The sequence below is a fragment of the Ochotona curzoniae genome, unplaced genomic scaffold (assembly GCF_017591425.1).
Source record: "Ochotona curzoniae isolate NIBS_2020 unplaced genomic scaffold, NIBS_Ocur_1.0 contig_1014, whole genome shotgun sequence".
NCBI lineage: Eukaryota > Metazoa > Chordata > Mammalia > Lagomorpha > Ochotonidae > Ochotona > Ochotona curzoniae.
The window spans coordinates 28,849,773-28,971,668 of record NW_024464920.1 but is presented as its reverse complement, the minus strand read 5'-3'; the positions used below and the strand labels follow the sequence as shown (position 1 = coordinate 28,971,668).

Below are 121,896 nucleotides of genomic sequence, written 5' to 3'. Positions count from 1 at the left end.
CTTCAGTCTGTTTCCTAACAGATGGTGACGTACTCTCCTGGGTTCTGTCTCTGGCTGCCAGATACACAACAGACTCCCAGTGAAGGGTGATGAATGACCGTGAAAGCAGCCCAGCAGTTTTCTCTGAGGAAAGATGCTTAAAAAGCATTCTGAGAAGATACATTCTGGGGACGCAGCGGTCTTTGTTGATATGGTCTCAGAACTGGAACGTGAAAAGGTGGTGTTTTGTTTTTTAAACATTTATTTGAAAAGAGTTGCATCTGCTGGTTCACGCCCCAAATGGCCACAGCAGTTGTGGACAGGTCCAAAGCCAGGAGCTTTCTCCAGTTCCCCCACAACGGGATCAGGGCACAAGCACTTGGGCCACCCCCTACTGCTTTCCCAGCCACTAAAAGATGTTTTTGACTCTGCGCTGCTGTTGGACTGGCAGTGCAGTGGCACGTTACATGAGAGCACTAAGTAGGGCTGTGTAGGGCGAGATAGTGGGGATCTTGAAGCTCCAAGGTAATCTAGCTATCATACGTGCAAGTTTGTTAGCTGACATGTCATGCAGTGCTTGGCTTAAAAATTACTTTTTGTCCTTTTCCTATTTTTAATTTTTAAATATTTGAGTGAGTTTCAGAGAATCTTCTGTCTACTGAATCATTCAAATGGCCACAGTGGAGACAGACCAGGCCGAATCCAGAAGCCTGGAGCCTCTTCTGGGTCTCCCAGGTAAGTGTTGGGCTCCAAGCACTTGGGCCATCCTTGGCTGTTCCAGGCACATTAACAGGGAGTTGGATCAGGAGTTGAACTGCCAGAACTCATACTGGTGCTCATAATAGATGCTGGCATTGCAGGCAGAGGCTTAAACCAATATGCCACAATGCTGGTCCTACATGTGTTTGTTTTGACAAGAAGCGAATGAGAAGACCAAGCTCTTCAGTCCTGAGGTGAAAGCATCACTTTGGGAGGATGGCTGGGTATACGCACGCTGGTGGTGGACTGTTCATGCTGAGAAGGAACGCCAGAGTGGATTTCTACCTGGCAGAGTAAAGAAACTGATGGGGATTCTGTTATCACGTATTGCACGTACTTGTCCTGAAATCCTTCACCAATTCCTCCACTTTGTAGTGTTTATTCAAGATTTATTTTTTATCTGAAAGGCAGAATTACAAAGAGAGTGAGAGATCTTCCATCTGCAGATTCTCGCCCACCCAAGGATGACCACACTGGCTGGAGCTGGAATGGTTAGGAACCAGCAGCAGCATTCAGGGTCTCCTATGTGGATGCAGAGGCCATGAATAGGGAGCTGGATAGGAAGTGGAGTAGCTGGGACACAAACCAGTATCCATATAGGATACCAGTGCTTACAGGTGGAGTATTAGCCAATTGAGCCATCACACCAGCCTCAAGAAGGTAATTTTTATGTGAATGTTATCTTAATATAAATTCTGGAATGATTTAATTCACAAGAAAGCAAAGCAATTGTGTAAACTGGTAGTTCTAAAATTCGTGATTCTGTAATAGTTCCTTTTAAAAAACTTATTTTAAAAAATGAGGGGCAAGGGCTAGGGCTGTGGTACAACAGATTGTTTCATCTTGTGATGCCAGCATTTACTAGTGTGCCTGTCTGAGTTCCCTACTATTCTGACCCAGCTCACCCTCTTTTTTTTTTCTTTTTAGTCTTTTCCCATTTTTTTAGAGGGTTTCTTTTTATTGAAAAGGCAGATTTAGAGAAAGAGAGGAAGATCTTCTACCCGCTGGTTCACTCCCCAAGTGGCTGCAGGGACTGAGAGCTGAGCCGATCTGAAGCTAGGAGCCAGGTGCTTCTTCTGGGTCTCGCATGTGGATACAGGGACCCAAGACCCTGGGCTGTCTTTGATTGCTTTCCCAGGGCCTAAGCAGGGAGCTGGATGGGAAGTAGGGCTGCCAGGACCAGCGCCCATATGGTATCCCCGCAAAGTGAGGACTTTAGCCACTAGACTACTGTACCGGGCCCCCAGGTCCCTTCTAATGCACCTTGGAAATCAGTGGGCCAAGTACTTGACCCATGCCACCCCGGCTTTGCATTAACAGAATGCTGGAACCTACAGCAGAGTCGGGACTCAAACCCAGGTGCTTTCGATACGGGTTACAGGCCACCTAAGTGCGACACCACATGCTTGCCCTTGGTTTTTCTATATAAAAGCAGCAGGGGTGGGTGTTGGAGGCAGTGGTTAAGACACTACGTGGGAGGAGGCCTGCATCCCATATATTATCCTGGATTCCTGTACTGGCACTTCTGGTTACAGCTTTGTTCTAACACCCCGCGAGGCAACAGATGGTTCAAGTAGTTGGGCCTGTATCTCCCATGCTCTACGACCCAGGACTTCTGGGCTTTGGCCTGGCCTGGCTCTGACTGCGGTGAGCATTTGAGCAGTGGGATGGGAAATTTATTGTGTCTGTTTCTCTGTTCTGCCTTTCAAATAAGTAAAATTGAAAAATTGTAAGGAGCAATTAATAAATGCTAAAAACGGAGGAAGCCCTACCCCTTATCCCGCAAAAGGAAGCAGGGTTCAATACAAGTCAATTCCCAGGATGATTCATTACTTACAGTTTTATACTGTCACCATCGCTGTCCCCGCACCCTGATCTAATATTTTTAAAATCTAGTTCATTTTAAATATCCTTGCTTTAGGTGAAGGAGATTGCATTGGGAGCGAGCTTGAGCCCTGAAGTCTGTCTAAAGTATGCTAAAAGGGGATATTTAGATAATTGTCCTTTGAAAGTAGAAAAAATATATTGAGGCATCTGTCACTTTTAGAAATTGGTACCTGTGACAGCCATTTCCTGCTCATTCACAGCTCATTTCTGTTACTTTTCCTTCATGTTTCTGAGGGTGGTGTGAGGGTGGGTCTGTGCTTATGACTCTCAGTAGTAAGTCCAGCTGGGGTTTGCGTTGGGGGCTCATAGTGCTGCTAGTTTTCCATTTTCTAACGGACACTAGTGTTGTGTTTATGCTGCATGCTTCAAAAGCACTTATGACAGATAAGATTTATTAAGGACTAAGTGCATCTATATCGGCTTTTCCCAAACATGTTTAGAAATGTAGGAATATTAGCGCAAAGTGAAGGTCTTAGGCTCAAACAATCAAGAAAATAGGCCCTCGGTTAAGTATGTTTGAGAAATCTAGGTTTTTCCTGTATGATTACTCAGGCCTTTTACTACATTCATGCGAACTTCCTGCCAATTTCTTTTTGACCAGAAAGTATACTTCTCCTATATCTTACCCATGCAATAACTGCTTCATGAAACAAGTTAATTTAAATAATATATACATGTAAGTGTAACAGAAGGAGTACTTGGACTTTGAAATGGTGTGGTCTTCCCTGTGTTTATTTGGTGATAATCAGTTTTTCTGTGGCATGTGAGCTTGGTTATACTCGTGTAAGGATTGGTTTTCAAGGTACCAGGAAGATACAGCATTTTTTATTTGTATGAATGTTCTTTATTGAGGATCAGAAGTATTCTACATTTACTAAATTCAGAGGTAGTCCAGGCTCCTCCCCATACACTTTACAGTCTTAGACAATGTGTTCATTCTAATGTTCTGAATTGCAGTACAAAAGAAAGTCAATGAGGAAGCTATGAAATCACCTGTGAAACATCTATAAAAGGTGTGTAGTTGATATGCTAAAGCATGATACAATGGTCTGTGTACTATAAATATAGCACAGTATCTGCTCAGTGACAAAAATATAAGACTATAACAAACTGAAGCTCCTGTTCTAGGTGTTGTCAGTGTTCAGTGCTCCTTTATACAAATCTGACCGCCATCATCGTCTCCCTCCCCCATCGAAAGCCATCGGGACCAGTGATGTCTGATAACATAAACGTTAACTGCAGTGTTCTCTAGAATAAAACCAGGCTTCTCCATATGCAACTTCACATGACAAAAGCAAATTTGCCTCCGGGTTTTGAGAAGAGGTGCTGCCCCACTGTACATCTGGCGCAGCTGCAGTCTGTGTGTGAGAGATGAAGCACCAAGATCAACCCTGACTGCAGGAACAGGTATCTCACTCCCTTCCCTTAGGGCTGTTAACAGTCACCAGAACCAGAGTAGGGACGTGAGAGAGCCATTGCTTCCTGAAAGTTTAAACATTACGTCACTATTTGAGCCGATCAGTGTTTCATTGTTCAGGTTAATTCTGTCTGTAAGTATGTATTTCTAACATTTTTGAGAGGCAGCAAGATGGAGTGGAAAGTGGAAAGACTTAGTGTTTAGTGTTATATGCTATGCACCTGAGTGCTAATTACCCTTCCTGCATCTGGATAAGCACCAAAGATGGCATCTCCACCACTGCTCCCAGGGGCTGGGACCTCTTCTCTTCCACCCCAGTCGTCTTCCACTGAATTTATCATGTAGATTCCTCTGTAAAAGGAAGCAGGCTGGCCTGAGGATGCCCTCCAATGTAACAGGTCAGAGCCCTGGGAAGGGAGCTGGGAGGGAGCCATGGGGCAGCTCTTGACCACTGTCATAGTCTCCTGCCTGTGTTTTGTCTTTAAATGATTTTGAGACAGCTTACGAATTTTAAAAAGATCAATTCAGGGCCCGGTGCGGTGGCACAGTGGTTAAGGTTTTCGCCTTTCATGCCCGGGATCCCATATGGGCGCCAGTTCTAATCCCAGCAGCCACGCTTCCCATCCAGCTCCCTGCCTGTGGCCGGGGAAGGCAGTCGAGGACGGCCCAAAGCCTTGGGACCCTGCACCCAAGTGGGAGACCCGGAAGAGGCTCCTGGCTTTGGATTGGCATAACATCGGCTGTTGCGCTCACTTGGGGAGTAAATCATCAGATGGAAGATCTTCCTCTCTGTCTCTCCTCTCTGTATATCTGCCTTTCCAATAAAAATAAAATAAATCTTAAAAAAAAAAAAAGATCAGTAAGAAATTTACAGTGAGGCTCATGAGCCAATTGAGATTTTAGTTACTGTCCCTTTAAAATTTGATTTTTTAGGAAGAAAAAGCTAGAAGACCCAGTGGAAAAATTATGTAGGGCTTGATAATTAAGTTTGAGCATTATGAGATTTTATATTTAAGTGGTTTTTAATAAGTAAAAATTCTTTTTAATGTATGACTTTATTATGCATAATAAGTTTGACATGGAAATGGTTTCCAATTGCCATGAATCTCAAGGCATTCACCAAATACCAAGGGCAGTGTGGCTTCTCTCAGGTCCTGTAGAACTGCGTGGAAACTGAATGGCGAGTGCAGCTGGAACTTGAACCCAGGCAGTCTGCTTTGAGTGCTGTAACTGCTGCACTAATTACCCTTGGTACAGTCTTTTTTAAAAGATTATTTTTATTACAAAGTCGAAAATACAGAGAGGAGGAGAGATAGAGAGGAAGTGGAGCTGCCGGGATTAGAACCGGCAACCATATGGGATCCTGGTGATTCAAGGCGAGGCCCTTAGCCACTGGGCCACGCCGCCACGCCCTTGGTAGAGTGTTCTCTTGATGCATACCTAAAAACACTCCTGACAGTGTTTAGTAGTGAACTGCAGATAATCATCCAATCCCCAGCTTCATAAAATGAACTCAAAGCCCTATACAATCTGTGGATGGGACTACGAGCAACAAGCTGGAACACTTTGTTCATTCACTGCCAACCAGGTAGAGGGCTCTGAAGATACACAAATGAATTTTTCAGACAGACTCTTGGCTTCAAACAACTCGTACTCTACTAGGCAAGGCTAATACAGCATTGTAAATCCAGTAACATAACCAGTTTATTTGTCGGGCCAAAAAGGAGTGGCCCTATTCCAGAATGCCTGGCTGGGAGGACTGTTCACAAAACTTGGTAATAGGATTGAAACCTCCAAGTGTTAGTGGGTGAAGGGAGAGTAAAATGCAGTGAGCAGGATGGCTCTGCAGTGCCAGGGACCAAGTAACATGTGCATTCAGTAAGCAGTTGACTGTCGTTCTCTGCAGCCCTCTTCCCCGGCGCTTTGGAGGATGGGCTTGAGAAAGTTAGGACCATGAGACCAATACAGCTATTGCTGTGGTACAGGTGAGATGAGAGGCCTACATTTTGCAACAGAAGGTAGAGTTAATATTTCTAATTCACACCAGCCTACTGGTTGATGGACTATAGGGCAAGAGAATAGTTGCTTTGCAGACACCTCCAAGATTTCTAGTGCAGTGGTACTAGTAACTGAGACGGAGGACAGAAAGGATCTTCAAGAAGCTCAGGGAAAATACCTAGCATGCCGACACTATACATAGATTTTTTTTTTTTGGCACCAAAAATTGTTTTAGTGAACTTTCTTGTATAGCAGGAAGTGAAGTTGTAGAGGCAAAGATCATGCTAAGTGTTCAGCACGATGTATGTGAGGCACCTACGGGTTGTGTCCAGGTGCTTATGTCCAGCGGGCAGTTGGATGTGAGTCTGAAGCTTAGGGCTGAGCTGGATGTTCGGGGTCAACATCCTAACTGCCATGTCCAGGTTCAGGAAGGTGAGGACTCTAGCTCTGGTGGATGAAGTGTTACTTAACTGACCTGTTGCTTGGAGACTCTGCAGACTTGTCATCCCATTGTGGACACCTTTTCCCAGGCCTTGGACACATGGTTCTCTTTTTTCACACTGTTTCTTCGAACATTTGTAAAACTAGATTAAACATTTGTAAAACTAGATATTCCCAGTCCTATGATCATTTCTTCCTTGGCTGAGAACCAATGGCATTCATATATGGCACTCATGGCAAGGTTTAGCATTTGGTAGGTAACTGATCAATGCTTATTTTTGTTGCTTATATCTTCTTTTTCCATGCAAAATTGGCTCCTTTAGTTGTCTTTTCCATTGTAGGAATGTTATTTTTGTGTCTCAAATTTGAGTCTTAGAAATTTGTAGAAGTTAAAGATCAATAAGCAATACTTGATAGGCTGGCATCATTCATTCATTATTGAGACTGAGTCATTCCCTTCATTATTAATACATATTGCTTATTGCATGATTTGGAAACATCCACTTCTCTTTGGGAAGACTGGAGTTGATCCAGTTGAGGTCCCACTAGAGGGAGTTAGAGTTGCAGTAACCTGGAGTGGGTGATCCCTGATTCCAGGTGGTGATGGGGATTGAGTTTCACATTTTACTTTATTTGAAAAATATGTGCAAAACAGTCACTAAAAAGAGGAACAAACTAGGCTTTGTTGCAGTTGAGTGGCTTGGCAAATTTTTGTAAAGAGGAATCATTGGGCATGAAGGATTTGCTGCTTGGGTGGAATCCAGTTGCCCTCGGAATGGAAGTTGAAAATCCTTTTTAAGTGCACTGAAGTTACGGGTTTTCTCTGGAATAACCACCTTTGTGAGGTGTGGCTCATGCCCAGGGACTGTAACCTGAGAGGAAACGAGAAACAATCGTCTGAGTGAGTTCAGATGTTTTGTGGTGCCAACACTGGAAACACTGATAGCCACCACTCAAAGGCAGCCTTTGTGCAATGCATGTAACGATCTGCTTGGCCTCCTGGGCTAGCAACAGCTTCTGCCCTCATGCTGAATGAGCTATCCAATGTCTGTTGATGTAGACCAAAGTGGCTGATGCTGTTGCCAAGTACTACAGAATGAAACGAAGGCAGAGTCAGGTGCCTTATCTGGTGATGTCAGTCAGGAGAAGCAAGCAGTGGATGCGTCCCACTGGCATCATGTTCAGGGAGAATAGTAAGCAGCTGACTGCTCCTGCTTGGCCCACATCTGTTCTTTGGAGGAGAATAACTTTCCCGATTTATTCTAGCTTCTTTGTAGCTGATCAAAGTAAGCACAATTCTATTGTCTCTTGAAAAGATTTGAGGTGACCTAGTTTCATTCCAGATCTTACCTAGATTTGTGGTTTTTGGTGAAGGAAATGACCAGGAAAAATAAGACAAATGCTGAACTAACTGTACGCCTGTCCCCCAGCTTGTTTCTAGGTTCCTTGTGAGTTCTGTGGTGTCTTAGTATCACTAGGACTTGGATACTTACATTTATTGTATAGGACCCAGGCAAGAGAAGCAGATAGTATTCTCCAAATCTGTTGGTTCTATATGGACAGACATGTTTTCGATCTTGGACTTCTACAATTACATTGGGTAATGGATTTCCATCATAATCAAAAACTTGACCTTTTATACCTGCAAAACAAAAAGTTAAATATATTCATAAATATCAGTTTATGGCATATGTGAAGAACCCTTGTTATTTAAGAAAAAATTTTAACTGTTGAGTTTATCAAGGAATAGAAAAGAATTTTTATGGAAAATTACAGCTGATTCGTAGATTAAATTTGTTAAATATTCCATTTACAGCATATATTTTAAAAGTATCGTGTGCTAGCCGATTGCGCAACTGGAGCCACAGTACAGCATGTATTATCAAAACGAGAGAAGATACAGGACAATCTAGGATCTGCTGCGGTTATTTGCAAGTATTTTACCCAGTCACGTAACTGTACTGCAACACACCATAGGTGGGTTCCCCAGCATCCTCAACCAAAATGTCGCTGTGTTAGTTTGCAAGATGCTGATCCATGGAAGAAACCTACATGGCAGTTACAATGTTAGGGCAACTTAAAGCATGGAATTGATGGATGAGGTCTTATCACCAGTAACAGCCGGCAGTGTTTAGCAAGCAGTTTGTATACCCCAGGCTCTCTGCCAAGTCTGTAAAGTACATTTTCTCATTAACCCTGCATAAGAATTCTGTGATGTGGGCAATGTCATTACAATGATTTTATAGACAAGTAAGGCTTTGAATGACTCAATCTGAGGATTAAGGGGTCACAGCCAAAGGAGTAAATTCAGCAATCTCCAGATTCCATACTGATAGGCACTGAAATCCCAAAGTTTCAGGAAATTTTTTTTTTAAGGGCGGAAAGTTCAAAAGGGTGAGCAAGCGTGTCTTCCTCCACGGGCTGACCTCCCAAATGCCTGCAAAAGCCAGGCCAGGCTGAAGCTGGTAGCCTGGAAACTAATCTAGATTTTCCATGTGGATGGCAGGAATTCAAATTTTCAGCCATCACCTGCTGGCTCCCAGAATGTGCATTAAGGAAACTGGGTTGGAAGTAGAGGGCTTAGGATTCAAACCAGGCACTCTGTATGGGACCCAGGCATCTCCTGTGGCAGAGCCACTGTGCCTGCCCTTCATGAAACATTTTGAAGGGCCATCTAGATTTTGAGTTGTTCTTTTCTTAGTCTTCATTTTAAGTGTAAGTCTCACATTCCAGTTTGGTCACAGCAGTGATGACTCCTGTTATAAGGTAAAGGCATCTATGCAGAATGACGGGGAGAAAGCAGAAGCCACAAATGACTGTACGGAGACAGTGATGCTCAAACACTGAGGCACTAAACACGGGGCAGGTGGTTTCCTCCTCAAGAGGTAAAAATGAAATTGAAGTTTTGATGTTTAACAAGTTACTTAAAAAAAAAAATTTCTATTGCAAAGTCAGATATACAGAGAGGAGGAGAGACAGCAAGATTTTCCATCCACTGGTTCTCTCCCCAGGTGGTTGCAACAGCCAGAGCTGAGCTGATCCAAAGCCAGGAGCCAGGAGCCTCTTCCAGGTTTCTAACACCGGTGCAGGGTCCCAATGCTTTGGGCCATCCTCCACTGCTTTCCCAGGTCACAAGCAGGGAGCTGGATGGGAAGTGGGGCCTCTGGGATTAGAACCAGTGCCCATGTGGGATCCCACTGCGTTCAGGGTGAGGACTTTAGCCATTAGGCTACTGCTCCAGGCCCCTAACAAGTTACTTATCTGAATCATTAAGCAAATTTCCTTCTGATGCACGTTGCACTTTGTATTTGCTTCATATTTTCTCAATTGTGGTTGAGACATTGGTGAACTATATAAGCCTGTGTTTTTTTTCCCCCACATTTTATTATTGCTATCATTTTCTGATACAGTTTCATATTCCCTTATCCCCTCCCAATTCCCTCCCACCTATTTCCTTTATATCATTACTAACATATAGTTCTTCATACTCAGTCATATGTCCATCATTGTGGGCATGGACAATGACAGAGAGTCCAGAATCCTATTGTCAAGATATAAACAATTTCACTGTAAGTCCATTTTTGTCTGGAAGCCCACTGCTTTCCTGTGTCTGTCAGTCTCCAGGTACCCCTCTGCTGTTGTTCTGTCCTTTCCTATTTCCTGAAATATGTCTTCTCTGCTTCATCCTGATTAAATGTTTCTCCGTCTGTTTAAACGTGTCCTTACTCTATTCCGCTATCTTGATTCTCATAAGCCTGTGTTTTCATGTAATCTGTTCTTTTGATTTTAAAATTCTATAAGGTTCCATTTATAGCATTTCTGCTATTCAGTTTTCCTTTGAGTCCTTGGGTAGTACCCAACCATAAACTACTAGCAATAATGCGGGGAACCTGGGCTTGTCTTCACTCAGTTTCAGAGGCATTGCTCTCAGCAGAGCTGTTTTGCTTGTGTTTTTGGATGGTCCTTTTATATTTGATAAACAAGAGCTTAAGACAATCAACTTAGTTTGCTGTGACCCTCTTTCCTTCCCTTCCATTTCTAGTTATGGAAAAAGTACACAAGAGAAAAGGCTGGCTACATAAAGCATGGAGCCGAGACAAAGGTAGGTTTCTGGAGCCTTAATTCAACCTTATTTCTTGAGATTAAGAATGCTGAAGAGAGAAATCCTGCCTATTTGTTTCTTCTAGAGTACTCTGAGCTAGCCTGCATCCTCTGGGCCACTCAGAAAACCCTTGCTCAAGGTAACTGGTGGTGGGTGGTGTGATCTATGGGCATGCTTGTTAGCTCACTGACTTCTCTGAAATCATACTAAACAAGCGAAAAACACTCAGACATATGTGACAAAAAAACTAAGCTATCTTGAAAGAGACATGATCCATCCTTTGACATCTCAGATCATGCCGAAACCAAATTTAGGGTGATGGTATTGCATAGTTGGCAGAAGACCAAAAAATGGTGTTACAGCATCCTAAAAAATGGTAGAGAGTACCCTCTTGGTTACTCTTTAATAGACTTTGTTTTTTGCCAGTTACATAAACAATGATTTTGGGTGAGCACAGGTCCCCACACAGCACCCAAGGGTCAGCATGTGCCACCACTTAACGAAGGTCTATAGTCTGCCTACCCTCAAATACGGGGAAGGGGAGAGGGAAGTAAAATACATTTGAGGGAACGTCTAAGAGGATTCAGATTCCAAGGACAGGCACTTGGCACAGCAGTTAACACGCCATGACTTGGGATGCCTGGATCTCATTTGAGAGTGCCTGGTTGGAGTCCTGGGCTCTGCTCTGGAGTTCAGCTTCCTGCTCATGTGTATTTGGGGGGTAACGGGCACTGGCTCAGGTAGTTGGGTCCTTGTGCGAGACTCAGATTGAGTTCAGGGCTCCTGGCTTCAGCCTGGTTCATTGTGGGCACTTGGGGGAGTGGACCAGTGCTCCTTCTCTCCCTTTGAAATAAAATTTTTAAAAGATTTGTTTTTATTGGGAGGTCAGATTTACAGAGAGAAGGAGAGATTGTAGTTAACTCTCCAAGTGGCCACAATAGTCAGAGCTGAGCTGATCTGAAGGCAGAAGCTTCCTCCAGGTCTCACATGTTTGTGCAGGGTCCTAAGGCTTTGTGCAATCCTCTCCTGCTTTCCCAGGCCACAGGCAGCTGGAAGGGAAGTGGAGCAGCTGGGATACGAACCGGTACCAATATGGGATCCTGGCAGTTGCAAGGTGAGGATTTTAGCCACCAGGCTACCACGTTGGACCCTGAAATAAATTAAGATCTAAAAATATTCCCATTCTAATTTGACCCTCATTCATTATCCTCTAAAAACCTCAGGACTCATTTCCATATGCCTCTTACCCAAAGCTAAAGACGGTGCAACTTTCAGAAGCCCGGGTAGCGGCACACCACTGTCACTGAACAAACACAGAGCATGTTTCAGTATGATTTTTATTCAAGGGAAACCCCCCAGCCAGCCAAATGGAAGCTTTTGTAAGCTGTCACTGGTCTTTACAGTGTTGTGTCCAAGTACCACTGAACCTTTCCTTAGAGGGAAGTAAATGTTTTACCAGAAGACATGACTTATTTCTGTAAGCCACAGGTGACACTGGAGAAAGACCAGCAGACCCCAAGGGATGCAGAGTGGAACACAAAATGAAGTTTTGAACAAAGCTCAGATAACAAAGCAGAAGACATACAACTTGAGACAAATTCCATGGCCGCCTCAACGGAGAAAGGTAAAGAAAAGATTCACTTCATGAATAACAAGGCAGTGCTGAGCCAGAACAGGGACTCTGTTCTGCAGGGAGATGGTGTGAACAAGCCGCTTCCCACGTGTGTCCCAGCTCTGACTCCGAATTGTGGCAGACCAGAGTCCCCGTTCCGGCCCATCACAGTTGCCACTCACTTTGCATCTGATGACTGAGTCATGCCTGTGTTCCACAGGCTCCTGGGAGTCAGCACATCCCAGGCCTTGGGGTCAGATCTGCTTTAGCAAGTCCAGGGATGACAAAGCAGCAGCAGGTGGCACTGTGTCCTGTTTGTCAAAGACAAGGTAGCTAGAGCAGAGCTTTGCCTGCCTTTGGTCTGCAGACGCTGGTAACCCCCCTGAGCATGAGTTCAGGTTGAAGTCTGCAGTGAGTTCTAAAAGAATTGCCCTGTTGGAGTCTTAGAACAAGCCACCCCAGGCCTGGAAGATGGGCTGCTTCCAATTCCCAGTTACGGAGCTTCAGACAAGCACTTGCTCAACAAAACACAGCCCCCCAAACCCCGGCCAGGCCTCCCATCAAACCTCAGGCCTTGCCTTCCCACACAAGAGGTAGGTGTCTCCTCAGCCCCTCAGAATCACTCTGGCAAGTGGTGGAACCCAACCCAGTGACAGATACCATGGGGTTCCCAAAGGCGGAGCAGAGGCAAGATAGGGCTGTCTGCTTTCAGTAGTCACACAGACTTGGTTCCTTGAGTACTGAGAGAACCTTTCTATGAAATAATCACCTTGGATCAGTTTTTTGAAATGTTTCATGAAACTAGAAAAGCCCCTGTATTTAACCACAAGAGGACAGGGTTGATGATGTGCCAGCATATAGTTATATGTATTTCTAATATTGATGTCATCACACCCGATTACAAGAATTAGCAGGTAAAATATCCTTTATAGAACCAAGTGCAAGCCATCTTGTGAGTCCTCCAAATTCATAAGAGTTGCATAATGTGTGTTATTTACCAGTTTCCAAAAGCTGCTTACTGGCAATACTACATCAGCATGCTCAAAAGTTTGCAAATGATTATTAGTTAAATGGGAATTTTGAAAATAGAAGTGCAGTTACACGGAGCATATCTCATGCTCAGTAGCAGTCTCATTTTGACCCTGATGAAGATTGGATTCTAGAAAAGAGGCAAGAACAACACTGAGAGACCAGGCTCAGTAGAAACACCATAGATTAAATTAATCCATGCCCCAAGAGGTCCATCTAGTGGGGCATGGAATGCTGAAATACTAGGCAAAAGAAGTCTTGAAAATGTGATAACTCAGTATTGGACTTTTCTCCTTCCTCACTAAGTGTTTGAGCTTCATTGAGAGGTTGGTAAGATGACATTTTGTAACAGCCTCTCTCACAGGGACTCGACCTTCACGACCTTCACGCCTGAGCTGGCGCGTGGCCCCATGCACTTCTGTTCAGCAAGGGAGGATCTTTACTGTCTCTGCCCTTGCTTTTTTGCCCATGCACTTCCTTCCCCATCCACTTCCTGCTTCAGTGTGAAGCACTTAGCAAGTTCTGGGGATGATTCAGGAGGCCCGTGCACATACACACTTTCCACTATGGATCAATGTGGCAGTATAATGGTTCTGCCAGTTCTAACCTATAAGTCCATTCTGAATGAAGAAAGAATGGGGCATTGTACAAGATTCCACAAATCTTGTAGTGGAGAGCCACTACTGGTATATAAACTTGCCCTGGATATGACTTCAGGATTGTCACAGGTGGCATTTTTCTGCTAATCCATCTTTTCCTAAACACATCTGAACCAGAATTACCAGACCCATCTGGGGACATGCTCTCACCTCAAGGAGTCTCACCCAGCCATCCTGGAGACGGGGCTGCGGTCTCCTGGAGCAACCCTCCGGTGAGTCTGCCACACATGCTCGTGAGTGACCACTGGTGTACCTCATCTAGTTTGTCCATCTGGGATAGAGGCTAGAGAACTGGAAAGACTCCTGGTGATGCCATTCAGCATAGATGAGGAGCGGAAGGGGCTAAGGCTAATGGGGCTAGGTCACTAGCTCAGTTCTGGAAGAAAATGCAAGAAGTGGCAGCTGGGTCTGTGATATTAGGAGGGAAATGACAAGCAAAGCTGGCTTTTGCCTAAGCAGGAGATACTGTTAACAGAGTAACCTGTTTTCCTGTTCTTTTGCCAAGTTAAGGTCACTGGATGTGTAGAGCTACTGTGGGCTTTTACAGAACCACATGAAGTTAACCTGCCTCACTCATTCTCTTGTGTGAGTGGATGTATACTGCATTTCTTACATAGTGCAGAAATTCCTGCAGACGTTGCATTTTGAAACGTTATTCCTGGCACTGTGAATGAGATTACACCTCAAAAATACCAACAGCAGCTTGTGTTTGCTCAGAGCAACCGCCTCAGCAGATGCTACACTTTGAGTTAAGGAATTAACAAGAAAAACCTTACAAACCTAGGTGCACCTGCTTCATGTACTCAATCAAGGAGGCTTTGTTGTCATTCCAGAAGAAGGGCAGTCTGTCCTCAGTAGGGTATTTACAGCATGACAGCTCCAGCGTGATTTCAAAGCACTGGGCCCAGACATAGTTGTAATCTTGCATTCCGCCTAAACGTAAGCACAGTTCATTTTCGTTAGAATTTGTTGTGGGAGGGGAGCCAAGCATCAGATAACTTGGAGACAAACGAATGAGACAGCTAGAGGGAGGGCACTTGTAAACAGGAAAAGAGGCATTTGACATTGACATATCAAGTTAGGGCTAGACATTTTATTAGCCAGGCATGACCAGGCAACCCTAAGTGTTCCCATATGGCAACTAGACCGGTGGTGCTTGCAGTTCAGCTGTGCATTAAAGTTAAGTGAGGGGTGGAGGAAGGGTCTGTTTCTTTTTGAAGTTTCATATTACAAAAAGATTCTTCAAACTACATTTCTTCCTTAAATCATTTTCAATTCATATAAACTAGAGTAGGATTTCTTTAAAAATATTTCCATAAACAATCCTGTACATTTAGTACCAAAAGCTAAGTGCACTGGTTTGGGGGAAACAGTGGCTGACACTGACCCATATTCACTAGTGCTAGGTGTTATTCAAAGCACTTTGTAGCAATTCATTTACGCCCCACAAGTCACCATCCCTATCTTACAGAGCAGGAGGTAGCCTTCGACTACACGTGACTTCTTCCAGTGGACAGGCCATCTCAGTCCCAGACCTGGGCTCATGGACGCCAGCTAACTGTGTAAGAAATGGTTCAAGCATTTGGGTCCCTGCCACCTCCATGGGTGACATGGATTGATTTCCTGGCTCTGAGCTTTGGTCCGTCTGGCCCAGCAGTGACTACTGTGGCTGTTTAGGTAGTAAAATTGGTGGATGGGAATACAGTCTTTACGTTACTCTGCCTGTCAGTATCTTTTTAAAATCTTAGATTTATTTGAAAGAAATAGTTATGAAGAAGGGAAGAGACAGATCTTCCATCTCTTGTTGAATTACTCCTCAGATGGCTGCAACAGCCAGGGCTGGGCCAGGCCAAATCCCAGAGCCAGGAGCCTCCTCTAAATGTCCCACATGAGGTGCAGGGGCCCAAGAGCTTGGATCATCCTCTGCTGCCTTTTCAGGCCCATCAGCATTACAGGCTGAAGAGTTGGGACTTGAACCAGCTGGCAATGTATGCAGCAGCTCAACCCAATGTGACACAGTGCTAGTGCTTATTTTTATAAAGTGCAAGATTACCTGAGAGCTACACATCCAAGGAGGACTCAGAAGTGGGCTGCATATGGAGATGCAAACCTCATCTTGTTCATGGAAGGGCCAAGCTAATCATGCTAGAAGGAAACACCCATGTGCTCCAGCCTTCTCCCTCACTCCTGCCCTTTCAGCCCAGGGCTTTCTGATCTGCTTCACCACCACAGACTAGGAGATGCTCTGTTACCTCGGGCCTCAGTTCATATTATCCTTTGGTTAAGGACATCTCTCCTTCCACACTCCTTACACAGCAGTGTCACCTCCTTCCTTACCTGGCCATCCTGTTCGGAGGATAGACAACTGGAATCTCACTTTGCTACATGAAAAACTTGAATAATCTGCAAAGTGATTTTAAATTCATGGCAGTTCATGTCACAGCCAGCTTTCACAAACTGGACCATCTGGCAATGTTGGCTCCCTCCTGTGGCATAATACTTAGCTGTAACTCCTTCTCTTAGCAGAGCCCTGGACACAGTATTACTCTAAGTCTCTCACTGATTCCCACTCAGTTTTGGTTTGGCATCCCTGTGGTATACTGTGCCTTTTCTAAGTATTTTTTCATTCATTGTTTTTGGATACAATTTAGTTGGCGCTGGGCTCTCCCTCCCCCCTCCAAGTTCCCTCCCCTTCTAACTCTATTTTTATTCCAGTTGCACTGCTGCCAGTGATTTGCTTGCATGTCTGTCTGTCTATCACACCTGAGACCCTGAGACTCAGATCTGCCTCTTGTTCACCTTTTTTTGGCATGATTCCTGGCTCTAAGGAGGCACATGCTTAACAGGCACCTGAATAAGTGAGTGAAGGCAGCACTTGGCAGTGAAGAACACATCTAAGCATCTCTCAAAAAAAAAGCAAGTTGTCTCTACTGCCCCTGAGGTGTTAGCTGATGGAGACATGATGGGAAGGACTGCATTGTGCCTCAAGATCTTTTGACATTGCTGGGTCAGTCTAGCCTAGCCCAGCAGGTACTTCTGGGTGTAGGCAAAAGAGAATGCAAGAAATGAAGAGCAACTCACCTTGGAGTGGATACCAAAAATATCCATTGGTGACTCCATTAGGAAAGTTCACTTTGTTTTCACACTGGTCTCCTTTCTTCATGTTAGGGTTCATTGAGGCATAAGTATTTGCAAGATATTGAAAAACATCATCATCAGGTGTTAAGCTTCGGGAGAGCAATGCTCCAGTTGCTGCATTTGAAAGACAAGCCAACACCTATCAGTTGACTTAGGGAGACAATAGCACATCAGCAGATACAAGCCTCCCAGCACACAGGGCTCTGCGTCCCCACCCACCTGTGTGTGTGCACGCTCTGCTCTTTCTACTTTGTAATGAAGGGAAACAGAACTGTGTCAGTTACACATTCAAACTGTACTTGATTGTCACCCATTTCTGGTGATCAGTAACTTTATTCAAGCATATTATGGGATAGCTGAAGCCACTATGATTCTTTAAGTTCCTTGGGACATACTTACCCCATCAAGAAGGGTCAGCCAGTGACTGCTCATTGCAAAGAAAAATCGGGCTTAGCGCTATAGCCTTTTGATTTACTCTAGTTCTCCCCTTTCACTGAGGAGTGTCAGGTGATTGGTGGCATGATGTCAGGGAGAATGGAGGAGCCTAGGGGTGCGAGGAAGCCCAGCCCCATTCAGAGCCTGCAGCTTACAAGGCCAGTGCTTGGTTCAATGTCTGCTTACCTTGAACGCCATTATCAAACGGGTAACTGGCCACAAGGGCACCACCATGGAGGTTCGCTGAGAGGACAAACGTCTCCGTTTTCAGCCACTTCATGACAGCCAAGGTTTCGGGCTGCCTGGTGACGTTATTGTATTCAAAAGCATCAGGGAAATTTCTGTTCAGGTCATATTGGTTATAGTTTTCCCTTAAAGAAAGATTTGTAAGGTTTTAGTCTGGGTGCCAGATGTTTTCCCAAACACAGGTGACTGGGCATGGTGAGTGATTGCTCTGGTGGTCTGCAGTGCGTCACACCCAGCATTCAGCCTTCACGCCCTGTCACCTGTAGGACTAACTGCTGTGATGAAAGCCCAGGTTTGATAAGAGGTTGCAACGTTCAGTTTTGCTTTTAGGACACTCTCTCAGGGCACAGTATTAGCTTGGGGAGAGCCAACACAGAAACAAGCTGTGTGACAGCAAGAACTGGGCTGCCAGACACAGGGCTCCATGTCTGTCTCACACAGCCTGGGCTGGCCGACTGTGATGAGCCATCCTGCTCTGCCTAACTTCCCAATTCACAGACCATAGATCATTCATTTAAGAAATTTAAATTTTGTGTCCAGCAGTGTGGTATAGTATACTATTGCTCGTTTTGTAGCAGTGGTGTCCCATATGGGCACTGGTTTGTGTCTCAGATGCTCTACTTTTTTTTAAGATTTATTTTTTTATTGAAAAGGCATATTTACAGAGAGGAGAGACAGAGAGGAAGATCTTCCATCTGATGGTTCACTCCCCAAGTGGCCTCAATGGCTGGAGCTGAGCCAGTAGCCAGGGGCTCTTCCGGGTCTTCAACATGGGTGCAGGGTCCCAAGGTTTTGGGACGTCCTCGACTGCTTTCCCAGGCCACAGACAGGGAGCTGGATGGCAAGCGGGGCTGCCGGGATTAGAACCAGCGCCCATATGGAACCCCACTGTGTTCAAGGTGAGGACTTTAAGGACTACGCTATTGCGCTGGGCCCAGATGCTCCACTTTCAGTCTAGCTCTCTACTTAGGGCCTGGGAAAGCAATGGAGGATGGCCAAGTGCTTGGATCCCTGAGGCCATGTCGAAGATCCAGAAGAAGCTCCCAGCTCTGGATTAGTGTAGTTCGGATCAGGCCTCCATTGTGACCATTTAGAGAGTGAGTCACCAGATGGATGATCTCTGCCTTTAACTCTGCCTTTCAAATAAAAAGTTACAAAGCCTTTTATTCAAGACAGATTTGTCACCTCCTGTTCCCTCCCCAAATGTCTGTAACAGGGCTGGGTTGGGTTAAAGCAAGAGCCTGGAATCTAATCCAGATCTTCTGCTTGGTGGCAGTGGACTAGGTATTTGAGCCTCCTGTTGTGTGTATTAGGGAGCTGGGATTGGAAACAGCGGAGAATCTCAAACCAGGGTCCTGGTATGGGATACGAGGGCCCCAGTGGCACTTGAATTCTTGTGACAAATGCCATCCCCCATAGCTGTGGTTTTAAGTCACCGAGGTTTGCAAGATCTGTCACACAGCATTTGACAACAAATGGGATCAGGTTACTTTGTACAAATGTTTAAAACTGAAGGGGAACTGGAAGTTAAATTGTTCCTTTGGAGGAGCAAACAGCTTTAAAAATTGCACAAATATAAATATACATCGCACACATAGGCAAGTCTGAACTCTCTGAGACAGCTTGAAGCAAAATAAACTTGAAATCAGAATCATTACAAGCCCCACTCTTTGTGGTTTGTTCTTTGTTGGCTTCACGGATCAATCACTATGATGACCCTGGGGACCGGGCTGGGCGATGGGGAGCTTAAGCAGTGAACACAGGGAGCTTACGGCTTAGTGGAGAGAGATGCAGTGAGACACTGGGCACTAAAAATCCTGCTCTGAGCTGAAGGGCCAGGTGACCTGAGTGTGTTTGGAAGGGGTCTCCTATACAACAGGTGGGGGATGGAGCCTTTGAGGAAATGCCATTTAAGCATCAGGTGGGCATGCAGGGTGGGAAATGGCAGGTGCAGTATACCTGGGAGCACGAAGTGCCTGGTGGTTCAGGAGCTGAAGGGGCCCATGAGGTCCATGCAGATGATGGAGTGACAAAGGCAGGTGCAAGAGTCAGGATGCCTTATCCAGGAGGTCACTTCTCATGCTCCAAGCTTTGGGCAGCCCTGGAGGACTTGCTTACATCAATGAGAAGACTTAGGCTCTCAGGCACTTAACTGTTTTGGCCCAATTATTATTGTTTTTTAGGATTATTTGATGGGGCTGGTGCTGTGGCATAGCTGTAGCATAGCAGGTAAAGCCAATGCCAGCATCCCTTACAGATGCTGGTTTGAGTCCCATCCGCTCCACTTCCAATCCAGTTCCCTGTGACTGACCTGGGAAATCAGTGAAGGATGGCCCATATACTTGAGTCCCTGTACCAACCTGGGATACCCAGAAGAAACTTCTAGCTCCACCTGACTCAGCCCTGGCTGTTGTAGTCATTTGAAGGTATAAATGATCTGTTTTCCAAAAAAGTAAATAAAAAAATTTAAAGTTTTTATTTATTTGAGAAAGTTAGATCTTTTTCACTCCCCAGATGGTCATAATAGCCAAGGCTGGGCCAAGCTGAAGCCAGGAGCCAGAAGCTTCTTCTAGCTCTCCCACAATGCTGACCCCACCTGGCTGCCTCTTGACAGGCCCAAGCAGTGCTTCATGGGAGCCTTTGTGCTTCATTTTGAAATAAAGACAGGTCAGGGCGGCCTGTTCTTACCTTCCGTTGCTGTAATAGCAGTCGGGATTCTTGACCGCTTCGAATCCATCTGGGTTCATGGAAGGCATGATGTGTATCCGGGTGCTGTTGATGAGGTTGGTGATTTCAGGGTCCTTCCCGTGGTTGGTGACGAGATAGTCAATCAGATGGAGCAGCAGCTCCCGCCCCACAGTCTGTTGGAGGAAAGGAGGGCATGCTAAAATAGATCAGTTGTTAGAACAGGGCCCAAAGCACAGTTTACCTGTGGGGCCTCCACGCACACACTGAACCAGGACTCGCTGGTATGACTCCCGATTCTCAGCCTGCTCATCATCAGGCTGCTAGCAGTTCATCGCGGGGAGTGCCAGGGGTGCTAAAGGGCTCATCTGTCAATTGGGCTTGTTTTCTGGAGAGGTAGGAACTGGAGTCACAGAGGAAGTGCAGGGCACAGTGTTTCTTTGGATGGCCTACAGGGTATGAGAGGCACCCTGCGTTCCTAGGGATCCCAGGCAGAATCCTGCATGAAGCATCATAGGTTATAACTACTGAAGAATTTCAGTTATTTGATAAGGTAGAGTATGAAAGAGACACACATCTCCTGTCTGTTGTGTTGGTGGACTGTGGCTGGGCCGGATTGAAGCTGGGAGCTGGGAGCTTGATCGGGGTCTTCTGCATGGGTGGCAGGGACCAGGTGCTGCACCTGCTACCTCCCAGGAGGCCTATGAATCAGTAACTGGAACCAGAGCGGAGCCAGAACTTGCCCTCAGGGGCTCTGATGCAGGATGTAGGCTTCCCAGGCCTGGCTTCACTGCTGTACCACGTGCCCTCCCCAAACACCAGATTTTAATAGAGAAATATCCAAGTTTGTAATAAGCCCTACTTTAAATAGATTCCATATTTCTGTATTTTCCTACTCCCAAATTTCCCGATGTCCAAATTCTGCTGTATTTGTTTGATTTTTGGAATATCTACATTTCTGGTTTCTTTTTTTTTTTTTAAAGACTTATTTATTTTTATTGTTAAGTCAGATCACAAAGAAACCTTACGCAGAAGGAGAAATAGGAAGATCTTCCATCTGATGATTCACTCCCCAAGTGACCGCAACGGCTGGTGCTGTGTTGATCTGGAGCCAGGAGCCAGGAAGTTCCTCCAGGTCTCCCATGCAGGTGCATTCAAGGTGAGGACTTTAGCTGCTAGACCATCGCGCCAGGCCCTATATTTCTGGTTTCTATAGTCAAGGTTCCAAAATTTTCGTTAGTTGTTCATGATTTTTAAACCATATCTGTATATTATTTAGATACTATTTTTTTACTTTGTATTTTTTTAAATGAAATTTCTATTTAACATTAAAAAGGGGGCCCGGCACAATGGCATAGTGGCTGAAGTCCTCACCTTGAATGCATCATGATCCCATAAGGGCACTGGTTCTAATCCCGGTGGCCCTGCTACCCATCCAGCTCCCTGCTTGTGGCCTGGGAAAGCAGTGGAGGACGGCCCAAAGCCTTGGGACACTGCACCCGCGTGGGAGACCTGGAAGAGCTCTTGCTTCCTAGCTTTGGATTGGCTCAGCTCTGGCCATTGCGGTCACTTGGGGAGTGAATCATTGGATGGAAGATCTTCCTCTCTGTCTCTCCTCCTCTCTGTATATCTGACTTTTCAATAAAAATAAATAAATCTTTAAAAAAAATTTAAAAAGGAAGCTTTGTAACTTTACCCATTTGCTAGATGTCTTAAAAGAAAAAAAAAGATGTAGTTTTATTTGAAAGACAGAGTTACAGAGAAAAGGAAAGACAGAGGTCTTCCATTTACTGCTTTACTCCCCAAATGACCACAATGACCAGAGCTGGGTTGGTCTGAAGCCAGGAGCTTCCTCAGGGTCTCCCACATGGGTATAGGGGCCCAAGCAAGGACTTGGGCCATCCTCTACTGCTTTCTCAGGCCATTTAGGGAGCTGGATTGGAAATGGAGCAGCTGGGACATAAAATGGTATCTTTTCTTAAGGAGTTGGAGTTCACATTGTAGAGTGGGTAACACTGCCAGTGGTATTGTTTTAAGTCCCAGCTGCTCCACTTCCAGTCCAGCTCCCTGTGAAGCACCTGGGAAAGCAATGGAGGGTGGCTTACATTTTTTGGGCCCCTGTATTCATTCGTGGACTCAGAACCTCCAGGCTACTGGCTTCAGTCTAGCAAAGCCCTGTCCAATGTGGTTTTCTGGGGGAGTGAACCAGCAGATGGAAGATGTTTCTAATTTTCAAACAAATAAACCTTTTTCTAAGTTCTAGTTGAGCCTCATGCCAGGAAGATTCAGCCCTCTGATTCTAGGCCTAAGGATACTGCTTCTGAAGACCAAGATGCTGCTAAGGGTTGGCAGGTGAGAAACCAGGGCTGCTCGTATGATCAGGCCCAGGGCCACAGGCACTGGTGTGGACTCTGCAGAGGTAGGGTTTTAGTGGAGCCTCCACAGCAGGAGTCCATCCCCACCACAGGCTGTGCAGCCCCAGTGACTGCTTCTCCCCTTCCTCCCTCCAGTCCTCTCACTGACACATCAAGAGGCCCCAGTTTATACATTTGTTACCCTAGTGAACACAAATAAATGAAACAGACTAAGAAAATTGGGGACTTGTGACACACACTTTAAAATAGCCAGAAGCTTCAGAGTAGAAGTTCAAGTATACTCAGTTCTGATGCCACCATTTTCCTTACCATTTCTATCTTCCTCATCCATTGACTTTGATTTTTTACAGTGAAGACTGTCACCAGAAAAGGTTCCTATAAGGTAGTAGCCAGAAAACCAGGCTAACCTTACACAGGTGTCCAACTGTAAGACAGAAGATGTTTTGCAAATGGAAATACTGCTCAAAGTCAGGGAGGAGCCGGGGACCGTGCCTTGTGAAAGATGGATGAAAGAAAAGGGGAAGAGAAGTAGAGTGCTGTACACTTCTTGCTCAGTATTTGAGAGAACACGCTCTTTGTTGGTTCACTCCCCAAATGCCCACACGCCCAAGGCAGGGCCAGCCGATGTGTGGAGCTGCACATCCAATCCAGGTCTCCCTGGTGGGTGGCAGGAATTCAATCCCTTGAGCCACCATTACCTCCATCTCCCAGGATGTTAGCATGAAGCTGAGATCAGGAGCTCAGAACCAAATCCATGTCGGACAAGGGCGTCTTTGGGAGGCAAAACTAGCCAGCCCCCCAATTTCTGGCATTTTTCAATGCTGATAGAGACCATGGGACGATTTAACCAGGAAACCCGCAGGCCCATCTCTGTGTTAAGTACAGAGCAAGCAGTGACAGAACCCCTGTGCTTCTCCAGGTGGATTTCTTAACTTTCAACCATCCATTCTCAAGTGTGCAGGAATTCAGCACATGAGTGGGCAATGACGTTGAACCAAGAGAAGAAGCCACGATTAAGACTCAAGGGTGAAGCTAGAACCCAGTGAGATGTGGAGCAAGTGTGGCTGTATGTATACAGTATGAACTACATAGGGATTGGGAGCAGGTGTGCAGCATCCTGGCTGGGACGTCCACAGCCTACACCTGCGTGCCTGGTCCGTGACTGGCTCTGGCTCCAGCTCCCCAGGGCAGCTTTCTGTCCAAACTTCCCCCGGGAGGCGATGGTGGTGGCTCAGGGTGCTGGGCTCGTGCCACTCTCCTGGGAGACCTGGCTCATGTTCCTGGCTCCAGTCCCCGCCCAGGCCTAGCTCTAGTTGTGGGCATTTGGGGAGTGAGCCAGCAGATGTGAGTTTACTGGCTCTGTCTGTCCCTTTGTGTTTCAAAAGATTTAAAAAAAAAAATAAGTTTATTATAAATAGCCAGGATGAGACTCGGAAGAGAAGAGGAAGTTATTTTCAAAGTGCTAATTTTTCCTTTTTTCATCATAAAGATACTATCAAAAGTTAAAATGTACTTTAAAATAACTGCTCTTTCAAAATATTTAATTGTTTAATCCACTGATTCACTCCGAATAACCACAGTAATTGGGACTGGGCTAAGCTAAAGCCTGAACGCCATCAGGTCTCCCATGTGGGTACAGGGACCCAAGGACTTGAGCTACCTTCTGCTGGCTTCCCAGGTGCATTAGTAAGGAGCTGGATCAGAAGTGGAGCAGCTGGGAGTTGAACTAGCGCCCACATGGGAATGGAGGTGTCACAAAAGTCGGCCTAATCCACTCCACCAGAATGCTGGCTCCTCATAATTTTCCTAACACTAGAAAGATATTTTGATGATCAGTTTCTTTTTGAAAAAAAAATCAAGTTCGCCAATTTGTTTTCTGTTTATAAATTCAAATCAACATAAAATTTAAACTTCTTATTTAAAGATAATACATATAGGGGCTGGTGTTGTGGCCCAGTAGATTAAGCCACTGCCAGCATTTCATATCAAACAGTTTGAGTCATGGCTGTTTCATTTCCCAACAAGCTCCCTGCTAAGATAGCTGGAAAGGCAGCAGAAGGTGGCCCAAATACTTTGGTCCTGGCAGCCATGTCAAAGACCAGATAGAATCCTAACTGCCTAGTCAAGGCTTGGCTTCCCCTTCCTGCTGTGGCCATGTGGCCAGTGAGAAGCACCTCCCTGTGTCCTTCCCTTATTACCCTGCCTTTCAAATAAAAGTAAAAATCTAAAATAAGGCAGAGTGCTGGAGCCGGGTACAATGGTATAGTGGTTCGGTTACTGCCTGCCACACCAGCATCCCATATGGGCCCTGATTCGCATCTCAACCAGTCTACTTTACATCCACCTCCCTGCTAACGTGCTCGAGCCTGGAGAAGCAGCAGAGGAGAATGGCCCAAGCACTCGGGCTTCAGCACCCATGTGGGAGACCTGGATGAAGGTCTTGGCTTTGGCCTAGCTTCACCCTAGCTGTTGCAACCATTTGGGGAGTGTACCAGCAGATGGAAGACCCCCCACTGTCTCTCCCTGTGTAAATGCTTTTTAACATGCATACACACATTTTACTTTAAAAAAAATCATCTTTTAAAGGCAGAGTAACAGAGATGGAAACGAATCTTCCATCCACTGGTTCACTCCCTAAATGTTTACGACAATCAGAAACTCCATCTGGGTTTCCCCATCAGAAGGAGCAGGTCCTCAAGCTCCGGGGCTTCCCGTGTGGTGCCTCCCTGGTGGGTTAGCAGGGAGCTGGATGGAAAATGGAATCGCTGGGCTCGACCAGCACTCCAGCGTAGAATGTGAGCATTCTGAGCGGCAGCTTAACGAGGTGCATCACAAACCCACCCAACCTTGTTCTAACTCTTCTCGCTGTCTTAACTACAGATGTAGCTCTAAGAGGGTGTCTGGCAGATACTAATGCTAGCCATTTCTGGATGATTATGTTCTTAGTGGTTTTCCTTTCCTGTTTCTTTTTAGTTATCTTCAATGAGAGGAAATCAGTGCTTGTATAGGAGTAATAAAATCAGTTCTTTTAGGGACACAAATATATAACCAAAGTCTTGTCTGTCTCAACTATCTACACATTCCTAACTACAGAGGGTGAAAAGAAGGCATGGAAACAGAACACAGACCCAACTAAAAGGTCCTTTAAACAGATAAACAGATGAAATTTCAGAAGAAGTTAAACACAATGCTGGTTTTTGTTTGTTTTGTTGGGCCATGCTTACTGCCTTGGTAAGAGCATTCTCATGCCAAATACTATTCAAATGAATTCCTTGCAGCCTCAATGTAAATGTCTTGAACATTCATGTTTTATGTATAAACTTCCCTTCATGTAAAAGTAAGCCTGTGAAACATGAGACCTTGGAGAATTCAAATTTGGAAAAACAATGTGGTTAAAATGGTGTCCACGAGTGTAGCCAGTCTTCTAGTCAGCAGCTGGCTTGTTTTCTGTGGGCATGGCGACTTCATGAATGAATCTGTCACTAGGGGCCGAGAGTCCCCAGGGAACACCCCTCTTCCAAGCTTGTCATCAATAATTGAGTCATGTCACAATTGCAAAAACCTGACAAGCCAATCAAATTACAATTTATCAGATAGCTAAAAACTTTTTAGAAATTTCTTTAAGAAACGACAACAGGGAGCCAGTATCGTGGCACCGTGTGTTAACCCACTGCTTGTGATATCAACATCCCAAATGGGCACTGGTTCAAGTCCCAGCTACTTCACTGTCAATGCAGCTGCCTGCTAATGCATCTGAGAAAGCAGCTGAAGAGGGGCAGGTGCTCAGGCTGCTGCATGAATGCAGGAGACTCAGATGGAAGTCCTGCTGCTGGGTAGAAGATCTATCATCTGCAAAATAAAACCAATCATTAAAAATATACACCAGAGCCTGGAGTGATAGCCTAGTGGATAAATTCTCACCTTGCCACCGTCGAGTTCCCATACAGGTGGCCAGGTCATGGCCCTGCTGCTCCACTTCCCATCCAGCTCCCTGCTTGTGGTCTGGGAAGGCAGCAGAGGATGGGCCAAAGCCTTAGGACCCTGCATCCATATGGGAGACCCGGAAGAAACTCCTGGCTTCTGGCTTTGGATCGGCTTAGCTCCCACAACTGCAGCTACTTGGGGAGTGAACCAGCAGATGTAAAGATCTTTCTGTCTCTCTTTGTAAATTTGCCTTTCCAATAAAAATAAATAAATCTTTTAAAAAAATACACACCAGCAGGAACATTGCCTTATCCTATGTACGGGTCCCTACCTGCTCCATCAACACCACACACTTCATTACAGTCACTGGACTAACCCTTCTACGTTCACCCACCTTCCACACCAGGGAGCCTAGCTGATTTTTTCCTGGCTCCCTGGTGTAGCTTGTGTAGCTCCTCCTGTATCATATATCCAATAATTCAATTACTGCTGACAAATCACAAGGTCAAGAGTATTCTGAGGAAGAACTTTCCGAGAGCATAGGAGTTAGCGGGGGAGTGAGGGGATGTGCAAATGACTGTGATTTTCTTTGAAGGCTTTTTATTGGGACAAGGTAACTTGGCATCCAACGTCCCTGTCTCACAAGAGAAAAAAAAAAAAAAAAGAGGGCGGGCGGGTAGGAAAGAGCATCGTTTTGATAAGCAGGGAGTTAGAAAAAACGAGCTGGAAAACTCCACAGTTCCTACTCTAGCCATGCATCTTGACTCCACCCTCTTATACTGCCAATGTAGTCCACTACTTTCCAATGATTCACCCGAGTTTCCTACACCAGGAAGATGATGCCGTGAACACTGGAGAGCTGAACTTCATAAAACTCCCTGAAAACCCTCATGTAAGCTAGATCCTGCCAAGGTGCTCCCTCTATGCCCCCCACCCGCCCCAGCCTTAAAGGAGGCTGCTGGTCTTGGCAGTCTACTGACTAGCTCGCCCTCACTCTGGCCTGCAGGGGGCTGTCCACACTCGGTCCCATTCCAACCGTAATCCCCTCACTACTCTCATTGATCCAGCTTACCCTTTTGCTTGGAACCTTTGTCTCATGGTAGAGGAACGAGCTTGGAATAAAAGCTGGGAAACACTCCTACCACAATTTGGGGAATCTGGTAGTCACCTAGAAAAGCGATGGGCTCCCGCTCAGGAGCTAAGCATTTAATTACCCAAAGCCACGATGCACAAGAGGATACTTGACTCTCATCTGAGAGACTCGTGGAAACACTAGCCTTGAAAATAGCACCTGGGGGAGGAGCTTTGCTTTAATTTTACTTTCATGAAAGGTTTGGAATCATCACTGTATGCTGGCTCCGTTCCCCACATCTTCCAGGTAGCCACCATTTTAGGTTAGGTCCTGTTGACTGCATAAATGACTAAAACATCCTCTACAGACACACAAACATAGAAAACACATCTCAGAAGTGCTGTTATATCTAGACTGTACATGAAAGTGACCTATCCCTTATCTATAGGTTGAATAATATGGTCACTACTACCCAGGGAATATTTTTCCCTTTCAAGCTCTGTATCCTGGAATATATATATATATATATTTTAAAAGATTTATTTTATTTTTATTGGAAAGGCGGATATACAGAGAGGAGAGACAGAGGAAGATCTTCTGTCCCATGATTCACTCCCCAAGTGAGAGCAACGGCTGATGCGATGCTAGTCCGAAGCCAGGAGCCTCTTCCGGGTCTCCAGCGCGGGTACAGGGTCCCAAAGCTTTGGGCCGTCCTTGACTGCTTTCCCAGGCCACAGGCAGGGAGCTGGATGGGAAGAGGGGCCGCCGGGATAGAGCCGGCGCCCATATGGGATCCCAGGCATGCAAGGCGAGGACCTTAACCACTGCGCCACCACACCGGGCCCTGTATCCTGGAATATATCACTGTGATAGTGGATTTTTTTTCCTAGAGTTGATGCCTGAATAAATTATAGTAAAAAAAAAAACATACTGATGTTTAAGAAACAAAAGTTTAAAAAAAATGTTGGGCTGGGGACAGCACAATGACGTAACAGTCCAATTCTCCATTATAAGTGCCAGCATCCTATGTAAGAGCTGGTTCATATCCTGGATGCTCCACTTCCCATCAGGCTCCCTGCTTATGGCTGGAAAGGCAGCAGAGGATGGCCCAAGGCCTTCGGACCCTGCACTCGCTTGGGAAACCAGATAGAGCTCCTGACTTTGGATCAGCTCAGCTCTAGGCGTTGCAGCCATTTGGGGAGCAAACCAGTGGATGAAAGATCTTTCTCTCTCTTCCTCTTTATAAATCTGCCCTTCAAATATAAATGAATAAATCTAAAAAAAAAAAAAATCTTTGGCAGCCCTTGCTGTGGAATAGCAGCTAAAGCCATTCTCTGTGGTGCCTGTTCCTACCTTATAGCACCAGATTGTTCCAAGTTACTTAACTTCCTATCTAGCTTCCTGCCAGTGTGTCTGGGAAAGCAGCAGAGAATGGGCTGAGTACTTGGGTCCTTTCACCCATACGGAAGGCCTGGAAGAAGTTCTAGGCTCCTGGCTTCAGACTGGCCCATCTGCAGTCATTGTGTCCATCCGTAGAGTGAAAGACCATGGAAGACTATCCACATGGTCTCTCCCACTCACTCTCTATTTGAAAGTCAGAATTACAAAGTAAATCTTAAAGCACCAGTTTAAAAAAATCTACTGCTCTTCACACTCCAAATCAGAATTATGATTCAGTTAAACTTCACACACACATTAAATACCCACTAGCAAAGTGACCAGGACCATGGATCCCAGGGTCAAGGGAACAGACAGAGCCTCTTCTTTGTCTACTACTAGTTAAGAATAAAGCTCTAGGCACCCAATTCTGGTATTTAGGTGTTTCCTTCTATTTGAAATGCAGAGACAGAGTCTTCATTTGTTGGTCTACTACCCAGATTTCACAACAGCCAGGGCTAGGCCAGGCTGAGCACTCAGTCTGGATCTGCCGCTAAGTGGCAGGCACCGAGTAGGTGAGCCGTCACTGCTGCCTCCTGAGGGGGGTGCTAGCGGAGGCAGGTTTGGGAGCCAGCACAACCAGGCACTCCGAAATGGGATGTGGGTGTCCCAGGAAGGGCATACTGCTCCACCAAAAACTCACCTCACAACTTTTTCCTATCAAATTTTATAAAGATCTAATTCAAACTATTCAAAAGTAATTCAAGGGGGTTAGGGGAATCCTCAGCACCACCTTAATTCCATAATCAGAACAAAAAGACCTATACATCAGTATGTCTAATGAATACAGCAACAACAATCCTCCCCAAAGTACTAGCTAATGGAATCCAACACCACCTCAGGAAGATCATTCACCTAGACCAAGTGGTATTTATGACTGCTTTGTGGGATAGTTCAACATATGCAAATCAATAAACATGATATATCACATTAACAAGCTGAAGAATAAAAACCATATGATGATCAATAGATGTGGAGAAAATACAACTTCCTTTCATGGTAAAAACGGTAAGCAAATTGGATAGAGAAGGATCATTCCCCAACACAACCAAAGCAACACATGAAAAATACAGCATCATTTTATGTGTGCAGTTGGAGGCATTTCCACCAAGATCTGGAACCAGAAAAGGATTCCAGCTCTCACTGCTGATACTCAATATAATCCTGCAAGTTCTAGCTGTGTCATCAGGCAAGACAAAGAAATTAAAGATATACAAAATTCGGGGCCCAGCGGTGTGGCCTAGCGGCTAAAGTACTCGCCTCGAACGCCCTGGAATCCCATATTGGCGCCGGTTCTAATCCCAGCAGCTCCACTTCCCATCCAGCTCCCTGTCTGTGGCCTGGGAAAGCAGTTGGGGACGGCCCAAAGCTTTGGGACCCTGCACCCCTGTGGGAGACCTGGAAGAAGTTCCTGGATCCTGGCTTCGGATCGGTGTAACATCGGCCGTTGTGCTCATTTGGGGAGTGAATCATAGGATGGAAGATCTTCCTCTCTGTCTCTCCTCCTCTCTGTATATCTGACTTTCCAATAAATAAATAAATCTTAAAAAAAAATATACAAAATTCAATAGCCTTTGTATATGCAAACAATTCCATGGCTGAGAAAGAATTTATAAATCAATTTCATTTCATTCACAATAGCTGCAAGGAAATTTAAATACTTCGAAGTAAATTTAACCAAGGATGTGAGGAAAATTACAAAACTTTGAAAAAAAAATATCAAAACATCAAAAAAACTTTCCGCATCTGTGGACTGCTTTAGCTGATCAGGGTCTCTTGTGTTTCCATATGAGATTCAGTTTCGTGTGTTTCTAGCTCTGCAAAAAATATCCTAGGTATTTTGAGTGGAGATTGTATTGAATCTATAGAATACTTTTGGTAGCATGTGCTTTGATTATAGTAATTCTACCAACCCATGAACATGGAAGATTTTTCCATGTTTTTGTGTTTTACATATTTTCATATTTTTGCATTAAAATATCAGTTTCCAACATGTACTGCAGGGCAGTTGTAATCAGAACAGCATGGTACTGGCACAAAATCAGACCTGAAGATCAATGGAACAAAATAGAAACCCCAGAAATGAACCCACAGAGCTAGAGCCAACTAAGTTTTTTCACAAGAGAAGCGAAATAATCCAAGGAGAAAAGTCTGTTCAACAAATGGTGCTGAGAAAATAGGATCTACATATGCACAAACATGAAACAAGTTCACTACCTCTTACAAAAATCAACTTTAAGTGAATCAAAGATCTAGCTCTGCTACCGGATACTGAATTACTAGAGGAAAACACCAGAGACACACTGCAAGACACAGGCAGAGGCAGAGGTCTTAGAAAAGACCCCAGAAGTACAGGCAAGCAACCAAACATATAATTGAATTACATCAAGCTAAGAAGCATCTGCATCATAAAGAAAACCATCAACAAAGTGAAGAGGCAGCCAACAGAATGGGATGTAGTATTTATAAACTTTGCAATTGATTAAAATCCAGGATCTATAAAGAGCTCAAGAAACTTAACACAGTCCAGTTTAAGAAATGAGCAATAAACTTCAACAGGTATTTCTCAAGGGATAAAGTTCAAATGGCCAACAGACATAAAAAAATGCTCAGGTTCTCTGGCCATCAGGCAAACGCAAATAAAAACCACAGTGAGGTACCACTTTACCCTAGGTAACAATAGCTACCATCTATGCCCAGCACAATAGGCCTAGTGGTTAAATCCTCACCTTGCATCTGTCAGGAGCCCATATGGGCATTGGCTCATGTCCCAGATACACCACTTCCCATCCAGCTCCCTGCTTGTGGTCTGGGAAAGCAGTGAAGGATGGCCCAAAGCCTTGAGACCCTGCAGTAGCATGGGAGACCTAGAAGAAACCGGGACCCTGTACCCGCATGGGAGACCCAGAAGAAGCTCCTGGCTCCAGGCTTTGGATTGGCTTAGCTCTGGCCATTGTGGACACTTGAGGGGAATAGACCAGTGGATGGAAGATCCTTCTGTGTCTCTCCTTCTCTCTGTATATCTGCCTTTCCAATAAAAAAGAAATCTTTACAAAAAATAATCATCTAACAATTAAATATTGTTAATTAAAAATATCATCTAACAATTAAAAAAAAAACCTATGTTGGTAAGAATGTGGGGAAACGTATCCTAATTCAGTGTCTGGGATTGTAAACTAGTGCAACCGTTATTATAAAACACCAGACAGTGATTCCTCAGATATCTGACAATAGATTTTACCTTAATGACTCAGCCATCTCCCTCCTGAGATTTACCTGTACTCCCAAGATTTATAGCAGATCAATTCACAATAGCTAAGAAATGAAATCAATCCAGATGCCCATGAGTGAATGACTGGATAAACCAAATGTAGTATATATACACTATGGAATACTACTCAGCCATAAAAAAGATAAAATCTTGTCCTTTGCAACTCAGGGATGCAATAGGAAAACATGTTCAGTAAAATAAACCAGTCCCCCAAAGCCAAATGTCTTCCCTGATCTGTGTAACTAATACACAGTACAAAAAAAAAATATGCATTCTTTAGATAGGAAAGCAGCACTCTGGTATTTGATAACAGTGTACAGCTTTTGTTTATACATCTGAGGAACAGGTTTTCTGATTGCTTTTCTTTTGTTCTTTGTTATTATTTTCTGCTTTCCATTTGGAATGTTAAACATGAGGAAAAATATAAAAAGTAAAAAATATTTTGTTTATTTAAAAGGCTGAATTACAGAGAGATAGAGGTTTTGCCCATCCACTGGTTCATTTCCTAAATGACTGCGATGGCCAGGGCTGAGTCAGGCTGAGACCAAGAGCCAGGAACCTCCCCAGGTCTTCCGCATGGGTGCAGGGACCCAAGCAGTTGGGCCATCCCTGTTGCTTTTCTAGGCCATTAACAGGAGCTGGATTGGAAGCAGAGCAGATGGAACTCAAACTGGTGGTCATGTGGGTTGCCTGCACTTCAGCTTGTATTCACTATGCCACAGCACCAGCCCCAGAAAGAAACCTCTTCAACTCCTGGTCAGAATGTCAAAGTTGGTCAGGGTATTTTGCAAAGAAAAATGAAAAAATAAAATAAGCTTTCTGTGTTAAGGTAACGAAGAAGCAAAGAAACTGTTAATGGAACTCAGTAGTATTTGCTGAATGGTGGATATTAGATCCCTAAGTGTATATAAATTTGGCTATTAATACACAGAGTATTAGATTAAGACAGCGTGATGACAAGGGCCAGAGACGGGGGTAGGGGACAAAACATCTGTCAGCAGGGCTGGCATCCCATATGGGTGCTGGTTCATGTCCCAGCTACTGCACCTCAATTCAGTTTCCCATCTATGGTCTGGGAAAGCAGGGGAGGTTGGCCCAAGACCTTGGGCCCCTGAGCCCGCATGTGCGCCCAGAAGGAGCGCCTGTCCCCAGCTTTGGCCACTGTAGCCATTTGGAGAGTGAAGAGGCAGGTGCAACATCTCTGTCTCTTCCTCTCTCTGTGTCTGTGCCTTTGATTTAGAGACAATATGATAAAAGCATTCCAAAATCAGACATGATCATTTTGCATGTCAACATAACACAGTTCCTTTTCCGGGTCACCTTGACACTGAGGGTGAGGGAGGAAAAAGAGTGAAAAATTAGCCCAGCTGAGAGTTCAGGAACTTGGCTGGCTGGGCTCAGAACGTGGGCGCTCTTGTTCTTCCAGCTCCTGATAAAAGAAACCACTTCCAGTTACTTGCCCAGGGCGCTGGGTACGTGACCAATTGACAGGCACAGCAGTTGGTTCCTAAAACTGTGATAGGAAACTCCCAGGAAGACCCACGCAGCAATTTGCATGTCTGAGACCCCTTGCTTCCTCTTGAGCCTGTCTCCAGGGCCCAGGAGCCAGAGGGGCAGTCCTTTGCTGACATTACACAAATCCAAGTCACACACATACCTCGTCTCCATGCATGTTGGCCACATATTTGAAGTCCGGAATCCCAATTTTGTGCTCCTTGGGGAAACGGCCCACAACAAGAACCCACAGATTTCTACCTTTATGGGGAAGAAAAAGAAATGTTAAGTTGACTCTTGAAAGGACAAATGCGTTCTGGAAGAACAGGACTGGACGACAAACATTGCTGGCACCTCCCGCTGTCTTAACATTTTCATCTCACCGAAGTTACACCTAAGCGATTTAAGTTCGTTCAACTTAAAAGGCTCTTCGTTTCCCCCTAGAAATTAAGGAAACACTTGACATGGAACACAAATATTTAACTTATTTCAGAACCTGATTTTTTTTTTTTTAAGTTGGACACTTCCTAGATGACCTTGGTCTTATTTTTGCAAGATGTTCATATCCTCATTTCCTCATTTTTCATTCTGACTTCTAGTACCTTGTAGAAATGAGGATATGAACATGGTTTCTGCAAAGGTAATTAGTTAGCTGGCAGGTGACTGGGAAGGTGTCAGTACAAGGAAAGCTGTAAGACATGGGACATGGAGGGGAGATCCTTTTTGAAGTAAGATCCCAGAGGCTGCATTCAAATGCTGGTGTGACCCGGCTCCAGGGCAGTGCAGGGGTCCTGCGGAGCACCTGGACCACAGCCCTAAGGATGCCCGGCAAGCCCCGGCATGGACTGCAGTTAGGCAGGATACCCGCGCCACTGAAGACTGCTCTGTGACCAGCGCAGCAGGTGCGTGGCTGCATGTCATCCTAACTAACTGCTTGTCAAGATGGGCTGGGTTTTTTTTTTTTTAATTTGAAAGGTTCAGTGAGCCAAATATCCTTTCATCTGCTGGCTCACTCCCTAACTGCCTGCATTGGCTGGCAACGGGCCAGGTTGAAGCCAGAAGCTAAATGGGCTGCACCTGCCTGGCCTAGAGCAGAGCAAACACGCAGGACATTCAGTTTTCATAGTCTGGATGCCAAGGTAAAGGAAATGTAAACAAGGTTTGTTTTCCCTCTATCAGTGTTAGGAAGACTACTTCCTTAGAGCTCTAGCTAACACGTGTGCTTAAGAGGCCTAAAATGCTCAGTGTGCCTCTTGACCAAAATGTAAACATGATTCGGGTTCCAGAAACTTCAGTTGCTTTATTTGGTAGCTCACTCAGGGTATGACACAAAGCCCAGGGCTGAGACGGCCCAGTGCCCAGGTGGGTGTGCTGGAAGGATCAGGAAAGGTTTTACAGCTTAGAAGGCTTTGCTAGGATCTACGGAAAGGAAAGCGGACGGCTGGTGCTCCCAAGGCTAGCCAAGGAGTCCAGGCGGAAACAGGAGTGTCGGCAGGCAGAAACAGTCACCTGGGACCCGGCTCAAGACACCAACTGCTGCATCCCACCTCCACCTGCTCTATCAGGCTTGTAGGCCAGGCCTGAAACTGCACCCGACTAGTCCCTTTGGCGAGTCCAACTGAAAGCCCCTAGGACAGTGGCAGCGAACGTCCACACAGATTGGGGCAAGGCACCTGATCCTAAAACCACCTTGTTTGCCATGTAACCATGAACACTTTTCTAGGCTAAGACGTATACTTCCACTACATCTTCTTTCAATGGCTGCTTACTGTTATATGAGTACACTACCATTCATTCAATGAAATCTAGTGTAGGTGTCTAACCATAAGTAAGTTCATATAAATTACAACAGGTCCAATAACATGAGGGCTGGAGTTGACAACACCGCAATTACTTTATAGGGGCAAGCCCTGGGCCTGACGGGTCAGACAGTTGTGTCCCAGGCTGGGGTCCCTGGGCTTCTGGGAGGCAAGGGCACAGCCCCAGTGATGGAGTCACTAGCAACCACATGGGAAACCTGAGGTGCAGGAGCTTGGCCAGGCCCTGCCACTGTGGGGCTGTGCCCTTGCCTCCCAGAACTCAAATAATGATGGAAAATTTCTTTTACAAGAGTTGAAAATGGCAACCTGGTGGTGACAAGAGGTTGAGTGATAGGGTCACAAAACTCAGTTATTTTATTTTTTGTATGTGTATGTGTTTTTACAAAACAAACAAACAACACAACATCCCCCAAAACCCTACATGCCAGATGTTATCAGGCAGTAAGCCCAGATGCCATATGCCAGGTGCTATGATTTATGCCTGATGTCTGTCCATAACTTGGAGAGAAAACAGAGTTCAGTGGCAGAGCCACAGTTCAAGCTATAAAAGCTGGGCTCTTCTGGAGGCCAGGCTGCTTCTGTCTCCGTGGGAGTGGGAGAGAAGCCGAGCCCAGCCCGAGCCCAGCCCGGCCTGGGGAAGTGGGCTCCAGCTCGCTACCTGATGAGGACTGCCTGGGCCAAGGCAAGGCAGCTGAATGGAAGGCTACCTTCTGGACCATCCCGTGCCAGATGCTGGTGCAGCCGCCCAGGCAGTGGCTCGCTCTCTGTGCTGTACATGTCAGTGGGATGAGCCCAGGAAGGGGCAGAGACCCCGAGGAGCCCCGTGATGACTGAGCACCCTAGCATTCCTTTCTTAAGGCTCTTTATTAGACAGCACTTTGAAAAACTGTAGAAAAATGGAATTAAAAACCCAATTTACATTGGTGCAAAAAACGCTCATATCCAAGCATACCAGGGGGTCTTCAGGTCTTCAAAAGTTGATGAAAGATGAGTTTACCAAAACTACGCATGGATTTTAAAAATGTGCATCAAAATAAACTTTTAAATTCCATCTTGCCCACATATTTCTGCAATCCTCTCACACATATGGTCAACCAACGTCCTAGAGTCCAGAGCACTGGATGAGTTTCTGGTTTCTCAGCCTGGCACGTCGGGGGAACCTTCCATGTGCTCTCTGATCCAGGGTAAGGCTGCAGAGCATCTGTCCATCCTGAGTCTCACCTTCCTGGCACTATTTATGAGAGAGAGAATGAATCTTTTATAGCTGGATCACTCCCTAAATGGTTGCAATGGCCAGAGCTGAGCTGATGCAAAGCTAGGAGCCAGGATTCAGGAGCTAAGAGCTTCATGCAGGTGGGTTCAGGAACCCAAGGACTTAAACTATCCTTCACTACTCTCCCAGATTATAAGCAGAGAGCTGAATCAGAAGTGGAGGAGCTGGGACATGAATTGGTACCTAAATTGATGCCAGTGCCACAGGCTGAGGCTTAGCATACTATGCTGTTGCATCAGCCCCGGGCTGTTTCTTTTCTTTTTTCAAAAAATTGATTTATTAGTTTTATTAGGTATATATACAGAAAGAAAGATCTTCTATCCACTGGTTCATTCCCCAAGTGGCCACAATGGCCAAAGCTGAGCCAATCCAAAGCCAGGAGTCTGGAGCTTCTTCCAGGTCTCCCATGTGGGTGCAGGGTCTCTATGGGTCTGTTCAGACAGACGAATGTTCACAAAAGCTTAAAAAAAAATCAGTGTGAATTCAGGAAGAGAAAGGGAATAGCTGAGAGAATGCTCTAAGATGGATTGGCACACTTGCACGCACCGGGATTCCATATGGGCACCAGTTCTAATCCTGGCAACCCTGCTTCTCCTCCAGCTCCTTGCTTGTGGCCTGGGACAGCAGTTGAGGACAGCACACGCGTGGGAGACCTGGAAGAGCTCCTGGCTCCTGGCTGCAGATTGGCTCAGCTCCAGCTGTTGTGACCACTTGGGGAATGAACCATCAGATGGAAGATCTTCCTCTCTGTTTATCCTCCTCTATGTATATCTGCCTTTCAAAAAAAAAAAAAAGATGGATTGGCACAAAAGCTGTCCCAGACATGCATGGCACCAGGCTGGAGACAACCAGACACCGCCCCAGAGAAGAGCTACAGAAGGCACATAAGTGTGTGACAAGGTGTCCCACGTCATATGTCACCGGCATCGGGGACTGGCCACGATTGAGAACATGAGGCTGCACAGCCGCAGGAGCTCGCATTGCCTGCAGACTGCAAGAGGGTGTGGCCGCTTTGGAAGCTGGCTTGGCAGTTTCTTATACTACTGAACATGTTCCTACCACATGATTCTACAGTCATCCTCCTCTTTCATCCAGATGAACTGAAAGCTTTTTTTTTGTCTGCACAGAATCTTGAATGTGGGACACTTAAGGCACCTTTATCATAATTGCTAAAACTTGGAAGCACCCAAGATATCCTTCAGTAGAAACTATATAAGTAAATTGCAATTGGAGCCAGTGTCATGGCATAGTAGGCTAGGCTAATTCCTGCAGTGCTGGTACCCTGTATGGGTACAGGTTGAGTGTTGGCTGCTCCACTTCTGATCCAGCTCCCTACTTCTGGGAAAGCAGTAGAGCATGGCTCAAGACCTTTGGGCCCCTGCACCCATGTGAGACCTAGAACAAGCTCCTGGATCCTGGCTTCAGATTGGTTCAGCTCTGGTCATTGTGCCCACTTGGGGGAGTGTGTACCAGTGGAAGGAAGATCTTTCTATCTCTCCTTCTCTCTGTAAATCTTCCTTTCCAATGAAAAAGTAAAATAAAATAAGTCTTTTAAAAAACAAAACAATAAAAGTTGTTCCTGAAACTGAGATACATTTTATTAAATGAAAAAAGCAAATCTGAGAAGGCTACCTAGTACAGGATTCCACCTATATGACATTCTGCAAAAGGCTAAATTAGGGGGTGGTGAAAGATCAGTGGCTGCCAAGAGGTACAGAGGAGAGAGGGGTGAGAAGATGGACTGCAGGACTTTTTAGGGCAATGGAACTTCTCTGTCTGGTACTGCAGTGGCGGACAATGCCATTATGCATTTATTCAAATTAGTAACATAACATTGAGAGCAACTCTAATGTAAGCTATGGACACTGGGGATAACGATGCCAGAGCAGGTTCATCGGGTACCAGTCTACTGGGGATGCTAATAGTTGGGGAGACAATGCATGTGTGGTGATGTAGGATCTATGGGAGATCTGTGTACCTTCCTCTCTACTTTACTGTGAACTGTTCTTAAAAAAAAAAAAAGCTTATGGGGATAAAGGACTTAAAAGAAATCAGGCCCATGGACTGGCTTGTGGCATAGTGGGTTAAGCTGTGGCCTTGTAATACTGGCAACCTGTATGAATGCCAGTTCCAGTCCTTCCTGGCTGCTCCACTTTCGATTCAGCACCCTACTAATGTGCCTGGAAAGCAGTGGAAGATGGCTCAAGTACTTGAGCCCCTGCCACCCACCCGGGAGACCTGGATGGAATTCCTGGCTCCTGGCTCCAGCTTGAACAAGTCTACACACATTGCAGCCATTTGGGGACTGGACCCTGTTTCTTGGTTTGTCACCCTCTCTCTATAACTCTGCCTTTCAAATAAATAAACCTTATCCCAGTCCACTGACTCCTGTAGCCTGAAGGGGGATACAGGAACAAGAGGGGCCAGGTTGTCCACCGGAACAATGAAGCCATCCGTGGGGACAGTGGAAGGCTTGAGGAGGGGCACCTCCTTCTGAGGGACACGCTGAGCTGCCCTACTGCTGCAGCTCTGGTCGGGGTCAAGAAACTGCTGGGTCATCTAATGACTTGTTTGGCACACTCACTTCATTCAAGCTTTGCATTAGGAAAGAAAAAACAGTTTAATTTTTTTTTTAAAAAGCTTCATTCATTTTACTGAAAGAGAGAGAGAATCTTGCATTTGCAGATTCACTCATAAAATAGTTGCAACAGAGAGAGTTGGGTTGTTGGGTTGGTCCAAAGTCGGGAGCCAGGAACTCCCTCCTGCAGGGTGCCAAGGCTTTGGGCCATCTTCTGATGGTTTCCCAGACCATTAGGAGGGAACTGGCAGAAATAGTTGTCACTCCCAAGTGTTCCAGTGTGGGATGCAGCGCTCTTATTAACTGACATTTTAACTACTAGGCCAAATATCCTCTGTGGGTGTTGGGCAGTTTTACTTAGGACCTCCATGTTGGCACAATAATCTAATCCTCCACCCTGTGGTGCCAACATCTCACATGGGTGCTGGTTCCTGTCCTGGCTGCTCCACTTCTGATCCAGCTCCCTGCTGTGGCCTGGGAAAGCAATGGAAGATGGTTCAAGTCCTGGGGACCTTGCACCTGCATGGGAGACTCAGAGGAAGCTGGCTCCTGGCTTTGGATCAGCTCAGCTCTGGCCATTGCAGCTATTTGAGGAGTAAGCCAGCAGATAAAAGACTTTCTCTCCTCTTCCTGTAAAATCTGCCTTTTAATTGAAAATAAGTAAATCTTTTTAAAAAAGTAAACTTATGACTTCCATGTCTTCTTCAACATTGGTATTTGAGCTAGGGATGCAGCTGACTGGAATCATTCTCTATGTCTCAATGTGGCCACCAATCCCCTTTGGTCTTGGGGTAGAACAGAGGAGGACTGTCCCGGGGAGGAGGGAGAGAGAGGAGACAACAGGAGAGTAGCACTGGCAGGGACAGGGACTGATCACAGGGCGAGTATGACAAGGGGCTTGCCCACCCTCCAAGAACATGGCAGGTTCTGCCTTATTTGTTAGTTGCCATCATAAGTGGTTGCTAATTAATTTCTGTAACAAAGTGGCATATGAAATATGCTGTATCAACTGTTACAAAGTTGAGACAAATACAAATATTTACTAAAAACTAAAACCAAGAACCAATGTCTAAGCAGTCACACACCATGGTCAGTTTACCTTCAGAAGTCATCAGCAAACTGACACATTGGGTTCATGTGACCCTGTGAGGTTAGCATCATGAATGGGCACCGGTTGGAGTCCTGGCTGCTCCACTCTTGAACCAGCTCCCTGTTAAAGTCGTGGGAGATGGACCAAGTGCTTCAACTCCACGAGGGAGATCCAGATAGGGTAGCAGGCTCCCATCTTTGGTTTGGTCCTGTGCTATCACAGCCATTTGGGAAGTGAACCAGCTGATAACAGATGTCTTTTTGTCTCTCTACTCTCCTAATTCTGCCTTTCAAATCAATCAATCTTTAAAAAAAAAAGTCTCCAGACTTGTCATTTTTTTCCCCAAGAACATGGCCAAGATGCTTCGTGCAGCCCCACCCACAACGGTCACCCACCAAAGGGCATTACAGGCTGAGCTCCTTCAGCGAATCCCTGTTGCTTTCAGGCTTTCCCAGGGTCTCACTGAGATTTTGAGTTTTGGGATTACAGAGAGGGCAGTTTATGTAAAATCCAAGGAAGAGCTCTAAGACCAGGAGTTTCACGTGCTTAATAAAAATGGATATTTCATTTAATTCTGTCAAAAGTAGATGTTCCAATGCCCCATTTCCTTGGGAGGAGGCAGGTCAGATGGGCCTGGGCTCTGTCCTCGGTTGTTGTTATGTTTTACTCCAAGGTTAATGTTCTCCCTCCAATGTAAAACACAACTTCCTCTGTGGCCACCTTGGATACACCTGACATTTTTCTTTCTCAGGATAAAGAACTTGAGCCTCCAACTGCCCCAACACAACCAGAACTTCACCGCCCACATCCCCATCACAAGGCAGCAGTAGTGGCACAAGACTTGGCAATGAGCAGATGCTTTCGGGATGGCTGTGTTTTATTTTCCTTTGTGTTCACAGGAGCTTGAGGCACTGACTACTTGCAATATGAAGTCAGTGTCATCCAATAGGTCATCTGTGCACACAGAGAAACCAGGATTTATCCTGGAAAAGCCAACTCGTTTCCTGTTACTTGGGCTGTGCATTTGGAATAGGCTGTTAACACAGACTTCCCAAGCTGAAGACTGTAGCTTTAATAATGCCATCCTACACCCACACCTACAGCATTTGCTCCATCAGAGGATGCTTCCAAAGGCTTGCGGGAAGCGGAACTAGGAGGTAAGTTTAAATCCATGAGAAGTTTCTCATGATGCATGTCCATGAACTTTCTGCAAACTTCTCACTAGTCTAAGGGAGCCACAGGGCAAGGCCCTAAGCACACTCAGTGTTCCATGGGCCACCTCCACCGCCAGCTTGAAGGTCAGAAGTCTTCCGGGTCTGCCTGTGAACTTCCTCCAAGGGTGTAATTAGCTTGCCTCACTGATCAACTCCCACTTTCCAGGGTGGGTTGAGGGAGGCCCATTTCAGCGGGTGTGTGAAGAACCACTGCTGTTAATAAGTCACTTGAGCTGTGTATCTTATCTGGATCTTAATTAGTATATGATTAACCCACAACCATGCCCTGCCAGTCTGACAAGAGCCACATGAAGTAGTGTGGTTATGTGGGGTGGTGTGCCTCTTCTTAAGACAGAGTAGACCAGAGGCCGTGCCCAGGGGTGTGGAGTTGACTCTGGCCCTTAGGTCTGAGTCAGGCCTCCTGAGAGGTGCTGACTTGGCATTGGCTGTGGCGGAAGTTTCAACAGCAAGCCCCAGGAACTGTGCACGAGGAGCTGCCTCAGGCTCCATTAACTACACTGATTACATTAGAAACATTTTCACAGTGGGTTGAGGGAGCCCCGGTTCATTTCAAATCTGCTGGGATGATCACAACTCTGTCCCTCACTTGCAAGATGTGATGGTTAGTCTTTCTCCTTCCTTTCTTCCCATTTTATTAAAGATTTATTTATTTATTTGAAAGAGGGAGAGATCTTCCATCCTCTGGTTCACTCTTCAGATGACCATTAATGGGCCAGGGTTGGACCAGGCCTGAAGCCAGGAGTTGGGAACTCCCTCCAGGTCTTCAATGTGAGTGGCAAGGACCCCAAGCACACGGGCAATCATCTGCTGTTTTCCAGGTGCATTAACAGGCAACTGAATTAAGAGTAGAGGAGTTGGCATGTTGGCTCAATCGCCATCTCCAAGCACCGACATTCCTTATGGGCACCGATTCCTCTCCTGGCTGCTCTACTTCCCATCTAGCTCTCTGCTTGTGACCTGGGAAAGCAGCAGAGAATGGCCTAATGTCTTGAGACTCTGCACTCATGTAGGAGACCCAGAAGAAGATCCTGGGCTCCTGGCTTCAACTTGGCTCAGCTCTGGCCCTTGAGGCTATCTGGGGAGTGAATCAGTGAATGAAAGATCTTTGTCTCTCCTCTCTGTAATCTGCCTTTCCAATAAAATAATTATTATAATAATAGTAAAATTTGAAAACATTTTAGATTTTTCTATACATTTTTCCAATAAAAATATATTTTAAAAATAAATAAGTCTTTAAAAAAAAACACTAGAGCAGCTGAGACTCAAACCAGTACTCATCGGGGATTCCAGCATAGCAGGTGCTTGGTTGCTCAATCTGATGAGTCAGGGCAGGCTTTATCCTTTTCTGACATGAGCCTCTGTTAATTTACCCCACTTCAGTTTCAGACATCTGGAGGCAGGGATCTTGTTCAAGCAGCCACCTGTTTTACTTCACTCCATTCCATCAGACGGCTGTGCTGAGAAGAGAAGGGGCCGAGAGGCAGGAAGCTTTGCTCAGGTCTTCTCTCTGCTCCACAAGTCAGCAATGGTCCACAGCGCCATTGCTAACAGGGTGCTATACTGAGACACACCCAACCATCACTCGCAGCACAGGAGCTCCTAAAGAGCAGTGAGGGGGTGCTGCTCCAGCCGCCCTCTGCTTTCCTACTCAGGGAGGTTGACGTGCCATGGCACGAAAAGGGCCAGGCCGAGAGTCGGGGAGTGGCCTTAATCACAGCTCCTGCCTTTGGGTGGAAAACGAAGAAGAGGGAGTGGGGAATGCAGTTAATGACAGAGTCAAATATGGATGACTGCGATCTAGTAGAAATTAAGTAGGGTGGGACAGAACCAGGCCTGGCACTTGTCCTCACTGCATTAAAACTCTGGAAGGTTTTGAAACATCTCTCCTGATAAGCAGGAGAGGAATTCAGAGAAATCTTGCTACAGACATTTTATATAGTGTTTTTGCATTTCTGTGCATTCTAAAACAATAGATAGTACACATATGGTATATCTGATAGCATGAGCTTAGCCATTCTGCAACAATTCTTTTGCTATGTTTATATAGTTCTATTGATGCTCAGAGTTAGGTTGGTAGCATCACTGTGCTTTATGCAGGCTTATCTCTGGACCACATACAGTAGAATTAACTGAGGTATTTGTTCAAATGGCAAACATCAGCAGCAGCTGTTCGAGTTAAACAAGGTTCCTTCCAGAACACATGATAACCACAGGGGCATTCTGAGCCTTGTCCCTGACACAGCTTGACAGCTCTGCCTCACACAGGCTAACCTGAGTGTAATTCTTGCCTGATCACTGCAGTTGTTGAAATTGCCAATGTAGAGGCACCATCAGCATAGTGGTCGTACTAGCCTAGAACCAGAAGTCCTGGACCCAAATTGCAGCTCTGTTAGTTCTTGTGTGACTGTGGGTACCTTAGGTCTCTGCAGTTCCAGTTTCCACATGCGTAAAATAAAGTTTTTACAATAGTATCTTCTGGGGGTAATTACAAGGAGCGAATGAATCAAAATTCAGTCACACAGGCAGAAAGGTTCTATGATGATCTGAGATAGGTGAGCAGACTTTGATCCCTTTTCAAGAAGGATCTTGCTCATTTGCTGTCCATATTTCTGTCAATGGACAGAATGTTCTCCTTCTAGAGTCAGGAGAGCAGACGAACACACCTACACATTTGAGTAATCTGCTTGTACTAACCTGGGCCAGCCACATGAATGGAAATGAAGCCAATCAGTAGCCTCAGGCAGGATGATTAACTAGGATCTATCTCAATCCAGAACATGAAGTGCACATTCTATTGCAAGTAGAAATACCCATGAGTCCAAGCTCTGATACACTGCAGCTCATCTTCAGGTTCTGGTCAAGCTGTGACACTCCAGCTGTCGGGAGGTGTGGTGGCTCCCAGGGCAAAGGCCAGTCAGGGTTCTGCTTTCATCTTTGTCTCACCTAGCCCCATCATAGCCTGAATCTACATCACAGGCCAAGCCTTCTTCCTTCAACACATTCCTTTTTTTCCTCTGGACTGCCATGCCTTCAGTGTCTTTTCAAAATTTCGATGAATCTCTTGGATACAAAAACTGGTATACAGATTTGAAATATTATTCAAAAATGGGAGAGGATTTCACAAAGTTCATGGAAGGGAGCTGGTATGTACATCATGTTAAGACACTGCCTACCATGCTGGCATTCCATAGGAAAGATGGTTTGAGCCCCAGCTGCTACACTTCTGATTTAGCTGCCTGCTAACGCACAAGAGAGAGCAGAGGAGGATGACTCAACTGCTGGGGCCCCTCCCATCTACCAGGAGACCCAAATAAAGCTCCTCACTCCTGGTGTTGATCTAGCCAATTGCTGGCCCCTGCAGCCATGGGCAGAGTAAGCAAATGGATGGAAGCTCTCTCTATCCCTTCCTTTTCCCTCTCCCTCTTTTTCTTTCTCTGTGATTCTACCTTTCAAAAAAATTCATGGGAAATGAAATTAAAAGTTTATTTTGCTGCAAAATTTTCTAAAGACCCCACATGTGTATGAATTTTAAAATTATATGGACCAAAATGTAAATGTACTTGTTAATTCCATTTCCGTAAACTTTTTGAAGTACCCTGGTATCTACTGTAGGAAACGAAATCTACCCACATAAAACTCCACTCCCTAAAATAGATTCCACAGGGATTTAGTCAGCAAATGTAAAAACTAAAACTATAAAAATTTTGAAAATGGTGTAGAATCTATTTATAGCCTGGGAGTTAAGAAAATATTTTTAAAAGTGAGATATAGAATGTAGAAAGCATAAAGAGAAAAAGACTAATGACCATGGCCTCCCACAAATTACAAACTGCATGGCAAAAGACATTCAAAACAAAGTTTAAAATGCAAGCCACTGATAGGTGAAAGCAGCCACCACATACATGTGTGTAGCAAAGAATATCAACAATCTCTACAAAGGCACTCAGAAGGGTAGCCAACCAGGCCAGGGGCGCAAACAGAAATGGCCAGTGAACTGGGAGCGTTAAATTTCACAGGAGCCAAGAAGATACTGTGCTGGTCCCCTGCCATCTCAAGCCTCTGGGGTAATATTTTGAGTGTTTATTTAATGTTGAACGAATGTAAAAACATGCTTATTTTGATTTCCAATAATGAAAAGCCAGTGAAGAATGAAGATTTTTGTACTCACTGGCTTGGAAAAAAAAAATTGCAGTGTTGGCTAGGATGTGGGAAAAGGCACAAACTCACATGGAAGTTGGGCTGCAAATAACATTTCTGCTTGAAGGGGCACATCCCCATAGCTGCTAAGTACAAAAAGGCAAGCTCCTGGTGCGGCCGTGCCCACCACAGACACAGCTGAGCCCCCGTGCTCATTCTCCAGAAGTTCTAAATGACATAAACACTCATCCATACAGACAAGCGTAGATAACCCAAGATCAAATTATAGCACAGTGTCAACTGGCAAAACCATGACATATCTCTACACCTGCCGACCTCTAACACTCAAAGGGAAAAAAAAACCAAGTTCTTTTGTACAAATGTTTTCACAGAATAGAAAGCTGTGAAGGTGAGTGACAAAGATAAGGAGTTAAGTGGTTGCTCTTTTTCTAGAAAAATTAAGTTGTTGTTAAATATGATTTTATGCTCTAGAAGAATTGCCAAAATGAATATAGAAGTGGAAGAAAAAAACCCTAAACTCCCGTTTCTCTATGTTCAATTACACTGGCAATATAAGCTAATTGCAGCCAAGGGTAATGGCTACTCAGTGTCTGGGCACATGCAAATTAGATGCAATGGAATCTGTTATCTGCTTTCTAACAACTTATCCAGAGTCTTTTTTTTTTTCCAAACACATCACAGACAGTTGGACCCTACACAGACAGACGCAGCTGGCTTCCTGGCAAACCAACTACTCTTAAGCCTGGGACTTCCCTTCTAGAAGATAGCAAAGTCTGGCCAGCATTCTGTCACCCCAGTGGCCCAGCTCCCAGCCTGTGTTGGCACTGCAACTCTCAGCCCCAGTTTTGGCTGGAGCCAAGGTTTACTGACTTGGAACTCCAGCTTTGACTCAGCCAGGCACCTGCTCTGTGCCCTGGGGCAAATGACTGAACCATCACCTACAAGCCGGTCTCTAAAGCTGTGTAAGTCTGCACTCACTCCTGGCATCCTGTGAAGATTCAATGGGGTGAAGCAGCAGCTGCCCAGCCTCACACCCAACACCACAGACACCCAATAGACTTTGACAGCTTCCAATACCAAAGCGGCCGCCAGGGCCATGCTTCAAAACTGCTGAACCTAACCAAGTGTGGACAGCAGCACCAGTGGCTTCCATACCACAGGTGGTCTGGCCCAATCACATTCTGAGATCCTTTTTGTTTTTTTTTTAAATATTTATCTTTATTGGAAAGGCAGGTATACAGAGAGGAGGAGAGACATAGAGGATGGTCTTCCCAGCCACTGATTTATGTCCTAAGTGACTGCAATGGCTGGAGCTGAGCCTGATTCACTCCCTAAGTGGTTGCATCAGATGGAGCTGAGCCAATCCGAAGCCAGGAGACTGGAGCCATTCTGGGTCTCCCATGCGGGTGCAGGGTCCCAAGGCTTTGAGCCATCTTCTACTGCTTTCTCAGGTCAGTAGCAGGGAGCTGGATGAGAAGTGGAACAGAACCAACGCCCAAGGTGACAACTTTAGCCACTAGGCTACCGCACATCAGCCCCTCTGAGATCCTTCTCTGTATTAACTTACTCCGCCCTCTCAACAACAGATGAGATGGATACCATTATTTCCACTTACAAGAGAGGAAATAGGCACAACACAGGAAAATAAAACAAGAAAGCAAAATGAAACAAAAAACTAGTTCAAGGTCACAGACATCAAATAGCGGAACCAGAACTTGAATCCAGGGAGTCTGTGCTTTCAGGACCATGTTCTTATTCACAATGAAACTGTTAGATTATTATTGACAAATATCTGTGTTTTTACAGATCTGAGGATAAATGTGACATTTTTTTCCTATTTTGAGAGCTCCTGGTTGAAGCATCTGATGCTAAGATCTCTTTCTCAACAAGTTTTTAAAAATTAAAATAGCTTTGCCAAGCACTCTACCTACCACCTAATTTAAAGGATTATGAAAAAAATCATTGTTTTTACAGAGTTACCGATGCGGAGAGAGAGAGAGAACCTTCCATTTTCTGGTTCTTTTCCATCACGGCCAACGTGAAGCTGGGAGCCTGAACTGCATTCAGGTCTCCCACGTGGGTGCAGGAGCCCAGGTACTGGGCCATGTTCTGCTGCCTGAGTTAGCAGGAAGCTGAAGTTGAAAGGAAGTAGCCAGGATTTGAACACCCAGAACTCTGATGTGTGGGTGTGCAGCTTGACCCACAGGCTTGACCCTGCCCTGCGTGATCTTCTGATGCCATTTTCCGTGCACATTTGGCGGTGCCCTCGTGGGCTCTGAGTCACCAACTGAGCAAGCCTCGGTGTGGGCAGCTGGGGATTCTGCTCACTCACTGCATGGGAGAGTTTATTTTGTTTTCCTCTCTGCATTCAGTCCTGCCTGCTTCTCCCTAGCCCAGGGGACTGCAGCAGTGAAGAGGGACAGAGCTGCTTGTCTGAGCAGATCATCATGTTCCCAGGAACCCCAGGAGAATTGGCGCCTGCTCAGGCCAGCTCAGACACCCCGAAAGGGACAGATGGTGGACGCACTTTGACTTACCTCCCAGGGAGATGGTTGTGGGTGGAGTCCCTCCATCTTCCCCCCAAGGCCTTTCCCCAGGGAACCTGCAGTCTCTGACTCTTGTGGGGAGTGGAAACGTGTGTGTGGGAGGGAGGTGGTGGGGGCAGGGAGCGTATCTCAGCCTGCCCTGCCTGGAAAACCAGGAGGTTTCAAAGGCCAGATTCTGCTCGCCTCACATTCGGCCTTGACCCTTAGAGGGGTGCGCATATGGCTGACTCTCGGCCAGAGAGATGGAAGGAGATTATTTCTGGAGATATTTGAAGAGACTGCCCGGATCCTGGTGTGATGGGCAGGGTCAAAGAGTGGGGTTTTTGTCCGAAATAACACACAGCTGATAAGCCAAGATACCCTGCTATTTATACAACCTCCCAGATATCAAGCATTTGGCTTGAAATGTAGAATTTAGTCATTATTTTCTGACAATCTTCCTCTGATGTTGTAGCTTTAATAACAAAATCTCAGAAGACCTAGCACAGTGCCTAGCACATGACAAATGCTCGAGTCAATAGGTGGAAATTCTCTTTTCCCACCATTCTCCAACCCTCCACAAAGCGTTGCGTGCCTGTGCCTCTGCTGGGACCCCGTGTCCAAGTACATGGTGACAGCTCTTGGCATCCCCCAGAGCTCAGCACATTCACTCGCTCCATCCTCGGCTTATTCTTGCCAAGGTGCCCTGGCAACTAGCTGTTGCTAGTGGAGCACTGAATCCTATAAAATCTTACATGGAAACCTAGTATAAGTAGCCAAAGCCCCAGGGCTGGTGCACTGGGGCTTAACAGACTAATCCTCTGTCTGTGGCATCAGCATCTCATGTGGGTGCCCGTTAGAGTCTTGGCTGCTCCATTTCTGATCCAGTTCCCCGCAAATGGCCTGGGAAAGCAGCAGAGAATGACCCAAAGTTTGGGTGCCCGCATTCATGGGGCGGGGGACCTGGAAGAGGTTTGCAGCTTCCAACTTTGGCTGTTGTAATTACTTGGGAAGTGAACCTGTGGATAGAAGGTCTCTCTCTGTAACTTTGACTCCCAAGTAAAATCTATATGATTTATTAATTTATTTACATGGCATGGTTCAGTAGCCTAGCGGGTAAATCCTCTCCTTGCATGCCCAGGATCCCATATGGGTGCTGGCTCGTGTCCCTGCTGCTTCACTTCCCATCCAGCTCTGTGCTTGGGGCCTGGGAAAGCAGTAGAGGATGACCCAAAGCTTTGGAACCCTGCACTCATATAGGAGACCCAGAAGAAGCTTCTGGCTTAGGATCCGCTCAGCTCTAGCTGTTGCAGCCAGTTGGGGAGTGAATCAGTGGATGGAAAATCTTTCTTTGTCTCTCCTCTCTGTAAATCTGTCTTTCCAATAAAAATAAAGAAATAAGTCTTTAAAAAGAAGAAAAAGCAGCAGCAACCAGAGCTGAGCTGCCTTGGTTGAAGGCCTGGGGCCCACATGCTCCTGTGTGTCACCTGCTGAAGGGGCCCAGTATCTTGTCCCTGAAGCCAGCAGCTCCCTAGAGACCCTTTTAAATGCTCAGAGAACCCGGGCTTTGGATCCCGATAGACTTAGGTTTGGATTCTCAAGTCTGCTCCTTTCCAGCAAGATCCCGTCTAAAATGTTGGTAACATCACGTAACTCTCAGGGCTGCTGCCAGGATTTCCATCAGCACAGAAAGTGGCCAGTACACAGTAAGCACTCACTGGAGCACACGACTTTGAGTGCTAACCCACAAACATCCCCTGTGCCTTGGGCTTGTAACCCGGTTTCCTGAGGACAGAGAACGGAATATCCTATGGAAGAACAATTTCTTTGGGGGTTACAAATATTGCCATTTGAGTGAAGAGTTATGGGAGACAAAATATCTTCCCTGTTTACCACTCTTCTTTGAACGATCTGTTTTTAAAAGCAGAAGCCACAATGACAAATGTCTTCTAAAATTCATATTTCTTAGGGGACATGAATTGCAATGCCTCAGATGCTGGAATACCTTGTAATAAATCAGTACCAAGCTCTTGGCCGAGGCCATTTGTACCAGGGAAGCCCCGTCTCCCAGGCTGGCAAGGCTCCAGAAGCCTCCTGAAGTGTAGCTCCATCACATTCCAGTTGACATGGGCTGCACCTGCTTCATAAGCTGGTGCTGCACACTCTCCTTCACCTGTGATTCCTGTCCTCTCCCCTCACCTGCTTGGGAACATTCAAACTCAACTGCAGGCGTCAGCTTCCCTGATAGGCCTAGGGGCTTCATTCACAATGCCTTTCCCATGATGGCAGTTGACTCTGGTTTCCAAACAGGAAGATCCAGGTCCTGTTCTGTGTATTCAGTTCAGTTCTGGTAGACCGTTGGAGCTCAAAAAGCCAACAGTTGTTGACTGAATACCAGATAAAGCATTAAAAAACATAGGCATTAAGGAACCAAATCATCAGTGACCAAGACCTAATTTGGGGTCATCATCCTTCATCCTTTTATTAAAATCTGCGTGTGGTCACCTGTTAAATGCAAATGTCAATAGTCTAGCTGACATTTTTTAATAGAGGAAAACTTTAAAGCATGGCATGTGGCACACAATAAATGTTCAATAGTCAATAGCTGGAAATTCTATTTTTTTCATGGATCACATAACCGTGGGTAAGGTGACCAATCACTGTAAGTGCTGGGCGTTCCCCAGAGGAAGGACGTGGATGGAGCAGCAGGCAAGTCAAGGCTCCAGGAAAGCGTCCCTGGTCCCTGGTGTCACAGTGAACAACGGAGGCACTGCAAAGAGCAGACACAGTGAAGGCTCTGCGACACCCAGTGGGCACAGGGAGTGACCAGCACTCACCAAGGGATGAAGGGACAGTCAGCCGTGGTGAATGACACACTGGCCCGTATGGGTTCCCGGCACGTGCAAGGTGGGGATTTAGCCACTAGGCTATCAGGCTGGGTCCCACACAGAACACGTTAAAAAGGCAAACTTCACGGTATATGAATTCATTCTAGGGGAAAAAATGGCAAAAAGGCAAAAAATATATCAGTAGTTTCATTTCTGTCCTCTCTGCTGATCTTGAATAGCTCCCATGGGAAATAGCGCAGTGGTCAGGGCTGTTAGGTGCTAGCTTAAACCATAACTAGCTAAAAGTCACATGTTCCAATATTCTTTTTTAAATCTCAGAGACTGTTCCAAGATACACTGGCATTTTTTCTATGAATTCTGGGTAATGAATATTTATGAAGTTCCATATAGGTTGGGCACCCCCAAAATTTATCTTCAAAATTATTAGCAAAAAACACACCTTTCTGTATCATCCAACCTCTGTGAGAGCAAAATGGAAAAGTCAGTATAGCAGCCAGCAGGATGACTCAATTGATTAGCCCTCCCCCGGCAGGCAGCAGGATCATGTATGGGCACTGATTCATGTCCCAGTGGCTGCGCTTCCCATCCAGCCCCCTTCGTGTGGCCTGGGAAGGCAGTGGTCCAAGTCCTTGGGACCCTGCACCCATGTGTGAGACCAGAGAAAAGTTCCTGGTTCGGATGGGCCTAGTTAGTGAACCAGTGGGTGGGAGATTTGTCCTTCTTTTTGTAAATCTGCCTTTCCAATAAAAATAAAAATAAACAAATTGAAAAAAAGAGAGATTCATTGTAATACACCACTGAGATGTTTCTAAATTTTATATATATAAATAAACTAGCTTTTTTAAAAAATAAAATAAGCTGTTTTTAAAAAAATATTTACTCTTTTCTTGGAAAATCAGATTTACAGAGAGAAGGAGAGACAGAGATCTTCGTCCGCTGGTTCACTCCCCAAGTGGCTGCAATGGTCAGAGCTGAGCACATCCAAAGCCAGGAGCCAGGAGCTTCCTTCAGGTCTTCCACATGGGTGCAGGGTCCCAAGACTTTGGGCCATTCGCCACTGCTTTCCCAGGCCAAAGCAGGGAGCTGGATGGGAAGTAGAGTAACTGGGATTCGAACAGGCGCCCATATGGTTCTCAGCGAGTGCAAGGCAAGGATTTAGCCACTAGCCTACTGCGCTGGGCCCCAAATGAGCTAGCTTTAAGATTGAACTGAATAACTTGACCCGATTATGGTATGAGAGTAATTGTTCTTTACATTGATGATTTGTAGGAGCTGCTACTACTTTCACATGTAAGACTATTTTATTGATGATCTGGTTTATATGATTTTTTTCCCTTACTACTTTTGTTGTCATTGTTCCAGGGACTATAGTGCCATCATAATTCTTAAAAAGCAATCTCTATCATATTACCAAATGAACTATAAGGAAACAAACCTGGAGTAGGATTTTTTCCCCAGCTTTAGCTGCCGACTCTAGCATCTTGCTAATTAGCACACCCTGGGACCAGCAGGCGACATTTCAAGATTGGGTTCCATGTTCCTGGCTCAGACCCTGGTCTGACTGCAGCTATTCCAGGCATTTACAGAGTGAACAAGTCTTTGGCAACTTCTCTCTCTCTCTCCCTTTCTTAGGATAGGCTCCTGAGAATGCAATATTTTTTTTTTTTTTTTTTTTCACGTGTGGGCAGCGGCGCCCGTTTATTCGGCTACTTGAGGGGGATGAAACGCGAGGAGTGCGTGGCGCCGATGCCGGGCCGGCCGTGCTTGACGGGCTTGTAGGTGATGGAGAACTCGCCCAGGTAGTGGCCGATCATCTCGGGCTTGATCTCCACCTGGTTGAAGGTCTTGCCGTTGTACACGCCCACCATGCTGCCCACCATCTCGGGCAGCACGATCATGTCCCGCAGGTGCGTCTTCACCACCTCGGGCTTCTCCATGGGCGGCGCCTCCTTCTTGGCCTTGCGCAGCCGCTTGAGCAGCGAGTGCTGCTTCCTGCGCAGACCCCGGCTCAGCCGCCGCCGCTGGCGCGCGCTGTACAGCTGCATGAGCTGCTCGTAGGACATGTCGAGCAGCTGGTCCAGGTCCACGCCGCGGTACGTGAACTTGCGGAACGTGCGCTTCTTCTTCTGCTCCACCTCCGCCATCTTGTCGTCTTCCCGGAAGCGAGAATGCAATATTTTTAATATGTGTTTTAAAAATTTATTTATTCATTTGAAAGTTAGGAAGTTAAAGATTTTCCACCCACTGGTTCGCTCCCCATACGAATACAATGACCAGGCTGGACCAGGCCAAAGTCAGAAGAAGTGGAGCAGTTGGGACAGGAACCAGAGCCCATATGGGATGCTGGCACTGCAGGCAACAGCCTTACCCACCTCATCACAAACTTTTTAAAAAGTCAACAACAACAACAACAACAACAAAACACACCAGAAAAGAGATGTCTGTAATTTTCCTAGTCTGATTATAATTCCCCTTGGAATCCATAATCTATTCCCTCATAACATGCATTTCTTGAAAACTCCCTTGAAGGCATAGGTTATTAATATTTTTGCAGCAAAATAAATTTATCTTCTAATTCAATTTTCTATGAACTTGGTATTTCCTCCATATTCCCCCGGGGCTAATCACATCGGCATTTACTGATCTCTCTTCCTGTCTGCAGACCACAGGTCCACCAGGGAAGAAGTTGCACCTAACATCTTTGCCATGAACTGTACATGAGAGCTTCAAAAGTTCCTGTAGATTATCTCTTGATTCTCTTTTTTCCTTGAACTTTTTTTTTTTTTAGCAGCAAGAAGCTTTTGTTTTCAGAGAATGTTTGATAAGTATGGGATAGGGAAAAATGAGAACTAGCAAGAAGCAATGAAATTTAGAAAGCAATATATTTGGTCATTTTCACCCCAAACTTGAACTCTATGCCCCTGAGACACAAGCCTAAATCATCATATTCTTTGTGTTACATTAAGCTTGAGGTATAATATGATAAAAGTAGATTACAGGAGATCACACACAAAAAATGTTACACCATTATCAGCAGCTAGCAGGAATACTCCAGCAAGCAATCACTCTTACAGATTCAATTGCAAACATCAAGATCACAGCCTGAGCCTGCGTTTTTGAACTTTTTGAAACCCTGCATATTGGCCATTCTATAAATGCTTGCTAATGAAATGAAATGATTCAGGAGAGAAATAAAATCTCACTAACTATGCTTTGGGACATGCTACTTTTCATTTTATTTGAAAGGCAGGTGGAAGGAGAGAGTGGGAGGAGAGGGAGATGGAGAAAGAGAGGAGGGAAGGAGGGAGAGGGGGAAAAAGAGGTATCTAGTAGTTCACTTCTCAAATGCCTAAAACAGCCAGGGCTGAGTCAGGCTGAAACCAGGAATCCGGAGTTCTAGCCAGGTCGCCCACACTGCTGCCTGAGCCATCATCTGATGCCTCCCAGCGTATGAACTGGCAGGAAGTTGAATTGTAAGCTTAGAAGCCAGGACTTGAACTGGGACTCGAACCAGCAACTTGGATATGGAAAGCTGGCATCCCAAGTGGCATCTTTTAAAATATATATATATATATATATTTATTAATTACATTGTATTATGTGACACAGTTTCATAGGCTCTGGGGATTTCCCCAATTCTTCCCTGTACCCTTCCCCCATGGTGGATCCCTCCACTTTGTTGCTGTATTACATTTCAAATTCAGTCAAGATTCTTTCATTGCAAGAATATACCAAGCATAGAGTCCAGCATCTTATTGTCCAGGTAAATTCAACAGTTTCTTGGGGAGACCATCTCTGGTCTGAAGGCAGAGCTAGCAGAATATCATCCCGATCAATTTAAAGTTACAACATAACATCAATGACAATTTAAAATATTATGGAATTCATTGATATGGTATTGAGTAACCAATATGTTAAAAAAAAAATGCAAGTCCTTAACCATATCCTGTGACTACTTCATTGACCCAAGTGGCATGTTAATTGTTGGACTGAACTTCCCACCTAGACTCTCGGCTTTGACTTGCAACAGCATTCAGCATTAACCTTGAAAGAATTAACATAGCTAATTAGCTTCTTTTCTCTGAACAATTACATTCCTGGGACTAACCCTGAGCTAAACTTTTGGTGCTGTTATTGTGTCAAGGAAAAGGTCAGTAGGCCAGCACTGTATAAAGCAGACATGAAGATTCACAGTGTGACTGACAGTTGGGGCTCTGTAGCTTGGGCTCTGTACTCCTGCTGGAATTCACTAGAGTGGGCTTCCCTGGGTGCAGGCATTTTACCCAGGCATCTGCATTCAGAGCTGGAGAGAAACCTGCATCTTCCAGAAGCATGGGGGATGTTCATAGTAGAAAGGAAAGCCTAGGCTGACCTGCTGAGTTCTGCTTGTGTGTCTCTGATCTGATTGATGCAACCCTGGACTCATGGCTGGAACAGATCTTAGCTTTGCATGTGACTTAATGCTGAGTCATGATGCTTCCAGCAGATGACTGGTGGTGTTGGGTGGCCCCAGAAATAGCCTCCAATCCTGAATCATCCCCTCTCCTTGGGGTCTGTGACACTGCTCTTGGTTTTGCACTTTATCCCATCCTATTTCTGGCTCCTCTGCTGGTTTTCTGAGGCTCCCAGACTCCACAGGGTCAAAGGGCCTTCTAGCCCTGTCCCCGCCTTGTGTGTTTTAACTCCACTCTCTTGTCAGATACTGCCACCAGTCCCTCTCTATGCTGATGATTCCAAGTTTATTTCTACAGCCAAACTTCTCCCATAAGCTCCACCCGCATACCCAATCACCTGCTGGATGATCTCGCTGCCTGTCTGCTTACCAAGGGGTTTAAAAATTTTTTTTACATTGTTCAGATTAGGGCTCTTGATTCTGGCCTGCACCCGTCTTCTTCCAGTTTCACCATCTTAGTAATTAATGCCTCACACACTCAGCTGCTCAAGCACAAAATTCAAGAGTCGTTTTTGATTCTTTTCTTCAACTCTCCCTTTCCCCTACAATCCAATCTAGTTGGTTCTATCCTCTCTCTCTCTTTCTAGATTTATTTCTTCATTTTTATGAAAAGGCAGATCAGATTCACAGAGAGAAGGAAAGAGACAGAAAGATCCTACATCCATTGCTTCACTCCCCAAGAGGCTGCAACGGCCAGAGCTGGGCCGATCTGAAACCAGGAACCAGGAGCTTCCTCCAAGTCTTTCAGCAGGTGCAGAGTCCCAAGGCTTTGGGCTGTCCTCTACTGCTTTCCCAGGCCACAAGCATGGAGCTGGATGGGAAGTGGAGCAGCAGGCACACAAACTGGTGCCTATATGGGATCCCAGAGCTTGCAAGTGGAGAATTTTAACCATTGAAACATTGCCCCAGGCCCAGTTTTACTTGTAAAACAAATTTCTACCCACCTCCTGCTTTTCTACACTTCTAATAAAGCATCTCTTAAAAAGTCACTGATTTATTTGGAAGGCAGAGAGATGAAGAGATTCTTCTAGCTGTTGACTCATTCCCTCCAAAGGCCTATACTGGCCAGGACTGTGTCATGTGTGTGTCAGGAATCTCCCAGGGCCCCCAGATACTCATCAGCAGGAAGCTGGAATCAGAAGCAGAGTCATAACTCAAACCCAGGCCCTCTGATGTAGAAACAAGTAGCCAGGACTTGAACTAGCACCCCAATACAGGATGCCAGCATTGTAGGCAGTGGCTTAATCCCCACTGCAACACAACACTGACCCCCAAGTTTATCAATACAACTTCTGGAATTTTCCATTGACCATCTCAGACTATGGTTAGTAGTTGACTATGGATAACTGAGACTGGTAAAAGTGAAACCAAGGATAGTAAGTGGGTAAGAAGCAACTGCTAAATGATAAGTTTCCTGCTTTTATTGAACTGGTGTCCCAAGGTAATTGCTATTCTTCACTATATTCAACTGCTTATTTGCTTCATAGAAATGACCAAAACCTGCACTTGCCTTGTTTTCTGTTTGCCTCCCTCATCATGTTCACTGCTACACCCCGCACCTAGTACAGTGCCTGGTACACATAGACCAATGCCTGCCTCCAAGCCTGGATTCTTTTACCCAGAACCTCCAAGACTGAAAAAATGTTTGAAAGCCTCTAAAATTGACTTATATGGTATTGTGCTAGAACTGTGTGCCATGGGTTAAAAATACCTTTTGCTTGTTTGGAAGGACATGTTGCTAAAACTCAAAGGATCACCAAATCCAACTGGGTAGCTTGTATAGGCTAGGATGTGGCATTTCCACATGTAGCTATTTTGTTCATAAAGAGAATGAAACTTACTAATTACAAAGGATAGGTCAACTGGACTCATCACTAGGCAATCCCTGTTATGACAGAATTACTCCCCAAGAGCAGCAGAAAGAATAAAATGGCTTCCCTAACTGAGCAATCTTCATCTGAAATTTAACAATGCAACTTGACACTATTGTTAAGGTGTAGATGAATATTTCTAATAAAAAAAAGGGAAATTTTTTGCCACATGCTAAAACGATTCCATGCTTCCTAAATTTCTGCCAGGATCCACATTCTTGCAAGAGTGAATATCAACCAACTAGAAGAATTTTAAAGGTTTTTTTTTTTTTTGAAAGACTGAGTTACACAGAGGGGAGAGAGAGAAAAAAATTCATCTGCTGGTTCTCTCCCCAAATGACTCAACCTCTGGGGCTGAACCAGGCCAAAGCCAGGAGCCAGAAATTCATGTGAGTCTCCCATGTGGCTGGCAGTGACCCAGGGGATAGAAGACTGTTTTTCTACCTTTGAGATCACATATTCCCAAAACCTGTACTTTTCTGCAATAATGAAACATCAGCTGCCTTCACCTTAAAATGCACATTTCAGAGCGCAGGGAAGATACGTGCGCTTCACTCTCCAGGGAAGACAGCAGCCCCACACACGCTGGCCCGTGCTCTCTCTCAGTCCCCATGTGGATGGCTAGTGGGGAAACATGGGTGTTGACGAACACTCTCTCGGAAGCCGAGGGGCTGGTGATGACGGCGCACCTCCTGTGTGCGCATGCCCTGGCTTCCTCTCTCCGTGTTTGTTCAGCATTTTGGGGACAAGGGTGAGGTACAGCTGGTTTAGCCTTGTCAGTGAAAATTTCAATTACATCTTTCAGTGCTGAAAAACACGCAATTTCCTGAGGCCTCCGCCTACATTCCAGCCACTTATCTTGAGCTGAGGCATAATTGCAGTCCTCCAATTCTACCTACTTTTTTTTTTCTTTTAAATATTTACTTACTTGAAAGGCAGAGTATCAGAGAGAAGAGAAAAAGAGAGATGGAAAGAGATGGAGAGAAAAAGAATTTCCCACCATTGGCTCATTGTCTGGATGGTCACAATAGCCAGAGGAGCTCCATTGCTGGGCCTCTCTGCCTCTTTTTTTTTTCCCCTTTATAAATTTTTAATTTGTTTCCATATGAGGATATGGGGAGAAAACAGTCTCAGCCACTAATTTACTCTCTGAATGTCTGAGATGACCAGGCCTGGGCTGGGTTGAAGCTGCGAGCCAGGAATACAACCCAGTCTCCTGTGGGTAGCTGGGACCCAGGTACTCAGCCACCACTGCAGCCTCCCAGAGTCTGCGTGACACGAAGCTGTGGTGAGGCGCTGGACCAGGCAGTGTGGGACACAGCACCAGGGACAACACACACGGTCTGGGGATTCTGACTGCCCAAGGAAGAGAAGAGGGCTTCTTGGAGGAAGCCACATCCCGGGCCTAAGTTTCAATCAACCAAGCAGGTGATCATGTGCTACAAATGTGTGATGTCATGCACAACATTACCTGACTGTATGCATACATGTGGATACTTCACAAAGTTCATGGGATATGTATACAATGCCACGTATGCACGCATTTCAATATATGTTTTTGGCCTCAAATAAACTTATTGAATTTCTCTTTCCATGAACCTGTTGATGCTCACCCTTATCCCCACGTCTGCCTATGCATTAGGTAGGGAGGGAATCCCAGGCTTCTGGGTGACTGCCAATTCACGTGACTTGACCTGTACTCTTTAAATGGTGTTCTAGTTTCAACGGAGAGATTCCTATCAGAAGAGTTGAAAGAGTAGAGAAGCAGTTGATCAGCAGCTGTTTGTTTAAAGCAACAGCAGGATGCTCTGGCTGGCTGTTTCCAGCCAGGCTATGACCTGGTGGTGGCACTGCCCTCTCCCTTCACCACCATTAGTGGCTTTACATCTCCAGCAGCAGGCTGCCAGCCCCATCTCCAGGGAGGTTCCCAACTCCCACAAACAGCCAGGAAGCAACCTGGGGAAGCTCAGGGCCTTTCTTTCAACGCTGGCATTGGAAGTGAGCCAGGACTTGCACCCAGGCACTCGGATGGGATATGGGTATCCAAAGCAGCACCATGGCTGTGAGGTAAATATGCCTGCCCCAGCAGCATTTAGCAGATAAACCAAGTTAAAGGAGAAAACAGGGAGAACAGCAGGTACCACCCAGCTCTACACACTGCTGCCACCAGTGCTACTGACACACACACATACACACACATCTGTGGATGAGCAGAGGCACTGTTTTAGATGCTGACTACAAGGGTTTTAAGTGGATCCTTATCTGTCCTCTGTCCAATTTCACACCAGCAGTTCTTTTTTTTCAACTTTTATTTTTGATGATGTTTATAGTTGATTAGGGTGGGAAGGGTGAAGGATTAGGAGAAGTGGGTGAGGCCATTGTTTCCAAATTTACTTTTTCTTCTTCCTGTGTCTGGGGGAATGGGGGAGATAAGCTGCACCCAATAGACTTCCATATCCTCCATGTGCATCTGGGCATGCCATGCCATCCACTGCTCCAAGCCACTGAGGTGGCCCAATCCTGACACATGCATTACCCGGCCAGACCATAGATCCTGCGGTTCTCCCCATGGTTGGAGTTCTGAGTTCAGCAGTTCAATGGGGGTATCCCCAAAGAAATCTCATCTGAGGTGATCCCAAACTTGACTCTTGTGTGTGCTTGCCAGTACAGGGTCTAGCTTAGTCTGTCACCTACATCAGCCTACGCACACACTGGTGGTTGCAGTTGTTGGGTCAGTTCTGTCTCCAACCCCATCTCTTATGTAGATCAATCACCACACACTTGGTCCTCACACACCAGTGGCAACTGCAGCCTAACTGGAGCAACACCCATTAACCCCTCTCCCCCAGCCCTGGTTCCTGTGCTTGTCAGTATGTGCAGCAGACTGGATCAGTCTGTCCCATATGCCATTCAGCTTTGCTAAACGTCAATGGGTGTTGAAACCTAGCTCAACCCAACTGACACCACTATTCAGTCCAAGCTCATGTCTGCAGGTGCCACTGCCTGTCTAGCCAGGCCTGCCCCCAGCCCTAGTTCTCATGCTCACCAGTGGGAGTAGCAGCCCATCAGAGAGGTGCCCACAGTTTCCCTGCTGAGCCCACTCCCAGCCACTGGATCCTGTACTCTCCAGTGAGTTCTTCAATCTAGCTTGACAGGATTTCCCTCCAGTCCCAGCACTTGCCAGCTGATATTGTGGCAAAGCCCAAGCAGCCTGTTCTTACTCTGGCCTATGCATGTACCAGTGCGTACAGTCAGTTAGCTCAGCCTGACTCCCCCTAACCAAGCTTACATGTAGGTCAACAGGTGTTGTATCTCTGCCTAGTCTGGGCTGCTCCCAATTCCAGTTCTTATATTTGCCAATGGAAACAATGACCCAGCAGGGAAGTCCCTGCACCGTTCACCTACCGGGCTTACATGCCCTACAACCCCCAAGGTCTCACATGTGCTGGTGGGTGCTGTAGCCCAATGTGGCATGACCTACTTCACCTTGGCATTTACCTGTGGGTACATAGCCTGGCTTAACCCTAAGGCTCCCAGTTCTAGCTTATGCTGGTAGATGTTCTGCCCAGCCCAGCCTAGGCCCCAGTGTCCTGGTTCTCACATCAGCCAGTGGGTGCTATGAACTGGCCCAGCCTAGCCCACCCCCAGACCTGAATCATATGTATGCCAGCAGGTACTGTAACCTGGCCTGGTCTGGGCTGCTCCCAGACTTGGTTTCTGTGTTCACCTGTAGGGACAGCATCTTGAAAAGGAATTCCCCAAGCTACTATTTCAGGCCTCCTCCCAGTGGCAGATATTGTATATACCAGTGGATTGTTGGTCCCAACTGACTTAGTCTAAATCCTGTTCTGGCAGGAAGAGTGGCCTTGCCTAACCAGCTCATACCAATTCTGTTTTTTTTACTGTTGAGTGCTACGACACAGCCACACCTGGTCTACCCCTAGACCCAGCTCTCACGAGCTTCAGCAGGTAGTAAGATCCAGCCTAGCCTGTCCTACACCTTCCTTGGCTCTCCCAGGAATCAATGGGTGCTGGAGCCTAATCTAGTCTGGCTCATTCCAGACCCAGTGCACACCCATGCTGAGGGTCACTGCAGTCATGTCCAGCCCAGATCGTCGCCCCCATTCTGGCTCTTGCATTCACCAGTGGGAATTGCAACCCAGCCAGGGAATCCTCTTAACTCCCCAAACAGGCCTGTTCCCAGCCACAAATCTTGTGCGTACCAGTTGCTCTGACCCAGTTTAGTGTAGCCAATCCCCGTCATGGCCTTTGCCATCAGATGCTACAGCCTGACCTGTCTCAGCCTGCCCCTATCTCAACTCTTGCTGGTAGGTGCTTCAGCCTAGGCCTGCCCAGTCTGCTTCCATCCCTGGCTCACACACACTGATAGGTATAATAGCCTAGCCCAGCATGACCCACATGCCATCCTGGCTCCTGCATATGCCAGTGGGTTAAGGTTGACCTGGTCCTGCCTGGTCTGCTCCCCTCCAGAACCAACCCACATACTTGCTCATGGGTGGAGGTACCTTGCCCAGCCAGACCAACACCTAGGCCAGAATAACATGCGCACCAGTGTTAGCTACAGTCCACCATGTGAGTTTCCCAAGTTCCTCCACCGGAGCCAGATCCAGATCTCATATGTGCCAGCAGATGCTAGGTCTTTACCTGGCACAGTCAGTCTCCTCCAACCTGGCCTTTGTAGGAGCTGGTGGATGTTGTGGCCAGGCCTGCCCTGTTCTTGGGTGCACCTGCGGGTGGTGGAGCCTGGACCAGCCTGTCTTATTCCCAACTAAGGCACCAATTAGTGTCTAACAGTTCCATGGTCATGTCTAGCTCATCACCCTCAGCTCTTAAACAAACCAGTGGATATTATAGTTCCACAGAGGTTGGCCCACATAGTCTGCACAGAATCTGCCCCCAGACTTGGTTCTCTCAGGGGCTGGTTATTGTTATGGTCCAGCCTAATGTGACCCATTATCTGTTCTATCACTCATTGGTAGGTACTGTGATCTAGCCCTGCCAGGTAGGCCCCCAGCCCTAGCTTTTGTGTGCACCACTGGGTGGTAGTTGGTGGTGGTCAATGCTAACTAGCCCAACTCAGGTCTCCTGCTTGAGTGGTTGCCTCAGTCTGACTCAGAAAGGTCCTCCAGCTTTCTCCCTCAAAACCCCTCAGTCTCAGCCCCCTCATTTACCTGCAAGTACAAGGGCCTAGTCAGAAGAAATCCCTCAGAATCATTCCTCACCTGCAACAAGCTCTCTCAGCATTGCTCCCTCCTGCACATCCCCTTACCCTCTTCTCTGGGCAATCCACAATCCCTGTGCCCAGGACACATGGCTTCCCCACGTGGCATGCTGGCCTGGAGCTCTGCCTGCCCACCAGAGGCCAAGATCATAGACCCAGTCCCCTGGGTATGTGCAGGTCTGGGACTTTACCTCTCCACTCTCCTGGGACAAAAGTGCATGCATGAGACCCCAGGCCCGTTCCTCTGGAACACCACACTATCCTGGAGCCTTTCCCTCTCCGCCTGCCCATCTGCCCTTGGGACTGAAACACATGCGTGATCTCAGGCCTGCTCTGACAGCCTCCAGCACAAGTCCCCAGACCCAGAGCTCACGGAAGAGAGCAAAGCCGCTGGTGGCTGCATCTCAGGCTCTGCAAAGGCAGGAGGAGGCAAACCAGCAGTTCTTAACTCTATCATGTGATACCTCTTTTTTTTTTTTTCATGCCTACTCTCTTATTTACTCTACTGGCATTCAAACTCATAAAAAACAGAACACATTTACATATATAATTTCAAATATCAGAATAAAGAGCAAACTATATGTAAAATAAAGCCAAAATGATGTATGTACAATATGATGTCAGAAGCATGAAAGTTCTGGCACAACTCTTCCAAAAGATCTGAGGACAGCAATGCTTTCTGTACTTATTCTTCATCGTGAATGCTTAGAGTCCGACTGCTTCACCACCACAGGGGCTTGGGTCAGGATTTTCTGAATGTGAATATATTCCTCAGTCAAGCCGAAAGCAAAATGAAATATGTTTGCCTCTGGAAAGCTCAGTATATAGAAAAGTATTCAGAAATTTTTAAAAATTATTTTTGTTTGAAATGGAGACCAAGAGGAGGAGGAGACAGGAAAAAGAGATCTCCTACCTGCTGATTTATTGCCCAGATGCCTAAAATAACTGGGGCTGCCAGGAGCTGAAACCAACACTGGGTCTTCCATTTGGGGTTAGAGACCTACCCAGTTATCACCACCACCTGCCAGCAGGAGTCAGACTGGCACCTGAACGCACACCTGGACTCTGACTGATGTGGGATGGAGGCATCCCAAGTAACATCGCTTTTTTAAAAAGATGTATTTATTTATTTGGAAGGCAGTCACACTCCCACATGGGAGTATGGGGGGTGGAGAGAGAGAATCTTCCTTCCACTGGTTCACTTCCCAAATGACTACCATGGCTGGGGTTTGGGCCACCACTGCATTCTGAGACATATTAGCAGGGAGCAGCTGGAACTCAAATCAGTGCCCATGGGGACACCAGGCTCACAAGTGGCAGTGTTAGCTGCTGCGTATGTCACAACACTGGCACCCTAGGTGGCATCTAACCACTGTACCCAACACCTACTCTTGGAGGAAAGTATTCTGTGCTGGAATGTGAACTAGCCTCATCTGAGGCTCAGCTAACCGTAAGCTAGCCTTTGGCCCACAGGTGACGTCAGAACACCATAGGGGACCGCCTTTCACTCTATGTTTCTGTGCACCATTGATAGCTGCACTGGCCTCCCGGTCACATTGCCAAGGTTCCCCTAGGGGGCGCTACTGTCCTAACTGGGGTGCCTCAATGTCTACAACTCAGGAGGCAATTTCAGGATGAGTGGGGGAAGGGTGCCCCTTTAGGGTGCAAAACACAAGCTCAGCTTTTTCCTTCATAATCAATGACTTGACTTAGAGGGGTATGAAAGTCTATCTACAGAGGGAATTCAAACTGCTTTGGATAAAATTATGGCTTGGTAGAGGCTCAAGGCATTCCACAGGGAATTGCTGGAGGAAACACTGCTAGCTGTTTCCAAGTCACAGGGGCCAGAGGGCCAGAGGACAAGGACAAAAGCAGAGGCAAAAGTCACTCAGCAACTTTCAAACCACCAAGGATTTGCACAGCGGCTTATGACAAAGTTTCTCATCAGGGATGAGTCAGAATAACAACTTTGAAAGGAAATTTGGTTCTCTATATGTATCAAATGCTTTAACATCTAAAAATTTATTTGTGTTTTATTTGGAAGTCAGAAAGACACGAAGACTGAGCTCCCATGTGCTGGTCCACTGCTCACATCCTTACCACTTTTCTCATATTAGTCATCAATATTTCAATAAACAATACACATTTCACACAGGATCTTAAACAAACTGGTATTAGGAACATATTTGCAAAATGAGCAGAGTATGACAGTGTAATGCCATTTTTTAAAAAGTTATTTTTTTTTTTTAATTGGAAAGGCAGGTTTACAGAGAGAAGGAGAGACAAAGATCTTCCACTCACTAGTTCACTCCCCAAGTGGCTGTAACAGAGCTAAGCCTATCCGAAGCCAGGAGCCAGTAGATTCTTCTGGGTCTCCCACATGGGTGCAGAGTCCCAAGGCTTTGGGCCATCCTCCACTTTTTCCCAGGCCACAGGCAGGGAGCTGGATGGAAACTGGAGAATCCAGAAGACTAAGGAGCACCCATATGGGATAATGGTGCTGGAGGCAAAGGATTAGCCAGTTGGGCCATTGCACCAGCCGTTATGCCAACCTTTTTTTATATATATTTTTTCAATTTGAGAGGTAGAGCGTATGTGCAAGCTCCCATCCTCTTACTAACTCCCCAAATGTACTGCAATGGCTGGGGCTGAGCTAGGTGAAGCTGAAAGCCAGGTACCTAGCAGCATGAACACCTCTCACAGTCCATCAGGAAGCTGGAGCTGAGGGCAGGGCCAGGACCCAGACTGAGGCACTCTGACACAGGACATGAGCATCTTCAAATGCTTACTCCTGCAAGGTTCATTCTCAAGGGCAAACCATTAGCTAAAACTACACACTCAAGGGCGGGAGATGAAGGGAGAGCCCTCGGTAAACACAGAATGTGTCTTTTAGAAGAAAGAATCTAAGCCAAGTCCTGAGAGATTTCTGAACATCTAAAATGATATAAAGACTCCTAATGGAGGAATTCTACAGATAATTTGCTGAATGACTACGTGATGGGAAGACTTGGACAAAGAAGCGTAAGAAAGAAATGATCTCATATTAAATGTAGCAGGGGTCCAGCTCCTTCCTTGTGGCCTGGGAAAGCAGCGGAGGATGACCCAAAGCCTTGGGACTCTGCACCCAGAGGAGGCTCCTGGCTTCAGCTCAGCTCAGCTCTGGCCATTGCAGCCACTTGGGGAGCCACTTCTTTCTCTCTCCTCCTCTCTGTATATTCGCCTTTCCAATAAAAATAGCAGGAGGAGGTGTTTGGCTAGTGGTTATACTCCAGGTTAGGACATTAGTATGACCTACATCAAAGTACCTGACTCCATTCCTGCCTCTAGTTTCCTGCTAATGCAGGCCGCAGGAGGCAGCAGTGCTGGCCCAAGTGGTGAGGTTCCCGGCACCCATGCGGGAGACTGGGATGAAGTTCCTGACTTCTGGTTTCAACCTACTACCAACTGTAAGGGGAATTAGGGGAGTGAACCAGTGGGTGACAGTATTGTCTACCTTCTGTTCCCTGTCTCTTACATAAATAAATTAAATATGTAATTGACTTAAAAATAAACATAACTGAAAAGTACAGAAATCTTACAAGCTACAATTTGTGCACTGATCTATGATGGTAGGTTTTCCTGAGAAATTAGCAATCAGCATAACTTTTGCAGGGCAATTCTTAAACAATTTTTTTTAGTTGATTTGATTTTTTTAAAATTTTATTAATTGTACTGCATTATGTGACACAGTGTTATGGGCACTTGGATTCCCCCCACCCCTCCCCGAACCCTCTCCCCATGGTGGATTTCTCCACCTTGTTGCATTACCACAGTTCAAATTCAGTTGTGGTTCTTTCATTGGAAATATTTACCAAGCATAAAGTCCAGTGTCTTATTATCTTAGTGGGTTCAGCGATTTCTTGGTGAGACCATCTCTGGTCTGAAGGTAAGTCCAGCTAAGCTTCATCCCAAATGATTAAAGACCCCGAATGCCCTCAACAGCCATTTACAACCTCATGTCATCAATTGACATGACATTGATTAATAGTATGTTGATGGGAAGATGTGGTTTCTTAACTACATCCTGTGACTTCTTCATAGACATTTTAATTTTGGTTTGTATTCAACCTGATTCCATATAATTATCAGTTTCGGTACAATACACTTTGTTTTTATTAATTTAGGATGGATGTGCAGAGAAATCCCCATTACCCCAGTGAGGCGTTACTAATCTTTGTGTCCCACCTAGTGAGGCCTGATTGGGTCCATGCTGGGCGTTTCCTGTCTGATTCTAAGCTTTCCATGTTGTTGTCTGTCCATTCTAGATTTTTTTGTTTGTATGTATATTTGTTTGTTTGTTTTGAGGGGTTACTGGAGTGATCCTAATAGTCACCGTGAGGGAGGGTGGGGACCCAGAGCCAGAGCCAGGCAAGGACCAGAGAGAGCTTGCCTCCTTATTCCCAGAGGAAGTTTATTATTCTTCGGTTTCTGCAGATCGCTCAGGACTCCTGGCCGTCGTTCCGATGGCGCTGGTTTCTGCACTGCAGAGTTTGGACTTCTTCCATCCCCTGTGGAGGCTCCAAATGGGGGTGGGTGACCTCAGAGTTCTCGGCCTCCGAAGGCACTCCTATTCCCCGTGGTCTCCTTAATGGTTGGAATGTAGTCCTTGGTGTCCGTGTTGATGGTCCTTGGTGAGGATCTGGGAGTCTTCAGGGTTGGGATGCGAGCCTCCTCCTGACACCTCCCTCTACTCTGGGGTCTTCCCCCCTGCCCCATATGCATGACCTCTATTAAGAGGCTTTGAGGGTCGCTCCCGATTCCCCCCTTATGCCTGTGTAGCTTTGCTATTGTCTAGTGCCGATTCGAGTCTGTTGTCTATGGGTTATCAGATTTGATCTTGATAGGCTATGTTTCACGTCTTCCACTCACTTATTAGGGAGATGGAGGATTTCTCTGCATTCCCTTCCCATTATGGAGTAACATAAGGTATTAAGAGTGTTTTAGGTTTTACAGTTCTTTGATGTAGATCTTAAGCATTCTGACTCACATTAATTGTTGTATTATAGGTTACAATACATTGTCTTATTGCATTGGATACATGTTGTCAGAGGTTGCAATAATGTTACAATGTATTGGTATTATTTTCCAGATTAACAACTTTTTGTCTCAGATTAAGGCAAACATGTGGTATTTAATCTTTTGGGATTGGTTCATTTCTCTTAGCATAATGGATTCCAATTGGGCCCATTTGGCCACAAAGAACTGTATTTCATTTTTTTTGATAGCTGAGTAGTATTCCATGGAGTATATGAACCATAACTTTCCTATCCAGTCCTCTGGTGATGGGCATTTCGGTTGCTTCCAGGTTTTTGCAATTACTGATTGTGCTGCTATAAACATAGGGGTGCATGTTGGTTTCTCATAAAACAGGTGTTTTGGATATATTCCTAGGAGTGCTGTTGCTGGGTCATATGGTATGCTGATTTTCAATTGTTTTAGTATCCTCCATACTGATTTCCATAGAGGCTGAACAAGTTTGCAGTCCCACCAATAGTGGAGTAGGTTTCCCTTTTCCCCACATCCTCGCCAGCAAGTGTTGTTGGTGGTTTTTTGTATGTGTGCCATTCTTTCTGGCGTTAGGTGGTACCTCATTGTTGTCTTCATTTGGATTTCCCTTATTGCCAGGGAGCTTGAACATTTTTTCATATGTTTGTTTGCCATTTGGGTTTGTTCTTTTGTGAAGCGTCTGCCCATTTCCTGTGCCCATTTCTCTCACTATTTGCAGATGACATGATCCTTTACATAGAAGAACCAAGAAACTCAATACAGAGACTGCTAGAACTTATACGAGAGTTTGGAAGAGTGGCATGGTACAAAATTAACGAACAAAAATCAACAGCCATAGTGTACGCAAACACCACTAAAATGGAAGAAGATCTAACCAGCAAGTTACCATTCAAAATAACAGAGAAAAGCATGAGGTATCTAGGAATAAATTTAACCAAAAACGTAGGAGACCTTTTTGATGAAAATTACAAAACACTTTAAAACAAATTGAACAAGATCTCAAAAGATGGAACAACATCCCATGCTCCTGGATAGGCAAAATTAATATCATTAAGATATCTCTACTACCAAAAGCTACATACACTTTCAATGCAATCCCAATCAAGCTACCCAGAACATTCTTCATTGAACTGGAAAAAATGAAACATAGGTTCATCTGGAAACACAAAAAACCACGAATAGCTAGAACCATTCTGAAGAATAGGAATGTATCGGGGGGAATTACAGTTCCAGACTACTGGAAATACTATAGGGCAGTGGGCACAAAGACAGAGAAGAGGATCAATGGAACAGAATAGAAACAACAGAAGGAAACCCACAGAGATACAGCCAATTAATCTTTGACAAAAAGACAGACGACAACCCGAGCAAATGGGAAGGTCTATTCAACAAATGCTGTTGGGACAACTGGATGATAGCCTGTAGAAACAAGAAGATAGATCCATACCTCTCACCATACACTAAGATCAAATCTAAATGGATAAAAGACTTAAACCTACACCCAGAAACCTTCAAACTTTTGGAAGAAAATGTAGGAAACACACTACAAGATCTAGGTGTAGGCCCTGACTTCCTAAAAACGACCTCAAAGGCAATAGCAATCAAGACCAAAATAAACAAATGGGACCTCATCAAACTAAGAAGCTTCTGTACAGCAAGGGAAACAATCAGCAAAGTAAAAAAGCAACCCACAGAATGGGAGAAGGTTTTTGCACACTACATAGGTGATAGGGGGCTAATCTCCAGGATATACAAAGATCTACAGAACAACCAAAGCACCAAAACAAACAAACCACTCAAGAAATGGGCACAGGAAATGGACAAACAATTCTTATTGTTAGATTCAATAATTTCCTTTCTGGAAATGGACCTATAACAATAGTAATTGTGTGAGCAGCTCTTACGGAACATGTGCTATGTGCCAGTCATTCTTCTGGAGACTCCAGGTCATACAGGTACAAATCTGAGGATCTAGAAATTGCACATGGGTGTTGTAGTTCACAAGGCTGTGCCCACACAACCGGTGCTGGCTTAGCTGTGAGGGTCTTCCCCACAGCACTATTTCTAATAGGAAGAGTTTAGAAATAAACTTCCATGCAGCATCTCCATCTGTGACTAGCTCCTTTTTAAAAGGGAGACAAGATAGGCTGGCAAGACGGGCAGCCCTGAGTGTGCATCTTCCCTCCCACACCAGCCTGACCACTGCACTTCATTTAATATCTACTGCAGGTGAAGAGAATGCCTACTTTGCAATTGGGTAAATTACATTAAAATACAGGGATGAGCTTGATAAGGGAAATTAAACTCATTAAGACACAGGAGTATTTGATGAAGGGGATTGTAATTATCTACCCTTCCCCTTTGCGACCTTCCCCATGCAGATAAAATAAAGCAAGAGCAAGCTTCTTGAAACACATGGTTAGGACATCTCATTTCAAGTGGACCCATGAGATTTCTTGTGTAGCAGCTGCAATCAGTTCAGGGTTAGGCTTTGACACAGGGTTCTCTTTTTCCTTAAAGAATAACATGGTTTTAAAAGATTTGGGGGTAAGCATGGAGAACGTAGCTTGAGAAGTACATAGTTATCACCTAGCCTTTTGTCTAAGATCAAGTGAGAAGTATCTTTTAAATGCATTGGATTTGAAAGGGGCTGAGTGTCACAGAAGGAATAATGTACATCTTTGCTTGCCTCTTAAGGGATTAAAATATACATAGATATTTGCATTCAAAGGGTAGAGTCAATCATTCTCTCTCTCTCTCTCTCTCTCTCACACACACACACACACACACAGACATCTTCTTTCGGCTGATTCATTTTCCAAAGGGCCAAAATGGTTCCTGAAGCCAAAAGGCTGGAACTTCTTATGTGTCTCCCACATTGAGGATCAGAGACCCAAGGACCTGAAATATCTGTTGCTTTCCCAGTACACTGGCAGGGAGCTGTGGTGGGAGCACTCCCATATGGGATGCAGGCACCACTGGTGGCACTTATTGAATAATAGCACTGACCCCTTAAGGGACATCTGCTCTGCAGATATACAATGCAGTAAGTAAACCCATAGGTTACTGATTATGTGCCAGGCATCCTGCTAGATGAAGGGGTTAGGTGAGAAAAAGAGAAATGGTCTCTTAACTAAATGGAAGAACAAATGAATGAACCAATGAACACTGTGCCTTTCCTGATTTTCCTTATCTCCATCATTAGTCTGTTGAGTTGCTTTTCGTCTTTCATCAAAAATCTTCTTCACCAAGTAGTAGAATTTCCTTCACAAGGCTCAGATGAAATACACTAAGACTCCTGTGGCTGAATGTGTACTAGATTTTTCTGAGGCTTTCAAAATATTTCAAAATAAAATATTGAGAAAACCACCTGTTAAAATAGAAGGCAATTATGCCAAATAACAAATTAAGAGTATTATCTATCATTGCTTGTGAGAAACTTAGGTTGTGCAGATGCTCCAAAGAGGCAAATAAATGAGAAGCTTCATGTAATCAACAAAGCAAAATTGGCTTGGCCAGTTGACACAGAGTTAAGATACCCCTTGGGGTGCAGTATTGCAGCATAGCGGATGAAACTGCTGTTTACAAGGTCAGCAACCCATGGGGCCTGGTCCATATCCTGGCTGCTCCTCTTCTGAATCCAGCTCCCTAATAGCCTGGGAAAAGCAGTGGAAATGGCTCAAAGGTTTGGGATCCACGCCACGTGTGTGAGAGACCCAACTGATGCTCCTGGCTTCCACCTGCCCTAGTACTGGCCGTAGTGATCATCCAGGAATGGGACCAGCAGAAGGAAGATCTGTGTGTGTGTGTGTGTGTGTGTGTGAGAGAGAGAGAGAGAGAGAGAGAGAGAGAGAGAGAGAGAGAGAGAGAGAGAGAGAGTCTCCCTTTCTCTTTGTCTTTCAAATGCATAAGATGTTTTTAAAAAATGTCCCTTGGAATGCCAGCATCCCACACTGGAACTGTTATCTTTTTTTTTTGTTTTTTGCCACAAACGCAAAATCCAGATCCAAGACACCCAAGGAGGTCTTTATTTCAGGAGGGGAAGCAGCCATGGGGCAGAGAGAAAGCAGGAGCAGAGACAGAGGAGCACAGAGCAGAGAAAGCAGAGAGGTGAGAAAAAGACGAAGAGAAATGAAGAGCATAGTGGTGGGCGAGAAGAGCAGAGACAGACAGAGAGCAGGAGGAAAAGAAGAGACAGCGAACAAAGGGAAGATCCATCTTTATAGCTTCAAGGAATGCCTGAGTTCCTGCCCCACTCTGGTTTCTGATTCCACCTCACGGCTAATGTGCACCCTGGGAGGCAGCAGTGATGGCTCAAGTCATTGGGTCCCTGCCAGCCACGTAGGGAAACCTGGACTGAGGTCCCAGCTCCCAGCGTCAGCCTTGTTATAACCCTGGCCATTGAGAGCATTAGGGGAATCAACCAGCAGATGGAAGGGCTCTTGGTTTCTCTTTTTCTACCACCTAAAAAAATACCATGCAGGAAGTAATTCATAGTTGCTTATGCCAATTCATGAAAAGAGAGTAAAATGAAGTGAAATGAAAACAAAAGCAAAATATAATCCATAATTACAGCAATGGAAAACTCTGATATGCAGCTACAACAATTAAAAACATATTTGGCTAGGTAAAAGTATTGCATTTCCTTCTGGGTAAGGCTCCTCATATTAATAAATTAATGAAGAACACACATAGCGAATCCTGCTTGCTGAGCAATCTCCCGCTACACCAGGGAGCAGAATGGCGAAGGAAGCTTCTCTAAGAGGAACACCTGCAAAGTGTCCCACTGTCATAACAGGTGGTGCTACTTTGGCCAGTAACTCCCAGTCGCTGGCCTGCAGGTTCATCTGCCATTTGCAACCTAATGGTGGATTTGGGATTCTTCTCCATCTCAGTAATTATTAAGAGTGACACAGTCCACGCAAATATCAGACTGCTGGTATCAGACTTTATTTCCACACCACAACCCCTCCGGCCTTTAACCACAGAGTGCATACAAGGTAAAAGTAAAATGAATCCTGCTGGCTGTCCCTGTGGTTTTGTTTCATGCAGGCTAAATCCGAAGAGCAGGTATTCATTAAGAAAGTCCTCAAGTGTCATTCACCAGCATTTTGTGTTGGATAGCATTAACAATTACTAAATCACTTAGCACTCAAAATGAACAACACTCTCATCATCTTGTGGTTTAAAGGATGACCAAACAATAACTCAAGCTGCTTCTGTCCTATATTGTCTTTATTAACATAATTAATATTCTTAGATCTTTTTAAATTGCCCTGTTCTAGCCTTAGGCAAAATAATTTCAAAAGGCACATATGCTGATTCAAAATATGGTTTCTAAACATAGAGCCTCTGTAATTTTGGATTATAGAGCAATATAGAGTAATTTTGGCACCAACTCTTTGGCAATGTTGTTTAAAAATGAAGGTAGCATTGCACACTACCCAGGCTGTTTTTTTTTTTTTAACATGGCATGCTAATACTTTTTCTCTAATATAAAAGCCATGATGTTAATTTTTTAAATGATTGCTGACGTGTTTGGTAACTAAGCAACTCCTGGTGGACTAGAAGGTACAGAACTAGAATGCAGGTGGAGTTTGACAGCATCTGAAGTGATGATCTGGGTGTCAACTCTGGCTACAGAAGTTAGCACTCAGGCTTGCTGCCTGTAAGAAGCTAGGACAACCTGATGTGCCTGAACCTGGCTTCTAAATTAAAACAACAAAACAATTCAGTCATAAATATGAGAATGCTAGCAAGAGGATCAGCACGCCTGTACACACACACACACACACACACACACACACACACACACACACACAGGTCCAGCGGAATGTCCTCTCAGGATGGACACATTTAAAAGTCAGTCTTTAATCACAGAGCCACTTTTTTTTTTTTTTGCCTAACTTTAAAGTATAAGGCTAATCATACATGACACACATCTTAGCCACAGAGCTGCACTCCTTAAGATGAAAAGAAAACTCACAGAAATGAGAGCTTTGCATCACTGTAAGCCGTACGGCTAACTACACGTGGCACAGGAATGTCAGCAACAAACTTGCACTATTTTAGCCTAAAGGAGATAGAAAGACGCGATGCTAACTGCCCAAAACACAAGTCAACGAAACAGAACGCCGGGATGGATGAACCGCCTTCCTAGGGGAGACACGGCTCTTGAAAAGCAACTGACACACCTCCCAGACAACCGGGATCTGCGAGGAGCCTGGACAGGGCTAAGGACTCCTTCCTTCTACCACCGCCCTCTCCCCTGACGCACACGAGAAGTGGAACACAACTAGTAGAAAAAGCAGTCGGCACGCGGCACGGCAGGCACAGGCGGACAGAGAAAGAGCGAGGAGCATGCAGGCGCCGGACCCTACCTCTCACGGATTTCCCAATACTGTGCAAGTGAGTGATGGAACTGTAGTTTTGGGCAACACGCTTCAGAAATGCTTCCATCGCTTCCTGGTGGTGGTAGGTGTAGTCCAGAGCAGCCACCACCGGCAGCAACAGCCCCAGCCAGAGGCACGCCAGGTCCATGCTCTGCAAACAAACAAAAGTCATCCTAAAGCGGGAACAGGCAAGGCACAGCTAGCACAACTTGGCTGCGTGCTTAGCGCCTCCTGGCACCAGCGCTGCCTGTGGCTCAGGAGGTCAAAGTTGCCGGCCAGCACTGGAGGAGGCACTGTGCCCCGGGACCGGCCGGAACCCACAGATCGCCTTCACCTCCTTCCCGCCTTCCCGCACCTCCACCGCAACAGCCCAGCCCAACACGCTCAGAGTCTCACCAGGGTCCAGGCGCGCATTTCCAGCCGCCCGTGGCCGCCCTGCCGGGACCGCAGTTATAGCTTGGTCGGGGGGCGGGGCGCCAGGGTCCCGCCCCTGGACACCTCGGTGGCCACTCCGGTGCGGCGCGGTGCCCCCGGGGCGGGGCCTTGGCTGCCTGAGCACCTGCGAGAGCCGGCGCCACAGGTAGGAGGTGCGTCCCGGCTGCAGCCCATCCATCCTGCGCCCCGGGACTTGGAAGACTCCACTGAGGTTGGTGGTACCGCAGCCACCTGGAGCCAGGTCTGAGAGTGAAGAGAAAGAGTGAGTTTTAACAGTCCTCATGTAGAGACGTTTTCTTACACGTTTATATGGCAAATGGAATTTTACTAAGTCAGAGTGATATATAAAACTGAAAGCGGAATCAGTTTCCTTCCTCTGCCTGTATTCCCCAGGCAGATGCCAGTTCTTCCCGCGCTTATCCCTGGGCAAACAGGAACTCCCCCAAACCCTGAGACTGGAGCGCCTCTCCCCCTACTGTAAAATGTTACGGACCGCCCATGTGGGCACGCACACACTGACACCCTCCCACTTAGGCACAGACAATAGCATAGATGTACACAGCTTCTGGTGGCTTTTAGGAGTCTCATCCTAAGGCAAAGATTCCCCAATTGGAAAAAATTCTAACAGCAACTATTATGAAATAACTCTCATCTTTAAAAAATGACAATACTGCTGCCAGGCTCCCAGCCCAAACTAATTAAACACAGTTTGTCCTGGTGAGGCTGAAGAGAGGGTAGGTAGCACACAGGAGGAATGATACCCACCTGATTGCCAAGTTGAGAGCGCTGGAGGGGTTACCTGCCCTTTCTCTGTTTCAGGGGCAGATCACATCGTACAGGTGTGACCCCCAGCCTCTGGCTCTTAGGAATCCCTAGGGACTGATGCCCGGTGATTGCCAGGTGACACAGGGGGAGCTGAGACTTCACTATCCAGTGGCTAGTCCCTGCTAGGATCCTCCGGAGCTGGGTTGCCTTGCTGTACCTTAGTTAGCCAGCCTGTGAAATGGAAAGCATAATGAGCTTTTAAACCTTTTTAAAGAATAAATTGAGCTTTTAATAATTTTTAAAAAGTTGTACTTATTTTTCTTAAAAGGCAGATTTACAGAGAGGAGGAGAGACAGAGGTCTTCCATCTACTGGTTCACTCCACAAATGGCCGCAATGGCCAATGCTGAGCCAATATGAAGCCAGGAGCTTCTGCTGGATCTCCCACGCAGGTGCAGGGTCCCAAGGCTTTGGGCTGTCCTCAACTGCTTTCCCAGGCCACAAGCAGGGAGCTGGATGGGAAGTGGAACAACCAGAGCATGAACTGATACCCATATGGTATGATGGTGCTTGCAAGGGAAGGATTTAGTCAATTGAGTCATCACGCTGAGCCCTAATTCGTAAATCCTTAAGAATATTTTGGGAAGATTTATTTATTTGAGAGTCCTGCTTCCCATCCAGCTCCCTGCTTGTGGCCTGGGAGGGCAGTCGAGGACGGCCCAAAGCCTTGGGACCCTTCACTCGTGTGAGAGATCTGGAAGAGCTCCTGGTTTCTGGCTTTGGACTGGCACAGCACCGGCCATTGTGGTCACTTGGGGTGTGAATCATTGGATGGAAGATCTTCCTCTTTGTCTCTCCTCCTCTCTGTATATCCGCCTTTTCAATAAAAATAAATAAAATCTTAAAAAAAAAAAAAAGAATTACAGAGAGAGAGAGAGGGATATCTCCCATCCATTGTTTCATTCCCCTGGTAGCCACAACAGTCAGGCAGGCAAGCAGGCAGGCAGGGCTGGACAAGGGCAAAACCAGGAGCCAGGAGCTTCTCCGAGTTTTGGCCCATGCACTTGGATCACGTTCCCTCTGCTTTCCCAGACTATTAACAGAGAGCTGGATTGGAAGCAGAACTGGCAGGACATGAACCGGTACCCATACAGAATACCAGCCTTGCAGGCAACAGGCTTATCCATTATACCACAATGCTGGCTCCGGCAACGATTTGGTGAGATTCAGAGAATTGTGACATGGTTGGGTTTCGAAGCAAAGGCAGTAGTTGACCCCACTAGACTACTCCTTTCATTGTTCACTGACTCAGAAGCGGACAGTGTGCACATGAGGCTTCAGATCAGTGCAGTTTAGGAGAAGTTCCTCTGAGGAATGGGAGCAGGAATCGACCAGGAACCAGCAGGGCTGGGGAATGTGGCACTCTGAGGCAACTTTTGCTTAAGGAGAAGTCTAAAGACACTGAAATTTTTAGCTGCTGCCACCGCAATGAGAAAGCTGCCGTGATACTATGTTGAAATTGGGCACAAGTTCTCCTTTCTTATAGGAAAGACTATCCCTTATTCTGAACTTGTCCAGTATGGTTTTCATTAGTATTTCCCTGACAGCTAGGGAACCTGGTTAGTCCACTTCTGATTCAGTGCCCTGCGTATGGCCTGGGAAAGCAGTAGAGGACCACCCAAAGCCTTGGAACCCTGCACCTGCATGGGAGACCCAGCAGAAGAAACTCCTGACTCCTGGCTTCAGGATCAGCTCAGCGCCAGCTGTTGCAGCCGCTTGGGGAGTGAAACAAAAAAGGGGGGGGGGGGGAAGGGAGATCTCTCTCTCTGCCTTGCAAATAAACACAAATCAACCCTTTTTAAAACTAAAAGAAGTGGGACAGACAGGATTGAAAGGGCACCCATGTGGGATGCCAGCATCGCAGGCAGTGGTTTTACCTACTACTCCGCATCACCAGCCTGATTCTCTTTTTAATTTTTTATGGACCCTCCATACTGTTTTCCAAAACAACTGCACCATTTTGCATTTTCACCAACAACGCACAAAGATTCACATTTTTCAATGTTCTTGCCAATATGTGTTATTTTTTTCCTTCCTTTCTTCTCTTTCAGCCATCCTAATGGGCATGATATCAATCTAACATCGTTTTAATTTGTATTTCCCTCAATGGCTAGTAACCATCTTTTAATTTGCTTGTGCAACATTTGTGTACCTTTCTAAACAAATGCCTACTTAAATACTTTGCTCATATTTTAAGATGGGTTATTTTTCATTTATTGTTTTTGAAGTTAAGTTGTAGCAGTTCCTCATATATTTTGGATGTTGACCCCTTATCAGCTATATAGTTTCAAATGCTATTTTTCATGGCATAATTTGCCTTTTCACTTGCTGAGCATTTCCTGCACAGCGTGTAAGTTCTTCAGTGTAATGTACTCGCCTCGTTTTGCTTCTGCTGCTTATACTTTTTGTGTCATATCCAAGAAATCTTTGCCAAACATGAAGTCATGAAACTTTCTCACTATGTTTTCTTCTGGTTTTATAGTTTCTGCTCTTATGTTTAGGTTGTCAAACCACTTTGAGAACACATTTGTGCATAGAGTAAGGTAAGACGAAACATATTTCATGTTTTCATATGGGAATATCCAATGTCTCCAGCAGTAATTGGTAATGAGATTGTGTTTTCCACACTGTATCCTGAACACCCTTTGTCTCAAATCATTTCTCCATCCTGGAGGCTTTCTTCCCGGGCTCTCTGTTTCAACAGCCTGTATGTCTGCCTTAATGCCAGTAACACCCTATTTTGAGTAGTGTAGTTTTGGGACTTGAACCAGCACTCTGATATGGATGCAGGCAGCCCAAGTGGAAGGTTAATAAGCTATACCACAATGCTGGCCTCATCTATTTTCAAAAAACAATATTATTGTGACTGGCTTAGTAGCATAACAGGCTAATCTTCCATGTGCAGGGCTGGCATCCTACATGGGCACCAGTTTAAGACCTGGACGCTTCACTTCCCACCCACTTCATTCTTATAACCTGGGAAAGCAGTGGAGGATGGTCTAAGTTCTTGGACCCCTAAATCTATGTGGGAGATTCAGAGGAAGCTCCTGGCTTCTAGTTTTGGATCAGCTCAGTTCTCACCTTTGGGACCATTTGGAGAGTAAACCAGCAGGTGGAAGACCCCGCTTTCTGTCTCTCCTTCTTTCCTTGTAAAATATCTGCTTTTCCAGGAAAAATAAATGAATCCTTAAAAAACAATATTATTATTATTTCATCCCACAGCAGTTCAGAGATCCATTAAATGTTTAAATAGCACCTTCTGCTTACAGTAATTCAACTATAAGTAGCAGCAGTTTACATTTGTTACTTTTTGTGCCAGGTGTTGCACCCTATTTTAAGAACCCCAGTTTCCACAATTTTGACAGAGACTATCTCATCAAAGCCTCACAACATCTTTATGAGTTAGGCACTTTTATTACCCCTGTTTCACAGTGAAGGGTGTTAAGAGAAGGAACCAGCCTGGGAACCTTGCTATGCTCTTGCTGGGGTGGCAAGGATGCAGGACCTGCCAGCCGTTTCTCAGGGATACTTTGGCCAGGAGCATCCTGAGGTGAGGTGACATCTTCCTCTAGCAGAGTGCCTGGCTTCTTTCTGCTTACAAGAGCAGTGGGTTCCTGAGTCCTGTGTTTCTAGCTGCCATGCAAACCTGAGATGCTGCAGGCATCCACATGGGCCTCTCCACCTGCCCCCGCAGGAGCTGGGGTGTGAGGGGAGCCAAAAAGAGCTTAACGCTCATGCTGCTTGCTGGGCACTGAGTGATAAAAATCCCCCATCTCTGACGCTGAAGTCTCATCGCTCACACCAGCAACTGGTGGACTGACTAGCTTGTAAGTAGAGTAAAATCTTGGACCCAGACAGGGAAACAGCCCGCTTCTTGTCTAGTATTCCCACGGACTGTAACTACTGCAGGATCAGGAATCTGTCTTTTCACAATGACGTGTGGCAGACAGAGTGCCTGATGAACAGTGGACAGTTAATAAATATTTGTTATTGTTGTATTCCGATTTATTTATTTATAGGAATTATGGGGGGTGGGGAGATAGACAGAAAGAAAGCTTCCATCTGCTAATTTACTCTCCAAATGACTGTGACAGCCAGGGTTGGGCCAGGCTGAGAACAGGACCCTGGAGCTCTATCCGGGCCTCCCATGGGAGTGGCAAATGCCGAAGCACTCGATTCCTCTTCTACTGCTTTCCCAGACACATAAGCAGGGAACCAGATTGGAAGTGGAGCAGCTGGAACTCAAACTCATACGGAATGTAGTACAGCAGGTGGCAGCTTCGCCCACTGTACTATAATACCAGTCCCAGTAAATGCCTGATGAATGAATGCAAGGATATTTCAAAATGTTTGTGAAAATGGAAAGATAACTCTATGTTGGTACACAATGATTCTGAAATTCCTGCATGGAGGGATCTTCAAAAAAGTCATGGACAATGCCAATCATTGAAAAACTGTGTAGATTCTAAAATTTTATTTGGCACCAAAACAGACTTTTAAGTTCAAGTTTTCCATGAAGTTTTGAAAACTTCTAAGGCAGATAATATCTTAAGTGGTTTACATTTATGCCTCATGCAATCCTTGGAAAGATCCTAGACATTAAGGATTATTTTTTAAGTTACACATGAAGTGAGGTTCAGAGAGCTTGAGTAATTTGCCTATGATCACACAGCTAGAAAATGGTGTATTCAAGATTGAAATCTAATCTTGTTGAACGTTAAAGCCTGTTTCTGAAGAAACATTCAGGCAGGGCTGAGTCAAGACAGAAGCCAGGAATCTGGGGTTCCACTTGAGTCTCCTGTGCGAATGGCAAGGGCCCAGGCACTTCAGCCAGCACCTGCTGCCTCCCAGGATGCACTAGCAGGAATTCAGATTAGAAACAGAGTAGCCAGTGCTGAACCCCAGGCACTCCTACATGGATGTCCCAGGTAAAGGCTTGACTCACTGTGTTACAACACTTGCCCCATATAAGGTGAGCTTTGGGCCTTGTTGAATTTCACATTCAGAATAAAGTAATTCGTACTGAGGTCATTTAATGACGGACATGCAGGCTTACTGCTTTCCATTTATCTGGGGGAGGGTAATACTGATCTTAGGCTTGATTCTTGGTACTTCCCCCAGAACTGGGACTACCTTCTCTAAGGTATTTCACCTAGATCAGATCTCTACCTCTACCCAGACTGGGTTTGTGAGTCCCTGACTGCACATGTCCTGCAATGGAAACACTGCTGTTTTTAGAAAAAATGTGGAAATTAGTGAAAATTTAGATTTAAGATTCTACTCTTTCTGTAAATTGCCTTCAAGTGATACAGTGACATCTAGAGATTCAGAAATCACAGATCAACTTACCTGTCCTCTGTATAAGACAAGAACTCTATACTGTACTTTATTGCTCTTTTTTAATTAATAGACTTTGCTTTTTAGAATAGGGTGCCTTTTCATAAGCATTCCTCTAGGAATCAGGACTGCGTTTTGTTTGCTGTGCATGTTGTCTGTCAAGATCTAAACAGTAGTTCTTGTACTTTTGCACGTGAGACTGAGAATACGTTAGCATTCCTTTGGGGGATTTATAAAGGCTTTGGGTGCTCATCTGCATTTGCGATGGACTTCTGAATTCTGGAATTGTGGATGGCACCCAGGAAGGAACACAAGGAATGGCTGCTAAGTTATCAGAGAGCACAGTGGCAGGAGGAATGCAACCAGCCATGGCAGCGACTGTGAAGTCCTGTGGGAGGGACACAGTTCTGCCCTGCCCACTCGCCTTTTCTATTCACTCATCTCTTTGTTACTTATCCCTTCTTTTGTGCCAGGCACTGCACCAGCTCCTGCAGAATACACCTGTGAACAAGAGGCGCCACGCCTTGTTCCACATTCTAGCAGAATTAAGAGTCTAGAGACTCATTTGTTCTAAGAAGCATGGGATGTTTCTTGGGGTGCATGACTTGACTTTCTGCCTGATTTATGCCAGACTTTGTATTGTACTGCATGGTCCTCCTGGTTCAGCTCTCCATCTACCAAAGGTTGGCAGAAAGAGCCATATTCACATCGTGACTGATCTGACACTCCATGATGATCTAATGCAGTTGCCGAAGCCCACGGTAAATGTAAATAAGTGGAACATTTTACTTTACTTAGGACGAGTGAAACATGGCACATGGTGATTCCCTACATGGATTCTAGGGTAGGGATCAGTGTGTGCTTGCTGATCCAAAAGTATTGCTGTGGGAACGTTAGAGCACGAATAGATTATACTGTAGTAAAGCCAGTCTATCTTCAAATAAGTGTTGGCTCTGAATGACCATGTGGCTTCAGGTAACTTACCTAACTCTCAGTGCTTTTGTGTCCTTTTGTGTAAATTGGGACTAAAGCATGGTTTTGATTATGTAGGATTATTATTATTTTTTAATCCAGATTGCTCAGTGTTTAAAAATTTTTTTTACAGATTTTATTTTATTTTTATTGGTTAGGTAGATTAACAGAGAAGGAGAGACAAAGATCTTCCATCTGCTGGTTCACTCCCCAAGTGGCTGCAACAGCCTCAGCTGAGCTGATCCAAAGTCAGGAGTCAAGAGTATTTTCCAGGTCTCCCACACTGGTACAGGTTCCCAAGGCTTTGGGCCATCCTTGACTGCTTTCCCAGGCCACAAGCAGGGAGCTGGATGGGAAGTGGAGCAGCTGGGATAAGAACCAGTGCCCATGTGGGATTCCAGTGGATACAAGGTGAAGATTTAGCCACTAGGCTGGCTATCACATTGGGCCAAGTGGTGATCTTACTGCATTGCATATATTAAACAAGTTCATATGTGTAAAAATCTTACAGTAGTATCTGGCTTATTATAAATGTTATGTCTGAAATTGAAGCTATTAGTAGCTAAAATGAGCAAGATGGAACAAGACAGATGGGATGTGTTTACCTTTCACTTTCACATCTATATTCCAGCTCCTTTCAACACATTCCCAATAGTAGAATAAATCCTTATCAATAAGAAGTTTGCGATTATCTACTCTTAGGGAGTGGTTAGATGAGTGACCTATTCTCTGAAACATTTTGAGTACAAAAAGAATGCTCACGTTTCATGCCATGTTTATACCACAAATGAGTGAAAGCTCTCAGAGTCTAATAAGACAAAAATCCCAAACTTAAGCAGTGATATTCAACAGCATTTGATGTGGTCTCTGAATTAGATATCAAGACATCTGACATAAGACCGGGAGAAAAACATACCCTTGAATCTCTAGGAAACAGTGTGATCTCCAAACTCTGAATATCATTTTAATTCTAGTTTTGTTTTTTTAATCTATCTTTAAAAAGATTAATTTACTTGAAAGAGTTAAGGGATGGGCAGGGAGAGGGGAGGGAGAAGGAGAGAAGGATGGAGGGAGCGGGGAAACAAAGAGAGATATTTATCTTCCATTTGCTGCTTCACCTTCAAGTGGCCACAGTGACCAGAACTGGGCCAGACCAAAGCCAGAAGCCAGCAGTTCTTGGTTGTAATCTGCTGCTCATCCCAGGCCATAAGCAGAGAGCTGAATGAGAAGTGAAGCAGCTAAGAACTGAACCAGTGCCCATTTGGGATCTCAGCGCTTGTAAGCTCAGGATTAACCAATTGAGCCATCACCAGCACTTGGAACTACTCTTGTTAGTTCCAGGCCTTCAGCAAAAATAACAGGGATTAAAAAAAAATACAGGAAGCCATGCATTGGTGAATAATAGGATAACAAAGAGACTATCTGAATATGGTTGATATTCATAAACTCATCATTTGCTTTTTTATTTTTGAGAGCAGCCCATTGAACAAAGACTGTCAGAAATCTGATTACAGGATATATTTAGATACTATTCAAAACATACTCCCTCCTTGCGATTACCTGATTCAGTCAATTAAGCTATTAATAATTCCTTATTGAACACGTAATAAGATGGTGAACCATGGTGATGTGGTCAACAAGAGAAACATGAACTGTGCTGGCAGTCGGTTGGGAAAGGTGCAGAGACCAGGCACCATTGCTCAGGTTCTGTGGTGATGCAAACTACAAAACGGCAAGCACAGCTACTGGGGCGCACTGAGAGCCAGGGGGAGTTTAAGCAGAGGTCAGAAGGTATGCTTTCATTAGCCGGAGCCCAGAGGATGGGGAAATTGGAGTGTCCAGGGAGAGTTTTCCATGTTCATGTACTTTTTCTTATATTTCCTACACATATTAAAGCCAATATTGAAATGACTAATTTAATTTTTACGTATGCTAATGTCACACCATGAATCTACTTCTAACCTTGCCACCCTCGCAATAGCTATTCCCCATCCTAAGGCAGTGTCCCAGAGTCCCAGAGACTAAAAACATATATGACCAAAACCTTCAAGGTTTGGCATTGCTGATGGGCCTTTATCTAACTCATATAATATGGTATTTCCATTTTACCTTTCTAAAGACAACAAAAACATGGAAAGTTTCATGCTATAATTGCCTCCTTCTTGATCTGTCCCTTCAAATCCTCTGGATTTTACTATCTGTGTAGACTAGCTGGAATATGAGACTCTGATAAAGAGGGCTAGCAGTTTCTCTCCTGGAGTTTATATTCAAAAAGTGAAGCTGTTTTGTGACCTCAACTGATGCTTCACTGGGGAAGATGAAAGAGGGGTGGTGCTAAATGCTCACTGCAGGAAATTCAGTAGGTCCTGGTGCAGTGAGAATGCCTGAAGAGAAAAACTGTCCAAAATATTCAGGCCATAAAACCAATGGGCTGTGGGTGTATTCTAGAAGATGGCGTACTGTTTAATTTCCCAGTGCCTGCTTTCGGGGTGTACAGCTGTTCAGGGCAGGGGAAGTTTCTCTACCCCATACACCAACCCTTCTTGAGCCCCAGAATCGAATTTAGAAATCTGAGGAAGTGTGATTCCAATGGGAGTGGAGCTTGGTTTTCCAACAGGCAGCAGCTGGGTGGGATGGGGGGCCTCAGGGGTCAGGCTGTCCTCACAGATCTAGTAGCACAGATCACAGTGAGGCACCATCCAGCAAGCACCAGGAAGCCGGTGTTGTCCCAGGAGTCAATTCTGGAAGACCTTTCTCGAGTCCTGCATCTTGTGGTTCAGAGACTGTTGACTGCTGTCCACCTCTCAGTAAGTGTACGGGTGGATACAGTGGCAGCGCCCTGACCTCAGAGCTGCTGGTCAGGAGCCAGTGGCCGGCTGCAGGGGAGCTCAGTGTCTCTCCCTTGGTGCCCCACGTTTGTAAGCATGCAGATATCCTCCCCTCAACGGCAAGCTCGCTGAAGGGCAGGGAATACACAGATGCTCCCTAACGACAAAGTTACATTTGCTAAAGTCATCGCTACCCAAAGATTGTACATTGAAGATGCACTGGAGATCCTTGTTCTGCTGAGCCACACCACTCACGACAGGGGGCCACCTAGTGATGGCAGGGCTACACGAACATGCCCTTTGCCCTGCCCAGCTTTGGGAGAATGCTGCTCTGTGTATCGCTGGCCCAGGCAAAGATCAAAATCCAAACTCCTAAGAATGGTTTCTGCTGTATCTACAATTCTTTTGCACTATTATCACATTTAAAAGATAAAGCTGCTTCATCTCAACTTCAGTGGTTAAAATGCCGGCCTGCCATTTCCAAGAGCCTGAGTTCAAATCCTGGCTCCACTCCCAACTCCAGCTTCCTGTCACTTTGCCCACTGTGAAGCAGCAGGTGAGGGGCTTGTGGTCTTGCTGCCCATGGGGAAAGACCAGGTTTGAATTCTGTGCCCCCAGCTTCAGCCTGGGCCCGCCCTGGTTGTTGTGGGCCATCTGAAGAGTGAGCAAATGGAAGACTCCCATGACTTGTCCATTTTAGGGTTATGTCCTAACAAATCAAAGTGATTTCTTAAGAGAAAAAGGAGGAAGGGAAGGAAAAACAGGAACCAGACCCCATGAGTTATGTAACCAGTGAGGGCCATGCAGGGGAACATGAAAAGAGGAGGAAGTTGGAATCCCGTGGGTTGGTATTTTTGAGTGGGAGCTTTTTTGTCTCCTCTGTGGGAGTGTATAATTGGCATTAGTAGAACATTCGAGGTTGTTTTGTGGAGTAGAAGGAATTCATATATAACCAATAATGGATGGGGTAGGTAGCTCTTCCTGTTTTTATTAGAAAGTCAGATATACAGACAAAAGGAGAGGCAGAGAGAAAGATCTTCCATCTGCTGATTCACTCCCCAAGTGGCCACCAACAGCCAGAGCTAAGCCAATCCGAAGTCAGGAGCCAGGAACTTCCTCAGGGTCTCCCACACAGGCACAGCTTTCCAACGCTTTAGACCATCCTTGATTGCTTTTCCAGGGCACAAGCAGGGAGCTGGATGGGAAGTGGGGCAACTTGAACATGAACTGGTGCCCACATGAGATCCTGGTGGATGCAAGGTGAGGATTTAGCCACTAGGCTATCACACTGGACTTGTCGATAATTTTTAACAGCATTAGTCCAATATCCCTTTGTTTATGGTTTCCTACTTAGTTCATGACACAGTCTAAGTCATTTCTTCAATGACCTATGAGACACACTTTGGACTGGATGTGCTCAGCTTTCTCTGTTTTGGATTCACTCATGTGCCTGTGACCGTGGGCTTGTGCCTTGCGTGCATTCTACATCTGGGTGTTGAATGATGGTGGGAATGCAGACAGACCAACTCTGCTCATGGGAGGACAGCTGGAGGTGGAGAGCTGCTGGCCTTTTTTGAAGATAGGCACTTTCAGCGCCTCATCCTGAGGTCTCCCTCGGCAGCAAGCACAGCCCTTCCTTTACTATGTGCTATGGGAAAGTACTTGTTGAACTCAATGGAAAAGGCTATGACTTCAGGAGGGCTTGGTGACAAGTCAAACAGAAGTCTGTCCCCATGCCAGACAAATATTTAGCTTGCAGTGGGAATTGTTATACTCAGACTGCCTTTGCTACAGAAGTCACTGCCCTGTATTTACTGCGGCTTGGGGAGCATGACAACATTGACATGCATAGGGCTCCAGTAAGTCCCAGCCAGGTTTTCTCTTTTTGTTAGGCTTTTTACAGTTGTTTTTATTAGTTATTCCTTCATGCTGTCTTAGATAGCTGTGCCATAAAAGTATTAATGTGGTGGTTTAGAAGATCCTCCATGGCATTTAAGATTGATGAGCTACGTCGGTGGCGATGAAAATTTTACAGCATTTTTGTTGTGGTTGTTGTACATTCTGTGTTCCACCTCATTTAGAAAATATTAAAAACAAAACAAGCCCTTTGAGGACATCATATACTCCTACTGCAGCCCAGCAGTGACCCTCTTTGCCCAAGCTGTTTGGTACAGCTGCCCCTTTATGCCCTCACTCAGTTTCCATTACTCTGAATTTTCCTGTGAAAGGTGCCAGACACACAGAGCCAAGTTTGTCAGCTTCCATAGGCCTGGACAATTGCCACTCCTGTTCCTGGAAACAACACCCTCCTTGCCTCTGACACACACACACATAGTTGGTGCTGTTTTTAAATTTTTTTTTAAAGGCAGAGAGATAAAGGAGGAGGAGGAGGAAAAACGGGAGGGGAGGGAGGGAGAAGGCGAAAGAGACAGAGCAGAGACAGAGATTGAGGGAGAAGATTCGCAAGTGCTGGTTCACTCTGTGAATGTCCATCATGGTCACGGCCAGCCTGGACTGGGCTAGGTCAGGCCGAAGCCAGAAGTGAGGATCTCACACTAGGTCTCCCACATGGGAACAATTACTTGGACCATCACCTTTGCTCTCCAGGGGCTGTCTTCTGCTGCCTTCCCAGGCATATTAGCAGGGAGCTGGATTGGAAGTAGAGCAGTCAGCACCTGAGCCAGTACCCATTATGGGATGCTGGTGATGCAGGCACTGGTTTAACCTGTTACACCCAATGTTAGCCTCAACTGGTGTCTTAAAAAATTTTTTTAATAATAAAACATCTTATTTTTGATGTTTACATAGTTGAGAGAGATGTATGCCCATATGAACCAATGACTAGTATGGGGAAAATGAATAGGGAAAGGTGGATGAGACAACTGTTTCCAAATTTCTTTTTCTTTCCTATGTCTGGGGGAAAGTGGGCTGAAGGCCACTTCCAACATTCCAATCGTATTAGTACCCAGGAATTGGGGACGGCCAACCAATGTCATCCCAGGGTCCCTGATGTGGAACATATTCTGAAGGTACTGTTTAAACGATTTTGATAATTCTGAATGCTGTTGTTCCAAGGCTAAGAAAATCTTTCCAAGGTGCATTTGCTGACATAATCCACCTTAGAGTCTCTATTCGCCCAGATATTTGCTAAGTTCTGCCATCTGTGGTACCAGAAATCTTCTGCAGGCCTGAATGAACTGAAGAAAGCGGGGAGGAGAGGGAAAAAGAGGGAGGGAGAGGGAGGGAGAGGGAGGGAGAGGGAGAGAGAGGGGAGGAGAGGGAGGGAGAGGGAGAGAGAGGGGAGGAGAGGGAGGGAGAGGGAGAGAGAGGGGAGGAGAGGGAGGGAGAGGGAGAGAGAGGGGAGGAGAGAGAGGGGAGGAGAGAGAGGGGAGGAGAGAGAGGGGAGGAGAGAGAGGGAGAGAAATCTATATTATTTCACTCCAGGGAGAGGGAGAGAGAGAGGAATCTATATTATTTCACTCCAGGCCAAAGCCAGGAGCCAGAAACTCCATCTGAGTCATGTGGATGGCAGGGACCCAAGTCCTGAGCCACCTGCGCTGCCCCTCAGGGTGCCAGATGGGAAACAGAGCTGGGGCTTGGTCTTGGGTACTCTGATGTGGGACATGAGCATCCCAAGTGGTGGCATATGCCATTGTCAAATGCCCATCCCTGGTCCAGACTTGGATCCTCAGGGATTCCTCCTTCTCGGGTTCCCGGGATGTCCTCTCTGCTTATCCCCCCAAGGGGAGGCTTTCTTGACTGCTCCTCCTCCTCTCTACTTGACCCTCTTTCTTACAGCATCTCATCCGATCCCATGCTTCAATGTCCTTCAATACATCGTGGATTCCAGGTTAAATCTCAACTCCTGGCCTCTCCTCTGTGCCCCACACGTAAAGATCCAAATGCTTACTAAGACCTCGACTCACTCATCTAATTGGCACCTGAAACTCAAACTCTTGACTTCTCCAAACCTGTTCTACTCAATGCCTCCCTCCCCAGCTTTCTCATCTCAGGAAATGACCCCACAGCTCAGTAGTCACCATAGAGTCTTCTCTTTCTGTCCCTCCTCTCACTGCAGGTGCAGCACTATCAGTAGGTTTTGTTGGCTTTGTTTCCCAGATAAATACTTACTCTACCTGCTGCTGACACCTCTATGGGGCCTCCTTGGCCCAAGCTACCACCACAGCTGTCCTAATCCCTCTCTGGTATTCCTAGTATAGTATCACCCACCTGCCAGAAGGTTGTTATGATTATTAAGAGGCATGGCCAACAGTTGCATTGCAGCTAAAGCTGGGAGCTGAAAACTCAATCCAGGTCTCTCTCATAGGTAGCAGGAGTCTAAGCACTTGAGTCATTACTGTTGCCTCCACAAGGTCTGCATTAGCAGGAAGCTGGAATCAGAGAACTGGGATTTGAACCCATGTATTCTGACATGGGACACAGGCTTTTATCCAGCAAGTCAAATACCTGTCCCAGAGAAGGTTGTTTTAAGATATAAGCAGAGGATTAGCATTGTGGTATGGTGAGTTAAGCTATTACCTATGATGCTTACAACCCACATAGGCACTGGTTCAAGTCCTAGCTATTCCATTTTCAATGCAGTTCCTTACTAAAGTGCTTGGGAAACCAGAAGAAAGTGGTCCAAATAATTGGGCTGCTGCCACCCACATGGGAGACCTGGGGTAAGCTCCTGGATCCTGGTTTTGGCCTTGTCCAGTCATTGGCCATTGCGGCCATCTGGAGAGTGACCACTTGATCAAAGATCTCTTTCTGTAACTGTTTCAAATAAATCAATCTTTAAAAGTAAAAAAGACATAAGTAGAATGTACCCTTTCCACTCTAGAGGTGTCCAGTCACATTCTGAATCAAAACCACAGCCTCTTAAAAGCCTCGGGGTCCCCCACCAGACAGGTTCTTCCCCCACCTCCCCAGCATGGTGGTGGCTGCTATCCCAATCCCCCAGCTACCCAGGGCTGTTGGTCCACTCAGTCCCATCACTCCTGGGCACCAGGTACAGCCCTGGTTGGCCAGATGATCTCCCAGGGTTTCAGAGACTTCGTGTTGGTGTCAGGCTGGTCTCATTTCCATTGCCTTAATAATACCAAGTGGCCTGAGGCTTGAGGAAACTCCAAGACCTCAAGCCCCAGGCAGACCATGTGTGTCCTACTGTGACCATGGACATCCTCAGACAAGCAGAACTAAGTGAGCCAATGGAGGACACAAAGCTGTCAGGCCAGCTGGACGAGAACGAGGTGCCAGGGGCACAGAGCTGGCCCGTAGGACAGCTGCTCCAATGTAGGCTACACATTAGAGGCACCTGTCCATCCACAAGACCCCATTTTCCTGAGGAGAAACCTGGAGAAGAACAGTGTGAGCACACACACCACCATCACCCTTCACGTGTCAGTCATGAAAATGGGACTGGAAAAAAAAACCAGCCTGCATATCAAGAACTGTGTCATGTGACACCCACATGCTGGGGATGGGGCATCTAGTCACAGGGCTGGGGGTGAGGAGAGAGCGACAAAAGGGTTCTTTTGCATTGCAGAGGTTTTATACATAAAATATATTTTGTTTGTAATGAGCCATTCTCAATAAATGTTCTCACACTCCAGCCACAACAAATGCTGCACACATTGAAGGCCTTTGTACCAGGTCTGCCTGTGCCAGAGACACACTTGTTCCAGACCACTCCAGGCTGGTCTCCTTCTTACCATTTAACCATCAATATTTCAGAGTCACCTCTTTGTCATAGCGCACTCATGCACAAGAGCATGACTGAGTTTTCCAATTGTTTCCATCCAGAAAATAGGAGTCCATTGTAACGGGAGTGTGAAACAAAGAACTTTGAGCAAGACTGAAAGAGTGCAGCATCCCAGGGTAAGAGGGATCTTTGCTGAGTGCTTACCACACCATGGTAAGGGCCCAGGGACAAGGAGCAGGGAACCCAAGTGTGGCCCCTCACTGCCCTCTGCAACTCCAGGTTCTGGAGCTACTTCCTGTGGGGATGAGTGTGTTTAGCAAGCACAGCAGGAACATCTCCGCTCCCGTCACTCCCCCACCTTCTAACGTTCATTTATTGCTCTACATTTCAAAGTCATTCAGCTAAATCAAGGTTTACAAAATTCATGGAAACATCCAAATCTGAAAGTGAGCATGGCTCTGCCGATTTGGAATGGGCTATGGCCAGGATTCTCAGACGAAAACCACACATGCTCTCTCTGTGTGTGTTTCTAGGAATGGCCTTTTTAATAGCTTTTTTGACCTAGCTAAAATAAGTGAAAGGAAGGATTCGTGTTCCTGGTAAGTGCCGGCTTAGCCAAACTGGAGCTGAAGGAGTCACATTTACTACTACACAGGCACACACAAGGAACTCATTTTCCAGCCTCAGGATGGGAACATTTGCCTTTGGCACCCTGGTCTTTCTGTCTACATTAGCTTCACACGTGGTTCTCAGTGAGATGCAAGCATGGGACAGGATTCATTCACAAGGAAATGCCGAGCTAAAGGAAGCATGCAGGTCCAATTCTTTGACACTTGCAAATCTTGATGTCAAGAGATGGTATCTGTCTTTGAGAGGCTGTCTCTCTGACATGTGGATGCCAGCATGACTGCTCTAGTTTCTCTTTAAAGGGCAGATCCCAGCGAATGGAGATACTCCATGGCCAAACCAGCATGAAAATCACATACCAACTGGCTACATTTGATCTTGAAAATAAAGGAGACCACCATGCTGCTGCCTTAGTCAGCTTCCCCAGCTGAGCATGGAACATCATGCTTTAGAGTCCATGAAGCTTCTGGAAGCAGCCACACCCACCCCTTTTCTCCTGGCAGGGCATTCTTGCTCCAGAGTCTGTTGCTGAGCCAGAAGGTCCAGCAAACCACTTCTGCCTTGTTTCCTGAGCCCTGAAGGCTCAGTGGGAATGACCTTGGCTGGAGTGTGTGGATCTTGGGCTCCTCTTTCTCTTCTCCCCACTCGCCCAACAGCTGCCCAAACAGCCTACATCCCACCTGGAAGACTTTACATTAGCTCACACTGCACTGGTTGTATGAATCACTTAATACCTAACTTGCAGTATTGTTAATGAATTATGGGAGTGACTGTTATCGGACCGTGATCACATAAATGGAGGGTGGCAAGGCCATGGTCACACAGCAAGTGGAGCATTAAGTGCTGAAACAGAGAGGAGAAGGCATCTACGTTCCTGGCCCTGGAACTCCCTAGGAAAAGACTGCTCTGCTAACATGCATGTCTTTATCAACCCAAAACCTACCATCTGAGCTGTCTGCATGCAGCCTTCAAAAATACTTATTGACCCCAGCACAGTAGCCTAGTGGCTAAAATCCTTGGCCTTGCATCTGCCAGGATCCCATATGGGTGCTGGCTGCCCCACCATTTCCATTCCAGCTCCTTTGTAGCCTAGGAAAGCAGTAGAGAATGGCTCAAGGCTTTGGGACCCTGCACCCATGTGGGAGTCCTGTCAGGAGCTCTTGGTTCCTGGGTTCAGCTCAGCTCAGCTCAGCTCCAGCTGTTGAGGTGACTTGGAGCGTGAACCAGTGGATGGAACATCTTTCTGTATCTCCTCCTTTTTGTAAAAAAAAAAAAAAAAATAAGTAAATAAATAAAATCTGACTTTCCAATAAATTATGTCTTTCCAAAAAAATTCTGTTCATTTAAAAAATTACTTGTGATTTTAAAAACAATTATATCAGCTAGGATCCCATTATGAGTATATTCAGATAAATACTTTAAAAAATGTTTGATTTTTCAGATTGCAGATCCCCTTCTCACATACAGATTTCACTTCTATTGGGTATATTACTAGGCGTGGGATAGCTGGGTCATATAGCAGGTTTATTTGCAATTTTCCAAGCACTCTCCATACTAATTTCCACAGTGGTAGTACTAGCCTACACTCCTATCAGCAGTGAAGGAGGGTGCCTTTCTCCCCACATCCACGCCAGCAGGTACTGTTAGTTGAGTTTTGAATGTAGGCCAGTCTCACTGGAGTTAGGTGGTACCTCAGTGACTTTCATTTGTTTTTGCAGCAGCACAATCTACAATAGCAAGGACATGGAAACAATCCAGATGTGTGTCCAAAGAAGAGTGGTTAAAGAAACTGTGGTACATCTACTCCATGGAATATTATTCAGCTATTAAGAAGAATGAAATTATTCTATTTACAACAAAGTGGTCCCAACTACAGACCATTATGCTCAGTGAAATGAGTCAATCACAAAAGAATACCATATGTTCTCTTATATAAGGAAATCAACATGGAAAGTGTAACTTCAATAATGCAATCCATATTTGTTTGTTTTGTTGGTTGGTTGGTTGGTTGTATCCCATGTTTTGTTTTTATTTCAGTTCGGTTTATTCCAAATAATTTCTTTTCTCTTGTCAAACTTGTCATGGACTCATGGGTCATATGATGGCATCATTTTTCCCAAGAGACTTTTGTGTTTTCTTTTTGTCACCCATGTGTTGGTTACTCAGTGGCGTGTTTTTCATGGTGCTGTAATTTGTTGTTAATGTTGTTGTTGACATTGTTTCATGGCTTCCCAATTATGGGAATGTGTAGTGATGGAGTACTGGGATCTATCATATACAGATGTGGGGGTACAATGGAACATGCATCCCTGTTTGCAGACAAAAGATGGATTCCCAATGAAACTGTTGGACATGTGTAGACAGTGGGATGCTGGACTGTCTGACATTGTCTGTGCCAACAATGTTGGGGTACACTTAAATAAGAGACTGATGGAGTTATGATTCCCTATGAAAGACTGCACTATTGTAACAAAATGGGAATAATCTGATGGGGGGGTGGGAGTTTAGGGAGGAATCTCAGCCTATACGAAATTGTACCACATAACTCAAAATTCAAAATAAAAATATATTAAAACTGAAAAAAATAAAATTTACAGGTTACAAAATGAAAAAAAAGTTTGATTTTCAATATTTAAAGAATCTCATGATCTTTTTAAAAAATGAGTTGACTTATGATAAAGTCCGAGTTTTATACAGAGAGAATCTTCCATCCACCAGTTCACACCTCAATTGGCTGCAATGGCCAGGGCTGGGCTAAGGTCAAAGCTAGGAGTTTGGCTTTTTGAGTCTCCCACTTGTATGCAGGGGCGCAAGCACCTGGGTTGTCTTCTGATGTTTTGCCGTGCACATTAGCAGGGAGCTGGATGGGAAGTGGAGCAGCTAAGTTTCAAGTGCCCCTATGGGATTGCTGGCAGCATAGATGTAGGCTTTACCAATAATGCTATGAATGCTGGCACCTCTCATGGTCTTCATAAATGGATTTTAAAAAAAATTGTGGTGGGCCTAGGGCAATGGGTCAGTGGCTAAATTCTTAACTTATATGCGCCAAGGATCCCACATGGGCACCAGCTCATGTCCTAGCTGATCCACTTCCCATCCTGCTCCCTGCTTGTGGCCTGGGAAAGCAGTAGAGGATGGCCCAAAACCTTGGGACCCCACACCCACATGGAGACCCTGAAGAAGCTCCAGGGGTTCCTGGCTTCAGATCAGCTCAGCTCTAGCAATTGCAGCCATTTGGGGAGTAAAGCAGTAAATGGAAGATCTTTGTCTCTCCTTTTCTCTATAAATCTGCCTTTCCAATAAAAATAAATAAATCTTAAAAAAATTGTGGGCTGGTGTGGTAGCTCAACAGACTAATCCTCCATCTGCAGTGCTGGTACCCCATATGGGCACCTGTTCAAATACTGGGTACTTAACTTGTGATCCAGCTCTCTGCTAATGCGCCTGGAAAAGCAGTGGAGGATGGGTGATTGCTTGCATCCCTGCTTCTTTGGAGATCTCCAGGCTCCTGACTTTGGACTAGCCCAGCTCTGGCCATTGTGGCCATTTGGAGAGTTTACCAGTGGATGGGAGACCTGTCTCTCTCTCTCCCTCTGTAACTCTGATTTTTAAAATATATAATCTTGGGGAAAACCAAAAGGATCTATTGGTTTTTATGATTTTGTTTCCCAAAGACATGGGATCTTTTGTGCCAGCTGAGACTGAATACTTTCACCTCCCAGTAAGTGTTCTCAGCCATGCCCTTGGACTTGATGTGGGAGAGTCTGGCGAAGGGCTTCGACAGCTTCACAGTTCACAAGGGACCTCCTCACAGAACCAGGACTGAGAAAGGGCTGCAGCTGAAGCTGTGCACACACATCCCCATGCGAATCTTCAAGCCTGTGGGTTTTTCTTTTAAATCCTCTGTCTTTTCCAGAGATGATCTTGAACTTGGGTTATCACGAGTCCTCAGCTGCCCTGGTCACATTTACAAATATTTTCCCAAACACAGACACTTGGAATTTTTTCACATTGCTATCAGACACATAATACTGTAATGATGATCAAAGTGCTCCAAGAATACTGTACAAATATAAGATGCCAAACATTTAAACCCAAAGCCACCTCCTCTTGTAGGGAAAAAGGGGGTTTGGGTTCAGGAGCAGGTGAAATGCTTAGCGTAGCATTTCACGACTTGCCACGGGTCTCTTATTTAGTGCACCCCAAAAAGCACATCAAAAAGAGGGCATTATTCACTAATTCAGCTGCAGCTCTCCCTCTGAATGGGTCTTGAGGCAGTGGACTTCCTTGGTGTCACTGGCTCTAGCTTATGTGGCTGCGTGTGTATTAATACTTTAACATAGAAACAGACTTGCAACTGCTTTCCTGCTGAGACTCAAATGAAAGAAGAGGTGGTTTTCTCCACCTGCTCCTGTGAAAGGCAGGCGGGCAGGCGAACAGCTGTGTTTTGACTCTGGGCTCCTGACTTTCCTGCGTTTCAGACCTGTGCTGGTCTCAGTTCCCATATCTGGTGCCACAACCCCTTCAGGACTGCCGGGCTGTCTTGGAGAAGGTAAAACCAAGGTCTCTGGGCAGGAGGGCTCCAGACCTGACTGCAGAAGTGGTGCCCCTGTGGGAAGCAGAGATGTTGGCGCTGCCCTCCTGCTCCTCCAGTGAGAATTCTCACACTGGAATTCTCAGATCTTTCACCACTCCTGCAGTGCTCCTGGAGACCTTCCCAGTGGGCTGGAGACTGGGAGAGTCTTTGGGAAGTTCTTGGCCAGCCTTTAGGGGAAACATTTAAAAATAATAATTCAGCAACGGGAGGGAGGAGAGTCGGCTATCAGACCTCCTGTCTCACTCGGAAGGCCCAAAGGAATAAGCCTGGTCTTTGAACTTCCAGGCACTTGTTAGTCCTCTACTTTGAACCAGGGCACTAGGAAGGAATGTGCTGCATCCCTGGGTTTATGTCCCAAGGGGGGAGAGTAAGAGAAAACATACACAAATACCCTGCTTTGTGTAACTAATATGCAGAGTACAAAAAAGGTAACACATATGAACAAAGTTAGCATTTTGGAAATTTGGTGATCGCTTATAGCCCTGGCCTGTACTCTTGAGGAACAGTGGTTTTTCTATCTACTAGTTAATTTTTTATTTAGTGGGGGCTTAAGCTTGTGACTATAAAGTATATTGAAAATATGTCATGGTGTCATTGCAGGAATTGAAAATAGAAGATGGCAGGGGAGGGTGAAAGTGCGGGAGAGGATGATGTGGGAAATATAATTTTGTTCCTAAAACTATATACAGGAAATCTATGAAATCCCCCTTCTAACAAATAATTTTTTAAAAACCCAAAATGCATAAATCTGTAAATTAAGCACATGCTATGTCAGACAGTGATAAATACTTTGAGTAAAAAGCAGGTGGTGGTGGTGATAAAAGGCGTGGTGGTGATGAAAGGCTGTTTTCAGAGTGTTGGGTTGGGTTAAGCTTGGGTCAGGGTGGAGCTACTTCGCCCACCCTTTCCACCCAGAAGCTTCTGGTGCCAGCATACTTCATCTTGACACTTCCTGCTGGTTGCAGCCCCCGTACCTGTGTGCTGTCCCCTGGGACTGCGACCCTGGACTCCCCCTTTACTGTTTGTGCTAACTTCTGTGAGAGATTGAGACTGGGGTGTGCTGACGACTAATTGGCTTAGCCTCACCTATTTAAGCTTATTTGCATGAATTATGCAAGGAGGAAAACCTTTAGATGTTTTTCTTGCACCAAGGAAATTCAGGTTTTTTTTTTTTTTTTTTTTTACACTGGTTGAATTCATTATCACAGTGTGCCTGTGAGGTCACACTGGTTAATTATCACAAGGCTGGTGAGCAAGTTCAACCCAGGATGACAAACACTTTACAACCTCAAGGGCAATAAGCACCGATTCTTTGCAACATTCCTCCACTCAGAATGTGGTTTTGCTGTTCAGACAGGTTACAAACCAGCAGCTTTGCAGACCACGAAAACATCCCTCTAAACATTACAGGCACAGCTCCGCCCTTCCCAGCTAACACAGAGGGAAGCCTCACTTTGGGGACTAGGAGACTCAGAATGAGGGTGGACTCCACTGGCATTTAAAGGCGACAGGTGTGCAAACAGTCTCCAACCTGTAAAGTTTGAATTAGAGGGTAATGACTAACCCAGTGAAGTTAGCAGCACTCCTGTTGCCATTCAAAGGTTTGTTTCTTAAGTACCATTGAAGTGTCGACGGTCTCAACTACAACATAAAATATGGAACTTAAAGTGAGTTCATCCTCTCTGTCCCAGTACAGTCTTTACTCCTCCAGGAAGTCCTCCTGGTCTCCCCAGGAGGAAACTGTAATCAGTGTGTCCCTGTTATATACCCATCCTATTGGAATTGCCTTCTTATTTTTAAAAACCTATTTCTAAAATCCAGAGAGCAGGAATTGAGTTGATCTTTTCCTCAGTTCCAAGGCCAATGCAGTGGCCAATACTTAGTGGGCACAAAATATTAGTTGAGTAAATGTCTAAACAAATGTATATAATGTTAACTAGAGGGAATCAACCAGTTTATGTATTTTTATTTTTATTTTATTTGTTTATTTACTATTTTGAGAGGGAGAGCCAGTGATCATCCTCAAGTTGCCTGCTGAAATACCCCTGATAGCAGAGGCTGGGCCAGGCTGAAGCCAGGAGCCAAGAACTCCACCTAGGTCTCCCATGGAAGCCACAGGGACCCAAACACAGGGGCCAATATGTGCTGCCTCTCAGGGTACACCAGGGCAAGGATCTGGGCAGGGAGCTGGGCAGAGACTGCACTATGAGATGCACCTGCCCTAACCAACATCTTAGTGACTGGGCCACACACCCACCATAGTGAAGTTCATAGCACAAGTTGATGCAGTTTTTGAAACCTCGGCTATTGTTAGCTATTTATTAAAATGTTCATTGAAGTTGAAAATGAACTTCAAATGCTAGAATAAACCATTAAACAATGAACTCTGCTCAAAGGTGACCTTCCCTGCTGTGGCCCCAGTGCCATTCGCCCTCCCCTGGCCCTCCTTGCCCTGCCCTGTCCATCAGCGCCTGTCATGGATGAGCTCACCTGTCTGCTCACTCCATGGCGGCCCGGGGAGAGCAGGGAGCTCACGTCACAGCCTCTGCTGTCTCAGTGCGTACAACAAAGCCTCACACAGAATGGCAGCATGCGTGTAGCCCTCCGTAGCACAATGCCAGGTAGCGAAAGGCTGATGTATGGGAAGTGACTGCTGGGGTGAGGAGAGACTTAGGGCTGAAAACAAAGTTTCATGAGTGGAGCACAGGCTCTGGCTACAGTTCAGTGCTGTTTGAACCTGCTGGATGCCAGGTTGTGCACGGTAGGGATGCATTTTTATATAGCAACCTGAACATGCATGGGGAGCAAGGCTTACCTCCCACAGTGCATTATTCCTACTTTTCTTGTTTATTTTTTTCTCCTTTGTTTCCTCTTTAATTCTATCTCATTAAGCAACAGAACAAAACAAAACCCTCTCCATTGATTTCATGACTCATGAATAGATCATGAATCACTGTTTGAAAGACATGAATTCAAAGTTCTTTTTAGCCTAATAACAAACCCAGGTCATGAACACAAAGTAATGACTGGCTCCATGATAGCCCACAAGTGGATTCTGAAATTTTCATGACAGCCGTGTGGATGCCTGAAAATAGATAAGGAATAGTGTATTGGAGCCGGCGCTGTAACTGCAGTGAGTCAAGCTGCTTCCTGCAATGCTGGCATCCCATATGGACAGCCAGTTTGGGTCCTGGCTGCCCCACTTCTGAGCTCTCTACTAATGCACCTGCAGAGGCAGCAGCAGATGATCCAAGTGCTTGGACCCTTGCACCCACAAAGAATAACCAGATGAAACTCCTGTCTCCTGGTTCAGCCTGGTCCAACCATGGCCATTGCAACCATGTGGGGCGTGAACAGGCAAGTGGAAGATCTCTCCCTCTCTCTCTGTAACTCAGTCTTTCAGATAGGTAAATCAATCCTTAAAAACAAGTAATTTTTAGGTTTATTGGGCATAATACAATTTTATATTTTCCTAAATGATCTAGTCAAGGTTGCTGTTAAACAAATTCTCCGCTGTATAAATAAAATTTCTTAGCACAACAGCCTATTATTTCAAATTACTTTTCTGGGCCAGCATTGTGGCACAGCAAAGTAAGCTGCCACCTGTGATGCCTGCATCCCCTATCAGAGTATGGGTTGACCCTGGCTGTTCTGCTTTCCATCCAGCTTCCTGCTGAGGCTCCTGGGAAAGCAGCACATGATGGCCCAAACACTGGGGCCTCTGCCACCAACACAGGAGACTCAGATGGTGTTGCTGGCTCCTGACTTTAATGTGGCCCAGCCCTGGTTGTTACAGCCATTTGGAGGGTGAATCAACAAACAGAAGACCTCTTTCCCCAGGCCCCTGTCCCTCTGCCTTTCAAATAAACAAATCTTTTAAAAATGACTTTCATGATATACTTACAAAATATGACTTACATGATATGCTTACTTGCTATCACCCTTTCAAAAAACAATTTTGCAATGTAGTATTAAAAATAGTTATTGAGGGTAGGGCCGGTGTAATGGCTCAATTAGCCAATCTCTACCTCCAGGCGCTGAATCCCATATGGGTGCCAGTTCATGTCCCAGCTGTTTCACTTCCCACCCAGCTCCCTGTTTATAACCTGGGAAAGCAGCAGAGGACAGCCCAAAGCCCTGGGGCCCTGCATCCGAGTGAGACCTGGAAGAAGCTCCAGGTTCCTGGCTTCAGATCAGCTCCAACCACTGCGGTCATTTGGATAGTGAATCAGTGGATAGGAGATGTTTGTCTCTCTCTCTCTCTGTAAACTACCCTTTCTAATAAAAATAAATAAATCTTTTTTAAACAGTAATGATTGGTATGATTCTACTTCATGAACTCGATCTTAAGAGCATCATCTGAAATTTGGAAATTTGTTTCTCATGAAGTTAGTAATCAAGAAGTTAAATAACTGGAAATAAGATTTACATAATAATTATATAATCATATTTTGGAATATTAGCCTACTATTAAAATAGGGCTTATAGTGATTTTTAATTTTTTTTAAAGTTTGTTTTTGATGTTTACATAGTTGAGAAGGATGCATGCCAATGTGGACCATTGATTATGGTGGGAAGAGTTGAGGATTAGGAGAAAGTAAATGAGGCCATTGCTTCCAAATTTACTTTTTCTTCTTCCTATATCTGGGGAAGAGGGGAGAAAAGAGAAGAAGCCACACCGAGCATCCTAACCACCTTGGTACATGGGGAAGGGATTGGCCACCCAGTGTCATCCCAGGGTCTCCAATGTGGAGCATGCTCTGAGGGGCTCAGTGGTTTTGACAGTTCTGAAATGCTGTCAATCTTGCCAATCCAAGGATGAAGAAATCCTTCCAAGGTCCACTGGTTGACAAAGTCCACCCTAGAGTCTCCATTTGCCCAGATATTTGCTGTCATCACTTGGCTGGGTTAGTTGACCAATTTGTTCTGTCCTCCTTCCTTTGCTAAGGTGCCAGATATCCTCTGTAGGCCCCAATAGACTTCCACATCCTCCATGTGCATCTGGGCATGCCATGCCATCCACTGCTCCAAGCCACTGAGGTGGCCCAATCCTGACACATGCACTACCCAGTCAGACCACAGATCCTGTTCTCCCCATGGCTGGAGTTCTGAGTCCAGCAGTTCAATTGGGGTATCCCCAAAGAAATCTCATCTGAGGTGATCCCAAACCTGACTCTTGTGTGTGCTTACCAGTACAGGGTCTAGCTTAGTCTGTCACCTACATCAGCCTACGCACACACTGGTGGTTGCAGTTGTTGGGTCAGTTCTTTCTCCAACCCCATCTCTTATGTAGATCAATGGATGCTGCAGCCCAACACTTTCCCACCACACACTTGGTCCTCAAACTAGCGAGAACTGCAACCTGGCCCTCACTAGGCCCACCCCAGCCCTAGTTCCTATGCTTGCCAGTATGTGCAGCAGACTGGACCAGTCTACCCCCACATGCCATTCAGCTCTCATATACATCAATGAGTGCTGAAGCCTAGGTGAACCCAACCAACACCACTATCCAGTCCATGCTCATGTCTGCAGGTCCCACCACCTATCTAGCCAGGCCTACCCCCAGCCCTGGTCGTCATGCTCACCAGTGGGAGTAGTAGCCCATCAGAGAGGTGCCCACAGTTTCCCTGCTGAGCTCACTCCCAGCCCTGGATCTTGCACTCTCCAGGTGGTTCTGCAGTCTAGCTTGACAGGATTTCCCTCCAGTCCCAGCACTTGCCAGCTGATGCTGTGACAAAGCCTGATCAACCTGCACTTACACTGGCTCATGCAGGCACCAGTGGATATAGTTGGCTAGCCCAAACGGACTCTCCTCCTAACCCAACTTACATGTAGGCCAACATGCGCTGTAGCCCTGCCATGCCTGGGCTGCCCCAGTCCAGTTCTCATGCTCACCAGTGGGAGCAGTGGCCCCACAGGGGATCCCCTGCAGCCCCCTTCCATACTTGCACACCACACCCACCAACTCACATGTGCTAGTGGGTGCTGTGGCTCAGTTTGGCATTGCCTGCCTCACCTTGGCATTTGCTGGTGGGCGCTATAGCCTGTCCAGCCCGGTCTACCCCCAATTCTAGCACATACTGATAGGTACTGTAGCCTAGCCCAACCAGCCCATAGTCCTGGTCCTAATGTGAGCTGGCTGGTGTTGCAGCCTGACCTGAGCTGTCCTACACCCTGTCCTGGTTCTCAGACCTGCCAGTGTGTGTTATGAACTGACCCAGCCTGGCCTGCTCCTAGGCCTGACACATATGGAGCCGGTGGGTACTGTAATGTGGCCTGGTATGGGTTGCTCCCAAGTTTGACCAAATTTGATGCTTGCAATCACTTGCAGGGACTGCATCCTGACAAAGGAATTCTCCAAGCTGCTCTATCAGGTCTCTTCCCAGTAGTAGATCTAACGTATACCAATGGTTCCTTGGCCCAAACTGACTGAGTCTACCTCTTGTCCTGGCAGGAACAGTGGCCTTACCAAGCCAGCCCAAAGCCATTTCAATTCTTGTTGTTAGATGTCACAGCCAGCCATACCTGGTCCATACCCAGACATAGCTCTCATGAGGTTCAGCAGGGGCAGAGACCTAGCCTAGCCTATCCCACCCAGGCTATTATGAGCACCAGTGGGTGGTAGAACCTAGTGAAGTCTAGCATACCCTACACCCAGTCCATATCCCTGCAAAGGGATACCAGAACCATGTCCAGCACAGATCGCTGTCCCCATTCTTGCTCTTGCGCTCACCAGTGGGATCAAAAACCCAGTTAGGGTATCTCCTTATCTCCCAAAACAGGCCTGTTCCCATCCAAGATATCATGCATACCAATGGTTGCTCTGATCCAGCTTGGCATAGCCTATTCCTCATCATGGCCTTTGCCATCAGATGCTACAGCTTAGCCTGTTCTGGTCTGCCCTCAGGCCCAATTCTTGCTAGTGGGTGCTTCAGCCTAGACCTGCCCAGTCTGCTCCCATCCCTGGCTCATGCAAACTGGTAGGTGTGATAGCCTAGCATGGCATGACCTACATTCCAGCCTCGTTCCTGCACATGCCTGTGTGCTATGGTTTGGCCTGTCCCTGCCCAATCAGCCTCCTTCCAGAACCAACCCACACATTTGCTAATGGGTAGAGTCGCCTTGCCCAGCCTTACCAACACCCATTCCTGTATCACATGCTTACCAGCAGGAGCTACTGCCCATTAGAGGAGTTTCCCAAGTTTCTCCACCAGGCCCATTCCCAGACCCAGATTTTAGATATGCCAGTGGGTGCTAGGGCCTCACCTGGCATAATACGCCCCCTGTCTCTGCTTTTGTATGAGCTGGTAGATTTGTTATGGTCTGGCCTAGCCCACACCCTACTTTTGGGTGTGCCTTTGGTTGCTACAGCCTGGATCACCCTAGCCTGTTCCCAACCCTAGTACCCACGAGTGTCGTGGTTTCCATGGTCATGCCCAGCCTAAGCTACCCCTAGTTCTTATACAAACCAGCAGAAACCGCAGTTCCAAGGGGTGAGCCCACATTCTTCGACAGAATCTGCACCCAGGCTTGGTTCTCTCACATACTGATCAGTGTCATGGCCCGTCCTAACATGACCTATCCCCTGTTCTGACTCTCACTGGTAGGTACTTTGATTTGGCCCTGCCAGGTAGGCCCCAAGGCCTAGCTTTAGTGTGTGCCAGTGGGTGGTGGTCACTGGTGTTTGAACTAGCCCAACTTAGGTCTCCCACGTGGGCTGGTGCACCAATTTGGTCCATAAAGGTTTTCTAGTTTTCCCCCTCCAAACTGCTCAGTCTCAACCCCCTTGATTGCTTGCAAGTACAGTGGCTTTGTCAGTAGAATCCCCCAGAAGTCAGTCCTCACCTGCAACATATTGCTTCAGCGATCCTCCCTCCCACCCATATCCTGACCCCATACCCTGATCAATACATAGTCCCTGTGCCCAGGAGCACATGGGTTCCCCAGCATAGGCTTCTGGAGCCCAGCCTTCCAGGAGGTAGTGTGCTAGCCTGGAGCTCTGCCCGCCAACTAGGGTCCCAAGCTCCTGGCACATATCCTGGCCTGAGACCTTGCCCTTCTGCTCACCCAATATCCAAGCTCATTCAAAGTTCTACAAGCCCAGTCCACCAGACAAAATACCAGCATGCTAACCCAGGACTCTCCCTTTCCCTTCCCTTAGCCCTGCTTGGGCTCAACGGCGTGGGGAAATCCCAAGACTTGCTCTGCTTGCTTGGGTGTGAAGTTCCATGTCTGTGCATGCCACCCCCTCCCAGCACCATCCCTTAGTTCCTGCAAGTTTACGCTTCCAGGCCCCCTGCAAGCCTGCCGTTAATTTTTAATATTATGAAGCATATTTACAATGGTAAGTGCCGAGATAGGCTGCAAAGCACCTGTGTGGAATCAGCCCATCTAAACCCCATGTGCCAGACAATGAAATGGAAGGTTCCAATTCTGAGCCTGCCTCATCTCATCGTTTAAATGTTCAGATGTTCAAAACATGTTTTTCAGCTGAACCCTGAGACAAGTGAAAGTTATGTGCTTGGAGGTCTAGTACATGATCCAGGAAGATCATTTAAGGATCACCCAAGAGCCAATCAGTGCTGCCGGCCCGTCCTGTAGTGTGTAAAACCACTGTCTGCGATTCTGGCATAGAGGTGCCAATTTGTGTCCCAGCTGCTCCAGTTCTGATCCAGCTGCCTGCTAACAGTCTGAGAAAACAATGGAAGCACAGGGTTCCTGTCCCAATGTGTCTCTTCCCCCAAGTAAGTGTGTACAACTTCAGGCTTTATGCAGCCTGCTTGCCATTTCTCTTGTCCCAAGTTGCCTAGTACTCCTGTCCTGGTGTAAAACGGTCCTCGTGAGGAACTGCCTTCTTCCTCAGCCCCAGAATAAATAGCTCTTGAGTCCTACCAGCTGTGGTGAGAGCCAGTTCTGAGCCTGGACCACCAGGGGCTCGGTGGCAGGACAAGAGGCCCAGTGTTGCAGACAGCAGCCGGAGCAAGCGGGCTGGAGCTGGCCGACAAAGCTGCAGCTTGCGGCTGGTATTTCCCGTCTAAAGGCAGGGGTGGCCCTGCAGCTGTATTATTCTTAGGGAAGTTCTGTGGTGGGAATTGGAAAAAAGGCTTTCCTCTATTGCAGCTGAAAATATGAGTGTTTTGGTGGAGAATCTGCCTCCTGTTGCAAATGCAGCGGCCAAGAAAATGAGGAATGGCTAATTTCATGACACTTTTGAATTGTTTCTTTGAGAGAGGATCATTTGATGAATATCAATCATATATTAAAGGACAAAATTTACATTTTGCCTGAAATTAGTCTGAAAACAGGAAACAGCATTTGTGTCATGTGACCATCTAAAAAGCTTAATGTATATTCTAATTACTAATACATATTCATTATAGATGAGAGAATTTTAGTCACCCATCGGTTCAGCACATAGGCACATGTAAGCTATAATCATTGCGGATATATTGGTACTTTTCTATTCATGTTCATTTTTTCTGCATATTTAATGATGTGATATTTTTATTGCTTCCTTACGGAATCATTTCAGCAAAGTTTTTATTTACTAACATTGTTAGTATAATTCCATTCCAATAAATAGCTCTGTGACATTTAGTAGCTGTGAATATTCTGCATTATGACTAAGTTACAATTAACAAAATTGCCCATTTGATGATATTGATAAACTAATTTTTAAAAATTGTTTATGAACTTCACTAGTAATAAATTATTTTATTTATAAATTATTTTATTTATTTATAAATTATTTATGTTGAGGTGAGGTCTTTCACATATTTCAAGTGTAAAAGTTTTACAACATGTCTTATTAAGGGAGAATTTGTCTTCCTGATTATTAATAATATTCTGATTGTTCTGAAAGTTACTGGTTACTCTTACAACTTCAGTTTTTGGGTGAGGCTTAAAACAATCTTGAACAGCTTTCCCTCCAAAAAAAAAAATACCATGGAAAATTTCACAATAAATTTGTGAATTTCTTTTGGAATTGATACCTTTACAATAATGGATATTTTCAAGAAATAAAGTATGTCAGTGCTGGTGCTGTGTTACAGTGGGTTAAGCCACTACTTGCAATGTTGGCCCATGTGTGTGATGATTCAAGTCCTTGCTGTTGCACTATGGAGCTAGCTCCTTGATAATCTGCCTGGGAAAGCAACAGAAAACGGCTCAAGTGCTTGGCCTTCTGACACTCACAGGGCAGATCTGCATGAGTTCCTGGTTCCTGGCTTTGGCCTGACCCGACCATGGCTATGTGGACTTTGGGGAAGTGAACTAGTGGATCTCTTTGTCTCTCTCTCAACTCTTTCAAATAAATATTTTTTTAAAAAAATAAGGTATATCTTTTCATGTAATTTTTTTATGTCTCAGGTAAAGTGGTAGAGAAGTTTTCAGATAAACTTAACAAGAAATTTGAAAGCCTAGCCATCAGTGTTTCATATTAAGTTATGGTATTGCAAAAATATTCCTATTTTTTAACCAACTGAACACATATGTAGGAAAGATACCAGTGTGAATACACTTACACACCACTCAACTCATTTAGGTCAAGTGTGAATGAGAACTATGAGGTGGATCTGGAAAATATTGCTCCACTCCCTCTTCCTTCCTCCATTACATGTGATTTCAGTCTCATTAAATACAAATGGCTCTTCCATGGAAACAGAAATAAGAGCATTACCTAAAGTCAGCTGTGAGATCAAGCCTTCTCGCGAGAACAAAGCAAATTTCCAAGTAAACATGATGAACTCTGAGCACAACAGGACCCACCTGCCAGAGACCAGCTTCCAAGTGTCTGCCAGCAGCTGCACATCCTCAAGTCATGTTCCCTCGGACAGGAAGGGCCTAAAGGGCTGCAGCAAGGCCAATGCCGTTCTTACACTCGGACGCTCGGCACTACCTGTAGATGGAGGTCACATTGAGTGCAATCATTATCATCGCGTTACAGAGAGAGCCTGCACACTCCATCCACTCATTGCCTCTGCACACACTATGTCAACACACAGGCCTTGAGCATTTAGCATGTGCTAATCTCTGCCCTAGGGCTCTGAACTGACCCCACTCATGAAAGTCACATAGTTTTACATTCTTTAAGAATTATTTATTATTTTCCATAATATATTTTGTAGGTATAGGGATTCCCCTTTCACCCTCACCACTTCCCCCCATAATATTACAGTTCTATAGACCTTTCATGTTAGTTACAAGTTTAACATTCTGCTGTTTAAGTGCATCACAGAATTGTAAGTTTAGACAAAGGTAGATAACCTAATATCGTAGTGTCAAGGCACATGTAACCGATTCACTGGGAGTTCTCCTCTTATTCAGGAGTAGAGATGCCTACTGTGACATATCTTCACTTCCCAGTATGAAATAAGCCAATCTGAAAAGGATATAAGGCAACATTCATATAAAACAGCTATGTAGGTGGGTAAGTATATACATATGTTCTCATAGATGAACTGTATAAGGGAGGCTAGCATACTGGGAAGTGAAGATTAGTTGCAGTAGAAACCCACATTTAAAAAAATATTTTATTTAAAAAATTGAGAGAAAGAATCTTCTAACCACTGATTCGCTCCCCAAATTCCCCAGTACCCAGGCCAAAGCCAGAAGCCAAAAACTATCCTGATCTCCCACATGGACCGTGGGAGCTTAAAGACTTGGGCCATCATTCACTGCCTTTCCAGGCACGTTAATAGAGAGCTGGATCAGAAGTGGAGCAGCTAGGGTTCAAAAATGCTCTTTGATGTGGAATTCTGGCATTCTAAGCAGTGATTCACCCACTGTGCCATGGTGCTTGCCCTAACGGGCAGGCATACACAACTGAAAAACATGCCTTAGCTAAGTTCATACAGCTGGGAACTCATGATTAAGAATTGGATGTCATCTGGTTGCAGAGCCCAAGAGTTTGGCCATAGAGAGGAATATTCTGCCACATGGAGACAGAAACAGGGGTCTGTTGTCCACCATGTCCGGGAAAGCCTTCCCAGTGGCCTGATCTGGATGAGCTGACTAGAGGTGAGGATGGTCTTTCTGGACCACCTGATTCTGCAGCTTCCACACAGGAGAGTATCGGTCTCTTACACATCAATATCGTTTTTGTTTTAAACTTATTTTTCTTGGAAAGGCAGTTTTACAGAGAAAAAGAGAGACAGAAGACATAAAGATATTCCATCTGCTGGTTCATTCTCCAAGTGGCCACAATGGTTAGAAATGAGTCAATCCGAAGCCCAGAGCCAGGAGCTTCTTCCAGGTCTCCCACACAGGGTCCCAAGGTTTGGGTTGTCCTCCGCTGCTTTCCCAGGCCATAAGCAAGGAGCCGGGTGGCAAGTATAGCAGCCAGGACACGAACCAGTGCCTATACGGCATCCCATTGTGTGCAAGGCAAGAATTTAGCTGCTGGACCACTGTGCTAGACCCAATGTAAATTCCTGGAGTCACCTTTGCTTACTGTGTAGCTAACCTATTTACCCTGCATTATTTCCTTCCTATTCTTACCAGTCAAGTGTGAACCCAACATCAAGGATTAGTGTGTGTCAAAAGCAAACTTGTTTTAACAGAGCTCTACAATGAGGCTGACAACTAAGACTCTCATATACACAGTAGACGACCAGTGGACAGAAAGAATTCGGCGGGCTTAAGGAAACACTTTCACAATTATCCTTTGAAATGGGATGGGTGGTTAGGTTTGTAATGACTATGCCAGTTGGGGCACTCACATCCCGTGTCAGCGTAGCTGGGGTCGAGTCCCAGCTCTGGCTCATGCTGCATGCCTCTTGCCCAGGCAGACCCCGGGAGGCAGCATGAGATGTCCTCGACAAGTCGGCTTCCTGCCTCCCATGTGGGAGACTCGGTCTGAGCTCCCAGCTCCTGGCTTCGGACTGGCCAGCCTCTGGCACTGTGGGCCTCTGGGGAGGGAACCAGCAGATAGAGGTTGCTCTTTCTCCCTCTGCTTTTCAAATAATATGATATATAATGTGCTATAATATATAAGTATAATATATGTATAATATAATAGATAGGGGAGTTTGCTATAGGGCTATCACCTGAAGCTATGTGTTTTGCCCTTCCCCTTAATAAAACTCAAGTGCTTCTTATTCTGCCATTAAGACCCAAGTCCTTCCTGCCTTACATTCTCCTAGTCCAAATCCAGAGTGATTGTCAGAATCTGTCTCGAAAGTAACATATTTTTAAAACTCTTTTACTTGATAATAATTAAAAAAAAAACTCCTTTACCATTTGCGGATTTAAACAGGCTTTTTAATCTTAGTCTAGTGTTTACTTGGCAGTCTTGCAAACTCTATCAAAGATTTAAGGTGCTTTGGCTGAACACCACGGATAGTTGAAATCCAGATAAATAAATGATCTGCTGTTAATTGAACTTAACATCTCCTTATAGGAGATTGTTAGTCCCCTGGCAATCAGCTTTACATTTTTCAACTTTAATTGAACCCTGAGGGATTCTTGGATCTTAGCAAGCTTGAGAGGAAAGAGGAAACTCATGGGGAAAAGCACCCCGACACCCACAAGACTGTCTATGAAGACCACACACAAGTGCAGAGCCTCTCTCATCCTCCATCACTGAGAGGCACAGGCAAACTTGGCGAGCACCCTCGCTGGGGAAAACTGCACGCCTCTCATTACCATCCCCTGCCCCAATACATCATGTGAAATCCCGCAAACACAAGAAGCTTGTGTCTACTGACAAAAGGAACAGTGCTTTCAGACAAACAGCTCCCTTGTCCTTCTCAAAAATAAGAAAGAGAATCTGTTGTATAGTTTGGGGCAGAGGACCCAGAATGAGAACTGCAGTTGGTACATTATTTTGCCTTTCTGTTCTACATGCTTTCTAGCAACCAGTGAATATTACTTGTGAAAATTCACTCGTGCTTTCTGCCAAAGACCCGATAAAAAGGAACTATTCTATCGCATGACCGAGCAAAATGGAACAATGACTAACATACCTGTCCTGGGGAGGAAACGGAGATAAAAATCAAGAAGTCAGTAGAGTGGTTTTTTCTCTTTCAGACTTTCCTGGACAGGCAGTTGTGTATTCATCCAGCAGCATGAACTGAGGGCCATCCGAGCGCTGGGCTCTTTGCTAGGCACTGAGAGAATGCAAACATAGAGGAAAACGAAGGCTCCGTCTGGGCGCAGCTCAGCTTTACGAATGAGATGAGAGCAGGAATAAGTACTTAACAAGGCCGAGAGGCCGAGAATGTTCTAATCAGGAACACGTGGCAGCACCCAGAGCCTCCCTCAGCCAGAGACCCAGAGTCAGAGAGGCAGACAGTGTCAATCACACCCTGATGACGTGCTGACTTTAAATCATGATTGCTTTCACCTAACGCAGCCCTCCCAGTGACCACTGATTGCCTGTATGCAGGGGTGGCCAGTGACCCCCCCCAAGCAGCACCTTTTAGAGGACTTCTATCTTAAAAGAGACCTTCCCAGGGAAGAGCTAGGTTCTGTGTCATTTCAGAAGTTGAGCTGAGGCTCTGAGTTGAGCCCACCCTGTGTGCCTTCAGAGACCATGGAGGAGCCCCATGTGTCTCCAATTAGTCATGGGTTTATTGAGCGTCATCTAAATGCTCTCTGCTTCCATGTCACCTGCTCGGAGAGTCCATGGTTGATGGTGATGGCAAGAAAGCTCCCCTTTTGGAGCCTTTTCTAAGTCCTGGAGCCTTTTCTAAGTCCTGGAGCCTCTTCTAAGTCCTGGAGGGTTGGGGTATGGAAGGGCCTTAATGATTTAGTCACATGTGTTTGTGTTTACAAATGTTTCCAAAGTGAAACAGTTGAACTGCAATCAGTTAAAATTGAAGGCCACTTTCTTTTTACTCCAACTTTCCCTCCCTCATGTTTCTTCTTTTCCGGGTGGCCTTGAAATGGACATAGGCATTTTCGGTCCCCAGGGAAGTGAAAGTTGATTTAGGATTTTGTTTGAGTGGAGAGGCAATGTTTATGTGGTATTCAGCCACTTCCTTGTCTGACCATGGTACTGAATGGTGCACCTGTGGCCTTCTGGAGTACACTGGTCCCTCACTGCCTGTTGCCTACTGCTGTCACATGAAAGTGCCTCAGCATGAAGACTTCCCATGATACCCAGCACCAAAAGGCAGGATGGTGTGAGAGGGAGGCAAAGGCCACTGTGTGGGGTCAGAAGCTAACCTGTGGGGCTTTTCAAAGCTATAGCTTCATGTGAAAAAAAAAATTACCTACTCCCGAAGTTGACAATAATCCTAAAGTTGTAGGAGTTTACCCAATAACGAGTTGAGAATCTAAAAGGAAGTTATAATAAAGTAGCGGTATCATTTTAGGGAAGGCTCAAAATGACTGGTGTCTTAATAAAAAATAAATTACCAGGCCATTATCATCCAAAGACGTAATTTAAATAGTTGTAGCCAAAAACTATAGGAAAAGAGAGTGTAGAAGCATGTTGGAAAGTTAATGAATAGAGCTGTTATGTTGTCCTTTTCTGGGTTTTGTGATGTTTGTGTTATTTGTTAACTTTAGTTATTTGTAAATTTTGTGGTTTCTCATTTGAAGTAAAATTCCTGTGTATATTAACTTCAGCTTTCCCCAGCCCAGGCCTTTGTGGCTATTTAGGAAGTAAAACAGAGAATGGAAGATCTCTCTCTGTAACTCTGAAAATGAGTCCATCAATCTTAACAATAAGAAGCATCTTTCAAATTGTGAGCTCAAAAGTCCACAAAGTCTGATTCAAGCCGGTTCCACAGCCACCCAATCTGGAGTGATGACACAGTTTCTCTCCTGTCCCCAGACTGTCATTCTCTCCCAGGAGGTTCTGCTGACCGATCGTGCCCTGTATGAACACCTACAGCTGATGTTGTTGACCATGCTGGTACTCCCTTTACCAGCCTGGGAACCCACACCTTTCTTCCTGTGAGTGTTGCAGCTAACTCCTTACTCTTACAACTTTCTGCACACCTGCCCTCGACTACTTTACCAGGGATGCTGCTGCCTGCTGCAACCAATGATAGAGAGAGTTGGGGTGCAAAAGCTTGCACTATAACTGAAGGTGGGATTTGCACTCCAGGGCTCCCAAGGGAGAAGGTCAAGGCTATAGTTTCCTGGAGCACTTCCTTGTCTGACTTCTTCTCCTTCCTATTCCTTCATCCTCGACAGGATCTCCCTAGAAACAACACCACCCCCAGCAAATCACCTGCATTTATTTGATCATTGTCCATTCTCTTCCTCAATAGAATGGAAACTTCAAGAAAGTGGCAACTAGATCTGTCTTGCTTACCATCATACTCCTTTTGCCTGGTGCTTGGCATGTGGTAATTATAAGATGAGATAAATACTCTCAATAAATAAGGGGATTCCACAAAGTGCATTAAAAATGAAATTGGAAGATAAGCTTACTTGTTTGTAGCAGTCCTTTGAAATCCATGCAGTTTTCATCATTCACATTTTCCATAATGTTTTAGAAGGCCCCCTTGCATGTCAATTCCAGTTACTTTGCACATACTTCCTCAGATCCTCATCACTGAGGTTGAGCTGCATCTTCACACTATGAACAGGGGATTGGGACACAGTGTTTTGGGTAAGTGGTTGGCTCAAAGTAACACACCCAGCGGTTGTGTTTGCTGCCACCCAGCTCTGTTGACTTCCACTGCCACTGTCATCTGACCAGCATTTCCTTGTAGCACTCTGACCCGAGTAGGAGTGGATCCTTCTATGACCTGGGTGTAAGGCAATCTGATGGATGACGAAAGGACACGAGATGCAGGGAGTGATTCAGACAGCCTGCAGAGCCAGGAACCAGCCTGCAGCCTTTGGCATACTCTCAGTCTCCTGCCCAGGCCACCTCCCTGGGACTGGGACTGGGACTGCACTGTGTTGGCCAGAACCAGACAAGAGCAAACATCCCTTCTATCCCACAGAAGCCCCTTCCAGAGGCTCTAGTTCCCTCCTCTCAAACAGAAACCTTCTCGGAGAAACTCCACGATGAGTCTGTGTGTGCCTACCCCTAGCTCCATGCACTGTATTTGGTTCTTCTGAGATGAGTTTTGTGAAATGTAGTAGTGTGTTCTCACTGGTGACCACCTTCTTGCAGAAGGTTAATAAGATTAAGCACCTGAGATAGCCACATGGTAATACAAAATCAAACTTTAGGGAAGGCATTTGGCATAGCAGCTGTGAAGCTACTGGGATGCCTGCACTTGTATCCTGGCCTCCCTCTTGATTCCAGCTTCCTGCAAATGCAGACACTGGCAGGTAGCAGTGATGACTCAAGTTGCTGTGCCCCTGTCATCCCATAGAAGACCCCAATTGAGTTTTTTCCTCCTGGATTGGCCTGGTTCAGCCGTGGCTCACGGGAACACTGGTGAGTGAACCAGAAGATGGAAGATTTCTGTCTGATTTTGCAATAAAGAAATTAAGGTATAAATTTTAAAAACATTGAACTTTAAACAAAGCAAAGCTAAACATCTACAGAAAGAGCTATGATGCTTTTGTCTAAGCCCCCCCGCAACAGGAGCGGGTGAGACCAGCTGTTCTCAGCTGGGGCTGCTGGGAAACCACAGAAGCGGCACATTGCCCTTGGTTGCAGCTCCTAAGATGAGCGTGAGGTGCTGGCTCTGCAGCCAGGCGTGCGTGCAATGGGGCGGGTGCCTCGCCCCACTTCCTGCTGCTGCTTAGCCCTTCCTCCGAGCTGATTCAGCTTCAATCCTCGCCCTGCTGTCCTTCTCTCTCTCTTTTTTTTTCCTCCCCTCTTTGTCCACATGCCTTCTTTTCCTTCCCCTCCCCTTCTGAATTTAAGATTTGGCCAATCTGAGATATCTATTTAACTTCTGAGGCTTTGTGACTTAGAGAGGAGATAGGGTCCCAGGTCATATTGACCTCAGGCTGGTGCCTTCAGGGAAGCTACAAAACCTCCCAAAGCTCTGTTCTCAAAATGAATGAAGACATTAATCTTTCTCATAAAGTTATTTGGGAATAAGTCAGATGATCCCTGTGTGGTTGCTGCCACATAGATGACTCTCAGTGAATTTTAAAAATCTCTTCCCTACTGTGTGTGTATCTATATCTATCTCCATACTATTCATACAGTGAATACTAAATAGATGCTTACTGAGTGAATACTTGGAATTAAACTTAGCAGACTGTCAAATAGTTAGGATGATTGAGATAGGGAGAGATTTAGTGATGAATTATCATCCCTCTCTGTGTGCCAAGCACTGGTATCAGGAAAGTCCTTGCCATACAACATACACTGAAATGAAGAAGCAGGCGCTATTTTTATGATCTTTATCACCCAGGGCCCACATTTCATTCTGCAGATTAAGAAGCCAAGGTTTGGCAGGGTTCAGTAGTTTACACGAGATCGCCAAGCACCAAAGTCAGGTTCTGGTTGTCTCATCCTAACACCTGGAAGGTGCTGTGGTGCAGTAGGTTAAGCTGCTGTTTAGGATACTCACACTCCATGTTTGAGCTCCTGGTTTGTATCCTGGGTACCCTACACTTCTGATCCAACTTTCTACTAATGGGCCTGGAAAACAGCAAGGTATCTGAGTTTCTGCCACCCATGTAAGAGAGCTGGATGGAGTTCTGCTTCCTGACTTTAGCATGGCCGAGCCCTGGCTGCTGTAGGTGTTTGGGGGAGTGAACTAGTGAAGAGAGGTGGGATGTGTGTGTGTGTCACTCTGGTTTTCACATAAATAAATAAATCCAAAAATCATATTAAAAATAGAAATCCTCACAATGAGGATTAATTTCAACACATGAAGCCTTGGGGGATGCTCAATCCATATCCAAACCATAGCTGTGCACCTCCCTCGGTGTAGCAAAGGTTTATGAATGTGAGCCAGGAGACCAAAACCCTTTCAACATTTTTGGTGGCCATAAGATACCTATAAAAAGGCAGGCTGACAGTGGGAACTTTTGCTCTGGATGTCTGCAGCCCCAGATTCACATCTAACCAAACTTTCTGAGCATTACAAACCTATCATTGGGATGTTGACTGTCATCCCAAGAAGTGTGAGCAACCCAGGTTGGTTAGAATGGTGGCATTCTTCCAAGTCTTTCTGTCCCAGGAAGACAAGAGGGATTCAGGAGGACTGGAGAGAATATAGTCAGCATGCTAGTCTATTGTGTGGCAGGAAGGGGTCTGTATGTATTTTATATGTGCATGTGCTCACCATTCTCATATAGAGCTTACTACTACTGTGACCAGCATGGGATGACCAGGGCTGGAGAGGACTCAATGTGCAATTGAGAAAATAAGAAAAGAGACAAACCCAAAATAAGAACCATGAAAGTGGATGGCCAGAGGGGAGCCTCCTTCTTTGAGGAAGGAGGTTGACCTTGAAGGTGCACTAACTCGATCTTTTATTGAAATGCTTCGGGAGTCAAATTATAAGAATTGATGTGGCATAACTCTTGAGAGCTGTGTCTCATATGGATATTAACTAGCCAATGCTTGATGCCATGTGACCCATGTACAGAAGTCAGTCCATGACTGTCTCAAGGATATCTTAAAGCACACAATCCTGTGGCCTTGGACCCTTGCCCAACTGTGGACCCTCACCTATAGGCCTTGGCCTTGGTCTCGAACTTTTGCCCACTTGCAGACCATTGTTTGCAGAGTTTGACCTTGGTCTCTGGCACCAGCAGTTTGTGAACTCAAGATTCCAGACGTAGTCTGTCCTGCTCTCTCTCTCTCTCTCTCTCTCTCTCTCTCTATCAAGTCATGCTGTTATTTTTTCACAAACTGCCCATGGCAACTGCCACCCAGTCAGGTAGGCACAGGGCCTGTGTTGTTGACTCCTGAGAGCAGAGTACTCATTTTCAAGAGTTTTGCAAACACTATTAAGCAATGTTGACAACTACACAAACATCTAAAGCTATAACCAGCACTGTTGAAATTGGTAGTGATGAAGCTTTAAGTTTAAATTTAGTGAATAAAACTTGTTCCACAGCAGGAAATAGTTTAATAGGAGATGACATTATATTTAATAATAGTATTTTTACTGAGAAAAGAGTAAGCATGTTGGAATGCAGTTCCATTTGTCAAATCAGCCATCGTTTGGCTGCAGTTTGGTAAAATTCAGCTGTGTGATCTGTGGAAATAAAGGAGCCATGTGGAATTACTAATAAAGAGTATTGTGTAGTTTATTTCTATCTGGAAACTGTGTACTATTCAATTCGCCATTATTCCTCCTCTCCTGGGGCCAGCTGTTAGACACTTGCCACCGCAAAAGGACAGACCATTAGCAAACACACAGATGAGGAAGAAGAGGAATTCAGATGCTGTTGAGTTATGAAAGAGGGCCCGCACAATGGCTCATTGGTAATCCTCCCCCTTCAAGTGTCATGAGTGCCAGTTCATACTCTGGTTGTTCCACTTCCCACCCAGCACCCTACTTGTGGTCTGGGAAAGCAATGGAGAATGGCCCAAAGCACTTGGACCCTGTACCTGTGTGGGAGACCCAGAAAAGACCCCTGACTCCTGGCTTTGGATTAGCTAAGCTCCAGTCATCGTGGCCATTTGGGGAGTGAACCAGTGGATGAAACATCTTTCTGCCTCACCTTCTCTTTACAAATCTTCCATTCCAATAAAAATAAATAGATTTTTTTTCTTAAAGAGTTATGAAGAAGCCTAAAGAGAGCAAGGTAGGGGGGTTGGGTGTACTGGTGGTTGGGCAGCTGTGTGATGAGGATGGCCAGTGATGGCAGCCAGGTGCAGAAATGCGTAAGCAGATCAGGGAGGAAAGATGGTATCCATTGCTGTTACTGCTGTCAGTAGCAGAGCCTGCATTTGGTCCAAGAGGTAAGGAATCCTCTCATTTGTTTCCACCTGCACCCAGGTGACTGCTCAAGGTCCCCGTCCATCTGGCCCTGAAAAACACTCATGATGCTTCAGAGCTGTCATGGATCTGTATGGTTTAGATCAACATTCTTCTACACCTTTCTTACTTGTTTTTGTGCTTTGATGGAATGCAAAGCGAGGCAACCTCTCTCTTCTCTACCTTCCCTCATCCTAAACCAGCTTTATAACAGAAATGCTAAGCCAGATTCCCTTCAATGTCTTGGGTCTGCCTCCATTATAGGTTTTCTCACAGTACAATGCTATGGGAAATACATTAAAACATGAATGGAAACATGAATTAAAACATACGTTTATCTTTGTTCCCCTTTAAATGGAAACTTGTGCCTAGTTTTTTCATGATACGCACTTTTCCATGGATTTTTGAAGCTGCCTGTGTAGCTGGGAGCTCTCTAAGTACCTTGGTGTGAGGTTGGCTTCATGAGGATATGTGGTTCCCTTTGAAAAACCTTCATTTCCACACCTGACACTGGAAATCACCCAACAAACCAGGAAACTGTGCGGAGCAGATGTTTTGGGTTCCATCCCTTCTGCAATTGCACTTACTTAGTCACTTCTGCTTCCTGAGGTCTGGAGTCTGCCTGGGACTCAGAGAAAGGCTCAAAGGATACCTCTTGATTCTACAACAGCTTCACCTCCAACTCCTGCACACTGGACCTCGGATTCATTCCATAATGATGGTGCCAGGGAACAAAATCCTTCACTTGGATACTTCTCACTGGACAAACATCATTAAACAAAAGCCATAACAATTCTAGGTCCAACCAGCAGAAAAGAGTGTTGGCTGTAGCATCCAATTGTTTAAAAGAGGATGCCTTTCCTTGCTTTTCCTTTTGGCTTATGAAACAAGGAAACTCTGGCCCCTGCTGAAGAGCTGGTTCTTGTCACAGGCTCTTTATTTTCAGGAGAGCATCCCTCATTCTTGTGCTTAGGAGCAAGCCCAGAGTGTGTGTTTCAGCTCATGAAACCATCAATGGTCAACGTCAGGGGCTGACACAAGAGCCAGCTGCCTGAAGTGTTGGTGCAGCTGCTCCGGGAGGGGAAAATAAAATCTCACCGTGGTTCCCCTATTACAGGGCACGGCAGGCTTATAACACATTCATTTTCTTTCTCTCTCTTTTTGTCATCAGCTCAGATTTCTATAGAATGAAGCTTAAGTTCAGGAATCTGGAAGCAAATGCAAAACTGAACCCCTGATGGCCTCATGGGTTTCATGATCTGCTGCTGTCTTTCGGTTGTAGAACTCACAAAATTTTTACAGACCCATCCATGGGAACCCCCATTCCCTTAGGGAAATAATTTGTGTGTGTGTGTGAAGAACTGGCCCTTGCTTCTGAGTGCAAGGCTCCTGCACACCCTGAGCAACCCTGTCCTGCAGCAGGAGTTTCTCATGGTGGTTTAGTCCATCTGAACCCAGAGATTGGGAGACAAAAATACCTAAAAGGAAACAAAAGAAAAAACTGAACCCAGTCCCAGCTGTGTCACTCTCCAAGACTAGGGCAGAATGAGGCATAGACAGGACACTGAGTGTGACCCAGAGTTGCTTGGTTTCCTTGTATCAGCACTCTGACCAGCCTTGGGGTTTGTAACACACTATGTTGAAGTCCTTGATGCAAACTAGACTGCTTCCAGGCCAACAAAGCATTGATATTTGCCAAATGCATGATTCAATTAGAATCATATGTTCTCTCTGATATAAGGCAACCTTTATGCAAAATACAAAGCAAATAAATATGTAGGTGAACAAGTATTACATATATTCTCATAGATAAACTATATAATGGAGATTAGCATACCAGGAAGTGAAGAAGTATTGCAGTATGCATTTCTACTCCCAAACAAAAGAAGGCCTCCCAATGAAAGTGGTAAATATACCATGACATTAGGATGCTAGACCTTCCACCAGTGGCAATGCCTACGATGCCATGGTATACTTAAATAGAAGAAAATAGAAGAATGTTGGATTTGTGACTGTTGCTGCAGGATCATAGTATTATAATAATATGGAGGAAAATAATGGTGGTAGGGATAATGGGAGGGAGAAGAGAGGAAAAGGTGGGAATCCTTATACCTACAAAACTGTATTATGGAAAATAATAGTAACAATAAAAAATAAAAAAAACAAAGAAATAGTTGTGAATGTGAGGGCAGCAATGACCCCATCTGCCCTCTTTGTTCTCTAGTTCTCTGCTCCTTGATTTCCAAGGATTAAAACGCCAAAAACTTAAGTTTTGCTCTGAGAGTATGATTGTGCCGACTCTCCGACGTTCCACTTTATCCCCAGACTGTCGAACATAGCAAAACAACAGAAATTGGCCACAATTCAACAGGAAAAAAATGCCTATGACACAGTTTGACATATGTTGCATAATTTGGAAAGATTGTAGCTCCTGTCTCACTTTTAAAGACTTCCTGAGTTCATTTTTCTTCCCATTTCTCAACATTTTCATTGACATTTTCTTCCTGTGGTCCAAATATTATTGTTTGTGCATGAGTGTGTGTGCACACGCTTTTCTCACTGAGTATGCTCCATTAACAGAGTGACTCTGGCCAGTAAATAAACCTTCGAATTTAAAAAAGAACATAGGAAAACATGCTTTATTGTTTTTGAAAAAGGTAATAGGAAAATCAGTTTGAATAACCAAGTGTCCCACCAAGTCCCCAGTTCCCAAGCTGTGGCCCAAGGCGCCTGGGTATCATAGTAAACTCTCAGGAATGTCCACAGAAGTTTCCGAATTTTAGAAAACTTACTCAGCGTAATGGTTCAATTGGCTAATCCTCCCTTTGCAAGTGCTAGGATCCCATATGGATGCCAATTCATGTCCCCGCTATTCCATTTCCCATCCAGTTCCCTGTTTGTGGCCTGGGAAAGCAGCAAAGAATGGTTCAAGTCTTTGGAACCTGCACCCTCATGAGACACCTGGAAGAAGCTCCTGGCTCCTAGCTTCAGATTGATTCAACTCTGGCTGTTGTGACCACTTGGGGAGTGAATTAGTGGATAGATCTTTCCTTCTCTGTCTCTCCTCTCTGTAAATCTGTCTTCCCAATAAAAATAAATAAACTTTTGAAAATATATTTATCTGAGTGGCAGGGAAAGATACATATGCCACTGCAACAGCTAGGCACCCTGAGCTGTCTTGTTCTACCCTCTTGGCTTTTCCTGTGTCCTCATTTCTGGAAGCCTCCTTCACTGGGAATTAATGCTTAGCTTCTCCTCTGCCCAGCACACATGGTCACCTCCGAACTTATTTTGTGGCTTTTGGGCTCAGCAGCTCACAGGACACAGTAGTTGGTCCCTGGTGCGCTCTGCTCAAGTTTTTCTTGGGGGCTCCTGAGCAAAAACCGAAGACTCTCCCCAACCCCATCCCAAATCACCTCAATCTAACAGCCTCCCAGGTTGCTACTACAGGATTAGACCCTGAGGTTTTCAAATTTAGGGGGATCCATTCAAATTAATTGAGCTCATCATGATAGGGGCCTGCGTTGTGGTAACACGAGTGGATTCAAAGAGTTTGGCAACTAGAGGTTTTTTGGGCCTATCTTCAAGGAACGTAACTTGGACAATAGGATGAGCTGGATGTTTGGAAAGGGAGAGTGGAGAGCACCTGGTATGTTAGCTGCCCACAGACCTAATTACCAGCCAACTACAGAAGGTAGCTGTACAGCAATTGGAATCAGTCTTAGCTAGATGCTGGGGAAGTTCAGCATCCATCTCAAGACAGCACAGGACCCTGCCTGTTATCTGCCTGGGTCAGATCACATCGGTGCTACATTGTTCAGTTCTAAGAGCCACACTGAGAAAAATACAACATTGTGACAAAGACTCTCTCCTTGACTAAATTTTACTCAATCTCCTTTTCCTAACTAGTCTTTAACCTTGGTATTTGTACTGTATTTGACCTGCCTAGATCAATTATAGCAAGTATTTCTCAAAGTCAGTTTAGTGAGAATCCTTCCACCCTTGAAATCTGATCATACTTGGTATCTGAGCAAATTTCTCATCTCCAAGCTTGAGCCTGCAGGCTCACCCTCAGCAGCAGTCTTCCCCTACCTTCCCCTCCCTGGACACCTCTGCCTCCACCAACCCCTCATTCTGACTCCTAGGTTGCCTTTGGGCAGCCTGACTTCACGGCCCTCCTGCAATCCTCTGCAATAATCTTGAATGAAGTCTCCCTTACCGTCATAGTTCAGAACAGGTTAAACCACCCCATCCCACCAAGCACAGCTTGCTAATGTAGCACACAACAGGAGCACAAAGGGACCTTGTCTACCTTAAGAAAGACCTAAGCCCATGGAAAGAACTCTGACTCCTATGCAGAGACCTGGAGGGAACTGCACCAACTGACCAGGCTAAACCTCCGCAGTTTATTACCATTATGTCATGCCTTTTTGTTCTCTAATCACATGACTGCCCATAAAAATCCATTTTTCCCTGGATCTTTGGGTTCCCATTTCTGAAGCTCCTATGTCACAGAAAATTTGGATTAAGTAAATTTGTCATGCTTTTCTCCTGCTAGTCTATCTTTCATTATAGCAGTGTCAGCCATGAATCTTGTGAGTACAGAAAAGATATTACCTTTTCTGTTTTACATTACCATTTAAACAAGTGTCAGAATAACTTCTTCTTTAATGCTGATATACTGTAAAGAGTCCTGAAAGGTGATCCAGTAGTAAAGGATCTTGAAATCACATTACTTAAGGTACAGTTAGAGTTCAGGATTTTTTTTTTTAATCAGAAAGATTTACAGAGAATCACAAAGAAAGATCTTCCATCTGTTGGTTCACAGCCCAAATGGCTGCAACAGTTGGAGCTGAGCCAATTCAATGCCATGAGCCAGGAGACTTTTCCAGGTCTCCTGTGTAAGTGCAGCATCCCAAGGACTTGGGCCATCCTCCACTGCTTCCCCAGGCCATAAGCAGAGAGCTGATGAGAAGTGGAGCAGCCAGGATATGAACTGGCACCCACATGGGATGCTGATATTTACAGGTGCAGGACTAGGTTGTTTAGCCATTGTGCTGACCCTAAGTACAAAAGAAAATTTTTTTTAAGGACTATTATTTGAAAAGCAGAGAGAGAGAAATATCGACTATCTATCCTCTGATTCACATCCTAAATGCCTACAACCATTTAGGACTGGGCCAGGCCAAAACCAGTAGCCCAGAATTCAATCTAGGCCTCCCACATGGATGGCAGGAACCAAGTACTTGGGTCATCATGTGTTGTCTCCT

The 121,896-nt window shown here is 45.5% G+C and overlaps 2 protein-coding genes and 2 long non-coding RNA genes across 5 annotated transcripts; all 4 read right to left on the bottom strand.

Annotated features, from left to right (window-relative positions):
- Positions 1 to 5,439: 5,439 nt before the first annotated feature.
- Positions 5,440 to 75,305, bottom strand: CPM (carboxypeptidase M). 2 transcript variants are annotated; one of them, XM_040981934.1, is made up of 9 exons: positions 74,889 to 75,305; positions 74,481 to 74,643; positions 34,124 to 34,221; positions 20,391 to 20,563; positions 17,643 to 17,827; positions 16,965 to 17,135; positions 14,664 to 14,816; positions 7,975 to 8,123; positions 5,440 to 7,353 (listed from the first exon to the last, which is right to left on the bottom strand). In XM_040981934.1, the coding sequence occupies exons 1-9, from the start codon at positions 74,904 to 74,906 to the stop codon at positions 7,111 to 7,113; spliced, it is 1,353 nt and encodes a 450-aa protein (XP_040837868.1). In that variant the 5' UTR covers positions 74,907 to 75,305; the 3' UTR covers positions 5,440 to 7,110. The 2 variants fall into 2 exon arrangements, with proteins under 2 accessions (XP_040837868.1, XP_040837860.1); XM_040981926.1 differs by lacking the exon at positions 74,889 to 75,305 and having other exon boundaries at positions 74,481 to 74,853.
- Positions 53,180 to 53,654, bottom strand: LOC121157626 (40S ribosomal protein S15). Its single transcript, XM_040981948.1, has one exon. It carries the CDS (start codon positions 53,630 to 53,632, stop codon positions 53,195 to 53,197), a length of 438 nt encoding a protein of 145 aa, XP_040837882.1. The 5' UTR covers positions 53,633 to 53,654; the 3' UTR covers positions 53,180 to 53,194.
- On the bottom strand, positions 73,147 to 74,473 carry LOC121157638. The gene is made up of 2 exons (XR_005884082.1): positions 74,295 to 74,473; positions 73,147 to 74,252 (listed from the first exon to the last, which is right to left on the bottom strand). It is a non-coding gene; the product is annotated as an uncharacterized LOC121157638 (long non-coding RNA).
- Positions 75,306 to 106,198: 30,893 nt separating the features above from the next.
- LOC121157633 lies at positions 106,199 to 112,351 on the bottom strand. Its single transcript, XR_005884081.1, has 3 exons — positions 112,203 to 112,351; positions 109,781 to 109,978; positions 106,199 to 106,713 (listed from the first exon to the last, which is right to left on the bottom strand). It is a non-coding gene; the product is annotated as an uncharacterized LOC121157633 (long non-coding RNA).
- Between the last annotated feature and the right edge of the window lie 9,545 nt (positions 112,352 to 121,896).

Excerpts from the sequence above, each read along its gene's own strand:
- CPM (XM_040981926.1), bottom strand. The coding sequence starts at position 74,664 with ATGACTTTTGTTTGTTTGCAGAGCATGGACCTGGCGTGCCTCTGGCTG. Across the intron at positions 14,817-16,964 it reads TTTTTGGTATCCACTCCAAG|GCGGAATGCAAGATTACAAC; the intron begins GTGAGTTGCTCT and ends GCTTACGTTTAG. Across the intron at positions 8,124-14,663 it reads CATGAAGCAGGTGCACCTAG|GTATAAAAGGTCAAGTTTTT; the intron begins GTTTGTAAGGTT and ends TTTGTTTTGCAG.
- LOC121157626 (XM_040981948.1), bottom strand. The coding sequence starts at position 53,632 with ATGGCGGAGGTGGAGCAGAAGAAGAAGCGCACGTTCCGCAAGTTCACG.